Below are 114672 nucleotides of genomic sequence, written 5' to 3'. Positions count from 1 at the left end.
AATGTAAAAATATATCTCCGCCTGGGAGATCCAAGGTATTCAGAAATTGTACAAACTAATTCAAAAACTCTTAATATATTATGATTAATTTCTAGGTTTTGCATTTCGAAATACATTCAATGATTTTTGTGGAAATTGGGAATATCATCCTTCGATAAACAAGGCGACAATATGATAACAAAATCTTGCCATCATATTGCATGTTTAGGTACAAACACGGTTTTGTTAAAGCTTTCCAATTTTTTGTTAAATTTAAAAAAAATACAACCTTGAATCTATGTTAGCCAAACTAATACATTCATTTACCGATTCATTAGTCCTTGCAGTTCCATATTTGGTGTCAATCACAGATCTTAGCCCTTGCATCTTTTTTCGTCTGTCAAGGACCATATATTAACATCATATCTTTTCGATGTTAGATGTAATAGCTATATTTAGAATATGGTCGTAGCTTCTGACACAATCATGATATCTTTTTATCGAACCTATGCAATTTTTATTGTAACTGTATATGCTTCTGAAACATGCCGATTGAGGCTACCTCCATCATCTTCTTTGGTGTTGATCAATGCTGTATATGTAATATATATGTGTTTGATTGATTGGTAAATTACAACTTTCAAAAATTTAACTTTAAGTCTCTTTATTACTAATTACGCTGGTAGTATTGCGTCACGGTTGTTAAATATTAGCAGGCATTGTACACATTGTACACATAGCAGGCTAAAATCAGTTCAGACAACAGTATAATTGTCAACTACTTTATATAGTCATTTGGTCAGTAAATTTAATTTCGTTATTTACAAAGGGTTGAAGTACTGTTTATCATATTAAAGGAGACGTGTCACAAAAATATCATTTCTTATATTTATAAAAAAAACTATAGTATGTTTAGATACGAGTTTAACAAACGTTTTCTCATCAGGTTAGCGCTAAATAAAGTTAGAATGATTTATTTGTGTTATCACGACGACCTTGTTAATATGCATAATGAAAACCGGGAGTAACACCCACTTACCATATATGAAAGTGCTACGTCATTGGTTCTCAATCTCCATTTGGGTGCACTGAAAATGTATACACGTTGCACACTATTTTTAGGACTTGAACAGGAGGGTACAACTACAATAGTTACACTCTGTGTATCGTTTTTCTTTGGCGCTGGGTTATATCAATTAACAAGCCCGAAAGACTTAATTATGGCCAAGAGAAAGCGTAGGCGGCTTCTTTTATCTTTACATGGTTCTGCCCCTAGTGACACAGATGTCGACGCAGGTGTATGTCTTCGATAATTGAAATATAATTGCATTTCTTTTGTCTTACGAATTTTGAAATAAAACAATTTATATGGAGAATTTGACACAATATACAATTTATGATAGGTGACCCTAGGTGAGTTTAAGGGAGCTTTTCGTAATTTTTTTTTATTTTTAAGAATATGTTTTTATAGATCAGTTAAAATATTTAATTTTAGCAAAAAGATTTAGAACACGAGGAAGCTTCAGCACGAAACTCTTACGTGTTCTAAAATAAAATTATCAAAAACGAATAAAAATAAATATGTTCGTATTATCCTATAGCTGTACTTGCGGGGCACTGGTACACTTGTCAGGAGTAACGTTCCGTAAAAAGGGGTGAAATCAATATTTTCATTGAAGATCGAGATCAGAACAGTTTAAATCTTAGAATGTGAATTTAATTTACTTTATATAAAAAGTTCAATCGAACATAACAGAACATAATGAAATATTTCTATGTAATCTTCAGAAGTGGTGTCGTCTCTCTGTCGATTCTAGTCTTCATACATGTAATAGTTAAATAGTTCTGTAAATGCTTATCATTTTCTTCTCGAAGTGGTTTATTTTGATACAACTGTAAGTATATAATCGCTGGCAAACCAAAACTTTCGATATTTCCACTCTCAGTTGTAGGAATCATGTAAAAAATGCAGAAACCCCACGCATTTCAACCACTCGATCTATGAATTGAGAATAATGATGTTGCACGGTCACGTGACCACATGGCTGATTGAAATTCGTATGGCTTATTCATCGTCGACTTTGAATCAATTATCTTCAGTTAAACGACGTAAGTGACTACAAGGGGCGTTTTTATTATATATATATATATATATATTAGATGTAATAAATCAAATAAGCCAAAAATTGAAAAAAAAAAGAAAAAAAAAAGAAGAAAATTGTGTCATGTCCCTTTTAAGTTTAGAATATGGAAGGATGAGTGTTCTAACGCACTGGGTTCCATCTGAACAATTCTTTAAATGTGCATTCGTTTCACTACATTTATTCTCAAACTGCTTGTTCATGAAATATGTTAATTTTACAAAATAACTTTTTTCGTTGTTCATAACAAAGGGAAAATCATTATAGAATGTTGTGTCATTTTTATAGGTCAAAATCAAGATCATATTCAAAGGCCAAGCTAATGATATTGTATAGATCCCCCAAGAATCTTTTTTTCTTGGTTTTACATACTCACCTACCAACCCTCTATACAGTAGGGCATACAACCGCCATGAACAGCCGCCGCTCCACTATGCCTATATGCTGTGCAAGCCTACTGGGTGTATACTTTCATTAACCCTCAATGATGTGGTCATAACGCATACATATACCATTTTTACAGGTGTTAAGTAATGCAAAACTTGTTTGTTAGTCGATTATGAACAATCGTTGGCGTTGTTTATTTATGATTCTTCTTTATATGCAATGCCTTTCATAATGAGTTCCTTGCTATTCTGATTGTGCCAATTCTCGGATTCTTTTCAAACAGCTGGAATGGAAATTTTCTATTTTATGTTTGCTCTTCGAAATAAAACTTTCTAAAGCTCTGAACCATATAATATAACAGATTTAACTTTGTTGTCTAATCAAGCTGAACTGGGTAGACTTCGAAAAGTAGTCTTCCAAATGCTTTTCGTCCCATTGCATTTGCTCAGAATATTCTTAATTTACAAGATAAATTGTTTATACCTCTAATTGAAATGTCTTCGAAAATAAAGTTGGATATGATTTTCTTGTAGTTTTATTTCGTAAGAATGTAGGTATACAACTAATTGGTGACACGATAAGGCCTTATGATACTACTTGTTTCATTGTACATAGTTAAGTAATTTCATAGTGTCATATTTGGCAATAAAATCAAAATTACTTTCTTTACTAAGAGTTTCATTTGTATGTAATATTTCTCAAAGTGGTCAATGTACCAAAGACAGATCTCAAAACTAAGTATAATTTAGGAAAAGTGGTATGTTACATTCTAAGTACCACTTTATTATCATTTTAGGTACTCTGAGTACACAATTATCAATTTGACATTGAGTGCCATGCCAATAGGTGGCCATTATTCTTTTTGTTGCCACGAGAATTTCGTTAGAGAATAGAGAAACACTCCTTTTCAAGGAACATTATTTCGCCTTTATTTTACCTTTATACATGTAGGTTTAATATTTCATATGTAATAAATTTCAGCGGAAAATGAGCTGCCTTAAAATATTTTCTAACGATAGTGTACTTTTCCTTTTACAAAATCTATCCAAATATATCTTAATACTGAAAAAGTAGTCAAGGGAACCAAGGTTATAGCGGTAATCAAACGAATGTAATCCAGGGACAAAGACCAGACATGGAAAAGAGACATACACAACAAAGAACATAAAGTAACTAAAATCATACATACAAAGTAACAAAAGTATATGAGCAACTCGGACTCCACTAAAAACTGGAAGCATGGACCAAGTGCACCGGTAGGGTAAGCGTCCTCTGCTTTTCTGGAAACATCCGCCGTAGTTTCGGCAAGCTCTGGCATAACATATTAGTTGTGATATGAACACTCCATACGCAGGTGCTACATGGATGTTGCCACAGATGAAAGGAAAGTTGACAATCTGAATGAAAAGTCATCACGTTTGTCGTAAAGTTTGGTCAATAGTTTTCCTTTACCATCGATTTCTAAGTGTAGGTCAAGATATGAGGCTGACTTCACAGTGTCTGTAGTATCGTTTATCTCAAGTTCTTTGGGGTAGATGCGATGTATCAAATCCCCGACATTAGGATTGTTTAAAGATAATACGTCATCTATATAGCGGAAACTGAGATTAAAGGATCTAGCCGAACGATATTCTTTCTATCGGATCAGATCACCTATAAAGTCAGCCTCATAAGAGTGAAGGGATATGTCAGCAAGTAAAGGAGCCCAATTTGTTCCCATCGGGGATGCCGACCGTATATTTGGAAGATGATTTGCAATCATTTCTTACGAAGTATGAGGAATCTCTACCAAGAACTATTTATTTGTATCTAGGAGTACCATCTTTTTTTGGAAAAACAACGATGTATAATGTTTTTAAGTCTTGATTTTAACTGAGTATAGGGAATAGAATTATACAGTGTTGAAAAATTATAGGTTTTAATGCTATTATATTCAGATAATAGTCTTGAACTGATTGTCTCCAAAGGATCTTTCGAATTTTTCAGGATCCACATTGAATTAATACCACTACGGGAGTAACAAGTGTTGTGGTAGGACTGCAGACGACCCTCTTTGACAGTTGTAAGTATAGAAGTTAAAACCTTTGAAAGAGGTTTGGTGGTACATTTTGCAGATCCAGCTATGAAACGTTGTTTGTATGGATTCTTGTGGTGTTTAGGAATCCAGTACAGACGGTAAATCACAATCATCGTCCTTGGTAGAGAGACGTGTATAGTATAGTAAACAACGTTTTTGTTACATCGGGGTCTTTGAAAATTGATGTAGCCTTGGCACTCATTGACCTACCTAAATCTTTCATTCGTTTCAAAATTAAAGACCTCATGGCCTTTAACCACTCTGAACGAGAATCAATGTCTTTTTGTTCTCGTTTTATCCATTTTCTTGCATAGACGGCATCCATAAGAACTTTAAAGTTATAATTCCAATTTATGGAGCGTGGTTCACGAATCTTGGGACATTTAGAAAGGATAATACGCAGAGATTCGCAAGAATAGATTTTGCAACAACAGTCAGGGGGTTTAGCCTTGAAGTCCTCAATCTCGAGGTTCTACAATAGCCTTTTATATTTTGCAATACTGATTTTTTTTTGGATGCAATGGGTGAAGTATAGAAATATGAAATAATTGGTATGGATTTGTCTTTGAAATATGAGGGAATTTTGTTGGTAACGTTTGTGTGATGGAGGATGGATGTAAGCCAAATTAATTGCATCTATACCTTTGTTGACAAACGGCAGTGAAAGAAATGATCGTTTTTCTTCATCTTGACTTTTCACACAAACTGGTTTAAAGAGTCTGTGGAAACCAATATAAAATATGATGGCAACAAGTCTGTATAATGATGAGGGGGGGGGGGTGTCAGAAACAGGAGTGTCCAGACTTGTATTGTAAAAGGAGTGTAGTAATAATTACCTTTGACTTTGTCTATGGAAGTAAAAAAATGTTATATCATATGCCAAAAATGTTGTAGTATGGGTCAAAAACTATTTTTAATGGAGACCTTACTAACATAAGTAAATACTATTTCATGGACAGTCAATACAGTGGTATAAATCAGTTATCGGCACAAAGTCTATAATTAAGGGTAAAATGAGCGTGTAAAATAACTTCTTAGAAAATCGTTTTTCTTACCTACAAAAATTGTCATGAATTGAAGACATCGACAAATATAAGAAAAAGATGTTATTATATTAATATTTTTATTCATACTTTTCGCTTTTTTATTTGAAGGATTTCATTCAAACTTTCCACAAAATATTTATACATACAAATTGTTCAATTAGAAATGAAAAAAAAAACAAAAACAAAAACAAAACGTCGATAGTTTTTGCATTTGTTCTTAAGTTTCTAAATGTCTTTGGTCTTCCAGGAGAGGGCATATTTTGACAATGAAAAAGACAAAATATATTTGAGTACTTCAGACATCGCAAAAAATCCTTGGCACACCTATGTTAAAATTTCGTCTTTTTAAGATACACTTTTTAAAAGAAAATGACAAAAATGCAATAGTTTTGTAATTTTAATGAGCTTTTGATTTTGACCACGAATTTTTGAAAATTGATCTGCAAAAACTTCTACCAAAAACCTCAATCGAAGCGCATTTTAAATATATTCAAAATAATACCAAATTCAGCCGTGTGATAATTCGGTTCATTAATTTAAGTATCAGTCCATATAAAATCTAGACACTGCCCATATTAAAGTGATTCATGGTGAAGAAAAAACCCACCGAACAAACAATGCTTTTTCAATCTGCATATGCTATATTTTTATGTAACAGTTGTCCTTTACATGTTCAGATCTCTACTTTTAAGAAAATCATACGTTTTTCTCCCACTAAAAAATAAATTTTATCTCAAAAGCGCAACACCCAAATGAAAACTAAGACTGATTATGCGGTGGGTTTTTAATATGCATGAATCACCTTCTGTATGATTTTTAGAAAGACAGCTACTTAAATGTTCAAAGTATTCCTATTCATTCCCGTACTAAAACAGAAGATAAGAATTTCTACTTTTCTATTAAATTTGGCCTGGAAATTCGAGGTTAATATATTCAATTAATAATTAGGCTGGGAAAGATGCTACTTTCTCATTTTTTGTCAACAAGACATTAACATTGCATCATTTTATGACTGGTACCATCATTATGTGAAATTGGTTAATTAATTTGTTATAAAGGACTACTAATAAAACTGATAAAAGAGATCAAAATTTTAGTATATATATATTTTAAATCTGATAAAAAAAACAGTAACAATTAAAAGTATATGATATTAGTATATACATTTATAAAATTTGCAAATAATTCAAAATATATACAGATATATCAGCAAAAAACACGGAATACAGAGACCGATCGTGACATTTATGATGTGGTAATTTTATAATTATATCGACCAAACAGTAAGATAGAAAAATTCGTCGAATAAAAATTACATTTATGAGAAAGTCTTCTCATAGTAGGAAAAAACACCTAAAAGAAGATCACTACATCATTTAGCCAAAAACTGTAGAATTCAATATTTGGTAATCGCAGTAATATATTAAGTGTATGTGTACTTTCTCTGCAAGGCAATTTCTTTAACCAATTAAAGATTGTGTTTTTGTAAATTACAAATAGAGAACATGTTGAAGTTATTCATAATTCTTTATACTAACTAAACATCAAACATTCTCCCATTCAAGGTCAGCGAAACATAAGATGTTACCATTACATTATGTTAAAGAAACACAATTCCTCTTACAATTATCAAGTGCCATAGCAAACGACTTCTTCAAAATTCTAATTCTTGTTAACTTATACATATTTACTGAATATATCAGTGCGTTAGTTCATTGCTCGAGACTACATCTTTAAAAATTTTGTTATAATATATACAATGTATATCGTCACGTTCACATTTCGTCAGATCTATTTTTATTTGATTCAATCGAAGTCAGGTATATAAGGACTAGGTGCAACGTCCATCAGTTTCTGTAATGATCTTGTAACAGGATCTACAAAACATAAGAAGACCAAATGAAACAAGATTCTAAAACTATTCACCCATACACTAATAGGCATGTTCATGTTAATAAATAAACAGTCTTCAGTAAACGTATACAAACTATTGTATCCGACCATAATTTCTCAGAGGCTTGAAATCTACCTATCATTGTCTACAGTCTAGTTGGAGTTCAAAGAATTATGTCAATGTATATAAAGTATGCAAATCGTCACAATAGAAACTGTATACAGAGTGTATGAAACATATGTCGCTTTTGCAAGATACTTATTTAATTGGTATCCGTTGCTACACTTGATCTGATATTACTAGGTTTCAATACTAGATTGCTGGTCTATGAATGTCACATCAGTACATGTTTGAGACCCACTCAAATATATCAAATATAAGCGACATAAACTTTGCTTCACAAGTGTCACAATTCTGACATTGTTAGGTGGAAAGCTTTTAGAACCTGATAACGTTATCTTTCTTAAACTTTACAAAAAAAATGATTCGAAGGATATGAGCGGTCATGTGATATAAAGCGGGAAAAGAAAAAAGGAGAGTGGACGAGTCTGTAAACTAATTATCTTATATTCATATTCATAAGATATTGTTATGTACATCGTTTCTGCCTGATTACTTAGATAATGTATGTTTCAATACATTTAGCAAGAGCTTTATTAAGTACTTACCAAAAGGACCCGTCATTAGTTGGAAGTGAACCAATGGTATATAAAAGACAAGACCCCCGACCATGAACAGGGCTGCATAAAGAAATTCCAATCGGGGATCCTGGATAATTGGCGCAACCACCAAGTAAATTGAGCATGCAAGAAATATTACTGGTAAGAGTATGAACACCTGTAAACCATAAAACACAACAGTAGCTAAATAAAGTTGACCTATATATCAAATAAATAAAAGAGGACTTTTGCTTTTAACGTATCGACCATTGTATGTGAAGTTATGTAACTTTTTGTAACTTTTGATAATACATGCAATTGATATAAATCTATTTTTAACATTAAGTTCAATGACACAAAGTCTAGTATAATACATAATCAGGAAGTAAGACTAGAATTTACTATTGCACAATAAAATGTAAACTATTGCGATTTCCAAATTTTGCAATGTAGAAAATATGTACCTTAATCGGTCGTCTTTCTTCCTTCATCGTCCACCGTAAAATGAAGAGACAAATAATGGTTAAGGCATAAAATAACCACGCTGCAAAACTGAAGAAATCTATCAGTCCACCGATATCACTTGGTATTAACATCAATAATGAAATGATGCTCTAAAATAAACATCAAAATAGTTCATATATTTGTCAAAATACTTTTTAACTAAGATCTAATATTACAAAAACTTGATTATCTTTACTGACAATGAAAATATATCTATTTGGAACATAATTCATTAACAATTGATATTAAACAAGAGTTATAGAGAATGAGGCTCATTTCAGTCAATGGTAAATGAAGTAATTATTGATACTTCCGCCCCTGTTCCGTTCGATCTATTTAGTTAAATAGCAATCTTTCATAGTCGTCTGTTCAACCGTCCGACGCGTCTGTTTGTTTGATAACTTAAGAATCTGTACATATTTTCAAACTTACTCTCTATACTGTAATTTTTGCAGGCCAGGTTTGTTTATATCCTAATTCGCACGTACCGTTCGGGAGTTATTGCACTTGCTTATATGGTCCACATCGCCAGATAAACTCTCTCAAGTTGATTGAATTTAGCAATTACAACTCACCGTAAAAATTAGACATGGTATTGGTGTAAATCGCTTGCAGTTTACGTATGACAATATTTCTGGAAATTGTTCATCTCTGGCAGCAGCATACAATGTTCTGTAATGGAATGTAGGTATAAAAAAAACAACAAATCAATAAATAAAATAAATAACTAAAACTTTATTTAAACCGGTTGAGTCTGTTCATGCCTACGTTTCATAAACAATCTCTACAAGGGATTTTCTCCAATATTTGAGTTATTCCTGAAATAGTCAGTTTCACGCAACCTAACTGATCGAAATATGAGTTGAGGGATTTGAGGAAAATCTCAGTTTGATTTTTATATGTAACTGGGTCTGGGTCTTGTAGGGATTAACGTCGTCAACATTATAAAACATTCTAAAATTAACAGTCTCTGACTATTGTATGTCTATAACTGTTTATGCCATAACAGTATAGTACAAAAAAGGGGCATTAAAAGTAGACAGGGACATATTATACATGTACGGAGAACTTTCGAACTTGACTCATTTAAAGGTTTGGAATAGTAAAAGAGCAGTAATGTTCGATCGTTGTTAAAAATACGAATCAACTTTAATTATTGGATACTTAGATAATAAGAAATGTCCTTAAAGCATGACCACTTTACCATGACACAAGTACATATTAAATGTTTTGGATTTTAACCAGTTTATTGTTGTCAAATTGTTAAAGATAGAATTTTTAGTATAGACCTTGATTCGCTCATAGGGTCTTAACATCGAATCTAAAACACTATTTTTAAAAGCAGATTTCGATTTTACACGGGTTGTGTCCTTATTGTATGACTTGTGATGTACCGTGGTTCCGACCCCAGGAGAATTGGGATTTACATTACATACGGTGAAGGCACAACCTTTTGTAGGTTAAAACTGGTCTGGAGCTAGTAGTCAGTTCACTGTTAGTAGTACTTTGTTGGTGTATTTGTATAACATGTTATCAGTTTCTTTAGTTCTGTTTTAACAAGGACTCAGGCCTTTTTGAACTGATTTTAAGTGTGTTTAATTGTGTAATATTTTTTTTTCCACACGGGCCAGATTTTAAATAGGAGGCTCCCAGGCGCCTGAATTGCTCACCTGGTTAAATTTTGCTTTTTAAGGGCAATAAATTTAACAAGTTGTCCAACAATTTTGACCCATGAACACTTTGGTAGGACTTATCATAAGGATCATTTCAGCATTTGAAAGTTTTTTTCTTTATATCATTGACTGAAAACTGTTAAAAAACCGTCATTTTTCACCTTTCAAGGGCAAAAACTCTTACATGGAGTCGTCTGGCAACTTTGATTCCTGGAGACTTTTGTAGGCCTTATAATAAGGGTCATTTCAGCAATTAAAATAATTTTGCTAAACATAACGGTTTTGGAGATATCATATGCGGTAAACTACTGTCTGACATTTATGTTTTAATTTTAGTAACGCCATGTTTTTTGACGGATCAAAAATCTCCAAAGTTCCATGAAAGATAATCCAAGGACCATTCATACCAAGTTTAGTTCCAATTGGTCAAGCAGTTTCAGAGGAGAAGATTTTTTTTAAAAGAAATAACATTAAAAATGGCAAAAGCGTGGAAAAAACGGCAATAACTCCAACATGGCTGAAGAGATTAAAACGAAAAATTTACCACATATAGATCTCATTATGCTGAACACCAAGTTAAGTTCCAATTAGTCAAGTTGTGTCTGAGAAGAAGAGTTTTGAAAAATTGTTAACGACGACGCATGCCAAGTGATGGCAATAGCTCACATGAGCTAAAAAGAGGAGGATTGTGATCACGCCTAAGTTGTCCCAACTCAGGTGTTTCTGTTTGTTTGTTTGTTTATTAGGGTTTAACGTCCGAGCAGCAATATTTCAGCCATATTCAGACAATGAACATGAAATGGATGATAAAATGAACATGAAATGAAAAAAAAGGATGGGTCACAAGGATAATAGGGTCGACAAATTTTGATTGCCACTAGAAAAAAGGGGGATGGGTAACGTCGGGCAATTAAGCCTCCTGTGGCGGAGCGCAAAGGTTCCTACTCCTATCGAATACCACAGCAGGGTTCTTTACGAGGAACGTGGCATCTTTCCCAACACGGTGCACCACTATGGTTTGCGGTCAGGTTTTCTGTATTATAGCCTGACAACCCCAGCATGTAACACGCCAGGGGTACCCCATTCCACCGCCTGGGGCACACATCCCAGCTGCTCTGTGGGCAGAGCGCCTAGCCCCCGGCTAGGTTTCTGAGCACTATTTAGTCGCCTTATACGACAAGCTTAGCGCTGCTACAGGCCTATTCTTTTAATACCCGGACCTGCACGGGGCCAGGTGTTTCTGGCCTCTGTATGTATTATTCCGATTTAACTTTCAGTTTACTTTTTATGTTGGGTTATATAGTGGCAACTATTTCCCTGTCCCTGTGTGTAATGTTGTTTTGGGGCCAGCAGCAGCCTGCCCTGTGGCGCTGAAGTTATTTCCTTGTCATCCATTTTAGACCCATGGATGTTCTTGAGCTCACATTTTTCATCCCGGTGGGGTTGTTGTCTCTTCGACATACTCACCATATCCGTTCTCGTTTTATTACAAAAAATACGTAGAAGAGGAACAATTGTTGTAAACAGGTTTAAACTATATAGCATAATAGAATATACAGTTTACCTCACACCTGCAAACAGGGAGCCATTTGCAGCACCAAATGTTGAACAAAGAACAAACATAGGCATTATGATACCAGCAGAACCCAGAACTTTTTCACCCCATGTCTAAAAAAATAAAATAATATACTTGATGAGTACATGTTTTTGTTTTTTTTTTCTTCGGAACAAATCTGTAGAAACTGCTATGTAAGGTATTTTATATAATATGTAATATATATACTATTACTATATATAGATTATTTGTTATCAATTCATATATAATGGAGTTATCATTCTTACTGTATAGTAAATTGAATTTGTATAGGTGGTTTCTCTCATGAAAAAAATGAAATAAAGAATGACAGTATGAAATAAATAAAATCCGCTCTCATATTCCAGTGTGCATACTTAATCACTAACTGAGAATGTTCAGAGTAAACATATATAGTAAGAACTCAAATTAGAATGTTTCATAAGAACACAAAACGCATAAAAAGAGAAAATCGTTAGAGCAATAATAAACCTCACATTCGATTTCTTTGGTAGTTTGAGCAAGTAAAAACTAAAATTTGTAAACAAATTTCCTTACCACGGCTACAGCGTCTGAGTTGAGAAGTCCATCAGTTCCAAGGACAACTAAGTAGGAAATATTAGTTAGCACATACAATACTGTTACTAACAATACACCAACAATATTGGCTCTAGGCAGATTTCTAAAGGAAAAGTATTACAGAACCAATATACTAACAATATTAACTCTGTAATGAAACAACATTGCATTTGATCTGATGTTTTTTATTTTAGCGAACACAATATTATGTATATATTATGCTACTTTTGCTCATTTACTTTTGTTACTTTGTATGTGTTATTTTGAGTTACTTTATTTTCTTTGTTGTGTTTTTCTGCTTTCTATGTCTGATCGTTGTCCCTGGATTACATTCTTTTGATTTCAACTAGAATCTTGATTTCCTTGATTACACTTTGTATTACATTACTTTTGTATTACATTATGTATTAAACTTTTAAATATTTAAACTACAATTACAATCAATACTTATATGTGATAAAAAATTAAAAAGTCAGTAAAAGTAGAATTAGTACTTATTGGGTGTGTTGTTGTGACCAAGCAAAACAGTGTCTGCATAGAATCACAGTTGACGTAGCATTAAGAACCTAATCATCTTAGAATAAATTTCAAGTGGATCCCGCCCCGTGCAGGTCCGGGTGTTAAAAGAATAGGCCTGCAGCAGCGCTAAGCTTCTCGTAAAAGGCGACTAAATAGTGCTCAGAACCCTAGCCGGGGTCTAGGGTGCTTTGCCCACAGAGCAACTGGGATGTGTGCCCCAGGTGGTGGAATGGGGGTACCCCTGGCGTGTTACATGCTGGGGTTGTCAGGCTATAATACGGAAAACCTGACTGCAAACCATAGTGGTGCACCGTGTTGGGAAAGATGCCACGTTCCTCGCACGTTAAAGAACTCTACTGTGGTATTCTCCCGGAGTAGGAACCATAAGGCTCCGCCACAGGAGGCTAAATTGCCCGACCCTACCCACCTCCCCCTATTTCCAGTGGCAATCAAAATTTGTCGACCCCATTGTCCTTGTGTCCCATCCCTTTTTCATTTCATCATCATTTCATGTTCAATTTATCATCAATTGCATGTTCATCGTCTGAATATAGCTGAAATATTGCTGCTCGGACGTTAAACCCCAACAAACAAACATCAAGTGGATCCTTATCTATCTTTCAAGCAATAATAAAAAATAAATAACACATTGCTCTAAGCTATCTACTTTACTTCGTCTGAGAAAATTCTAACTAACTGCTCAATCCTAAATGTTTCAAAAGACCAGGCTCTAGAACTGTCAGGAATGTCACATATTAATAAACTTCACATTCACTTTTAGTATTTAACTATAAAAAGGATGTGCACATTTGCCAACATTTACAAACAAACAACGTAGTAAAAAAATTTTAAAAGGCACATATACATATATGCAGTCTTATTGAAGGTTATTGATGCAATATAAATAAGTCTTTGAAATATTTTGTAGGAAGATGGCATTTAAATATACATTATAAAGATATTTTGTGTATTATATGGAAGATGGGTAAAATATGATAAAGTGTTTACTTTGATATTGTCACAACAGGTCAAACTTACATAATAGTCAAATGTTTAACAAAATAGATCCAAAATATATTCCGAATGTCATTTGCCATACCTTCATTAATAACAAAAACACACAGATAGAAAATTAAAACACTTTTTTTAACTTGTTGATGATTCAAGAATCATTATCTTTTTAATGTCGTAACGGTTGTTCATGACATCCAATTAAAATGTATTTATATCAGTTGTAGATATTAACAACAATCATGATTCTAATATAGCGTAAAAACATAGAAGCAAGGTCAGTTATTTTCATGATTTTGACTTTAGATGAACCCTTTTTTCACTTGCAATATTTGGGGAGTATTTGCTAAAAAAACTTAATGTAACAATTATGCTAACAAGAAGAAAGTATGATGTGTTACGTGAGCCATTTGCATCAAAGTCAGTTATAACTTAATTTGTATCAAATCTGACCGGGGTTCATTATACTATTTCAAAGTGCTAAGCATCCTAATATCATGCGACTTACGAGACATAAACCAATTTTTAGGCATCCTAACAATTACTATGAATGTATTGTGAACCATTAAATTTAGTTGTAATAATTTGCCTTAATTCTATAAATAACTAGTCAAAATTCATCTTGTAAAACACCATAAAGATCATGGATACTTACACGTAAGGATTTTTGAGTTCTTCTGTTACATAATTCAAATTATTCCTAAAAATAGTTAAGGCATGAAACAATTCAAATCAAGATGAATACATGTATTTGGGAGCAATTCATATGACTTAAGGAACACCAGGAAAGACAAAAAAGCAGATTGTAAATATAGTCAATATTATAGGGTTATTAAATGGTTATTTTCATATTAATCCTGTATTATGTCCAAGTACAGTCGTATTGGGTTGAGATCACTTGTATTGGCCCGAGGCGAAGCCGAGGGCCAATACAAGTGGTCGAAACCCAATACGACTGTACTTGGACATAATACAGGATTAATATGAAAATAACCATTTTATGATCCCTTTATTAACTGATGACAGGAGTTATCTGTACAAACCTTTAAATACAGCTCAGTATGACATATTTCCTATGGTCTGTTTCAAACAAAATGGCGGACAAGTTTAACTTTTATACAGGGCCAGAATTAATACAGGGCAATTGCCCTGTATAAATTATGGTTGCTAAAACCTCCTGTTGTATTAAAGGGGCAATTTACATTGTATTTTAAGTCATCAGTTAATAAAAAATTGTACAAAAAACATATCATAAAAATACGTACAAATTTGTTATTATTTCATAAGTAAACGAAATCTTTAAAGTAAGTATGTCAGTATGTCAGTTTCCTAGCCAGCAAAAAATAGAAAATCATAGTTATTCTTTCTTCATTCCAAAAAATTGTCAAAATATAAAAGCATAATCGTCATTTTAACAAAAATGTATAAAAATGTGCCCATTTCTGGCTGAATGCCCGTAAGTGTTCTTTTACATTGCTTGACCTAATTTTCCTGCTGAGCTGGGTTTCTCTTAAAATGCAAGTCTATTTGACAAAGTTGTTTAGGCTTATATCTACTTATCCATAGTGTGCCTTTAAAACATACTTTCTAATTCTATTAAATCATTGTGTCGACTACAATAATTGTTTCCTAAAGAACACCAATACCCAAGCCAAGAACAGAGTTGTGATCACGCCAAAGTACTTTACCCCGTCGCATTTTTTTGCTCATGTCCGAAGTAAGGCATTTCTGCCTTTGTATGTATCGTTTCATTTTCACTTTCAGTTGACTTTATGTTTCTGAATTATATGGGGGCAACTATTTCGCTGTACCTGCGTATAATGTTGTTTTTGGACCAGCTGCAGTTTCCCATGTGGTGTGAGTGTTTCCTCGTCGTTCACTGAAGACCCATGGGTGACCTTGGCTACCATTTTTCATCCCAGTGGGATTGTTGTCTCCTTGACATACGATATTCATCATATCCACTTTAGAAATTGTATATTTAAACTAGTCTTTTTTTACAAGAATTACATGGACAGGAAGCTTTAAAGGAAATGAAAACTAATATGCTATATGTTTAACGTACAGTTACAAATATAATTTATAGGCATCATAATAATTTTATATAGGATAAGATTTGTAATAATAAACAAATTTACATACCAGCCATCATATGCCCATAAAGCATCATAAAATGCTAAAGCAATGCCAGATGGCGTACTTGTTGTTCCGTCGAAACCTTTGTCCATTGTTGATGTATTCCCTTCAAAGAAAACATTAAATTTATATGAAATTAAATTCATTTGTACTCTTGTTGATTGAAACACAGCAAATAACGGTACTGAGGACAGTAGCGGTTACAGAATGGGCAGGGTAAGACCGTGAAGTTAAATTTCGGCATAAAATTTAGTTTTTGCACAAAATGTTCTGTTTACAAATTTGAATCTCGCTCTACTCGGCATTTAGTAATGGTTATGTATATACTTAATTCTACAAAGTTGTTGAACTACCTTCATTATCAATGGGAATAGCGAATGAACTTTTATATTAAACTGTGTATGCATTGAAGCATTCAATATTTACAATTGACGGTAAAGGGGTTTGTAAGAAGACGCGGCAATAATTCGAAAATGACACGGTGATAGAGTAAAATCTATTTATCGTCATTTTCCATGGCGTTCATACACATATCATTGTTGGTTATGGAGTTAAAATGACATTGTGAGTAACTCCTAACTTTTTTTAAGTCTAAAGAAAAATTGTCCCTTACAACTTATTAAAATCAATAACGAGTCAATAGATCTTTATTTTTAAACTTTATTTTAAAAAGAGACTTTTTAAACTTAAATCATAACAATTGTTTCACTGTAACGATTATGACAATGTCGTTATAGATATTTACCCTGCCCTAGTTTGATGAGACCCCCTATGACGATAATTCCTAGAGCTATCAGTTTAGCTGCGGTGAAGATTACTTGTACACTGGCTCCAGCTTTAGTATCAAAACAGTTTATTATGGTCAACGTAACTGCAAATAGAGAAGTTAAAAACAGTAAACATATATTAGTTGTCCAACGAAAATAGCTACATTGTAAATAGCATTTACATGTGATTTGAAATTTCAGAAGAGGGCAGCGGCGATAAAACAATTCATCGTTGAATACATTATAGAATCTGATTTTACCTTTTATCTGACCCTGGGGAATGTTCTTGTTAAAATATAACATAGATACAAAGCTTTCAAAAATATTTCAGTAACTAGTTATTTTGAGGATGGATTAATTGGGTTCAGTATAAATTGAAAGCACATTTTACGAGAATGGTTTACTACAAATGATTGTTTTATTTTAATGTAGGTCCCACTTCATACGAGTGTTGTCCCAGAATTGTTGTTAAATAGAGAATAAATCATACATGTACGTAGACTTAAGGTTGATAAGTTAAAAAATAGCGTCCGTGTGGTATTTATGAAGAGAATGTGTTGAGTACATATTCATTAGGGTTATTATTTGAGGTGAAGACTATGAAATGAAATATACCAATAGCAGTGGCTGCAATGACCTTTAATGGTACTTGAGGTTCTCCACAGTAGTCAAAGAATGTGACGACATAGGAGGCAAACGTTAGTGTAATGATTGCAACACTAGATGGTGTCAGGATGATGACCTTGGTCCAGGCAAACAGGAAGGCCATAATACGACCCATTGCTTGGTACATGTAGGCATACTCTCCACCGGATTTTTTTACGATACATCCCAACTCAGCATAGGACAGTGAACCTGTTATATAGAGCACACAATCACAATGCAGTGTTGTAAACCATTGGATTACGATTATGTCAGGTCCATGCAAAATATCAACATCGACAGTCATTAATACTTAACTGCATGTTGATCTGATAAAATTTCTTTCAACAAACTTTATATTAAATAAAGGATATATTACACCTGAAAGATTTCAACATGAAACATCTTAAATTTGTTTTTTTTGAAAACGCATATTATACATGCACGCACTACTCACCAAGTAAAGACAGAATGCCTCCAGCACCCCATACTATAAGACTCAATCCAACTGATCCAGTTTCAGTCAATACTCCTTTTGGTGAGATAAATATACCAGAACCTAAGGTAGTAAATAGACAATTCTAGTTTAATAACCGGTAAGTATAATTATTCTGGTATATGGTATGCAGTGTTTGACCATGGATATAATTATTTGGTTAGAATAGTATGTTTGATACCAATATTATATAAAACAACTTGCTTATTGCTTCAGAAAAAGATAAGTTTCAGATATTTTTTGGCATGTTTTGAACCAATGTTATAGCGGTAATCAAAAGAATTTAATCCAGGGACAAAGACTAGACATGGAAAATAGACATACACAACAAAGAACAGAAAGTAATTAAAATCATACATACAAAGTAACAAAAGCAAATGAGCAACTCGGACTCCACTAAAAACTGGGAGCATGGACCAGGTGCACCGGTAGGGTAAGCGTCCTCTGCTTTTCTAGAAACACCCGCCGAGTTAAATATAAATCGTTAAAAACATGACCAGTCTAAAAACAAATTATATAAAATTATTGCAAAAATACAAGATAGAGACAACCATGCACACATTTATCTAATACCTAAAATGATATACATCCGTTTTTAAGTTAACCCTATTACATTTTAGAAAAATCAGAACAATCCAAGTAGAGTCAAATGTCTGAATTTTTTATTGAAATCTTATTCTTCAAATTTGTTGAAAATGCATTTTTGCTATGAGTTATACTTTTCAGTCAGGAGTTTCCAAAGAAGCTGTGTTTTGTCTTCTGTAGTACATATTCTAAAAGCACAAGCACAATGTCAGTTGGCCAAAGTACTTGTAAATGGTTTTACAAATTGGATATAACAGTGAGAACTTATAAACTATGTTAAGTCACTATCACAATCATGCAAGGTCATGTTTAATAGTACCATGGACAATATATCGACCATGGCCATTAGTCACGGACATTAAGATTAGCAATAACACCTGATATCGCATGCAGAAAATGATTATATCAAGGAATTAATATATATCTTACCAATGACGGTGCCAACAATCAGTGATGTCCCGCTTATAAGTCCCACTGTTTTCTTTAGATTGACTGTATTTTCTATAACAACATGACCTCCTGCTTCTTCAGCAGTGCCATTCATATGCCTGTTACGAAGCTTTTGTTCTCCTTAAAATGTAAAATAATGTTAGTTTCATGTATTTTGCACCTTTAATTAATGTATTGGCTGAAGTAAGCGTATTCATATCATACTTTTATGAAGTTTGCTGGCTCTGTAGAATGCACATAACCCACGTATGAAATGACGTCATGATTACGTCTTCAAAGTCAAGAGGAACACATTCGGTACAATGGTCACAGAATGGGTAAGGAAAAGTTATTCGCTGGCATTGTACAAATATATCAACAAACTTGTCTTAAACTAGCAATACTGAATAGAGGATTCGCTGCAGACAGTAAATGAAACTTTAATCATCTTCTTTGAAAGGTCGACGAAAGGGGAAACCCTCCTGTGCCAAGGCTTTTCTTTTATTTTACCAAAAATTTGAAGTTTCAAATTCACTGTGCTGCTTATGACGTCGATAATAACTAACGTCACAAGAAAGAGCACAACGGCGGGGTGATCGAACGCGAAAAGAAATAGACATTAAATATTAAATTCAACTCTTGAATGTTTTGACAGAGTTACGTGTCTTGGTTTTGCATTTTATTTTCTGTTAGCGTGCGGGAAAAACATTGCTTAGTATAATTCTTTCAGAAACTCGTTTTTGATCTTGAACTTTATGAATTAAGCTTATAAAGGAATCCCCCTAACACCCTAAACGTTTGTTTACCGCGCCATATTTGTAGCTCGAGAGAAAACCAGAAATACTAATAATTTCATAATAATTTAGTGTATAAAGAAGTCGAAAGGTCCGAATAAATCTAAACCAAAGCATTCTTTCGGAATGTTACATTCCTATGAGAAAACGGCATAACCGTAGATAAGTCAGAAACATAGAACGTACAGACTGTAACAGTCTTACAGCGTTGAGACGGCGTGCTACACACCTGGACGGCTATCTAAAGAAGAAGTGATAAACTGCCAATAAACTCGCTTAAATACTAAATGCCGACTGAATTGACCAATCATGGCGACGATTGTTACTCATGTTATTAACTCAATCTCGTTCTCAAGTATATTAAGCATATGTAAAATACAGAGACTCAACAGTTAAATATAAAACTCCGAGCTCAGCTCACTACTGTTAATATCCATAACAAAATCATGTGATAATCACATGATAATAGCAAAACCACGTGTACATGTAAAAAGTCACTTCCATTACACCTTGATAATTTTATAAGACCTCTACAAATCAATAAATAACATGCATGCCAATGTACTGGCGCCAGTACAAAATAAATTTTCATACTCATATTTACAGCTGACAAAATTTTCCGTGCGATAGATGCACACTATAAATAAAAATCCTTATTAAATATTTGCGATTTTTTAAAGGAATTATGTTGGCGTTGTTTTATATGTACCATGTGAAGCACCCCACACATCTTCACGGTCAGACTTGTGACGTCAATGCCATTATTGAAGAACAATCGACATGTTGAATGTGTAGACAACAGTTGTAAATGTTGACATTTCATTTACTTCTCTCTTTTTTAATCTTCAGTGCAATCTATTTAAATCATCCCGCTTTACATGCATTTCGTATAGAGGAAAATAAGAAATACTTGTAAAAAAATAAAACTCATAACAATTAAAGTAACCAATAAAAAAAATGATAAACTTTCAATTATCTAAACATACAGTTTTAACATGCATTATATACGTGTATGTATTTTGATAAAATCGCAAATATTTCAAAAGGTGTTTCACTTAAAGTTGACATCTATCGCACGGAGCATTTCGTTTGCTGAAAATATGATTATAAAAATTAATTTTGTTACACGCACATTTTGTAATAGCGCAAGGTATTTCCTGATTAGGAAAAAATAACTCGGCATACAAGTAATAATTGTTATAAATAAAATTTGGGAGGATTTCTGTTAATGTATTAAATGATAAGCTTAGTTTATGAAGTTCAAGATCAAAAACGAGATTCTGTACTTAGAAAATAGACGATTTCCTCTCTAGTCTAACAGGAAATGAAATAAATAGTCAAAACATGTAAAGTTAGATCTGATCCAGCAATTTAAAAATTTTTAACCTGATAATAGAAACAAATTCTTTCAACCTACATATCAAGGTACATAAGAAGAAATATATGTATTTCCATCAGTTAGGATACATGAAAGAGGCGTAAGAGGGAGCCAGGCCCTGTCATGGCTCAGTGATTCCATGTATACATGTTATCGGCTGAATTATGTCGGCCTTGGGGGGGGGGAGGAGTTGGCGGGTCCCTGCCCCCTTTTAGATTGATCTATGAAGATGTTATGTTAGTTGAATAAGATTTATTTAGAAAACCCCCAAATTGAAAACACTTTTCAGAAACGTTACAGTCTACTGCGCGTTTTGGTCGTATTATTCGATGGTTAAAACGCGTTTTTAAACTGTAAACACTCAGAATCATTATGAAATTTGACCTCGGTTACAATGCTACACCTACAGTCAACAAATAAAATGTAATTCTAAACGAATCTTAACTTGAACATGTCTATTGTAACTATATTTACAGTGTATTCAAGTTAAACTTCCGTTGTTTAATACCATTTTTGAACTCGTATACTATGACACAAATTCTTCTGCAGTTTATTTCTAAAGAATTTTAAAAACCACCTTCCTTTTTAAAAAAGGTTTATTTTTACCTTGAGATGTTCAGTTGAATGGAAATACCACGTGAAAGAAAAGTTGGCACCGAGACATTGATGCATGAAATCCCTTAATTCACAAATTCATAAATGAACGTTTCACCTATCATCTCTATTAAAGCCAAGACATACACGTAGTAAAGTATTTTATTTTATTATTATTATTATTATTATTATTATTTTTTTTTTTTTTTTTGGGGGGGGGGGTCGTGCATCATGACATGCGTACTGAAGTGGCCATTAAATCGAAGAACATATTAATTTCGTCGATGACTACGTAATATTATGTACTGGTTGCTTTTTTGAAACACTGGAAACAAATGAAATAAAATAGCTTGGTCATATTCGGGGAAAATAAGACTTAGATGTCCCATATCTATCGCATCGCTACTTTCGTTTAATGTTAATATATAAACATGCAATGTAAGTATTGTCAACACCAATGCGAAGTTTCCGTGATTCGGTGATATATGACGAATACTAAAAATTTGTATTCCTCTTTTCGTGACGATAACCGCTACTTCTCCAACAAAACTGTTTGGTTTTGTTCATAATAGTATGCATTAGTAGAATAGTACATGCATTTCTGTGCATTGTTACTTCTGTGGTTTATGAAATCCATATCTGCTTATTGATCTAGAACAATTCTGGGTATGGATATTCATATAGACTTTGAGCAATTTACACAAAACAATAGCTTTGTCCTCAGTGTCCACTATTTCCCTTAAAGGAATTGTAATAACCTAAAATGTTGACACACTGTTTGAATACTTATTTTCTGTGCCAGAACAATAATACTGCAAGTGGCAACGGTCTTATTTGACCAAGACTATTGACAACTGTATGACAACGTCAGACGCTGTTGGTATCACACATATTTTACTTCGCGCTTATATGTTGAAAGTATTCATGTAAACAAGTATGCTCATTCAAAAGTTAAACCAGTACAAGATCAAAGTCAAACGTCGACTTATTGGTCTAGTTCAGAATATTTTGTAGCAGGTGTATTAGAAAGTCGGCTAACATTTTATCACCATATCTCTCTGATTGCTATGACTTAATAATTATAATTTTCTTACCTGCGAAACCGGCATTTTCCATTTTAATGTAGTTAAAATTCCTTTGAACAAACTAATTAAACATTTTTGTACATATTGTCGTGTTGCAGTGTATTCTTAGTAGCTGATCGACGGATATTTGGTGACTAGTGACTGTTATACGTCAAGGTAGGTTTGGTTTTACCTGTATAAACCGCTTCAGTGTTCATCGTAAATTGGGGTTTTCTATACGCTGGGTCATTGTACCTAGGACCACCGTCGGTATTGTGTATTCCCACTCATGACTTTTAATTAAATGAGATAGTAAATGAGAATTGAATATTTTCATTTGAATTTAACGACCACCGCTGTATATTTACTGAAAGTTTATTACTTTAGTATCAATGTAATTCTTAATAGGTGTGAGTTAAACGTAATGTGTGATCTTGCATTTAACTGATATTGACCTGTTTGAGAAACCTGAAAACGTAAAAAAGAAAGGAAAAAAGGAAGAAAAAGCAAGAGAATTAAAGTATAATCCATGGAGGGGGTAGATTTGTACTCATTTTGACATGGGTACGGCATTTATATTTAAGGGAGATGATGAATTGAGCGACATTTTGCATTTTTTTAATTTGAGCGACATGATCTTTTCAGCGACAAAACACATATAAATTGAGCGACTTTTTATTTTTTAAATTCAGCGACATTTACCTGAGAAAAATACTTATTACCTCTTACGTTAGTCAGTGTCCCCTGCTCACCACGGGGAGGTGGAAGTAGGATTTTGAGCAGGATATAGTGTTTGTTTATTGTTCACTGAAACCACATAGTTTATATAAAATACTTTACAATTGTTAAAAATAATGTACTATTAAAAACTTCTATGTACACAATCGTTATAAATTGATGACCGGCTGAGACTTGTATGCCAGAAGTTTAACGAACTCAAGTCTTGAGATATCGCCTGCTCTGTACTGTTCCTGGAATTCACGCATATGCTGCACATTTGACTTTTCGTTAATAGTCAAAAGCATTGGTCGCATAGAAGCTCTTATCTTAAGACTGTTGTATGTCTGGATAAGTTTGACCTTCTCCAAAAAATCATAAATGTTCGGATGATGGCTATAAAACATTTCACTAAACTGCTTGTGAAAAGACTCGCATCCGTTTGTTGTCCGTTTAACATCAAGTCTTGGTTCTGACCAAATCATCGGAGGATAACGTGAGGTTGCCTCTGTATAGTTATGCACAATATAATCTGCAAATTTTGTAGCACGTGGGTCTTCAAGTGTATTTAATCAATTAAAAAATATGTCGCTGAATTTATATGCCGTTTTTATATTTTGTATTGATTTGATGTCGCTCAAATGATATACGCAATTACTCAAAAAGCGTCGCTCAAAAGATAGTCGCTGAAAAGACAATGTCGCTCAATTTATACGCACCCATATTTAATTATTTAACACCGAGCGATTTGAGGGGGTACAAATCTACCCCCTCCGCGATTATTTCTTTTCTAGTATGACAACTATAGTAACTTTGGGACAAAAATTCTCCTAGGCGTAGCCAAGATAACGGCTGTTCCGATTAACCTCCCCCGTGTGGAATTTGGATTAATTAATTGATTGATTGATTGATTGTTGGGGTTTAGCGCCCGAGCAGCAATATTTCAGCTATATTCAGGCGATGATCATGAAGTGGATGATAAAATGAACATAAAATGATGATGAAATGAAAAATGGGATGGGCCACAAGGACAATCCGGTCGACAAATTTTGATTGCCACTGGAAATAGGGAGAGGTGGATAGGGTCGGGCAATTTAGCCTCCTGTGGCGGAGCCCTATGGATCCTACGCCGGGAGAATACCACAGTACGGTTCTTTATAACGTGCGAGGTACGTGGCATATTTCCCAACACGTTGCACCACTATGGTTTGCGGTCAGATTTTCCGTATTGTAGTCTGACAACCCCAGCATGTAACACGCCAGGGGTACCCCATTCCAGCACCTGGGGCACACAACCCAGTTGTTTTGTGGGCAGAGCGCCCTAGCTCCCGGCTAGGGTTCTGATCACTATTTAGTCGCCTTTTACGACAGGCTTAGCGCTGCTGCAGACCTATTCTTTTGACATCCGGACGTGCACGGGACGGATTAATTAAAAAACAAACCACATATCCATGCAAGTAAACCATCTATTGAAAAAGTATCATTATCAGTCTAGTAGATAACATCTCAGCAGTTAAATCATTGCGTAAAAGTTTTTAAATGAGTGTTTTGTCTCGAAGCGACAGAAAAGAGACTGTTCGCAGGTGCTAAAGGTGGGTTTTGTTTGTTTGTTTTTTTTTAACGTCCGAGCAGCAATATTTCAGCTATGTTCAGACGATGAACATGAAATTGATGATAAAATGAACATAAAATGATGATGAAATGAAAAAGGGATGGGACACAAGGACAATGGGGTCGACAAATTTTGACTGCCACTGGAAATAGGGAGAGGTGGGTAGGGTCGGGCAATTTAGCCTCCTGTGGCGGAGCACTATGGTTCCTACGCCGGGAGAATACCACAGTAGGGTTCTTTAACGTGCGAGGAACGTGGCATTTTTTCCAACACGGCGCACCACTATGGTCTGCGATCAGGTTTTCCGTATTATAACCTGACAACCCCAGCATGTAACACGCCAGGGGTACCCCATTCCAGCACCTGGGGCACACAACCCTGTTGCTCTGTGCTCAGAACCCTAACCCCCGGCTAGGGTTCTGAGCACTATTTAGTTGCCTTTTACGACAAGCTTAGCGCTGCTGCAGGCCTATTCTTTTAACACCCGGACCTGCACGGGCTAAAGGTTGGGTTGTACCAACATATACTGTTTGACGATATGAAGACGTCATATTACAAGTTAGCGTTCAGTAGCTTTATCTCTTTGCTTCCGTGTATTTTAGCTCAGGTAAACCAATGTGGAAAAAACGTAATACCAGTTTGGTTTTGAAAAATTGAACAAAACATTATACTCCAAACAGACAGGAACTTTGCACTAAGAAGGCACAACATCAGTAGGATTGGACCAGAAGTTATAGTCTGGATGTTTATGACCACTAAGTCGTGAAATGTGTACAGATTTTTAAACATTGCTTTCCGGTTTTACTGAGTTATGGCTTCAGCTCCTACTAAAACTTAAAACGAAGGCTATGTGAGCTATTGCCATCACTTGCATCAGTCGTCGTTAACAATTTTTCAAAACTCTTCTCATCTGAAACTTCTGGATCAATTAGAACCAAACTTGGTATGAATGTTTTTTAGGGTATTCTGCATAAAACCTATATAGGGATTTTTGATCTGTGTAAAACATGACCGCCCTTACTAAAATGGCACAAAGGGGTCAGACAGGTTTTTTTGCAAAAATCTCCAAAACCGTTAGGTTTAGCCAAATTCTGACATTTTATAAAATGTTTAGCATGGTGCTATCTATCTGTGATCAAATTTTCATGTAAATCTGTTCAGCTATTGCCCTTTTTGACATCTCTATGTTATTTCTAATGTTATTATTTAAAAAAAATGTTCTCCACAGAAATTACCCCTCAGAATTTTATGAAAATTGATATGAAGGTGTGAGAGTCAAAGAAAAAAAAACAACAGTCGCTTTTATAAAAATAGAATGTTGCTTATTGAATCGGGTGAACGGTTCATGCTCTTTAGAGCCTCTAGTTCTTTCGTTTTTTTCGTGGTTGCAACTATAAATTTCATATGACATATATACCTATGAGATAGGAATATGACACGACACGGATCTTGTTAATTGTGTCTGCCCACTTTGGTGGTAAAGACATATTGTTTTGTCCTGTCCGTTCATTTATCCGTTTCTCTGTGTGTCTGTTTGTTGCATACTTGTAAGTTCAACTCCTCGGAGACTACTGCACCAAACTTCATAAAACTTTGTAGGTAGTTAGGACATAATATGAAGTGCATATAACAAGGAATTTGTTATCCATAAATTTTGTTGAAGTTATTCCCTTTAAACTTTGGAACGGGGGAGACACGTTTTTGTAGGCAAAAACAAATTTAGTAATTGTTATTGGTAGGATAAAACAAAAGGTTTGACATGGTAAATGTTTCAATAGACACCATGGTCTTATATTTGTTATGTATATGATTTAAACCTTTGGTCTTCCGTTGTTATGTCATGCTGGATAGAAAAATGGAGTTAGTTATATTTATATTATAAAGGACTATATTTAACTTTAATTATCCAAATTTCTAATTCTTTTTTTTTTTTTTTTTGGGGGGGGGGCTTTCAGTTAGTAACAACTAGAGCTTAAAATAATGTGACATTTTGACCACTATACCAGTATCCGTAACCACATTGCAATAAAAGCACTTAATAGTTTTTAAAAAATTCCATCCAGGAAATTCATCATTCAAACAAGAATGCCGTAAGAATTGGAACTAAACGCACGGTCACCATATAGTCCTATAGAATGGCGTGAGCTGTACTCCAAGAATGAATCGTAACGGAACGAATCACGTGGAATTACTACATGTATATTACCCACTATACATGTATATATAAAAGAAACCATTAAAGGCCAACGTAATGTTGTGCCTTAGTCTTCTGTATTAGCCAATCAGATTGGTGTGATGGAAGTTATTTTTAATTATTGATGTTTTCTATCTCAGTTGTGTAGCATTGATCGTACGACTACTTCTAGCAACAGCAGCAGCGGAAAGGTAAGATAGCATTATCCTGTCTTTCTATGGAAAATGATAGTTTTTTTCTCCGCGGTGTGTTGTATGTATGTCTAATTCTGCAGTAAACGACAAAGTCGTACATTGTATTTGTTAGAAGTCACGAATATTTCTTTGTTTTGACTTTCTTTGTTTCGATTGTCAATGTGATGATATATAAAGAGTCGCATATTTCAACAGACTTCCTTGTTTTTCATTTCCAGGCCACATCTGTAGAAGTACTGATATACTATATCACAAATCTACTCACCAACATTTATCTGGTTGATATTGTTAAAATCTTGATTGTATATTCTAATTTTAAGGTCCCATTTAAAATTAGACAATTTTTTTATTTAACCAACAGAACAAGTTAAATGGTTCGTGCATAGTTGTCTGAAAGTACACCTTATTATAAAAAATGTGGCAAATTAGGTTTTATACGGTGATTATGTAAGCTTTAATCATTCTATTTATAAATATACATGTATCTCAGTTAACCTTGTACACCGGAACACAGGACGAGGTTATTCATGTATGCAGAAATTTAAATATGTATAAAGTATCGTTATGTAATGGAGTATACATATATAAACATTACCTTACCGCAGTATATCACTGAGCAATATTTCTTAATCAAGGTCTGGTGCAAACCTTTAAGGGCAGAAATTTAGCCCAGAAAATAGGATATAAGCCAGAAGATACCAAAGAAAAAAAAAACGTGGTGTATTTTATTCTTATTTCTCATACTACAAAGGGGCTTTGGGGAACAATTAGAACTTGAAAAAAATGATACAGAAAAACATTGTACACAAGGCAGATCTGTGGGGTTCGTGTGACTTACAAACGACTAGAGCAACATTGCACGATTGTTCAATTTAATTCAACAAGTGAATTTTCTTTATCAGTAGCATTGTTAAGTATACATATAAACACCATTCTTTATTCGTTGTAACTACCCAGCATTCAGTAAATATCCAAATTTGAATTCGTCAAAAACGTTGTTTCAGTACAAAAATCAAAGACCAAAAGTGAATTTTTGTGTTTGATAGATAGGTAATTTTATTCTTTTCAGTTTTACTAAGAATATTTTAATAAGATTCACATACATTTGCTGAAGTGAGTAAGATCATACTGAGGCGTTGCTTTAGCACTGCTTTACAACAAGTACAAATAAGTCAAATCATCTTGGTTCCGATGGTATACTTATCTAAATAATTATTTTCCTCAATATGTATGACCTTTTTGACTAAGTATTGTCTCCGACATCCGATACAATCATTGTTCGTCTTGTTACTGCAGTAGAGTGATCGATAGTCACCAGAACGCAAGTTAACATTTTTGTATTGATTTTCCAGCATTTCTTTCGTGTATGTGATTCTATGTTTCACCTTGTCAGTTGTAATCATTGCGTTAACATTATTGTATACAGCTGTCTGCCTTGGGGATATACCACTATTGAATTCTTATGGATGTCATTTTCAGGGCGGATCTCGTAGATAAAGTCATAAACGAAACATAGCACGAATTAAGTCATTAACTAGCTTATCAATTGCATATACAATATATGTCCGAGAGAGGGATACAAATAATCCGGTTTTAATACAAAATCTTTGAAAATAGATTTCCAAGCGTGGTTGATATATAAACCTATAGTAAGTTAATGCTCGTCACGTAACATTTTTCGGGTACATTAGGTCTTACTTCTGTTGCCCTTTTATATAATCGCGTAATATTATTTTCTTTATAACGAAGTAATTTATCCTTATCTAATTATAGGTTGTGCCACAAACTGTGTTGCAATCGTTATAATTTAATCAAATAAGAACGTCAAACGCTATGCTGATATATGTATATATATATTTTTTTCAAAACGTCACGCTTCATAAACTGCGAGCAAAAGTCCATAATTTACAGGTAATATAAATGTGATGGAGGATTATCAGTTACTTCTAGACTATGTCTATCTCAATGTAATTTTATTACTGAAGTCCATAATTATAAGTTTACAAAGAAATACAATACTAAAGGGTGATAAAACTAGAGCTAAAAATTTCATAAAATGTATAAGTTTACAAGTCTTTTTTCACATTTTGTACCATGGCATGTTCATCCAAACGTATTAGAGTTAAGATTGATTGACTGATTATGGTTTAAGGTCATATTGATCCTGCTTTGTTTGAGTTTTTATTGTGCTAGCTCACAGAAGCAACAGCCCGCAGGTAGGTAACAAATTATAAACACATTGTTATGTTTCAAAGCCAACCAGTCGTTGCTTGGTTTCCTTCAATACAACGTACCTAGCGGAGAAACAGAAGCTACCAATTTCAAAGTCTTTGGTGTGAATCGGCTAGGGATCGAGCCCACAACCTCCTGAACTCGAGGCCGACACACTTCCCTGATATCACTGAGACGGTAAGAGTAAAGAACACACATAGCTGATGTCACTACTTTGCAAAAACATCTGTATGTTTCAGATTAAAATCAGCTTGTAATATGTTTCGATATTGTTTTCACTTCAAACTTAAAAATGGTCTTCACATAAGAATCGTTAAGTAGTTCAATATCGGTCAAAACTTCAAAATTGAGTGAACAAAACATCTACTTACCCAAGCAATTGCAAAAGTGCAACAGAAACCGGAAATATTTGTTTTCATCAAGTCATAAACAAGAACAGAAAAATTAATGTTTTAAAATAGAATTTAAGTACAAATTAAGACGTTTTACCATTTTTAAAAATTTTCCTTCAGCTACCCAAGACTAATTGTAACATTCTGTTAAATTAGAAAATTCAAAATGGCATAGACTATAAGTTCATAATCTATGGTCTTAGTATTGTACCAGTTTCAGACAAAATATGCATTTGACGATGTGATCCGCGGCTTTCGATTAACTGTTTAGATGCATGAATTTCTTCAAGATAAATGTACAAAACTTAACAGTCTATAAACTTTAGTTTCTGTATGATTTACAGTAGATGTAACCAGTTTAATACATACATTTACTTATAATATTATAGACAGCTTCATGTGAAGAATCTAAGTGTGAATTACTTCTGGTCTATGTATGAAACCATTGATAGAATTCGATTTGCAATTATTCAAGCTTGGAAAAAATGTTACAACAGTAACACAACCTTGGCTTAAAATGGCAAAACATAAATTTAGGAGTAATTGATTATCGATCGATAATTTCTTAATTTCTAGTATCGAATATCATCATCTCTATTATGATATTGTCTCTGAAAAAAAAAAGATATTCTGATATCATCTGTATATTTCAGATTAAATACAAAGAGTACAAAGAAAATAGACACACACGAAGAACACGAAATAACCCGAATAATACGCAAATATAAACAAAAGGAAATGATCAACCGTGGTCTACTAAAAACTGAATTGGGAGGATGGGAGAGATGTATCGGTTGGATAAGCGCGTCCTCTGCTTTTCCGCCGAGTTGCTCATAAAATGTCACTACCGAAGTAGACGAATAATGACGCGACCTTTCATTTCTTTTGGATTGGAATCAAATCTTAGCAGTGCCGTTGCACTAAAACGCTATCTTGGTCAACAAGTCTCGCTATTTTATCCTGAATCTCGTTAAATATAAATATCAATGAATTAGTCTAATTTGCAACAGCGAAAACTGGCATTACAATCGGGAACAAACGCAGTGATTGACTCCGGTAACTATTTTCCATTAGTGGTTATTGGCTGCAATAATCTGGCTTTACTGAAATCGATTTTACAAGCAAGTTTCTCTTGAAGTATTTTACAAAAAAGTGACGTTTGCAAGATTAATTCGGAAATTAAAATCGAATGTTAATCATCGTAGCGCCATGTATAAACGACTTAATGTTTGCTACATGAATTTTTTTCTACATAAAATATTGATCAATGACTGAATAGCGAAGTTTGACATACAAGATAGCGATGATAATACGTTCCATAACAGTCTAAAACCATTTTCAGTGGGATTAGTTTCGGGTTAACTAGATATTGGACCAAAATAATTACCGATCATACATTTAATAAAAAAAACAAGTGCAATTACTAAACAATGATTTAGTAATAGACCATATATTTTCTATAAACACATAATAGTACACCAGAGTTAAACAACTGTCATCTCTCAGAGGTATTAGCTAATTTTCCCATAATTGCATTTTAGTTTTGCAATAAATAAGACAATAACTCAGCTGCTTGTATAGTTAAATACTATAGTTACCATAACGTTAATGGCAAGTCTAAGGGTTGATTGGGTTACAAAATTGTATCATAAATATCATTAACGTTCTACAATATCATTCATTATATATTCAATAGAATCCTTCCAAGTATGTATTGTACGATCGGAATTAATTTTAATTTTTTTTGCCTACATTGAATAATATTTTGTTTGATTCCAGATGTCATAAAACACAAAGTATTGGTTAAGAAGTAACTTAGGAAAATAAAATGGATGAATCAAAGCCGGAAGAAGAAAAAGAGTCGGAAAATGTTTCTCATTCTGAGATGCGAGCAATTTTGTGGGGACGACAGATTTCTCGGTCCCAAAGTGAACCGCAACGTGTGTCGGAGTGTATCGAAACTCGTCCATTTGGTAATAAGATGAAACGACCAACAAGTCTAAGCGATGAATGGAAAGAATTACAAAAACTGAGACTGAACTCTACCCACGCCTCTGAAACATTATTACCCCAATCTCAAAATGTACAAAGCAGACAGTCTATTTGGAAGAATTTTCTCGCATTGTGTTCAGGGTTAATGCTAGCATTTATGTCATTCTTGCCACTGAGGAATATTCAGAGCAGTATCTATCCAGTGGACAACTTAGGAACAATTTGTCTATCTGCAATGTATGCCGCATTTATTGTCGGCTGTACCGTGTCGCCATGGTTGGTTCAAAATGCCAGGCCTAAAGGCTTGATTTTGTTAGCTGTAGCTAGTCATGTGTTCTACGTGGCAGCTAACCTGTATCCGTCGTATGGGACCTTAATACCAGCGTCGTTAGTGTTTGGGTTTTTACAGGCGCCATTATGGTCTGTACAAGAACTTTTGATAGGTAGTTATGGGTCTAGTTACTCCGCGGTCACAGGAATCAGGGTAGATAAATCTATCAGACAGTTCCAAAGTGTGTTTGTTATATTTTGCCATTGTGCTCAGATAATGGGAAACTTGATCGAGTCGTTAATACTTAATTTAGGTAAGTTGGAAAATAAAAGACAAGACAACAGAACATATGCATCATCGCCATTTAATTGTAGCAAAAATTGTTTAATAAGAAATATAAACTTTGGATTCGAAATACAGCGACCAATCGAGATTTTAGAACCAACAGACTATTTAGAAATTCTAAAGCTCATATATTTTGCTCTAACATGTTTTGCGATGATTCTGATTGGATTATGTTTGAGAAAGCCTGATATCATATTAAACAAGAGGAAAATGAGTTTGTGTGAAAAGTTAGGAGATGTTCTTTGTTTCTTCAAAACTAAGAACTGTGCTATGATTGGACTGTTGATGGTATTTACTGGCATGCAGCAGGCCGTTGTAATCAGTGATGTAACATTGGTAAGTATTATGAATAGAGCGATAAAGTCTGACAGAAAAAAGCATGGTCTACTTTGTTTTATTATCAGATATTAAATAGGGATAGACTATGATGCAGTACTGATATTTCTAAATCAAAAAGGAAAGCTTTTGATGTATATCTGATTTCATGCACGTAATTTACAAAGCTTAATTGAAAACTTCAAACTCCTCCAAATATATGTACAATACAAAACAAAACATGCTAGTTAATGATAACAAAATAAAATGCAATCTAGACACCCCACCCCCCCCAAAAAAAAAAAAAAAAAAAAAAAACAACAACAACAACAACAAAAACAAAAAACAAATAAGAAACTAATTCCAGGTGCACCGGTGAGGTTTTTTATGAGATCTTTGTGGATTCACGGTGTTCTCTATGGAGCGAATGAATAATAAAACCATGAAAGTCCTGGATTGAGGACTTTTGAGCTATGAAGGAGTACCGTAATTGCGTCTTGTTACTGTTTTCCGTTAAAAACCATTATGTTTCACTGAAAGCTTACAAAACGATAGGTTCGCAGAAAGATATTTATAATTTTTATAATTATAACTAAAGGTGTATGGAGCAGAAAAGTTAGGATTACCCACAGTAGGGTATATGATGATGTGTTATGGGACATGTCAGCTTGCTACACTGCTAGTCCTTGAGAGAATGGTCAAAAGGTTTAGACCTATTGTTTTCATTCTCAAAGGTGGGTAACTAATTACAACTGTCATCTAATGTTTGTATTTAAAATAAGGAATATAGTCAAGAAGTCTGATAAAGAAATTGTTCTATGTTTTCGACACAATTTCGACATGACATTGTTTAAAATTTTCTAACAATCACAATGTACGATAAGATTTGTGTAGGAAAAATGCAAAAAGACGATTATATATTTGATGACTATTCATTCGTTTCTAGCACCGTCATTTACATATACCGTGATCTTTCTGCACTTATTCTATGAAAGGATTTTATAGAAATAATTTGTTTGGAACAAAAATAGGCTAAGAAAAGATAATAAAGCACAAAAACAAATCGCTTTCTAGTCTGTTGTCTATACTTGAACTTGTACTTAACCACGAGTTAATCAATTCTTTTTAATCCCCAGAAAGTTTTTTTTTCACGTGAAAGACTCGTGGTTTCTGAATACTTTAGAAAAATATGATTAATGTTATATATAATTTATTGTAGGTTTCTTGATAACCCTGGGCCTACTAATTTTATTGTATGTTTGGGAACCACGTGATAATTCTGTATTGACTATCTTCGGTTTTATGGCACTGTGGGGAGCTACTGATGCAATATGGCAATCTCAAATCCAATGTAAGTTGACATAAAACGTTATCTATGTCATTAATTTTTCTACTACATCATACTTGAACTTCATGCAATGTTTTGCTCTAAAAATACAAAAATACCGATCATATAAAAACAATGCAAACCCACGAAATTGAGCTATCTCATTTAATAGAATAATATGGTATACTCCATCGGTTCATTAGATCAATTTACCACGTTCGGTTAAACATGCCGTCGTTGCTTTATGGGTGCAATATAAAACATAACTTTTGACTACAAAGTTTATGCATAGAACTACATTATTTTGTCTTATTTCTTAGACCTGGCTTGTATTTAAGGTCTGTGTGTGTAGTAAATTTTGTATTTGCCGTCTGAATACTTAACCCGATTTTAACTTGGCAGTCATGTGACTTCTGAGTCTTAAAACCATGTTATGTCGATCAAAAGGACTTCCGGTCGATAACCGCCTTATAAGTACTTTCAACGCGAAAGAGATCTTGCGGATGAATATTAAAATGTTTCAAATTGATTACATGTATATCGTATAAATACATTGCCCGTTTTTACAGTATAAGATTGAAATTATGTTTTACGTGATTGATTGTCAAAGAAAATTCAACTACATATATAGAAGTTTGAACCATATTTTAGTAATGCTTTTGTACACAGGCAAATATTTTTTCACGTGAAATTCATGTTTATCGAGCTTCACGTGAAATCCATGTGAAATTCACTAAACACGAATTTCATGTGAACATTTCATGTGAATTTCACGTGAAGGCTCCATTCACCCGAATTACACGTGAACTCTGTCACTTAGTTTATTTGCTCAATTCAGGTGAAATTCATGTGAAATTCGTGTGAAAATCATGTGAAATAATTTTGCCTGTGTGTAGATTCCACGTGATTGGCTACGTTTAAAACTAAAAATAGGTTGTCTAGATTACATTGAGAAACAAATTAAAAAACGAAATGAAACGAAATTTATTTTGTTTGTTTGTTGGGGTTTAACGTCCGAAACGAAATTTAAATTGAAATTTTGAATCATCAGTATTGTGTGGATGTGTAGTTCTAGTAGTGGTGAAAGCGCTGATCCCTTTGTAAATAATTTATCATTTATCTTTCTGGAAAATACAGATAGAACAAATTACTATCAGCGGATTATAAAGTTTTCAAAATACCAATAAATATCACATGACTTCCGATGTTTAGCGCCATCGGCGCTTTGATTGTACAATGTATTCTCTTTGATGCAGACAATACATAATACATTGTAATTCCAGATATACTAATGATGTCTACAACAAAACGAGAGTCTGCTGTTGTATGTTTCCGGATATGTCAAGGATTCGGACTTACTATTGTATTCCTGTCATCATTATGGCTATCACTGTTGTACAAAGTTTGTATGGTAGGAGCTACACTTGTATTCGGTGTTATGGGGTATATGCTCCTAGAGGTCACCAATAACCCAGTTACCCCTTTAGACCCAGAACCCTTTCCACTGTAACACATATGTATTATGTTATACTTGGAAGTTTTTTTTTTGATTGGTAGATTGAAGTTAGGAAAAGTAGTCATTAATTCTAAATAAAGTTATTGTTTAAAGAAATGATCTTCCATTATCATGTGGCACATATTATTAGAGATTAAAAAAAGACTTGTACATGAAATACCATTTTATAAGTTTTTTTCTGTATTAAAAATCCTAGAATATTCATTTGAATAATAACTATTGTTCAGTATTTAGGTACATATAATACCTACTTTAAAAACGCGAAACTGGATACCATGCATTGAGACGACCTGTGATGCTTTGTTCATTTTGTATATGTTCATGAAGAATAGGTTAACTAGTGTGATACTGCCAACGATTTTACATTTAGTTTGGTATTTGATTTTACATACATGTACGGTTTTTAATCATTTTTATGCTTTGTATGTAGATTATTTGTGATTAAAAATCATAATAAAAATATGAAGTTTAGTTTTCTTCAGCAAGTGTCTCACTGTGAAATACCTCATGATAAATCCGTAGTTCGAGTGACTAGATTAACATGACTTCTTCAAGAATTCTTTAAGTGTATGAGACAATTCACGACATTAGTGAAAGCATTCCTGGCCACGGATAAAAAAAATCATTCTGTTTAGTGCACAGATAAAAGTGATAAATTAATCATAATTTAACCAAAAATTACTTTAATTTTCATTCAAATACTTATTTTTGGAGTCAATGTACATATAATGCAATTCTTAAGCTCCGTCATTTGTCTGCAACAATATACTATGACTAACAGTATATAATATGCAAACTTAAATACAGTATCATGTATGTTTTCGTGACCGACAATAGTGCTGTTAAATCTAATAAAACTGTAAGATACTACAACCCTAAATCTCGTCACATCAAATTTTATATAAAGAAACATTAACAAAAAAATCCAAAAAGCAATATAAAACAACCTTATCTCTTCTATATATTTGAACATTATATTCTATTCAAAGTTGTTCTGTATTTACATTGAATATTAAACAAAAATCAACAACAACCATATCTTTGATCAGACATTGATAATGGAGATCAAAGAAATATTCTTCAAATACGATTTAAATACTTCGAATGTTTTATGGCTTCCACTTTTGCAAAGCAATAAATCTTATTTTTCCATAACCTAGTAAAGTGGTACTATTACAAACAAATACACTGTACGAAAACTTAAAAATCAATAATTTATTGGTCATAAATGTAAAATTAACAATGAAGCACGAAATAAAATTTAAAAAAAATACATGGCTTTAAATGAACAACCATAGGCAGTTGCAGCAGTTTGAAATATCACAGGAAGAATAAAATCTAATCAAAATACACAAATATGACTTAACAAGTAAAACAGCAGAAAAGAAAACAATACAGCTGAAAACAAAGAAACGTCAAAATATAACAACTATAAAAAGGTATTTTTACTGGAAATATAAATACCAGTCATACAATATTTCTTTAAAAAATATTTACATTTAAATACTGGTAGTGAAATATTTCTTCCAAAAAATATTAGCATATAAATAATAGTTAAATATTCCTTCTACAATAAAGTGTGAAGACAATATTTTCCTTAGACTATGTGGTTATTGCTCGTGTGAGGAATTGATCGATTCCCAATTCGTTTTCCTTTTGATCCAACCAATCCTCATATGATTCGCCATCTCTTGTCCTTCCAAGTGATCGTAGGTACATTCTGAAGGCACTAGGACCGGTCTCTAATCTACGTATTTCTTCTTGAGGTCTATGTACATCTGTTTTCTTCTTTTCAACTTCTCTCTGTGCTAACCATGTCTCGTATGATTGACTCTTTTCCAATTCTGCCCTCTTCCTGTAAAGATAACATTAAATAATGTAATTAATCATGGTCAACCTCAAATTATTAGTTTTACTGGTATTTTGTGTCGCAGGTAATTGGAATAGTACTATTACTGTTTGTAGTTTTTTATTTCCATACAATGGGCCACATCATACTTTGTGATTTTCCAAGTTTTGGTGCCTTACAAAATAAGAGCACGAGGCAAATACTCTAGAACAAAACATAATTTATTCAAAATATTTAAAATCGTTTGCGATTCTCAAAGTTATAATATATTGATTTCCAGTGTCTTGTTACAGTTATAATGATTGGTTTCATAAAGCATCTCAAATTGGAAGTTGTGTAAAACTCGACTATCTCAAACATTGGGGAATTAAATTACAGGAGGTACAAGGTTAACGACGTTTTCTTATACATCTGAGTCCGATATCTTATTTGTTAAATCAATAAAAGAAAAATCAGTAATGACATCATTAACCCTATTGTACAAAATCAAATCTAGAAGGAGCAAAAAATATCTAGCATAAGAAACTAAAATACAAGGATGGCTAAAACGTTTCCAGCGCATTCAAACATGGTTCAAGGGAGTTCAAATATCACTTGGACTTTTTTTTTCAAATCAATGTTTGAGAAAAGTATAACCTCTCCCAAAGAAGCAACATGCTTGTATGAGATCCCATTTTATAATATCTACATTATGTATACAATAATTATTGGATAGTAAAACCTGTATAACAAAGATTGTCGACACCATTGAACAACTACAACAGTAGGTAAACATGTAACGATGGTACGTCCCACCAAACTCTTACTATTTTCACAACACTGTAGTTCTGACTGACTCAAAAAAATTCTTAAAAATTATATATTTATATTATATTAGAAATAGAAGCCACTTGCATAATATGGCACCTTTATTCTTGAAGATAGACCAATATGTATGATTCGATAAAGTGTGCTTCTGGATTTTAAAAGGTAAATGTGGTTATGTTTCAGTTCACTAAGTACTAAGACCAATTAAAGACTATAACAAATTTTATCTTTAAATTGGGGGTGATGTGCATACAGCACTTCGATGACAGTGTTACAAATATTATATTTGTTACACCAAAAAACTTAGCAATTGTTCAAAATTAAACAGTGGTTTTAAATCCAGATTTACTCTGACAGAACTGAATTATTTTTTTTGCTACAATTAAAAACGAAATAAAATACTTGTAAGTATAAATAAAAAATATATAAATAAATAAACTAGTAAAATCAAAGATCTATTGTATAATTCGTCTGCTTGATCTACATCACTAGTAACATAAAAACTACAAAATATAAAATAGGTATTTCTAAGTAGCCTCGGAAAGGTAAAAAGAACTCACCTCTCTCTAAAAATAATTATGAAAAAAATAAAGTATTGAATGAAACTAAAGCTAACAACTCTACAATTGTAAGGTAAATAATGTTTTAAATAATACATTGCATACATGTTTGATCAAATAAAGGTAAAAAAATGTGTATTTTGCTCTAACACAAATCACGCAAATAAAATGTAAATATTGTAGATGATGATGATGATAATGATGATTAAAAGTTGGTAACAATAAATTAAGTCTCAAACAAAAAGTTGCCAATAAGCGAAACGTAACGATAATAAAGGTTCATATAAATAAGAATAATTGTACCTGTAATACTTTAGACTAATTAAAAGAAAAAGGAGCAAATGCATCAAAGCTTTAAAAACCAATCAGTGCAAAGGCGAGAGTTATTACTCAGAATGTTGGTCATACTTACTCCTCTAGTTTTCTGTTAAGATATGACAATAACGTGTAAATTAAACTATTAAACTGGCATATCGTATTAAAACTTACTATACACATACTTCCAATGGTGTAGCTGAAGTTAAAATAACACATACTTCCAAAGGTGTGGCTAAAATTTAAGTTACACATACTTCCAAAGGTGTAGCTAAAGCTTAAATTACACATACTTCCACTGAAATTACAGCTTGAATTACTTCTTAAGTACTGCGTTCAGTTCAGAACACGTATTTTCTATATACATTTTTCTAAAAGATGAGAGACATTTTAATAATGTAAGACTTACAAAGTACCAGTAGATCTGTAACCTTATGAGTAATGTTAGGTGTGTACTATCTTGATATCGATTCACAATAAATATGTAAGTGTATGGACCTTTCATGTGTCATGATAAGCCACATCCAAAACGGTTATTTAAGGAATAACTTGCGTTTAGTTTTGTGCAGTTCGTTCAAGACTGTGTAAGGCGAATGTCATTGGACAATGGTATTTATCCGGTTGTATGTAGACATCACAAAACTAGAATCCTAAATATTCAGATTTTTGTGGGAAATAGATGGGGTATTATACATTGTATATCTTTATGGACACCAATAAATGTGTATAAAAAAATAAGAACTCTGAATGAGTGATCACCAACCATTTAAAATCGTACCTTTCTTCCTCCTCTTGTTTTTCCTTCTCTTTCTTTGCTTTTATAATATCTAAAGCCTTCTGTTCATGGGCCTGTTTCTTTCCCAACCATTCCTCATAAGAAGAGGGTTGTTTTCTGAAAGTAATGAAATGGGAAAGTTAAACAATTTTTAACTTAATTAGGGTGTTTACAAGTTTAAAAGTAACTATTCAGTTATGCAAGGAAAATAACCTTCATTGTGACAATTGTTTAGTTTCTCATAAAGAATGGAAATTCATGAATGACTCAATGAGACTATGTAGATTCTATTCCCAAGTTAACCGTTTGTCTTATAAGCAAAAAAAATAAACATTCTAAAGCAACATGAAACATCAAAAGCATAAAAATATCCATTTAATTCATTGTGCCTTTGAACAAAAATGAAATTATTCTATAAATTGTCCATACAAAATTTACCGCTACCGAGCTATAACAATTTCCCAATCCCTTTCTCTTCTTAATATATGACATTTTAAATACGATAAATTCAATGCAAACAGTTCTTTCAATGTGATTCATGCATCAAGCGTTTCTATTGCATTAGAATTTTTACAGAAAAAAAAATCAATGCATCTAGTGTTAACAGTAATTCTGCATCAGACTAGCGTATGCTCTGTTCAATGTTACAGAAATTGTATTCAAGACTAGAATAATTAAACTGAGGTCGACAACCAGAATTTCTATTTCATTGGAATAGCTTTCTCTATAACCTGTGCATATTAAAACGGTTCGTGCGATGCAATCAATTCAAAATGACATTCTGTCAATGTAATATAACTCATGTCATGCTGAGTAAGTTGTAAATGGTGTAATCCTCAACTCATCAATGTGACTCTCGGTAGTGAGCAGATGGATGAAGGGAGTGATTAAGAGGTGGAACGAATTAACGAGGATACATGCAATCAGTGTAATCAAACCTTGTGGTTACTTACTTTCTCCTGGGTCTAGAATGTCTATGGCTGAAATAAAATCTAACTAAATATTGTTCCTATTGATATGGACAACATATTTAAAAAAAAAAAACAATTATGAATGTGAATCAGCTTTCTTCTTTTTTCTACAATGAAAAGGTTATTTTGGTTTGATCTTAATGGTGCTTTGACCCTTCCTTCAAATTTAGATTGGAAAGTTCAAATTAGCAAGGATAGTTATAATTAATAAGGAAAAAAATAACTATATATAAGTAGCGCATTATCAGTTCCCTTCCCTAGTAAGGTGCAGTCCATATAGTCTTATCTTTATTGATGACTAAGGAAACAGTAATGATATGCCAATAACCAATCGAAAACAATTACAAAAGCAATTAACACACGTAGACCTTCCCATACATTATTTAACAGAATATATTGTGGTCCATATTGCTAGGATCCTAATTTAATGACACCTACCCAGATCTGGCTTTTGCTCTTTCTTCTCTAATGACAGGTAATCTCAAAGATTCTATAAAAGAAATAACTTAGCTGCTAAGTATTTAAAGTAAGTAAACATTTTCTTGCTGTGATTCTTAAGTTAAATTCTTTCAATAAAGGAAGGGTTCACTATTATTAGAACCTGGGTAACTGACTTGATTATTATTCAATGAAAAAAGAACATCATAACCCATATTTTCTTTTAAAATCAACTTGAGGTTTTATAAAAAGATTTATTGGTTGTTTAGACATTTTTTTTCAATTTACATTGTATGTATGCAAATATAAATCTTACCATCCTCCTCATCTTCAGGTTCTATAACTTCATATTCCTCTTCTTGACCCTCCCTGCTACCATACAACCTCTCCTTGGTTTGCTGAAGTGGGTGTGTTTTCCTCCTCGGAGAATTCAGTCTTGTTCCTTCATATTCTGATGGTGGTAGAATGTTTGTAAAATACATTTGACACTTATCTCCTTTCAACCACACAGGGAACGCAGAATCGTTGAACTGGTGAGCCATACGTTTGGGCTCGGCACTTTTCTTTGTTTGTTTTGCCCTCTGTTGCCATCGGAATAAGAACAAATGACGTTCACAAGTTTTGTCTTTGTTATGTTTTGCTGCGATTGTTAAAGCATCGTTGCCATCATCGTCCCTAGCACCAATATCTGAGCCTGAAATGTGTGTTAACGTGCAAAGTTGTACCACTGAGCTCTGGTAATAACGTCATGGTGTAAAGCCACGGATAATGGGTTTAATTAAAAATACGAGACCATTGTCGTTTTTAAACCGAAATCATGGGTATCCCATATAAAACAATGCATCATAGTCCACTTCAATTACCTTTTGGTTAAAAAACACGTATCAAATTTGCTCATGTGAATAAAATAAACGAGTAACAGTAATGAGGAAATAGAAATGATTGAATAAGAGGTAAATTAAAGAATATCAATACCTTTAATAATAATTTGTACCGTTAAAGGATCCTTGAGAAATGTGCGTGCTAAATTTTGAATGGACGGTATCACAATTCATTGCGATCAGTGGTCATCCGATAAAATAGTCCCCATTTAAGTAATGCTTTTGGGTAACAACTTTAGTTTAATTCAGGAAACAAGCATCATTTTATTTTATAAATAGCAAATTAAATCACCCATGAAAGGAATAAATGGCATTTTGTTTTTGACGGTTTAAATCAGGTGATTCCTATATTTTCAAGTAGTTTTCATATCTTAGCATTCTGATAACAAATGTTTCAAAGATCAGTTTACCATTATGATACCTACCACTTTCTAACAAGACGTCGACTATTTTAGATTGTCCCTGTGCAGATGCAACGTGAAGTGCTGTCCTTCCAGCAGGTGTTGTTGCGTTTAAACTTGCCCCTTTTACAAAACAATGAAAAGAGAGTCATTCTTTGCGTGTGTAAAAGTATAAATTATCACAGTAAATCTTTAATGATCAAAAACAATTTAAGCTAATAATAGTAGCGATGGGGAAAATTCAGAAAAAAAGAACATACAGAGTATCACTGAAATGTATCATAAATTATCCTCCTTAAATTGAAAAAAGGAAACGGTGTTAGGTTAATAATGAAAAAGTTTATTTTGCCTGGTTACTGGTCAACAAACATACCAGCATCTATTAACCGTTTGACTAGTTTTTCGTGACCTCTGTGACTGGCAATAAACAAAGCAATGAATGCTCTTTCTTCAATCCATGGACGTCTCTGTTTCTTGGTCATGTAAGTACTCTGAGGTGTTTTATAAGTAGTGTTCATGGTAACTCCCAGACTGAAAACCTATATCACCAGGTAAACATTCTTATATTAAAGCCAATCATTGGATACAGAAGTGAAAGCAGCTAAGCAAAATAATCTTAAATAATGATTAGGAGACTAAAATTGTTTTCCTGTTTAATCAAGACATTCATACTGTTACCCTGCCAAGAATTACAATCATTTACTTTGCCTCAAAGTTATTTGTATATTTCAAATTCTTGAAATCAGAGATCCCTTTTACAAGACATTGCATTCTACAATGTATGAGTCAATACAGCCGTAGATTTTTTTTATAAAAGAGCAGTATCACTTCTAACATACATTTGTATTTGATTACATTTCTATTTATTCCGCATTTCATCATGAACTTTAGTTTGGATTTAAATCATGCTTTCTCTAACTGTGCCCTGTTTACAAGTTGAAGTTTTTGAAAGTTTTTTTTCTTCTTTTTTTTATAGTGTCCACTTATATGCAATTAAAAACGTATAAATTTTAATATGAGACATTTTGACATCAATTAATCATCCAATGTCAATCCGTCCTAAGATGCATCATCATACATACCCAATCAATATCGTTAGCGGTTGCAGCTTCGATCAATTCTCTCCATGTCGGCCATACTCTCAGTTGTAGGGTAGCACCAGGAACAATATCACAACTCTTTATATCAGCATTATCCAACAGTTCACCTGTGAAACAAAAAATACATTACAATCTGCATCGTAACTTTAAAAAACAAATATCAGATGGTCTAAATTTCGAAGGAAAAAAGGCACATTCCATACCGGGTATCCAGTGACGGATCCCGAAAGGGCGATGGAAATGTTTGCCCCCCCCCCCCGTCTCCTCTCAAAATAAAAATGAAAGATATATTTTTATCATGAAATCTTGATTTTTCACCAATTATCTCCCCCCCCCTCCGCAAAAAATGCCTCGCTTCACTAGGCAAAGGCAGTAGTTACAAATGAAAGTAGAGTAAGTAGAAATAAAACTGAGACAGAAATCTCAACGGAGAAGAGGCGGTGATAAGGCTCTCATTGTGTGACTAGTAAATAGAAAAAAAAGAATATGAGAAAAGTATACTATTGTTGAGATGGACACATCGTTTACAGTCGACAAACACGTGGTCTTAGATTATACTGACTAACTTAAATACTTATATTCCTACAACCTCCGATCTTCTATATTTGGATGTACTTGGATGGCACAATTCCAAGTCATGAAATAAATTGCCAATGAATCTCTAACATTGCTGAAGTAGGAAAGCTAACATTGATCGGAATGTAGAGCATTTTGTAGAAGCCCATAATAATCATGTCATAAATCTACAGTTTTCAGTAAATCCGCTTCCACATTAAATGTATAATTTGAGCGGTTAATACAAAGCGACACAGATACTGTACAATATGGGGAAAAGGATGTAGAACTTCGATTTTCTACATATGGAAAAAAGGATAATAAAAAGTTGTCTCGTCAATGAATTGTTAAAAAAAGCACCTTCATACCATTGAACTCCACAAAAAAAGAACGGATGAGGTGAAACGTAATATGTATCAGCGTATAACCTAAATACAAAATAGTAAAAGAGAACACCAAAAGTTCTTCAACACTTTAAATAAGCTCCGAAAGCCCACACAACCAAAGTATTAAAATCCACGGTAGCATAACGATGACAATTCTTCAAAATCAAACTAAAAAGTAATATAACGACACACAGACACATTAATTACCAACATCTTCTGACCAGCATGGACAGGCGCATGAAATCTGCAATGGGGTTAAACTAGTTTTATAAGGCCTTAACCATCCCTCCTTAATGCAAGGTCAAAAAATGAACTGAAACAACAAACGGGCACAGCATAAATTTCAACATACATTGTATATAGACAAAATGAAATATAGTTCAGAACATATTAAAGACTGGCAATACCATCAAAACTACCAGCATTAGAAAGAATCAGTATTTTTTTTAGCATAAAGATAGCCAATGCTACAGAGAGGTCAAATATCTAATAATTGCACTATTTTAAATTACCCCTAGCATTCATTTTATAAACAAAAAATCTTAAATTAGGTGTTTTAAATGAGACAAAATTAATTTTTATCTTTTTGTAACTTTTAAACTGTATGAATCAATTGGGAATAGGATAAGTTAAAATACTATAATGTTTTAAATATCAAATTCAAGTTCACAACTTAGCATTAGGGTGTAAAACACAAAAGTCAAATTTTAAGCTTTCAGTGGTAGTTCCAGAAATTTTGTAAAGGGGGTGGGGAGGGCCTACTGATTGGTTAAGGTGGGCCTGCTCCAGCAATTTTCACTGATTTTTAATATAAATGTTTATATCAAACAAAAATTGCTTAGCATAAAGGAGGAAGGGAAGCTACATGTTAGTTGTAAAGTTACACAAATAAGGATTTTTTATTTTTTTTTAGAAACAAAACTAATTTAAAACATTAAAATTTGTTACCACTACATTAATCAAAGTGTTACATCCAGGTTTATGAATAGCATGATCATCCTTACATGTCAGAGTTGGACCTTAGGTCTCACTAACCACTTCCAGGTTTAATAGCCAACCCCCTATGTAGTACCAAAAACACACTGAACCTAGACATATGCATTGTAAGTGCATTATTTGTGTGTATTATAATTAAAAGTAGTCAAAATGAAGCTGAGAATGTGTACTTTAAAATCATATATGTAATTAACTACAAAAGTGTATGAATATTGTTTACATGTGTGAGTAATTTGCCTCCATGCTGTCAGTTAGCAGAACAGGTAAAAATGTGGATTTTCAGTAATATTTATTCAAGTAAATTTTGTGAAGAATTTCTACTATCATTGTACCATTAGCATAATGATTTTGGAAGCCTTATTTTCCAAGCTTCGAAACGGTATGCAACTTTAAGATGTCATTTTTCCTGGGAATTCACAGTGAGACTTTGAAAATTACTTTTTTAACATGTAAAGTAATGGAAACGTTAGAAGTGGTTAGTGAGACCTTAACATTTTAGGAGCCTTGTCCTAAAATTCTACTATCATCTGATAGAAAATCCAAATGTCTTCGAATATGTAAATTGTTTATGACCGGACTTTTATGAAAATGGTAAAATCTGAGATCAAATTAAAAATTCTGCTGATGCCATACTCTGAAAGGACCTCTCCGGTCAAGATTGTGGTTTTCACCCATTATTTAGTAAAATAAACTTTTTTTGAACAGATAGAAAATAAAATTGTCTTTCAGAATATGTATATGGTTATTGACCGGGGCTTTTATAAATTTGTGAAAACTGAAATCAAAGTCAAAATTTTGCCAACACCATACTCTGATAGGGCACCCTTCTGGTCAAGATTGTGGTTTTCACTAATGATTCAGTAAAATAATCTTACAATTGTCAGACAAGAAATAATATTGTCTTTTAGAATATATAGATGGTTATTGACCAGAACTTATGCATTTTAATAAAATTAAGATCAAAGACAAAATTTTGTTCACCACCCAAGCGAATTTCAAACCGTACAGGTCAACCTTTTGATACCCTAACTGGGCTAACAGCATTTTTTTCTAATAATATTTACACGAATAGATATACATTATCAATACCTTTCAGAATCCATTTAGATTTTGATTGTTGGTATAGTACTTTTTAAGGAATGACATTTGAAAGTGTCAAAAACCCTTCCGCGTTTTAGACCCTGTCGTAGTTATGCATTAATTGTAGTTTGGATCAATCATTAATTTTTTTCATAAATGTAATTGCTATTTCAAGATTATCATGTGAGCTGCTATAAAGTAAAAAAGATATTCCATTTTATGTGAATAGTCAACAGCATCATTTTAGAAAGTTTTCTACAAGTATCATATCGTATGTCTGAATCAGTGATGTATTAACTTTTTGATAATTTTGGAACGTTAAAGGGATATAAAACTGTATTTATTGGAAGGGTTTTTATTATTACCTTCATCTAAGTAACTTATTCTTTGTAGATGAGTAGGAATTCCTGTTGCAAATTCAACAAATTTCTTCAAATCTGCAACTTTCATGTCCCCGGTTATGTTGTGAAGTGGAAAAATTTCGTCAGTGAAAAGTTTAATCCGCATATTAAACGATGGGTTTGCTTTATCTTTATCACGGAATCCAAGTTTATCACCGCCATCGCGGCGCTTACTCCTTGGTCTGTTCATCATTTAATTATCGTCTTAAAAGTGTAAACATCTTAAAATTGTACTGGCGGTCGCCATATTGTTTATTTGTGACCATGGAATTTGCAGTAACGCAGATAAATAATCATACCAAATTAGTGTTATTGTATCATAGTATTGTCATAAAACATTAAAATATCAATAAAATGACAAAAAATAAAAGTGGTATTTATTTGTGCCCGATTCAAAATTTTTCACATATGACTATTTCATTAACTCCGAGTGTGCAAAATACAGAAGAAGACTTCCGGTTTTCAGTCTGCACACCAAGGATAATTTATAAAGATGATTAGGACTTTGTGCAAGAAGATTATAACACCAAAGTCCTTTGTAAATATCCATGTCCATTATCTGTACACAATATTTCACTCCTTGCATTATGCATTCTGGATTTTCATGCCAATCTTTCTAAATTGCTCACATTCACAATCGCTTGACCTTTGCAGCGTCGATTTGCTCTGGGTCAATTGCATAACTGTCATTAACAACCAGTGTTATGGTTTATTCTATTTAAGGAAAACATCAATCATAGAGCTTAATAGAATAAAATAATAATAAGAGGCCGGTAATGCTCCCAAAGTCAAAGAAACAAATTTAATTTACCAGTCTCAGGAACACATTTAGCTTGAATGACCAAAAAAACCAGGTGTATATTTCTGAAGACTTAAATGAAATATGTATTTGGGTGGTATCATTGCTCTTTATGTTAATTAATATACTTGTTATTCCCACACTTTCTTGCTACCCAACAAAAGTCTGAAATAAATATTCTTGCTACCCAACAAAAGTCTGAAATAAATATGGTTTAGAATTGTTTTTGTCTGCAAAACATTTTATATCCAATGTTTATTATCAGAGGTAGACGTAGAATATAATAGCAGTGATAAGACCTATACTGCTATCACTCTCTCCAAAGAAGAGATTGTGGAAAACCATAAATCTGTGCTATCCTCTTTTGGTCTCTCTACCAAGGACGATGATTGTGATTTACTGTCTATGTACTGGATTCCTTAACTTCACAAGAATCCATACAAACAACATTTCATAGCTGGATCTGCAAAACGTACCATCAAACCTCTTTCAAAACTTTTAACTTCTGTACTCACAACTGTCAAAGAGGGTCTGCAGTCCTACCACAACACTTGTTACTCCCGTAGTGGTATTAATTCAATGTGGATCCTGAAAAATTTGAAAGATCTTTTGGAGACAATCAGTTCAAGACTATTATCTGAATATAATAGCATTAAAACCTATGATTTTTCAACACTGTATACTTCTATTCCCCATACTCAGTTAAAATCCCAACTTAAAAACATTATACATTGTTGTTTTTCCAAAGAAGATGGTACATCTAGATACAAATATATAGTTCTTGGTAGAGATTCCTCATACTTTGTAATCCAAATATACAGAGGAGGATGTTTACAAAATGCTGGAATTTTTAATCGACAACATATTTGTCCAGTGTGGTGGACGTGTTTTTCAACAAACGGTCGGCATTCCAATGGAACAAATTGTGCTCCTTTACTTGCTGACCTATTCCTTCACTCTTATGAGGCTGACTTTATAGCTGATCTGATCAGAAAGAAAGAATATTGTTTGGCTAGATCCTTTGATCTCAGTTTCCGCTATATAGATGATGTATTATCTTTAAACAATCCTAATTTAGGGGATTTGATACATTGCATCTACCCAAAAGAACTTGAGAAGAAGGATACTACAGACACTGTTAAGTCGGCCTCATATCTTGACCTACACTTAGAAATTGATGGTAAAGGAAAACTATTGACCAAACTTTACGACAAATGTGATGACTTTTCATTCAGAATAGTCAACTTTCCTTTCATCTGTGGCAACATCCCTTCGGCTCCTGCGTATGGAGTGTTCATATCACAACTCATACGTTATGCCAGAGCTTGCCTAAACTACGCAGACTTTTTGTATCGTGCTAGAACTCTAAAAAATAGGCTTCTGGAACAGGGTTATGTTGCTACAAGATTGAAATCATCACTACAGAAGTTTTATGGTCATCATCATGAACTTGTGGATCGTTATGGTGTGTCCATCAGCACCATGGAAACTGATTTATTCAACAAGTCATAGTTTTCCTGTCCTCGTTTGTCTACCCCGGACTTTACTTTTTATGAGCAACTCGGCAGGTGCTCTAGAAAAGCAGAGGACACTTACCCTGTCGGTGCACCTGGTCTATGCTCATTTACTTTTGTTACTTTGTATGTATGATTTTAGTTACTTTATGTTCTTAGTTGTGTATGTCTGTTTTCCATGTCTGGTCTTTGTCCCTGGAATACATTCTTTTGATTACCGCTATAACCTTGGTTCCCTTGATTACTCTTTCAGTACCTTTGAAATTAGTCAAGTGTCTTTCCGACACCATATTGATTATTACCGACTTTTGTTGGGTAGTTTGAAAGTGTTGTATTATGCATGAAAAACATTATTTGTTCATGAACAAACTTATTTCAGTGCTTTCATTAAGAGCCAGTACCCGGTACTTTTACCCAGCTACGGTAGCGTCTGGTACCGACAGAATAAAATAAAAGCAAAAAAAAAAAATCATAAGGAAAAATCTAGTAAATAGATATCTAAGATCGTTCGGTCTGTAGGCTATGGGTATATCTCCAAAATTGCAATCTTTAGTGTTTATTATTGTTTATATTTGTGTCTTCTTCAAGGTCCACTTCAGAATCTAATCAGTAAAGCGCTTCAACCTACGACGATTTAACATAATGTCCTAGAAAACATGTGGTGACATAACAATGTCAAAGCAATCACCAATTATTTTGTGCTGAATTTCAAAGCTAAATACAGGTGAAGATTCTGTGAAAACGTGTCAAAAAATGCTCCTCGTATTTGGAATTGCCCCATACCCGTCATTTTTCCCGATATTTGTTGTGATTTGTGCGGACAAGTGCAGAAATTTTTAGTGTTGACAACAAGTCAACACATGAAACAAACTTTAAATATAGAATATGATTTAAAGGACAGCCATTCCATTCAGCAGGGAGGGGGAGTTTTGGTAAAAATCTTCTGGCAACCCTTAGTTTGAAAAGAACATGTCTGGCCTTTTGTCACTAGAATATAAAAAAATATTGGATCTGAGATTCAACATGGTTGTAAGTAATAATAGAAAATAAATACATTGTAATGTTTAATTAATTATGTCTGACTAAAAGTCAACCAGACTAAAACTGCCAGCCTTGTTCTTTTTCAGAAGCAAATAATTTCTTATCAGACAATGATTTTTAGACCAACATTTCACAATATGACACATGCAATTGCTCTACATGTCACAGTAATAATTAGGCAATAAACAACAACCAAGTTTTATTACAAAAATAATAATACCCCGCACCAAGGTGTTGCCCTGGACCCACTGGGGGCCTTAAGTGGCCCCCGACCCCTTGCAGAATTTATTTGGTACCTCTTACTTTCTGTAAAGTACCTTCTGCCTGAAAAATTAATGAAACCCCTGTTATTTAATGTATATATATAAATAATATTGGAAGAATTATACCATAAAAAACATATTTTATTGAAGTTTTTGGATATATATAGACCTGGTTTTCAGAAAAAAGACAGGTTTTTTGGTTATTCAAGATACCACCAGTCTTATTACAGTCTCAAAGCTGTTCGGTTTGTATAGCCCAGCTTTTCACATTTGTTGTAACATAATGGCATCATTGGAGTTGGAGATATTAATTCATATATATGCAGGATACCCTTTTTGCAGCCATCTTGTCGATTTTGTTTTTGCCAATAACTTATATAGTAGTTTAATTATTTTCTTGTGCAATCACAAAATTATTTGGATTTTTTTGTGTAATAAAGAACATGGGCCTGCATGTGTGGATCATACTTCATCAAGATTAGGTTGAGGTGTTTACTAACATATTCAAATCAGCTGAAAATTCCATATATGGTTTATTATTCTTTTCATAAGTTCGCCATTGTGATTTCACCTTTGCACTGGGACCAGGTGAAGCAAAAACAATAATGTGGACGGTGACCCTTGTCATTCATCTATTCCTTAAGTAGGTCAGCATTTACAATTATAATAATTTTTCAACATTTAATAGAATAATATCCAGGCTACATGTATAGAAACAAATATAACGAGAATACAGTTGTAGGTATGGTGTATACATTTTGTATGTCAAAGAGACAACAACCCCACTGGGATGAAAATTTTAACCCAAGGCCACCCAGAACATGTCCATCAATTGTTGATTTGAATTTTTATTGGAGGCCTAATATTTTGACCACCAGAGTGGGGTTAAACCACTATAATACCATTTATTTACTTCTATACCAATTTACACCCTTTTAAACGATTATTAGCTAAGAAAGTATTGAATGTGGTAGAATGGCTTACCCGTGATGTAGTAGGTAGTAAATTTCAATATTTAGTTAATTTTGTTCTTGAGCAAAATTAGTTTGTCACTGGTCAATCACTGAGGAGTCTTAACTTTGATCCTCAATGGAAAAGTTAAAACTTTGTCTAAGAATCTGGCAAAATGTGTACAAGGTGAAGAAAAAAAAGGCAGCAATTCTATTGCATTATCCAAGTATTCATACCTGATAACCTCCAGCAATAACCATCAAAGTGTTGGTAAAAATTGCCTTTTTAAGATATTGGTAGGCCAAATTTAGTTGAATGGTCTATGGAAAAATAGTGTAAAAATTTTCAGGCTTTTCAGTTGTTTTCTAGATGTATTGAGTATATTTGAGACAAAAAGACCAAAGTAAGAATTATGATGTGCCAATGATTGCCTGATTCTTACAAAGAATCAGGTACTTAAATCTTATTGTACAATTTCATTACCCTTGCAAAGTTGAAGGTGATCAAATTTAAATTACATTTACATGTATACTGTACTTGATGAGAAATCCGTTGCAAAAACTGGTAACTTGATCTTTGGTTTTTAGCATTTTGAATTTATATATCTGGTTAAAAAAATGTGCATTTTATGACGCAAAAAAATTTTTAAAAGTAGCCGAAGAATTACCATTAGAATTATGTTTTGTCAAAATATGCTTTCCATGTAGTAAAATAAGTGACCTTTTTCCCATCTGTCCTGGTAATTTTGACTGTACCCATTTGAAATGCTGTCTTTGGAATTAGCATACAATTAGAATATTTATTGCTTGATTACCAGTAGGTTTAACTTGCTGAAGATACATAATCTTTTAGAACACTTGTGTAGAGTGAACAAATTTGTGACTACTTCAAAAACATCTATTGTAGAGATTAGAAATACACCTTGTCAGAAGTTAAGTCATAAGTTCTAAAGTTCTTTGACTCTTAAACTACAACCTAAGGTTCATCAGTTTGGAAACACACAAGTAAATAGAAAATACACAATGTAGTGTAAAAATCTGCATATGTTAGACATTAAAAAAAAAACACTCTGTGTGATGTGTTTGTTGTTAATGTTTTGTAACCAAATAACAAGCCCTTGTGTATATCATGGTTGTTTACCCTTGTGTTGGAAAATAGTTATGTGAGTAAAAAAGATAATTAGTTATGGAATGATAGAGAGTATTTGACTTGCCTACCTTTGGTATTCTGCTTATTATGATCTCACCCCAGTTTGATGGTACTTGGGATATTCTTCGTAACCATTGAAACTAGTTCTACCCCATGCTAAACATTTTGTTCTCTTGTTTTAGGGTCTTAAGCATAGCAATGATGTACAATACATTTATATGCTTGTTTTTGAGTTACGAGCACTTTTGGGATAAACTCTGGTGAAAATATGAATTTAAAAAAAAAAAAAGCTTTGCATTATCTTTGAGGTTAATCTATTACACACTCTAAAGATGTATGCTTTTAAATAAGATCATTTTATAACTAATTTGATTTAATTTTAGACACAAGCAAGACATTTACAGACTGGAACCAGACTTTGTGGTGGTGGTGGTCAACTTTTTGTTGTAAGTTAAACACATTGAAATATATGTATAATTTATTTTAAACTGCAGCTGGATATAACATGTCATCATATAAATTTGAAGAATATATAAAATCATCGGCCAGCCTTCAAAGGCTTATGAAACACTTTTCAGTTATCTATCGAAGTTATTCATCTTTGATGAAGCCACTTTTGCAAAGTTTACAAAATAGTCTGTCTGATGGGATGCCATGCTATCATCCCTTCTCTATCTTCAATTAAAATGTTCCAATTCTCATTCTTGCCAATGTTGTGTTGGACTTCTTAGTTTAAGAGGAGTCCCATATGAAGTGTCTTCGTGGTAGTCTATTAGAGTCCATACTAACTAATCTATGCTAGAGACTTATAATATTACAATGTCATTGGATATATGCTTGAGTCCATCCCATATCACCACAAATTGCAGGAATGGGTGCACACTTTCCTACTCCAAGATAAGTTCTTATTGCTCTTTATTGAAGTCGTTCTATAATGTCAAAACATTTGTAGTCCCTAATTCCTGACGAATTGTTCATTACTGGTAACATACTTGTAAATTATAACTTTGTGAATGTTTCGTAATGAATATCGTCTATTTGGTAATATTTTGATGTTAGTATAAAACTGAGAGCTCTACTACCAGCTGTTGTGAATTCCTTGACACTATAAGTGAAGTCAATATGTTCCAAGTTAAAACTTGTGAGCTGATATGGCACTGTAAGTCTTACATACATGCATTACTTATGACGTCTTTGTTCACTTTAAGTTACCACTTTGATGACCATCAATGCAGTGTTAATAATTATCGTTGAAGGTTTTTCTCAAAGTCTGCAATCAAAACAATATTGTCTACATATAAAAGAATGCTGACTTCAAACTTTTCACTTAGTCTTATGCCACAGTATTGTGAGGTGTCTTATAAAGATTGCAAATAATGTAGTTGTCATATTTTCTCCTTGTCGAACACCAGACTTGATAGAGAACTAGTCCATTAAATCACCATTCAGTTGCACACAACTTTGTATATTATAGTTCATGCTTTGTATAGTTCGTATCAGTTTAAGTTTATGCCATAAGCAGAGATGGTTGATAGAATCAAACACTTTGCAGAAGTTAACAAAGCACAAGTATGTTTCTAATTTCACCATGTTTTTGTCTGTCTGTTTTATTCACTATTTAAACTAATGTAAATAAATTTACTGCATCCACTTTATCTAGATGATTATTTTAACATAACCATTAATGAATATAGTAAAAATATGTTATGTTCATGTAGGCAGTTATCATCATTTCTCAAGCTATAAAATATACTGGACTTGATATGTATTATATGTAACATTGAAGTCGCCCTTATGATGTTAGATCTGTGTTTTTTCTTGCAGTCATCTAATGGACATGATTGGATGAGGTAGACTTGACATTGTGAGGATGATTTGGTGAATTGGTGATGGATAACAAAATATCCAGATATCAAAACATTGATCGATTTTCATTGTATTTCTTTTTTTAACATATTTTTTTGTTCTGAAATTGTTTGCTTTAATAATTGACATGATTTGTTACAGCACAGAGATACACCTGAAAATAATGCTGACACTCCTTTTGAATTCACAGCAGAAAATTTGAAGGTATCATCTTAAAACTTAGTATACACTTTAAATTTGTACTGTGGTTCAGAAATAAAACTGCTGAAAAATACAAATTTGTCATTTTACCAAAGGTTTAGAAGTAAAATCCTAAAACCTGTTAGTCAAACTTAAATTTTCAGAGTTCAAATTAAATAATTGTATTAAAATGTCTTGAAGTATCAAACTTTAATCAAATTTAAGTTATACTTGGTTAGAATCATACCACAAATAGCGTTTTTATTTTTTTTATTCATTATGATTGTAGCGATGTGAATTAATCATAAAGAATTATCCTGAAGGTCATCATGCAGCAGCCACTATACCACTACTTGACCTAGCTCAAAGACAACATGGTATGAATGAAAACAATATGACAATTACTTTCCTGTGTTATTGTGATGGAGGGTGGCTACTTGTTGAAGGGTATAGGAGTATGGTGATTGGTTAGGAATACATACATACATACATACATACATACATACATACATACATACATACATACATACATACATACATACATACATACATACATATATATATATATATATATATATATATATATATATTTATATATATATATATATATATATATATATATATATATATATAGAAGACTGTCATGCAAGGGAGACAACTCATGTTTACTATGAAATAGTTGACACAACTATGCAGTAATAAAATAGTTCATCACAATACTCTAAACAAGTTGGGAAAACCTATGCTTTTGTTTGAAGTTTTACAGTTTGAAGTTTTACAGACACCTTTTTTGACTTATTTTGAAATATATTAAACAGATATTGAATGTTACAGTTGCCAGTTTCCTATAGAATGTCTGAAATTGATAAATATATAATCATAATAGTGTTTTGTCTTCCTGTTGAGCTTAATTCTTCAGATAACATGTAATTAGAATAACACAGTGACATATCCTTATATAGTGTTTTATATGGAAGGTTGTTAAGATTGTGCAAAAGCGCAGCCATTTTATAATTTTGTACATGAATTTATGATGCTGAAGGTTTTGAATCATTTATGCTAAAAACACCAATGCCAATGTGATTAGAAAGACTTCTTTTACATGTCACAGTCATCAACCTATAATTTTCACAGCACATGTCAGAAGGGCTTATACATGTTTAAATTTACAAGGCCTTATGAAATTTAACAAGCCTTATATTATAACAAATATTGACATACATGTATTTTATAATGAAATAATTTGTATCAGCATATTTCCTTACTCGAATATTTCAGGCCCTCATCATCATTCTCCTCAAGTCAGGAGTTTAATGTAGTGATCAATAGCAAGTGGAATATAACAACTGAATTATTTTATATATATTCTTCCATAAACATTTGGTTTCTAAGTGACTTATAATTAGACACATTACATCAGAAATCTTTTAATAATGTTTATTTCATACAAACTTATGAAGAACATGATAAGGACTGCTGTTGACACAAATTTGCCCTGATCATCAAATCTTTGGAAAAAAATTTGACAAGCCCTACTGCCATTTCCCAACATGCATTTCACAAGCCCTTACAGCTTTTTAACAGCCGCGTGTGTCGGGCTGATGGCCTATGTTGGAGACTGCTGTTCATACTACAAACTGCATTTATATATGAGCAATATTAAGGTATTGCCTGTATATTTATGAGGGTTAGTAAATGGGAGAATTTTCAACATCCTGCATCACTTAGGCTGTATTTTTTTAAAAAAGTACTTCAACATTGTTTTATCCTATAATATATACATGATAAAAACAAAAGAATCATTTTTAAATCTTGTAGAATTTGTTGAAATATAATTTCATATTGTTACATGGAATGCATGGAGAATTGCCGACTGTGTAGTAGTCTTTAATCATTAAGGGTGCAGCCTAAAAAAAATTACAGGCAAAATGTACTTGTATGCAATGACAGCACAGCTCGATGATACAACTTGTATTTGTACAAATATTGACTATGTTACAAAGTAATTAAATGATATTCATAATTGACATTGTAATTTTGCCCCATAGTCTGTCTAATTAGCATTGTCAGTACATAAAGTTTCATGTGCTTTCTCATTATAGTAATCATGCTAGGTTGATAGGATAATTAATTGGAATAATATTATCACTAGTGCCAGGGAACACCAAATTTTTGTTCCATGCACAAGTTAAATCTTGAGGCTTTCTCGGCATCAGTAATTATATTTTGGTTATTCACATTAACCAATTGGTTATCCTATTTATTATATGGATTAAAATTTAAGATTTGTAATGGTTGGGTTGATATTCCAAATAATCAGTGATGTGAAGTGAAATTAACACCACAAGAGATCATATGTTGGAATGCTTTGGTGGTAGAAAATCAGAAGTAACAGAATATATTTCACATGTGATTTATTGAAATATATTACACAGGAAAAATTTGATAATTCACTGCTAGTTATCTATGGTTCATTTTGTTTAATAAAATATTTCAGGTTGGCTGCCAATATCTGCTATGCATAAAGTAGCAGAAATACTGAAGATGCCTAAAATGAGAGTTTACGAGGTAGCGACATTCTACACCATGTTTAATAGGTATGTTCAAGTTGTATGTACACGTATTTAGAAGGCAAAAACAAATTCATTGTATATAACTGATTAATAGTATGAGTTAGGGGACAATATTGATATATAGTGACTTATTAAGGTCTTAACTCTGTGAGACATTTAGGTTTACCGCATGCACGACACCTAAATGCACACTAAATGATCAGTAAACACACGAAAAACTAATACTCCCAGTGCGTTTAAATGCATGATAAACAGATACTCCCAGCGTGTGTTTAAACACACGATAAATGAACACTGTTGGCATTTGTTTAAACACATGATAGACAAAAGCTCATAGTGTGGGTGTAAATGCACGATATACGAATGATGAAAAATATGAATTTTAACGAATAAGGAAGAAAGAAAAAACAGAAAATAGAACTAATGAAAAGACAAAAAATAACAATAAGATCAAGGAAATAATGAACGTGCAAAACTTAAACACTTCTATCATGCGTTTAAAAGAACGCAAGACGATGTGTAAACGGATGATAATGAATGAACGCAAAAAATGGAAAACATGGACATTTCAAGCAGTGTACATGTTCTTAGAAATCTAATGACAACATGGAGAAGAGATATATTTAAATTTTCAAATACACTAGATAAAAAGAACTATAAAAATTCACATCATGAATTCATACCCAATAAATGTGTAATGGCATTTCTACACTAGAGACAGTTACTTTTTCAAATTCTAAGTCTACTTAAGGCTTTCTGGGCATTTTAAAATTGAATATTTAACTATTGAGATGTGGTTTGTTGTGTAAGATTCTGTTTATCTTTGCATGTACCTTGTCTTGACAATGTCAAAAAAGTTGTGCTCTTTGTTCAATACATTACAAAGCAAAATAACTGGTTTTATGATTATTATAGAATGCAAAACAAATTGTCTGCAGAGAAGAAAAAGTCCCTAGAGAGGAGAACACATTTTTCTCACTTAAAGGACTACCAGTAGAAAGGTCCTATTTTTAGCTCTACAAAATTTTCTTATCTTGCCCACAGGATGAGAAAGAACACATGTGCTTTCCAGTAAAACAAATTGGCACAATTAAAGAGTTAATGAACAATCAAATCTTACCAATATGTCTGAATTTCCTAAAAAAATTGACTTTTAACGTGCATGATCAGTTATTGGTTATTTCATTCATTTTTTTTTATTTACTGTTTTGACCTATATTTTACACCTGGTCCTGATGTATCATTGACCACATGTTATGATGAGGTATTATTTTACACCTGGCCCTGATGTATCATAGGCCACATGTTATGATTAGGTATTATTTTACACCTGGCCCTGATGTATCATAGGCCACATGTTATGATTAGGTATTATTTTACACCTGGCCCTGATGTATCATAGGCCACATGTTATGATTTGACCTATATTTTACACCTGGCCCTGATGTATCATAGACCACATGTTATGATTAGATATTAAATGTAGGTTATTCTAATTCAAAACATTTAATTGGAAAACAAAATCAAAGTGAGAAAAAAAATCAAGCACCAGCTTTGGAATTTTCAAATATCTTTGGGTAAGATCACTTACTCAGTGGAGTCTAGTTGGAAAACAATTAAATCTTACCCTAGGGTGTCTGATATTTCTCTATCTTCTACTTGAACGGGTGTTAGGTTCTTAATTTCTTACACTGGTCATAATGTGTGAAAATTAAGTAGAAATGATTGATAATAAGGGGTGATCGGTGTTGTATCTAGACAATATGGAATATAATGTTGTTGCCTCCTTTGATATTACTACCTAAAACTTCATTTCTATTTAGATGTCTTGATTTTTATTCAACATCATCTGTTCTGCTGTTCTCAATTTTGTCAGTTTTCTTTTTTTTAAATGAACATACTATTATTATAGGCAACCTGTAGGGAAATATTTTGTACAGATCTGCACAACAACACCATGTATATTAGGGGGAGTTGGATCTGATGTCATTCTAGAGGCTATCAAAAAAAATTTAGGTGAGTAAAGCTAAATTTTAGTATTTGAAAAGTAGATAAAAAATCTATGCAGTTTTATTTTATTGATTGCAATATGTTAACTGTGTTAGAAAGTGATATTTTTGAAAAATTGAAAAATTATGTCACATAATCCATCTTAAAGGGATGTACATGTAGCAATTTGACCATGAAAGTCAAAAGAAAAATTCTTTTAAAGATAAAAAACAAATTAGTATTGAGTGACTGAAAACAAATCACTAAAGTTAAGTATTGAGTGACTGAAAACAAATCACTAAAGTTGAGTATTGAGTGACTGAAAACCAATCACTAAGCGTTGGTTTTGAGTGACTGAAAAACAATCAGGAAAAGTTAGTATTGATTGACTGAAAACCAATCACTAAAGGTTAGTATTGAGTGACCCAAAACCAATCACTAAGCGTTGGTATTGAGTGACTGAAAACCAGTCACTAAGAGTTGGTATTATATTCTGGATCTATCAGTTTAATGCTAATGAATGTTCTAGGATTTTTCCAAATTTTAAGTTTCCAAAGGAAAACTCTAAAAGGTAGATTAACTCTACCACACTTGAAGTTTGCTTTCCAAACTTAACTAATATTTAAAAATAAATCAGCTTTCTACTTGCCAAATGGAAAGTGGGGCAGAATAATCAATTTTCCCCAACACCAAAATTTCACTTGCCACAGATGATGGGAAAGTAGAGTCCTAGAACACTGCTTATATTTTTTCACTTAGATATTCATAGGGGAACTACAGTTTTATTGGAAAATGTCACCAAGATGTTTTTTATTTATAGGTATAGAGGTAGGGGAGACAACTAAAGATAAAATGTTTACATTAATGGAAGTTGAATGTCTAGGGGCATGTGTCAATGCTCCCATGGTGCAAATAAATGATAATTATTATGTAAGTATTATAAATTTGTACCTTAGGCAGTACAAAAAAAAGTTCTAGGTTCTTAGGCCACTATTTAAAAAAAAAATGGAAATGAGGGGATCCACGGCATAAAAATCTTGCTCGAAGAAACTCATCGCAGTGTTTTAATTGATGTCTAATAACTGCATTTCTTACACAGCTTTTGAAGAATTTGAACCTTTCCATCAAACCTGAAAACAATCCCAGTGACAAATTTGTAAAATGAAACTGTTTACATGACTATCTGAATTTTTTTTTTCTGCAGAACAAATATTACCAACATGGAAGTGGTATAGGGGATGCTGCAGTGCCTGAGAACCTAGACATATTTTTTTAGCCACCTTGGCATGTATTCGGTTATGTCATAACTCTAATTATATTACTGAGTCGGTTACTCCCTTATCTTACTTATCTTAAATAAAGGTTAAAATCATATAAATTTATATGGTTACATCACACATGTCACAAAAGCTTTTTAATGGATAGTAATTTGACAATGTACAGTACAGGTAGAATCATCGAATTAATAGAATTTAATGCAAAGTAAACATCAGCAAGTTTACAAATGGTTATATTGTATACAAAGTACTATCATGATTTTTCTGAATTTTATGTACGATTTCAGGAAGATTTAACAGTTGATGATATGAATAATATACTGAATGAACTTAAAGCAGGGAAGGTGCCAAAAGCTGGTCCAAGGTTTGTATTACAATTTAAGGACTGACCAATAGGTATAAATGATGGTAAAGCCTCTACTCAGGTCCATTTTTTTTCAGTTTGGTTGAGTAAGATTGTCTTCTGTTGCAATCTTAATACATAGTTGGCCAATTTACTAATTTAAATTATTTTATTGTGAATATGTATACTCATCACTTTACAAGACAGCTTATTGTATTTATCTTTCCTTATGATATACAGTGAACAATCTTTGCTCCTTGAACAACAATGATGTCTATAATCCACCAATCTGACAACACATTAGAACTTTAAGCAGACTTTTTTATTTGTATTTATGCTGACATCTACTTGCTAGAAAAATTTGGAAGTTCTCCAACAGAATCTTTTTGACGCTGTTATCTGCCCTTGAATTATATTCAAAGAATTCAAAACTCATTCTACCAGAGAAATATGACAAATCTGAATCTGATGGTTCAAATTCTTACATAAACAAGCATTCATTTTGTTATTTTATGGTCAGTTTTCTGATTTTCTTTAGTTGATTGGTTTTAGTAATTTGTTCCCCACCAACACACAAAGGAGTGACTGTTGAGATCTACATCTGTACCTCAGTTGGTCTTATTCTTAAGAACTAATGTAGACCTAACTTACCTGGACCTGCTGATCAGATTTGGTTAAAATTTTGTAGGATTATAAATAAGAAATCAATGTATATTTGATCCTGCTGCACTGTCCTTTTGATGCTTTACATTTTACAGGAAGTATTGTTGTTTTAGTGTATTGTGATCTATAGAAATTTGTTAATGTAGCTCATTTGTTTAAAATTTGGTTCTGTGACCAAATGTAATGAATTGAAACCTACCATTTTAACCTTAGAAGTCTTTACCAAGAATTTGATTGACCCTGTTTTATATTCATTTGTGAATGTCTGCTTGGATTTGTTGTTCATTTAACTTACCCTCTTTAACCAACTTCTTAAGTTTTATGTCACAGCAGTTTATTCCATGTTTTCTAGAAGTATTGGCATTCAAACATTGCCACCATTAAATAATATGCATTTGAATATATTTGGGGTCTTTGGCTTTTCTCTGTGATGGAGGTAGATATGATATGTTGTAGCAACCTTCTTTATTTTATATTGCAGAAGTGGTCAGAACCACAGATTTGCATCAGAACCTAAAGGTGGACTAACATCATTGTCAGAACCACCAACAGGCCCAGGGTTTGGAGTGAGAAGTGACTTGTAAATAAATATGCTGACTGTTAAGATGAAAGTTGTTGAACTCATTTAAATAAAGTGATAATTTATTCTATTCAACTTACTATGATTTTAGGCTATGCCTGTGATGAACAAAGCTCATTCTTTGTTTATGGTGTGTCCCATGTTGCTAGATTGAGTGGAAATTAAAGATCAAAAAGACATTCTCCTTATTTGACTTCAGGTCTTTTCTGGTCTTTATTTCTACCCACCTCATAATACTATGGTTGATGTTTCATACGATGAGGAGAACATGTGTGACTTTCATCTAGGAAAGCTTAATACATTTCTACACAGCCAATAATTTCCTAATTATTATTAAACAAGTAAAGATAAAAATGATATCCATCGACATATTAAAAGACAAAACAGCGCCTCCACACTTGGGCAATCGTCTGCTTTCGTGTTGACAAATTTCAGCTTCATCAGAATATTTTCTAGTAAATAGTTCTGGTCTTACATACATATATATGTAGGACGTCACTGACGCTCTGTCCACATGATATTGGAAATATGCAGTCGTTGAATATTCTGCTTAGCCGAATTTCATTGCAATTATCTTGGTGGATGGATGGATGAAATGCTTTCAAATATTGTTTGTGGCTTTATATTGATATGGCAAATGTACGTTGTCAGCAGTTTTTATGGTTGTCCAACAACAATAAATAAGAGATGTGATATGGTTGCAAATAAAACAGTCATCCACCAAAAGTCAAACAACGAACAATTAAACTTCTACAACTCACCATACTGTCTTCAATGATGGGCAATACCCATACCATGAAGCAAGCTGTAAAAGGCCCCAAAATAAATGAAGTAAAACTATTAATTAAAGACAAAAATTGACCTAATCTATAGAAAAAAACAGTAAAACAATTAACAAGGGTTATAAAAAAAACATGCACAACCACTGGATAACAGGTTCCTGGCTTGGGACAGGCACATAAAGTATGTGGCGGTATTTAACGTGTTTTTGGGCACTATATCAGTATCAACTAATTCTTGTATTTTTCCATTTTCACTGCATGGAACAAGTAGGGATACACACAGGCACGACAATGCTTACTTTTGTCATGTTATAATGTCAACCGGTACAAAGGTAAATAATACACAGTTTGTCTTATTTTTCCTGCCAAAGGCCAGGTGAGCTATTGCCATCACTTGGCGTCCATCGTTGTCCATCGTCGTCGTCAACAATTATACAAAACTCTTCTCCTCTGAAACTACTTGACTAATTAGAACCAAACTTGGTATGAATGTTCCCTGGAGTATCTTGCATAGAACTGATGTGGGGATTTTTGATTTGTCAAAAACCATGGCCACCATTACTAAAAATAGAACAGGGGTCATACAGTAGTTTTTTGCATAGATCTCCTAAATCATTAGGTTTAGCTGAAGTCTGACTGGGTAAAAGTGTTCAGGTTACAGACCACCAATTCAACCAATGAGCATTTGGAACATACGCAAAAAAAGTCCTACGCAGAAATTACCCCTGTTCTTCATAGTGCTGTGAAAATAGTTCTCATCTTATGTAAAACATTTAAACAGTTTCTGAAAGGAAAAACATTTCTGTACATTTTATAGGTGCATTTTGCTTCTTGTGATGTGAAGCCTAATCTCCATAATGGTTTCTAAATATACCCCTATTTTGTGAAAACACTGGGATTTCCCATGCTATTTATAGACCCTTCACTTCCGGTGACCAGTACAGCACTGCAAGTCTGCTAACCCCACATACCATTCTGAGGATTGTGAGCTGATATATAGTCCTCTGCTGGTTAAAGTTAAGGTAAAGTCCAGAGAAGCCATTGAATATTGTGAAATTAGCATAGAAGCCTATGGGAAGTGGAATTAGTGGTTTCTAGCCTTCAGCATGATGTGATCTATCTCTGGTCAAATTTTGGTTTTAATCCGTTAAGATCTCACTAACCACTTCCGGGTCCAATGGCCACCCCCTCCATGTAGCACCAAAAACACACTGAACCTAGACATATGCATTGCAAGTGCATTATTTGTGTGTATTTTGATTAAAAGTAGTCAAAATAAAGCTGAGAATGTGTACTTTAAAATCATATATGTAATTAACTACAAAAGTGTATGAATATTGTTTACATGTGTGAGTAATTTGCCTCCATGCTGTCAGTTAGCAGAACAGGTAAAAATGTGGATTTTCAGTATTATTTATTCAAGTAAATTTTGTGATGAATTTCTACAATCATCGTACCATTAGCATAATGATTTTGGAAGCCTTATTTTCCAAGCTTTGCAACGGTATGCAACTTTAAGATGTCATTTGTTCTGGGAATTCACAATGAAACTTTGAAAATTATTTTTTAACATGTAAAGTAATGAAAACGTTATAAGTGGTTAGTGAGACCTAAGCCATGTTGGAGTTATTGCCCTTTTTCAACGATTTTTGCTATTTTTAATGTTATTTCTTTCCAAAATCTTCTACTCTGACACTACTTGACCAATTGAAACCAAACTTGGTATGAAAGTTTCTTGGGGTATACTGCATAGAACTGATTTGGGGATTTTTGAATCGTCAAAAAACGTGGCCACCATTACTAAAAATAGAACATAAGGGTCAGACAGTAGTTTTTCACATATATCTCCTAAACCGTCACATATATCTCCTAAACCGTCATCGTCTGAATATAGCTGAAATATTGCTGCTCGGATGTTAAACCCCAACAAACAAACAAACAAACCTAAACCGTCAGGTTTATCCAAATTCTTTTAATAGCTGAAATGATCCATATTATTAGGACTACAAAAGTCTTCAGACTCCTTCTAAGAGTTATTGCCCTTGAAAGTGGAAAAATGACTTTTTTTAATAGTTTTCAGTCAATATCTTGACTATGATAGATTAAAAGAAACTTTCAATTGTTGAAAAGATCTTGTGATAGTCCTACCAAAGACTTCTTTAGTAAAAATTGTTGGACAACTTCTTGTTTAATTTATTGCCTTTGAAATGCAAAATTCAAGAAGGTGAGCGATTCAGGCTCCTGGGAGCTTCTTGTTTTATTAAGGATTACAATAACGACGGTTAACTTAGAAAGAAAATCTCGAATGAATACATAAAGAATATATATATTATTTAGGTGATCTAGCCCTGAATAACCAGATATTTTAAAAGGAGAGGTAAAATGGGATCTAATGGGGAATCGAAAATGGCCAATGCTTTTGCACTAGACTAAGTAATACTATGGGATAATTTTGTCTGTCTGTGCGTGAGGAAGACAGATTTGTATACAAGTATTACAATTCCGTTAAATTTTGCATCAAAAGTTTTATAAAGGACTTGACCAGGTTTAAATGACTGTCCCTTCGGAAACTCCAGTTCTCATTTTAAAATAATTAAATTTTCTTTAATATTTATGTACATATGTTTCATGCAAAAAAATGAATTTAACCCCATATTGCTATTTGTTGAACGGGCTCTCCTTTGGACTACTACCTAGATTTTACCAGTTCGGTAATTTTGTTATTACCCTTCATTCAATCAAATACTGAATAACCATTATGAATACAAAGAAAACACTAATTCACAGCTTTAATCGAAACAATCCGTACTCCCAGAAGTTTTATTGATCTAACTTGTATGGTTTGAAATTTGATTTTTTATGAGGAGACCGGAAAAGAGTGTTAAGAAAAAAACATTTAAATAGTTCTTAAATCAAGTAAAGATAGTTGTTTTTCTTTAAAATATTTCCAGTGAATTGTTTTTAATGGCAGCTATCAACTTTTCCCAGAAAACAACATTACCTTGTTCGTCGTTTGGGTACTCAATGTACGAACGTTTCTGTATAATTTCAAGCACTGTTAGAGGCATTTCAGCTGGACGTAGCTGTTCATATAAAACCAAAAGAAGAATATTTTTGCCTTCTCTAGCATAGACGCTTTCCATTCTTGCCATGTTTAGTTCAAACATACAAAAATAAGATTCGAAAAAAGATTTCGATATGACACACACTGTAACTTGGCTGTTACGGATGCTGTCCGAAATATTCTGTGTTATCTCCATACCGGGAAGGAAATCCCGTTGATGAATGCAAAGCCGAAGATTACCCTTTTCCTCCAAGTTAGGTAAACAATGAGCTTGGACAAAGTCGTCGTCTTGGTTGGAATACGACAGAAATACATCATAGATGTAATTATGATTTTCGTTTTGGGTTTGACTTCTATATTTCCGTTTCGTCATGTAATACAAAAAGCGGAGTCGCCAACGATACCTGAAAACAAGCGCAATAAAAATGATTAAAAAAGTCAGAATTATTCCCAAACATGTACAAACTATGACAGTTAGGTATGAAGCGCACTGTTTTTGTATTAATTCTACTATTCTTGGCAGACGTAACAACTGTTTCCGGGTGCCATTTGTGTACGTACATGTATAGTTGTCGAATCCGTCAAATACGTCTGAATTATCAATCATCCATTGAAGGAATGGTAAAGTTAGACAATTACATTGTATGTTATTGTTGGAAAGATTAATCAGAAGACCGTTGGTCTGTCTAAATGTTACAATCGCGTCTCGAGTTGTATCTCTTGAAATGGCCCTGATATTATTGTTAGATACGTCTAATAGTTTTATTCTTTTTAGATCCGATAGATCGAAGGTAATATCGTCTAGATTATTATAACTCAAGTTAATTTGAATCACATGTCCATGACCTTTAAATATTTCGTATTTCAAGTATCGAATCCCATTATTTGACAAATCAACATGCTTCAAGTTAGTACAGTTTGAATCTGTGTATCTGTTGAGATGTAGATACGGGCCGATCAATGTATTGTTTCTCAAAATCAAATTTGATAGGTTCATCATTGACAAATGGAACGCGAATATTTTGTTGTCAGAAAAGTCGGCAATTTCTAATGTATACGGCAAACTATGGGTTTTTGTAAAATCTTTTCTTACGGCAGCAATTTCATTTTCCTGTAGATATAACTCTCGAATACCTGTGTGGTTTAGGAAGTAAAAGAAATATGGTGAAAATAACCAATATGCATCTATATCAATAAATGCTTTTCTCAGGATTAACACACGGACGGTATGAAAACCTGAAAAGAAAAATACATGACTAAAATCCGCACTATACATATAGTTGTAGGATGCATCTAAAGTATCCAAAGCTTTTAGTTGAATGAACGGGTCCTTTCCAACAGTTTGTATGTTACAGTGGGATATATTCAGGTGTTTCAAATACGGTACATTAGAAAACGTTTCGTTGGTTAAATGCATTATTTGACAATATCCTACATCTAATTTCGAAAGGGAATTTAACAATCGATACATCTTTCGAAATTCGTATGACACAGAATTACTTGCTACGACATCTATCGTCAAATGCTCCAATGCACGAAGGGATGTCATCGGTTCCGTTGGAAATAAATTAGGTTTATGAAAAATAGATTGGGAATGACTGATATCGAAATGTTTCAGTGAGGTCAATGATTTGAAGATACCGTCCGGAAAAGCACTACTATTATATGACAAGCGATTCCCCTTGAGTTTAAGAGTCTCTAAGTTCTTAAGACTATCAAACGTTCCTAGTGTAAAGACCGTCAAGTGATTCCATGATAAATCCATATACTCCATGTTGACCAATGAAATAAAAGCAGATTTTTGTATGTATCTTATTTGGTTATTTTGTAAAAGTACTGTCGTTGTTTCAACTGGTAAATAAGGAAGTTCTGTCAGATTCTTATGCTCACAGTAAACGGCTAATGTGCCATTTCCATGTTGACAAGTACACCTTTTATCAAAATCGCATTTGTTTGTATGACTCCTATGCGCTACAGCTATCAAAACAAGCACATGTAAATATTCCATTACACTTAGGTGTTTGTATCAAATACTGCAGCTGTTATAACAGTACATGATACATAATTAAGAACGGATGTAATGACGTATAAGTTCGAAAGTACAATACATTATCGGAAGTTTTACTCACGCGATTGCTTTGATTTTTTAACTTGTATTGTTTATTTTAAATGTTTTTCTTTTTCAAGTATCACTGATTAAAAAACACTTACATAAAGAGCTTAATTGAGCCATCATATATCACTGAATAACCTATATCATTGGACAAAATTTGCTGAAAGAGCTTGTCTTGTAATATTGACCATACCATCATTATAATAGATAATTAAACGTTTCTGTTGGGTTAAATGTTTATATTCCAAATAATCTTAATGCAGTTTATTACTTCGTGTCTCTTTTTGTGAACCATCTTGGCGGTTATAAGGTAGCGTGCCTCTGCTGCGGGAGGTTATGGGTTCGATCCCCGTCCGAGTCACACCATAGGCTTTAAAATCGGTAGTCACTGCTACTCCACTAAGCATGCGGTATTTAAGGGAATATAATAACGACGGTTAAGTAGGGTGGCATGACTATCTGCGAAGTGTGTTCTGTGAGCTAAACGGAATAAAAATCAATCCGGCTAAAAGTGTCGGAATAGTACATAGCAGGGTCTGTTCGATTGGTCAATTACGATAGTAAAAAGAAAGTATTGACTGTAAATATATAGATACTCTATTCTTCAAAAGGAAGTTTTAAGACGCACAGTCCACCTTTGACGAATTTCGATAACATAAGTATCTGAAATGTGTAAAATGCTAAAGATATTGTGTCACAAATATAAAATTTTGTTCTACAGAATATTACTAATAATGATGTTTTATACCCCGTAGGTATGACATCGAAACAAAACTTGAGAATTAGGAGAGAAAAATGGAAAAGAAAGTAAACAAATTAACAATTTGTACATATTTTCTCCCACTGTTAGCCGGTGATTAAAATGCACTTGCCTTTTTAACCACCGGGCAGTGATTCAATTTCGGCGATAGTTTTCCCGTCATTTTACGTTTTCGAGTTGTCTACAGATTTCATGGAAGAAACAGATTCTCCTCCAATACTCCCTGGGATTACAAGAAATCTCCACTATCGGTAGTTAACTTTTAGATTTAAACCACTCGCTGTAGGTAGTGTCTCCATAGGATGTACACGTGTTTCAAAGAGTACTTTGTCATCTTCAGCTTTTAATTATTGTATTATTGTTATTAATTATTTTATGATTCTAACTGTTAAAAATGACAACATTCTCTAAAAATACTAAATGAAATGTTAATTCGAATTCAACAAATGGCATTACAATACATAGAAGTATAACCGGGGCAAAATTTAAGTATCCACAATAGCACTAGAGAGTGTTAAAAGGAAAAGTGTCACTTTCGGAATGCAATTATTATTCCACATGTCAGGAGATTCATTATCAGAATGACCGAAAATATCTTAAAACAAATATCGTCAAATGCCACAAAAGAATATTTTATGTTAGCTTCGGTATTCCATTCCCGCGTATTTCGAGTCGACCATTCGGAATCATTTTTTGGACTATTATTTAAAACATTATCATCAGGATTTGTATTTGTTACTTTTACTGTTTTTTCATTCATTTCAGTCCCGACCGTTCTATTACACCTACGACATCTCCTCAACTTATAACCAATAAAAAGCACAATTTTCGTTAACAGACCCTGTGTACAGTTTTCTGTACATTTGTGATATACAGATATACTCCACACTGCACAGACCGTCATTAATACACTGCATAGCAACTGAATCAATACAAATATATTAAAATAAGAGATTTTTTCGGTTGATGGTAGCATCACTACAACCGTAGGCATAAATACGACAAATGATAGCAGTAATGTAACAGCAAGTGACGCTCTCTCACCGGATTCCACAGGGATGCAAAAAACAAGCAAATTTACGAAACTTAAAAGTATGACTGGCACAACAATGTTTATTGTAAGAAACAAACCGCTCCGTTTTAATGTGAGATAAAATGAAATTACAGATACGTGGGCAGATGTTTGATTTTGACCCCATAGGTTCTCTACAAACCATTCACTGTTAGGGATGAGATGTTCTTGGATCGAGTCGCCGACATGCAAATGAATATTAGAATCGATACCGTTTAACTTGATCACACAGTCATGAATGTCATATGGAAAGTAGCTAGCATCGGCTGAACAGGAGAATTCGTACAAACCTTTAGCTACGTATGATGCACCTCCTGTATAATTATAATATACGAACGATGAAGCCATGTCTAGGCCGTTGTCGAAGAGATAAACCGTTTTCGTTCCCACTAAATTTCTGATGTAAAGTTTCGGTAACCATGAGTTCGCTACTGGTACCTTGGATTCTGTTGTATCTCCATAATCAGATATATTCCACTGCCTGATCTGATCATTCCAAACTAACAAGAAAGTTGTTGCAACAACCAGTTTTCCAGTCACCTCATCGTAATCCTGAATAGAAGATAATATTATTGACATTTCTACGCTTACGTTGTCAAATTGATTGTGGCGGGGATGCACCGTATTTGGGATATTCTTTAGTGTATTCTGTAAATCCACTGCTGTTTGGAATGTTTCACTCCTGACAATGTTGAGCAAAGAATGTATCAGTAGTATTATAAAGCCGCTATACATGGTTACTTTAGTTAACTGTTTTACGTACACTGCTCTTGGTCAAATTGAATAAAAACATACGTGACTGTCATATCGGAATGTTAAATAAAAATATGTTTCATTTTCTCACGCAAGTATTATCCCGCTTACGTATTATCATCAACATCGTTCCATTTTGTGTAAATGTCATTCCTTTTAGTTACTGAAAAATAGAGCCTTAAATTCATTTAGTGTTTTAATGGAAAAATACAAAGCTCAAATAATTAAAAGACTACTCTCAAAGGGCATTGCTGTTTCTATACTTGATAACCACCAACAAATCAAATACAGTTAATGGACCTCTATTTTTTAAAGTGCAATTTTGCAAGTTTAAAAAGGAAACATTGACTGACATTTGGATATTTTCCAGTCATTTTCTCGATTATGCTAAGTAACAAAGAAGAAGACTGACGTACTAAAATTCTACTTGTTCACCTATTAACATACTTGTTGAAGACACACGTGATTCAACATGATGAAGTTTCATGTTTCATAAACAATGAACCAGCCTCACTCAACTTGGTATTCTTTCAATCCTTACGTTTTCTGTAGACTAATTGTCTGATTTAGAAGTTAGTGTGGTCCTTGTATACTTCGGTTTACGGTTGTAGTAAATGTCATTGTTGTATCGTTAATTGTGGGCATGTGGTAATTTACATCAATATGGAAACCATTTCATGTATACAAGTTCGTATAGAATACAAAGATACCAATCATATATATTGCTGTACATACGTTTCAAGGAGTAACAACTGAATATTGTTAGTGCATATGTTAGGATATAAATTCCACATCTAGTAAGTACCGGACAGAAAGCGATACAAAGAATGGAATCGGTTATATATGGATAGTTACGGTGTATCCACCTGCACCATGAGAACCAATTTGTTCAATGTGTCATAGTTTTGCTTTCGTCTTTCGTCTAACCCGGAATTGCCTGTTGTGAGCAACTCCGCGGGTATTTATAGAAAAGCAGAGGACACTAACCCTACCGGTTCACCTAGTTCATGCTAGGTCCGAGTTGATCATTTACTTTTGTTCCTTTGTATGTATTATTTTATTTACTTTATGTATTTTGCTGTGTGTGTCTTGTTTTCCATATCTGGTCTTTGGTCTGGATTACATTTTTTAGATTTCCGCTAGAATCTTGGTTCCCTTGATTACTCATATACATGCCAGTACTTTATTATAGACACACGAAATAAAAATGGATTTCTCCACTATGTAGATAGCAGCTTTATTAAGTTTATTTTCATTTATTCACTAAACGTATATAAGTGACGCTTTCTTTCATACATACAACAGGAAATGTAAGAAATGCATGAAATAATATATAAAATACTGAACACTTAATGTCACAATTTGGAATTATTAGATTGGCCCGTTGGAACTTTCCCTCCTGTTCCCATGTACAGCGTTGGTTTCCAGTCTGGGTTCGTTAATGCCTCTCGGTCAATATTAAACTTTGATATGTCATACCTCGTCTTACCATCAACGGCCATTTCGGTTAGTATTTTACCAAGGAGACTAGCAAATCTTAAAAATAAAACGTCCAACTTAAATCACCGATGGCACAATGTATCATTTTCCCATGTATCTAATCATTCAATCTAATCATATATACTGATATTCTACTTGAAAACTTATTGATGGATTTTCAAATATTTTTATCGTAAATCGAACACCAAAACACCTCTGATTAGTTTTAACAAGAAATTGATTTGTTTTCAAAGACACGACAAAATGACAATTTTTAGAGGTACCAAGAAAACATAAGTAACCAGGTCTATTTATTTCTTTTTAGGAGCAAGCTTTTAGGACCTATTCAGTTTAATACCTACTTGAAGGCATGCCCTGCACCACAACATACAATAACATTATCCCAGCCATACTTCGAACAATCGTCCACGACAAAGTGTCTGTCAGGTGTCATTGTGTATAGACATGTTTTGGTATACATTAATGGTCCAAGAGACTGAAAAAGAGATGGATATTATTTTACTAACTGTAGATACCTCTAAACATGTTTTAACATTCGGGGCAAATTGCATACGAACAATTTGAATCGGTATTCTCTTTTATATTTTAAACGTAAAGTGTGATGTTTTACTTTTTCTTTGAAATTTCAAATGGCTTCGAACGCAACTTGTGTTGTGTATCTTGAAGAGTTATAAAGTTTATTATACCCCTTTGATTTATGTCGGTACTCTGGCAGCTGATAAATATTCGATGTCGTTTTCACGCAACTCATCTGATATAATACCTTAATTTTCAAAATTTGTCATCCTTCTTATCTTCTCACAATATACGTTAAATTCTTGATTTTTAACGCCCTCTTGTAATCTGGTCAAATGTATGACTAATCGACTTCTTAAATCAAATTTCTATTTTAAAACACCTTTTTACTTTATATAAACTACAGGATTCCACCCAAATCTTTGTCTGATTTACTTCTTTTGTTCTGATTTCCTATGAATACTTTTTATGGATGCATCCCCCACTCCTGCTCGTGTGTATCATGTTGAGTAACTTGAGTATTACAAATAAACTTCTTCTATTAATTATTTACCCTCGGAATAGTTTTCTGTAAATGTTCAATGCAGGCTTGTTCTCTTGCTTTGTCTGGAATGTAACTCCTGGTCTCTACAGAAACAACCGGACCTCCGGCGTCAATACCTATCTTGCTACCCGAATTCCCATGACTTGGCATACCATAAAAATCATATTTTGGAGAATGGTAAATCCATATTGGGTACCTGTAAATTTAAAAGAGTTGATACATCTTATGTCTGATGTAGTACAGTTGTACTCCAACAAATTTAAAATGTAAAAACAGTTCTCATTATCAAAACATACAATACCAATTCAATCATGAACATTTCTAGTCGATGAATGTTCCTTGTAACGTTTTACAAATAAAAATAAATATGTAGTTACAATAACATTTATTTGTATTCGTGGAGGATCGGTGAAAATGGCCACTTTAATAAACCTGTAACCAAAAAATCTAATGAAGATGTAATTTTTTGAGAGAAACAACCTACCATTATCATCGTAAATATATTAAGAACTATACCAATGATTGTAATACATCGGCGGCGTAGGTTAGATAAATGTCCACGACTCACTTTTCTTTTGTGAACTCCTTAACGTTTGGTGTAGCAAAGTATGTCACTTGCTCCTGTGTGACATAGACGGGTATATGTACTCCAACTGAACCCAAAACGTGATTTATCCAAGCACCTGCAGTTATAATGAGGCGACGACACTGAAACACACCCTTATGTGTATAAACCTGTAATATAATGGGAAAGGGTTTTAGCAAAAGATATCTGTGTTTTATATATAACAATACTGAAAAGAATAACACAAGGTTAAAGTTAACTTTCTCTGTTCCTCAATTTTTAGACGATACATAAATATCCTATTGTTTTTTATTTGAAAAAAAATCTTTATTTTTACGAAGCAATATGATGTTAATTTTCAAATTTTCATTCATGATCGTGTTTCTTTTTTTGTTAACACTTGAAATAACCTTTTTTTACGTTTGATCTGCCATATTACGAGATACCTGTTCGGTAATTTTTTTATTGTATTACTTTTGATGACAATACATGGATGTGGTTTATATTGCAACTACGATATATAATGGATTTTTTATTGACTGGATTTTACATTGGTTCATGTATGTTATGTAGGCTGTTCTTCAAGAAGTACCGGCAAAAATACCGAAGAGTCAGCTAGTAGTGGGATAATTCAAATACGTCAAAACCAAAACATGGCCTGAACGTGAACGCATTAACAAAGAGGATCTACATACACTGTACAGCGAACTGAACAAAATATAGTTCACATAAGAACTGAAGATAACGTAAACAACAGTAATAATGTAGCAACAATAAAGCAGCTCAACGATACGTGCCAAACACTATTCACATGAGTGTGAAATCATTTATTTCAACTAAATATCATAATGTAAACGTAGTAAATAAAATAACCAAAATTAACAAAATTAGATTAAGGTACATCTAATAAAGAATCAGCATGAAGCATACACCAGTATCAACTATTGCTCTAAACCGCCAGAATTTAATCTTGAACTTGATATCACAAAGCAATAAATCATGCGATGAAAATTAACATAGTGCCAAAAACTTATTTGAAGATTGCGAAAGAAATTAAATGCTTATCTTCCAGCCGGCGCTAACACGATAGCACGATGTTTACAAAAAGATTCATTCATTTGTTTATGAAGTATCGATGTGATATTTTCCAGCATGAAATACATAACTGTTCTATCTCAGACCATTTCGCAAAGTTTTTTTCTAAAAGTATTTTTACGATCAAATGTAAATGAAGTAAATGAAATCGAGTCTAATTAACTGAAAAAAATGATGAATATTAAAAACCAAAAACACTTTACATGCTAGCACCAATAAAGTGATTTTTCAAATAGAATGCTTAATAATAGGTAATACCAATATTTTTCCGTCTGACATTTTCTCCACTTTAAGTACAGGACACTCTTCCAAGATGGTGGCTCCATGAGCTCTTGCGAGCTGGATATGTACAGAGTTTGCCATAGCAGCATCTACCAATCCAGCTTTTGGTTGGTAGATTGTATCAAACGAATCATCAATTTCAAACTGTGGATATCTAGCTCTCAGTTGGGAACCAGACAGACGTTCAAAACTAAATAGCAAAAGCAATTATGATTAGCCAATATACATGTACGTACGTATATCTACTCATTTCGTTCACCATAATCATGGTCGGTATTGACTTCTTTTTTAGGCTCAAACTCTATTTTGATGTCTGATTAATCTCATTTATTTTTATCGTGGTCAGATTCACTACATCTTATTTTAGTTTTCGACTTTCGCATGATTGTTACATCATGCAGTGAATGGTCGATTCAGATTATTTTTTGATCTCGTGGTTTCAATAGTTTTATCGGTGTTGCCTGTCGTTATTGTTGGTTATGATATGCCTTATCAATTTCTTCGTAAACTGGTTTCTCTGTACTCTTATCTAACAGTCAAAACACAATATAAACTCTTAAAACCACTTAGGTGCCAGTTGCATTGTTTAAAGATAATTCATTTAAAGTAACTTCAGTGACAAAACACCGTGTTACAAACGTTCCATATAGGAATCTTTAATTACGTATCTGCTTTTGCTCTAACAAAATCGCAATTAGCCATTGGTCGGACATTTGCCATTGGTCGGACATTTGTATTTTCGAATAAATCCATAATAAAAGTCATTTACTATTTTATGTTTCTCCCTTTACCTGAGCTGTGCTGCAAAATATGCATGCAATTCTTTAAATACATGTTAATTTTCATATTTAGTACATTTTGATACCTGATGCAATTGTCCTTCATGGCCTTTGCGTATGCGTCAATAACATGTGACATTTCATCCTTCTTAGCAAACTGTACCCCTCCTGTGTTGAATACAACCTGTAAACCAGCTTCCTTTTCCACCTCTTCCCATCTTAAAGTAAATGTTATAAGATAAGAATATTAATATGTAATTAGTAAATTGAAGCTTAGCAAACAAGGGCGCATTTACCACTCTAAAAAATAACATTGCTTTTTAAAACGTGATTTGTTGTAAATGATACAACATATTGTTTGCATTTGCATTCTTACGTTTATCAATAATAATCATTTGAATAAGAGATAGATCTTGTACGTCATTTAAAAAACTTAATTTCTTTTGAATTTCCAATATTAAAGTATAGCATGTTGCCATGTGATGCCTGAGTAATCTATTACCTGTTATTCCGAATATTGGAAGATTTAATGCATTTATTTTAAAATTATTATAATTATCATAATAATTTGCAGAAAGCTCTACGTCAATATAGTTTTTAAAGTGTCCACAATAAAAATTATAGATTGCGAAATCAACCAGACTCCAGTTTCATAAAAAAAATTTCAACTTGAGGTTCCACTATAAAGATAGGTCACAGCAGATAACTTTATGACAAGTTGTGGAAATAAAGCTATATTGAGACACTTAAACAAGCAAATCTAACATGTTTTTCTTGTAAAAAGTGTATATTTTTTAAAACCTTACATTATGGAGACCCATAAATAAAATATCTGTAGCCATGGTAACATAATAAAAAATATACATCAGTTTTCATAACGAATGTTGGGTGCCTTCCCAAAATTAATTGTCAATAACAGGTTTTCTAAAATATCAGGCACTTAAAAACTGCCTGTAAAAGTAAGTTGACATGGTATCATTGTAAAAAAAAACCAAATAAAAAGTGTGACTTTTTTCTGCTCATTTGTTCATGATTTTATTTCTTAAAGTTCGTGCGAAATTTTGCATTTTTGAAAAACAGCCTGTTGGTGCTTGGAAGAGAACCCAATCTTGTGAGGACCCGAATCTTTCCGGATAGCTTAAAGCATGCAATTTACACCTCTTTACCTTCATAAGTATTGCATCTATTTATGTACGATTGCTCTACTACCCAAATAGTAGTTTTCCTAATATAGCGTTTCATAAAAAAATTCTCAATTCATTTTAGGAATTTCTCAGTCGAGGAAAAATATTTGAGTAATTTTGTATATGATGCGGCATCGATCGGAATTTCTAAAACGGAGGTACAAAATGTAGTGTGTAAGTAAAGCTTGAACCAGTCTGCAGATGATTCAGCGATTCATGAGGAAGTGCTAGATAAGCATAAAAATCTTTTGTATTTCAATAAAATAAAAGTTTTAGCCCTTAATATGTGTGGACTTCAATGTGAACAATCTATATTTTGTTAAATATATTTCCCTTTATGATATTGTCTGTCTCACTTAAACAAAGATTGACCAGTATTATTAGGTTGAACTCGAAGATTATAGGCTATTGTCTTCTGTATTAAAATTGTGTAGCCAAGTCTGACTGTATTTGTGTACTTGTAAGAGAAAATTTATCTACATATGTTAATGTTGATAACCAGGTTTCTAATCAAAGTAATTGTGTTCTTTAGTTTACAGTTGATGAGAAGTTATTGTTTCTTAAAACTTTTTTTTGGGTTGTTTATATCACCTTGAGAGTAGTATATACAGTTGTAGTGGTATGTTTAATGAAATTGAAAATGTTATAAGTTACGAGTTTGTTTACTTGGTGATATCAATGTACATTGTAGTAGCATAAATGAATATGTACTATTGATAATAATATTCTAGACTATTACAATGTTCTAAATGCTGAGTAAGAGTCTGTCAATATTTTGCATATTCTGGATGAATGTGGAGTATCTATTATAAGAAAATCTCAAGATAAATTTTAAGTTGATAAGTATGGCAAAAGAGTATTAGAATTATGTTAAAGTTCAGAATTATGTAGAAGTTCGGAACTATTTATTGTAAGAGTAATCAAGGTAACCCAAGATCCTAGCAGAAATCAAACGAATGTAATCCAGGGACAAAGACCAGGGATGGACCCGGTGCACCGGTAGGGTAAGCCTTCTCTGCTTTTCTATAAATAATTAAAAATGCTGCTGTAAATGCTTATGTTTTTTAGACTTGATGTTTGCAAAGCACAAAAGAATTGTAAAATTAGATTGTTACATTGTAAAAAGTATTTCAATAGTGATTGTTATTTGAATCATAGAAGCTATCGTAGGTCTAAAAATATCATAAAGAGTACTTTCTTTTGAGAATTAAGATGATTTGGTTTGTAAAACATAGAGTATAAGAAAACATTCAATTTAACGAGTCTCAGAAAGCATTTGTTAGCAAATTGCTTGGTCTGCGTACCACTGATTCTAAGTCCTATTGGTCATTATTGAATAAAAAAGTAAAAATGTGACTCTTGATGTCTTTATAAGCATTTCAAAATATTGAATAATGTTAAAAATTATATTGATGTTGTATTGCCAGAAAATATTACTGAGTAGAATACTGTAATTAATCAGACAACTTATGAACAAGAAGTTAAAACTGCTATAAAATCTTTGAAAAAAAACAAAGCATGCAGTAATGATATGATGCTAAATGAATTTTTGAAACATTTAGCTTGTAAATTTATGTATGTCTTTTTAAAAAAAATATTTAATATTGTATTTGAAAGTGGCATTATACCAGAGTCTTGGTCAAAACGTTTTAATCGCCTTGTTTATAAAAAGAAAGATGACCCAGCTAATGTGGATAATTATAGAGTTTTTACAATACTGAATGGTAAATTATTTACATTCATTTTGAAATAATATATTGTCCAACTCTTTAGGAAGGCTAGGATTATTATGTCAAGAACTGACAGGTTTCAGGAAAGGGCATGGTACTGTTGACCATATTTTGAATTTGAAATCTAGACTTATGCAAAAGCCAAGAATAGCGAGGTTTTACGTATAACGTAAAGCTAGAAAATTTTACTTACATATAGATATATTATTTCAACTTTATGATGCTATGGTTGCTCCCATATTACATAGTGCTGAAATTTGGGGTTACGAAAATAATAATGTTGTTAATATATTATGAGAGTTGAAAAAATACACGTAATTTCATTGTATTTTGTGAACTTGGTAGAACATCTCTGTATGTTCATATTAAGGCCAGAATGGCAGGGTTTTGGAAACGCATTAATACTGGTCAAAAGGATATAATTCTCGTGCACTGTATGAAATGTTGATAATGCTTGATTCTAGTGATGTTTGTAATTCTAAAGATCGAATTGTGTTTGTCAAAAATTGTCTGACAGTATTACCGCAATTTTATTTATAAATGATTGGAAGGTTCAGATATTCAATTCATTTAAATATTTTAATTATGCAAGTCTGGGTTGGGTTTTGAAGACTACCTAACAATATTGCCTTTTGATTTAGGAATACAATTATGTTAATTTAGATGTTGTAGCCATAGATTGCCTATTGAATGCGGTAAATTTTTAAGAATAAAAAGATGAGAAAGTATCTATGATTTATGTACCTTGAACTATTTGACGAGTCTCATTATATATTTATCTGTAATTTCTTTGTTGTTGAACGTCAGAATTATTTACTTATTGACATATGTAGAGTAAAAATTTCTTGAGTTTGAAAAGTCTAATGAACAGTAAAGATAAACATGTTCTTGTAGAATTATCTAAATTCTGTAAAGTTATCACGTCAGTTTGCAATTGATATTTACCTTTCACATTATTAAGTTATTATCATGCATGTATATGTATTGTTTCTGTTAAATTTTTTATCTTTGTACCAAATGCCTCATGTGAGAAATTTAGTGTAATGAAATATTTCAGATGTTTCAAATGAAATAAAGTTTTGTCAAGTATCTTATGATTTCTTTTATATGTATGCGTTGTACTCTCTTACATTTTCATGAATAACAAGTACGTGTTCATTGTTGATTACGCAATAGTAAGGTGTTATGTGCTTACTGAAATTTGCTTTTAATCATCGCTAGAGCTCGTCCCACAGCCCTAGCTTATATGGCAAATCAGGCAAGTAAGACCGTAGACATTGATCAGGTGCACCGGTAAGATAATCTTTCCTAGAAATCCAATGCCACCAGGACCTGCATCAAGGGCGTCAAGGCTTGGTTTGAACCTATCTTATATGGGGGTGAAAACTCTCCCTTTTCTCCATTTCTTCTCATTAGATTGAGCACATCTCGGAATCGTCGTATGGCTATATTTTCCTGCGAATCGTTGAGGAGGCATCAAACGCATCCTCAATTTATATAATTGATGAAACTGATGTTTGAGGATGTCCTCAAAATGTGATGAAATTTGCTGATTTGATGAAATTCTCAAGTTGAGATTTTTTTTTATGAAACCTAAAAAAGACTTATAGCACTTATGTTGTTGTAACTTATATTGAAACATAACGTTTACTTACGCTGTATAGGTTTCAGGTGTCAATTTTGTATAGCGGTTATCATGATAGGCCAACCGACTGGAAAAGGTAGATTAAGCATTGATTTAATTTTGTTTACGATAGTAATCAAAACTGTGTATTTAAGTTCATTATACTTAACCAACTGTTGATTGCACTATATTGAGGACAAAAAAAAAAAAAAAAAAAAAAACACAAAAAAACACAAATAAAAAAAAAAACAAAAAAACACAAATAACAAACAAACATACAAAAACAAAAACAAAAGAAAACTTTAAATTATTTTTTTTCGTACATCTAAAAATTAAATATGAAGTCTCTACAACACAAATAAACAAGAATTAAAAAAGACACAACGCACAACTAGTAAAACAAGAAACAAAATTAAACATCAAGAAAACAAAACATAGCGTATCAAAATATAAAAAAAAAACAATTAGAACAAAACAATTAAAATAAAGTAATTAAGATAAAACACTTACATTATCCTTGAATGATCTTGTGAACCTCCATGATCATGACCAAGTTTGAATTGTTCAAGTCCAAGTACATCTAGGAAAAAATACCAAAACATTTATTTAAGTAATGCGTATAAAAGAAAACAATGTATTTAACAAAATTCCTAGCGTAAAAAAGAGTATTTATTAGTTTACCACGCCGAAGCTATCCATCTGTTTAGTATTTCCTGTCAATGCATGTCTAGTGTAATGTAGACTGTTAATCTTCGTGCTATTGTTCTTATTATATAATTGTAGAAAAAGATCCGATACAAGTTTTTTGCATAAATTTCAATAAAGTTGAAATTGTTTCATTGATTAGCTTTTGGTGGATCACTCTCTCATTCAGTCATGCCACGTCTCCTATTTCATATTTAAGCTAATAAAATGATTTATAATCATCAAGTATATTACTATAGGGGATCGTTATGGATAGTAAGAATATTTAGCGTACTAGAGCATTATCAAATTGAAATAGTTTAAAGAAATCACTCGGCTTCATAGGAGTAACTTCTTATTTTTAAATTTGAATATGATTTTTTTTTTAATAACATACAATTTATTTGTTCTGTGAAAAGGTTCTGGCAAAGAGTAAATCTGCTGGTTGCGTGTTATATATGTTACAGTAAATATATTAAATGAGTAAATGCACGTATTTACTACTGATTCAAGGAGATAATGTATTGGAAACTAAAAAGAGTAACCAAGAGAACCAAGATTCTAGAAGAAATCAAAAGAATGTAATCCATGGACAAATACCAGACACGGAAAATAGACATACACAATGCAACAAAGAACATAAAGTAACCAAAATGATATGAACAAAGTAAAAAAAGTAAATGAGCAACTCGAACTCCACTAAAAACTAGGAGCATGGACCAGATGCACCGGTAGGGTTAGCTTCCTCTGCTTTTTCAAGATTACTAGAAACACCAATCGAGTTGTTCATTAAACGTCTCGTCCAGGGTAAACGAAAGAAGAAAAGGCACGGAGAAAAAATCGTTTCTCATGGCGCTAATGGATTTACCATAATATTCCACGTGTACATACTTTAAATTTTCTTAGAACTCTAATTTGTCCTTTAACATGAGGCATTTTTAATTGTCATTTATTTGTCCTAGAATACATATCTTGTTACCTTTCAACTTAAATTACAACTAGCTATAAATACATAAATACAAACGAAACGTCATGTGAAAGAAACAATATACCTATGCCTGCCCTTTTGGACAGCCAATACACTGTGCCACTCCCAATACCTCCACAGCCCACTACAATATATTCATAATAACGTCTCCCTTCCATATGTACCGCACTGACAGAACAACAACAACCTTTTATCTATAACTTGCCAAGTATTTATATATTCTATATTAGTGTATTCAACTAGAGATAACGTGTTATCGCATACAGTAGGAGTAATTCAATAGGACACAACTTGATTTAATCTTGTTTGTAAATGCACAAAGAATAACAGTGAAATCACATGAACTAAGTTTAGGAGAAATATGTTTAGCAAATGATATGTGAGTTAACATAAATTGAAACCGATGTCTATAAAAGGAAAAAAACGATAGAACACAAGAAATAATTCATACTATACACACTGCTATGATAAACGTCCATGGCTTTACTATGGGAAAACTTTAGGAAATAAAAGAAACTTTTTCTTAATGTATTGAAATCAGCAACTATTCATCTGAGTGTATATCAAATAAGAACTGTTTTCGATGGTTTTGATGTTTTTTGACAGTTAATAGAGGGCCGATGTTTCTATTATTAAGCAACTTGATTTTGCATTACATATAGATATTGGGATCTTTCAGAGCTTATTTAAAAGTTTGTTTACACTTGTAGAAGACCTTACGGTAATCTCTGTAATTATTTATTATTTTGTTTTTTTAGATTCTATACTGTAGCATTTGTTACGCATCACCATGTCTACTCTTTTTTTTTCTATGTATGTAGTTTTGATTTTGTTATATTCATACGCATAGAAATCCATATAAACATAGCATATACATTCAAAGAACCAAATATCATGTGCCCTTGGGGAAAAACTTGTCCATCGTAGGGTTAAGTTGTAATGTTACCACATAATCTAAGATGTAAATATATAAGTTACAAGATACCTTTGAAGCTATTCATTAATTGATGATTTTGGGAAGTGTATAGCCTTAAATGCAGTACGTAAGTTTTTGCTAACCTGTACTAGTAACTCTTTTTTCTTCTGGTAACTTCATTTATCATTAACCAAGTTATTCACCTTTAGTTACACGTGCATATGTCTAGAGGGTGTACAATTATTCATGTTCTGTTAACACTGCTGAAGTCAGAAATGTTTAATTATACTTTGTAGGTGTCCAAATAAATTAGAGTAGTTTCTTACTTATTATCATTGAATCATTGAATCAGAAGACATCGGAAAGTAGATTTTTAACCGCAAAAAAAAAACATCATTCACACATTGCATGTACTATGAAACGTAAAATCAACAAGGGGTGTAAAATATCAGATGGCAGTATATTGAGATTTTGATTTTACTTTACACAATTTAGTTCTGGATTTAGCACAATTTTAGTCAGAAGTAGAAATCAGAGATCATTTTGGAATAAATGCTCGAAAACTGATTTATTCAACGTGTCACAGTTTTCCTTTTCTTTTTCGTCTACCCACGACATGACTTTTTATGAGCAATTCGGTGGGTGTTTCTAGAAAATCAAAGAAGGCTTACCCTACGGGTTCCCTAGTCCATGCTCCCAGTTTTCAGTGGAGTCCGAGTTACTCATTACCTTTGTCACTGTATATATTTTATGTTCTTTGTTATGTTTGTCTATTTTCCTTGTTATTTATTTTATGATCTTTTTTGTGCTTGTCTGTTTTCCATTCTTGGTTTTGTCCCTGGATTACATTCTTGTGATTTCCGCTAGAATCTTGGTTCCCCTGATTACTCTTTCGCTAAGATTGACAGTCATTAATGAATGAAAACAATGAAACCAGTATGGCCGCGCACAAAAATATGACCAATCCATTTTAACATACTTAATAATTTGTATTCTTTAGAAGGTGAAATATTACAAGTATATGAAGTGGACGGTTGCTGAAATACCCTGTTCGCTTTTAGTACAAACCATGTCCAGCCAATTTTCGCGGTTTTCTTGGAATCGTAAACCTCGAAATTTGGTTCCCAACGAAAGAGAAATTGTCCTTAAATTTATATGCTTATGTTATCAATTCCATAAATCCAAGAATATACGAACTGAAGTTTTTTTTCTTAAACCACAAAAGTAGGTACCCAAGAATAAATTATATCACAGTACTACAATCCATACAAGATCGGACGGAATCTTTAAAAAGATATCTGAGGATATAAAACATATTAATCTTTTAAAACTTATGTAATCTAATATCAATATTCTGGCCGTAGGCTGTTATAAACTATTTGTGAAATGATGCATCAAGTCCACAACAGGTTATACACTCCGAACCATCTAAATATTTACAATAACGTTTGAGTATTGTTCAATGTTATTCTCTCTGTGTGTTTTTTTTAAATCGTTCGATTGGAGTAATGTATTACCTTTTCAACGACTCCTATTACCGATAATCTATTTTACAAAATGCAAAGAAATAGCTTTACGGAAGAAGCAAACAGACGAGGAGACAAAAATTAACAAAACTATGCTCAAAGTCCAAGAGGACAATGAAATGAAAACAAGCCACAACAATACAAATTGACTACACACAGAAATGCGAACAACGAAAAAAGTAAAAATAAGGCTAAAAAGGTTTACTTATGTAAACGCGTTTTCTTCTTGCTAGACATTATCCATGCTGCTCATTGGGTTCGATGAAGGAAGAAGAGTATCTTTTGAATATGGCGAACAATATTCCATATTGTCCATTCAGACCGTTGTGACAGCCTTCATCCGTGGCCAACAAAGTAACCTTGTACCAGTAGCATTTGCAGAAGCCGCTTTGAAAATCGTTGAAATGCTAACAGTTTGTTTTTTACAAAATATTTTAGCAAAGCCTAAAAATCCAAAATGAGGGATTTAGAATTTTACTACATACGAAATTATGGTTCACGTTGAGATTGTGTTAAAGTGTTGCAACATCTATATTTTATTAAAGGTTATAAGTATGAATTATATAAAGGACCTTTGAGGCATATAAAATGGTGTTTTATTTTCAGAATGAAAACCATTCTTAAAGTGGCGGTAATACTCCTATCATGCTCTGGTAAGTGAGTCTGCACGAATGGGAACATAAAGAAATCCTATGAAATATTTTTAATACATTTTTAAGAAATTTATAATGAAACATTACGTTTACAACATTAATTCATTTTTTAATGATATATTATTGCTTTTTCATTAAGAATTATTGAAGCTTCAATAATATAGTTTACAAATGACATGACGAAAGATGCGCTTGACAACACGATACGATAGTTATACATTTCGAACCACATTGTACTATATCAAAATGCTGAATTAAAAATTGTAAAACATGCAACATTTTAATAAGCGACTCTTTCCTCACTAGTACCCTTACGAACAAAACTTTTCACACATGAAGTTATGATGACTTAAGTTGGAAATCGAGGAACAATAAATCAGGCTAGTACATGTTGGTGAAACACAAGAACGATTAAACAAACGAATGTGCGGGTATCGTTCGGGAATCGATACCATCAAATTCCCGAAATGAACATTTGAATTATTAGAATTATCCAATCCTTACTATGATAATTGTTATTCTTTGAAAATGTACCATCCAGCGAATAGTTCTGTTCTTAGTAAAAGCTATCGTAGGGGAATACTGGATACGCAGACTACGTAATGCAATACATTATGGGTGCAATGACAACATCAAAAGAAGTGGAATTTATTTGACAAAAATCCAAGAACGAATGGGAGTCACTATACAGACTTGTGACGGATTTGTGGCCATTATTTTGAATATTGGTTTCCACAGACTCTTTTTAACCAGTTTGTGTTAAAGGTCAAGATGAAGACGAACATTTCTTCCACGACCGATTGTCAATAAAGGTATAGATGCAATTAATTTGGCCAACATCCTGCATCACCAAAACGTCACGAACAAAATTCTCCCTTTATTTCAAAGACAAATCAATACCGATTATTTCATATTGCTATACTTTACCTATTGCATTGAAAATTTTCAATTATAAAAGGCTATTGCAGGACTTCAAGGCTAAACCACCTGACTGTTCTTTCAAAATCTTTCCATTCAAATAGGGTCCTTCTGGTTACGTAATTACGGGAGATTTAAACATCATCTAAAACGAAACTCTCCGTAAGGTCCTTTCTAAAGGTCCAAAGTACCGCGAACTATGCTTCATAAATTGGAATTATGATTTTGAAATTTCTATGGATGCCGTGAAGGTGTACACAAGAAAATGGATAAAACGGGAACAAGAAGACATTGATTCTCTGTCAGAGTGGGTTAAGGCTGTGAGGTCTTTAATTATGAAACGTATGAAAGTTTTGAGTAGGTCAACGAGTGTCTGTGCTACATGAGTTTTCAAAGTCCCAGATGTAGAATAATATTGTCTACTATACATGATAATATGTGGTCTTACCTTCAGTTAAGGCCCCAAAAAACAACATTGTGTCTGTCTGCAAAATGTACTAGATTCAATGTTTATTATCAGTGGTAGACGTAGAAAATAATAGCAGTAATGAGACCTATACTCCACAAGAATAATTACAAACAACACTACATAGCTGGATCTGCAAAATGTATCACCAAACCTCTTTCAAAACTTCTATACTCACAGCTGTCGCAGAGGGTCTCCAATCTGACCATGATACATGTTACTCCCATAGTGGTATTGATTCAATGTAGATCCTAAAAAGTTCGAAAGATCTTCTGGAAATCCTCACGATCATTATCAGTATACACTAGCATTATAACCTATCATTTTCAACTCTTTATACTTCTATTTCCCATACTCGATACGAAGAATGCAATTTAATATTAATGATATCATAAACTAGACCTTTATAGAAATATTGCTGAAAATAATAATTCAAGAATTAATATTCGTTAAGTGACAGTGCATCTAATTACTGCTTATTTTCTTTCTCATTATTTTTAAATAGATCTACTACATTCATACTTATAAACTCTTTTTTATCTGCTAAAACCAAATGTGTCAAGTGTACGTAATCGGTTATTTAAAATCTGCACCCCACTTTAAACAGGTTAAAGAAATAAAATATGTTATTCGATCAAGTGATATTTAGAATTCATCAAAAGGTTTTGGCCATTTGTTGAACTGTTTTCTCATTTGATTATATAGTTGTCGCCTTATTAATAGATTAAACAAAAAGTAATATTAATATACAACAACAAAGCATTAAAAACAGACAGGTGATAACTTAAGATATCACTCAAGAGTTTTTGCACTAAATCATTACAGTTACATTCTATATGTATTCTTATCAATATTGACAAGGGTATCCACAGGTTATAAAAGAGGTTTTGTATTTGGCTTTCAATGGAATCGTTACTATATTTCAGTACTGTCAAGTTTTGTATATTGTACATACATACAGTTAGTGGTGTTACCTATTGTAAAAACAATAGTAAACAAAGCATACACCTCTTAATTGAATGCAATTTAGAAATGAATCAAGTAAAATACATAAACAATTATCTCCCATTGATAGTTTGTATAATGGGTGAATACATGCCTTTATTGCAGTACGAATAGTTGTTAAACTTTGCATATGGCTAATGCAAATTTCTATTACGTTCATATGTATTCTCATTTATTAATGAATTTTTTCTTAGTTATGGTCATATTTATTCTAGTATTGCTATATTTTCCTCCCATCTTATGTGTGCATGTGTTCTTGTCAATGGTGTTACTCTGTTACATTCATATTTATTCTTGTGTCGTCAAGAATTTACTTCGTCATGTTCATGTGTATTTTAATGTTATCAAATATTGTTTACCCTGTTTTGTTCATTTATATATATTCTTATCTTGGTAATTGTCTTTTACTCTGTTACGGCATACGAATTTTCATTGTTTTAATTTCTCGTTTTTATTAGCCGTTTTGTAAATAATGTTTCCTTAATGCGTTCATATACATTCTCGTTATGTCAATGATCGTACTTTATTGCATTCAAATTTACTAGTTATTAATGGTCAACTGATCATAAAAGAAGTGTGAACATAACTTAAGAAGCAGTTTTTTTTAAATTGAAAATCCAACAGTTTCTATTGTATTTTAGTGACATTAACTGAGTTATCTCCCTTAATGTCGATTGATTGATTGATTGTTGGGGTTTAACCCCCGAGCAGAAATGTTTCAGCTATATTCAGGCGATGAACATGAAAGGGATGATAAAATGAACACGAAATGATGATGATGAAATGAAATAAAATGGATGGGACACAAGGATGATAGGGTCGACAAATTTTGATTGCCACAAAAAGGGGGATGGGTAGGGTCGGGTAATTTAGCCTTCTGCCGCGGAGCGCAAAGGTTCCTACTCCTATCGAATACCATAGCAGGGTTCTTTAACACACGAGGAACGTGGCATCTTTCCCAACACGGTGCACCACTATGGTTTGCGGTCAGGTTTTCTGTATTATAGCCTGACAACCCCAACATGTAACACACCAGGGTTACCCCATTCCACCACCTGGGGCACACATCCCAGTTGCTCTGTGGGTAGGGCGCCTAGCCCCTGGCTAGGTTTCTGAGCACTATTTAGTCGCCTTTTATGACAAGCTTAGCGCTGCTGCAGGCCTATTCTTTTGTCACCCGGACCTGCACGGGGCCCCTTAATGTTGAATTCTACAGTACATTCTATATAATATTTATCTTCTACGAACAAGGATTATATGAAAAAAAAAACCACGTGCTACTTTCAGTTTACTATGACAATATTAACCAAAATATGAAAAATAAAAATATGTAGGCTTTCAAGCCATGAATCATGCATGCTACTTAATATTTCATACAGTTAATAGCAGTTTATATTTTATATTTTAGGGACTATACTTGCCTCATTTATTGGTGCCTACAGGCACTATAAAGTTACCAATACGTTAGTTGACACAGTGGTTGGGCATCCAATGAAAGATTATTTGGGATATGGAAATTATTGTGGATTGGGTGGTAGTGGTCCAGTTGTTGATCCTATAGACAAGTATGTACAATTCATGATCATAATCACTAACAAAAATTCTGCATACTCCTTCCCTTATTCATAAATGAATTAAATTACGTAGATCAAGCTGTATTTCATTTTTGAATATATTTAAATGTTGATTTAAAATTATATTTAATATCTCAAACAGTGGATTTTTTTTATCGTTGATGATTTTGATTTCGAGTGTTCATTTAAAAAGGTCTTAAGAACTGAGCAAAGTGTATATCCTTGTGGATGATTGGAAACGTGCTACATGTAATTACCGAAATTTTGTAAGACAACTTGACACAATGTTTCCAATAACTGCTCCTTTTTCTTTGAAGCTGTTGTCGTCTTCATGACCTTTGTTACAATGAGATGTCTATTACCTACGGCTGTCCAGGAGTGACTGATATGTACAAATTAGGAATAAAAACTGACACATATGAGCTGACCTGTGGTAGGTACAAATAAATTTGTTAAGGCAACAATGACATTTTATTTATATCTTTAAGCTGACTTCGGAAATCCTGTTCATAATGGGTTATTTGCTAAATCATTTTCCCATTATTGTCAACACATGATAAAGGTATAGTTTAAAAATATAAACTAGAGATCTGCATAGCGAATACGTAAGGACTCTTCAAATTTATAAACTGTCGAACTTGTAATTTTCAGATGCCGAAGATGATGCTTGTTGGAGGGGTGTGTGCAAATGTGATTTCGAGCTATTAGCTTGTATGAGGATAAACAACATATTCTATGACAAGTCACATCTGAAAAGGGGAGGATATTTGTCAAATCTATTTAAATTTGTAAAAACTTATGTACATTTTAAATAGATACTACTGTGGATAGATAAAACCCCATGCTGTCCATGTATATTCACATGATTATAAATGGAGACTTCAAATAAATCAAGGCTGTATCTCGAAAACAGTCATAGTGAAAATACGTTGTAAAGAATAAAATAAATTCATTTGAAACTTTGAAAGCTATTTCATTTTGTTTTTTTTTATTCTTAGAGATTCAAGTTATTGCTGAAAGAAAGACAAAGAGATTTCAACAATTAATCCATTAATTCATTGTTCATGACAAAAGTCCTCTAAACAATTAATCCATTAGTTCATTGTTCATGACAAAAAGTCCTCTAAACAAGTTTCGACGTAGGGAGTTTCTTGGCGTTAATGTAATATTATAAAATAAAAACCGCTTATATTAATATCGCTTATTACAGTTGGTATGCTATACCCGTGTTTCAAGGAGTAATGTATCTCATCGGCACATTAAAACCAAAGGTAGTTATAAATTAAAAAATAAATTGTATACAAGTCGTAATTAAAAAATGAAATTGGAAGCCAAATAAAAAAAAACATAGAAGTTTACCAAATCCAATAAAGGGAAGGAGAAAGGTCTTATTGCTTTAGCGCTTTTAAAATATATTTCGGCGAAAATCTATGATATAAATCTGTCTACTGGGTTTGCTAATACCTTCCAATAGTTCTGATCCACCAACATTTTCAACGATCCAGTGGTTGCTGTTTTCTTATTCATTTGATTATAATGTTGTTTATTAGAAGTTACTCCTTAATATCATTGGTATTTTTGTATATATATATGATTGGGCATTCTATAATATATTTAGTACAGTAACTCGTGTCTTTGTATAACCTGCTAGTATTGTACATCATTGTAAACACTCATTCGGTTTTTGACAGATCAAAATTATTTATTTAAGCTGTTTCATGTGTTTTTCGACGTAAAAAAAACTAGGCATGTGATATTGCATATATACTTACGTTGTTAACGGTGTGCTTTTGTCATTGTTACATGCTATTTATTTATTTTCTTTTCAAATAACCTACCTAGCATAAGTCATTGTTGTACAAATAATGTGTTTGTTTAAGACTACCAAAAACATGATGGTTGTTTTACCACTTTTATACTTCCCATAATTTCCAAATAAGATTTAATTTTTGTTTGATTCAAACGTTATAACATTAATGCCGTTCACTGGTAGATACGAATAAGTATCTGTCCCTGTAAGAATTAGGCAGTGGGTAAAACACGGTTTGAAAAAAAAACACCGTTTTGAATTATTGATTAATTACATCATCAGAATCAGTTAAAAAATGAATACTTCAAGGTCAGATAACTCTGCCGAAAACCTCATTTCAATCTTTCTATGAAAAAGATTTCTGAAATAATCCTATGGAGTAGAGATCAAATAGAGAAAGCATCCTTGAGTGAAATTATATTGTCAAATCAGAAGTTGTTTGATATGCATGTTTCTGATTTTCCCACTTTGCCTGATTCTTACAAAAAGTTACACTTAGTAAACAGTTTCTAGGACAATACCCGACATAAAGTCTTACGAAACCACCAGGTTGTATAAAACATCATTACATGAATGTATTGACATCCAATGATGATCGATTATGCCATTGGTACCCAACAGCTATTTTGGTGTGAGAGGGAACATGGTAAAATGATTCGTAAATGCCAATGTAAATAATACTCATATCTGTGCTTATCCAAAGAAATGAGTATGTGTATCTGGAATAACTATTCAATGAAGTGGATACCATTCTTGGTGCTCTTCTCGGCAGTTTTATGTAATGGGGGTACGTACGACACGCATATATCATCTGTTTACTAACTTGTATCGTACGATAAGGGTAACAACAAAATTACCGTACAATAATCCGATTCATAACCAAGTCAAGTCCAAAATAAATCTGGCAAAAGAGATACTACACCACCGGAGACTCTGGTAAATAATTTACTGTTTTCAAATGTATCACAGTTCAAAATGATGTGGGAACTTCATTTGACAAATTCAATGAGTTTTCTTACATTACCATAAATATCAATGATGCGCCACACGTTTGTTCAGGTTGCAATTATTGAATTGTTGCATCTAAGCCATAATAAAGCTACAAATTAGATCAACTATACTGAGTTGGGTATAATATAAAATATTCTTTTTGTATTTCAATTACATGAATAAAACTGGTGAATATGTCAAAGAGACAAAAAACCCATCGGGGTAACAAGAACGTCAGCTCAAGGCTACCCATGGGTCTTCAATAAATGATCTAAGGTCTAAGAGACACAACTCTTACAAATCATTGAAACGTTTGTATTCAGCATTTTAAATTAATCTTATGTAAGCATTAAAGTAACTTTTATTCGTTTTATTATATTTCAAATGAAAGTTTGATAGGCTTTGGTGAAATTGAATATGAAACAAACATATAACTGATTTCAAGAGTTAAGTCCCTTACCCTAGGTCTACCTTCTTAAATGTCACTTTAAATTGCATGACATCTAATTTTCAGTGATTCTATTTCAATCTAAGGGGGTTTGTTTATATCAAAAGTGCATGGCAAAAAAATTGTATTTTACTTTTCGTCAGATGATTACGTTGTTACCTATCGATCAAATGATTTTTTTACATGTACTGTTTAAGAACTTTCATCTCCTATCCTTGCCACTCATGAAAAAAAATCATTAAATCGCATTCCAGTAAACACTGGTAAAAGGTGATTGTCCAATGCATCTGCACCAGTTCCAAGAATCAAGAAATTTTGACCGGTCACGAATGACTTCCAAAACATACACTTGTACTTATTTTACCCAAGGCAAACAAAGTATCCTGAAGTTATCAAAATTGTTCCAGGTAAATAGACACATGTCAATTGTTGAATAGCAAAATTTATTCGATTGAATAACTCTACTTATTCCGATCTCTACTGTAACTTATTGATAACAGCATTTAAACCATTGATTGCAAAACCTTCAAACGAATAGATAAAAACAAAATCAGGACTCATAGCAATATACATGTATCTATACTTTTCATTATTTTTATGCAATCTTTTTTTTATCATATTGTGATATGTGGTTGAAACGTCATCCCCACCCGTGTGTTAATAATTGGATATTAACATATTTCTGTCTCTTATGTTTTTCCCTATTTTTTATGAAAATAGAAAATGCTCTAGATTTTGTGGTATACATGTGACAGTGTTCTCGAGTAATGATAAGTTCAGGTCTCGTCAAAAGACCATTTTAAGATAAATTGTGATTAGTTACATCGGAACGATTGCTATTGATCCTAGAAAATGAATTATCAAAAACTTTGTTAAACAGTATGATACACAAACATATTCATCTTGATAACATGTATACATACATATATATATATATATATATAAAATGTTTACAAACGATTTTGATTGGTTCAGTATTTATAAAGACATTAAACTATGACATTTTCATAATCCATATCAACTCTGAAATGTAGCCTGAAATTATCTGAACAGTAACTCTTAGATATGTTTCTCCAACTTTCCCGTTGATTTTGTTTTAACGCTTTATTTAAGACAATCATTAGATAACTTAATTTACACGGTCCCAGGTTAGTCGGCTCGGTATTTAATTATTTGCTATTTAAGCCTCCGTTTGAACTAAATTTGTTATTTTATTTTTTTTTTTTATCTCATCCTAATCTTGTATTTTCTTTGATACTTTATTTTTATTGCTTGATAGATGTCGAAATGACTAGGATATTACATAAAAAGAAGCAAAATGTGTACTACATTTTCAATGTTTCTGTAAACACTATGAAAGAATATTGGTATTGGCTCATGCGCTCATTAAATATGTATAAATATAAGACAAACATGTTGTAACAAGCAATCTTTCATGGAGGTTTATTTAATTATTGTCACTCACCCATAAAATGACAACTAACAGTAAGCAGAATTTTACTAATTATTAAAAAACTTTAAAACGCACAAGGTTCCGAAAGAGAGATTGAGTAATTATTAACAAATCAGTTAGTCTGTTTCTAATTTCTGCGTATTTTTTAAAAGGTGTCTGGAGTAGAAAGGTAAAGAGAAGTATTTTTGATTTGGGTAAAATGATTGCCTTTACTACCGGTAGACGTGGTTTAGATTTCGACAGATACGGCCATTTCTGTGGACTAGGAGGCGCAGGAAATGTTGTCGACAGCATTGATTGGTATTTACATTCTTACACTCTATACTTTTTTCCTTATAAATCGACTTATAACTGATATCAATAAAACAACAAAGTAAGAGTGTTTAACCACTTTTAATTTAAGCTGATCTGTTTCTTTTTATATTTGAATGTAAACATTTTTCTTCCTGCATGTGTTTTTCATACAACCAAGAAAACGAAAAATTAACAAAATACAGACATAAATACGAAACAAATAACATAAACAAGAACTCAAACACTAAAAATACGAATAGGTATCATTCAACGGAATTGGAAGATAAAGACGTTGAATACTAATGAAGATAAATGAAAGTTAAATTATAGATAGATACAAATCACCCAATCATGTGTATTGCAAATTTCAATATGCTGTACACATATTTCAAGGAGCGACCTTTTATCAACAGCATTAGAATCAAATATATTGGAAAATCTACATCCAAAAAATAAATTGTAAACAAGAAGTACTCAATACTAAAATTATCGAAATCGGAAGCCAAACCCATCACAGAGAGGTTCTACCATGTGAAATAAAGGGATAACAATTTTGGACGGTAACGGAGTATATTTACCTATGTACCAACTAACACAAATAGTCATCATTACAAATGTTAGCCAAGGCAAAGAAGGGTAGCACAAATAGTCAGCATTACAAATGTTAGCCAAGGCAAAGAAGGGTAGCACAAATAGTCAGCATTACAAATGTTAGCCAAGGCAAAGAAGGGTAGCACAAATAGTCAGCATTACAAATGTTAGCCAAGGCCAAGAAGGGTAGCACAAATTTGATTTGAATACACAAAACAAGTTCAGACAAAAAACATGTCAACAAAATATTTTTTTCTGGAAACAAACAAAAATTAGGTGAAATGAAATATGCTCAGACTTACCTTTATTGCTGGTGTCATCTCGGCCATCTGTAACAGGAAATTTATGACATACATGTAAATTCAATTATTCCCTATTGCATATGCGGACGTTAAGAATTTGTTTTACATTTTTTCTTTCATATGTGCTGCCAACAACATGACCGTTGTTTCGGCCAAGCCCAGAATCGTCGGTGCCATACGTATTTCAGTCACTATAAGTGGAAAGTAATCAACAATAATATAGTTTGTGGTAAGTCAGTGATAATTTTTGTATGTTTTTCATTTTCATTCAAATTGATACACAATATATTCACAAGAACAACTTTGAAACTTTCTTAAAGCGGAAAAGAAAAATGTACAACGCAACCAAATTACTACATGTGGGAATTCAATTCTCTTTTTTCAAGCTGTGAAGCCCATTGTATTATAAATATTACAGGGATACTTCTAAACGACTAAAATGATATTTAGATCGTTGTAAATGTAACTGTTACCCTTAAGTACATATCATAAAAAATGTTAATAAAAAAATAATAAAACAAAAAAAAAAAATAATACTTTGAGCACCATAGTAATTTCATTATTTTAGTTTTTAAAAGAAAACAAAATACAAAATTGAATGCTTTACTACAAGTATCTAGGCTAACAAACAAATTGTCTCCAAATCTATCGTTCAAGTAGAATTTTGCACATATTGTTTCATAATCGAATCAGTTATATTATAAATTCCGATTTCTAACTATGGTTTTCTAATGTTTTATGAAGATGAATTACTTGCAGGTCTAATAGATTTTGTAAATCAGATTATTTTGGACGTAGGATTGTTTATGATATAATATCATTGTTCACACAGACCAGACATGGAAAAAAAGACATCCACTATAAAGAACATAAAATAACAAATATAATACGTATAAAGCAATAAAAGTAAATGAGCAACTCGGACTACACTAAAAACTTGGGGCACGGACCAGGTACAGCGATAGGGTAAGCGTCCTCTAATATTCAATTAAAACCCTCAGAGTTACTAATGAAAAGTCAAGTCGGGTAGACAAAAGAGGACATGAAAAATTTGACACGCTGAACAAATTGGTTCACGTACAGCAGATAGATACACCATAACGATCCACGAGTTCATGATGGCGACCACAGAACCTCTGTAATGATGACTTCAATCATGTAGCAGCATAACCCTGTTCCAGAAACCTATTGTTAGAAGTCTTGAAAGCAGTAAAAGGGAAGTTAGATGTCAGTTTCAGAACACGTACATGTACAACAACAAACAAAACGAAACAAACAAACAAACAAAAACAAAACAAAAACAAAACTATGAAACTCGATACAAAAAATAGGAGCAAAACTAAGAAAACTATATTGAAACCTACATTTTATGGTTACCAATATCATTGTAACTATTTGGTTTCAGGTGATGATCCATGGCAAAGCAATGGGAAAAAGCAGAAAAGCAATAATGCTCAACAGGAAGACAATCCTACAAAATGGAAACAAAATGAACGAGTTGTAGGTATGTTTCGTTGTTGATTGATTGTGTGTGCTGCCATCGTGTTCCTGTTCCGGTATTTATAATACATGATTAATTGATTGATTGATTGGTGTGTAACGCCCAAGCAGCAATATTTCAGCTATATCCGGCCTATGAAAATGAAATGGATGATAAGATTAACATGAAATAATGAAATGAAAAAAAAAGGGGGATGGAACACAAGGATAATAGGGTCGAGGAATTTTTGTTGCCACTTGAAATAGGAAGAGGTGGGTAGGGTCGGGCACTTTAGCATACTGCGGCGGAGCACCGAGGTTCCTACTCCTATCAAATACCAAAGCAGGGTTCTTTAACGTGCGAGGAACGTGACATTTTTCTCAACACATTGCACCACTATGGTTTACGGTCAGGTTTTCCGTATTATGGCCTGACGACCCCAGCATGTAGAATGCTAAGGTTACCCCGTTCAACTACCTGGGGCACACAACCCAGTTGCGCTGTGGGCAGAGTGTCATAGTCCATGGTCTAGGTTGTGAGCGCTATTTAATCGCCTTCTGCGACAAGCTAAACCCTCCTGCGGGTCTATTCTTTTGACCCCCAGACCTGCACGGGGCATTAATAATAGTAAATCACAAGTCTAACAATAAGAACAGAAAAATAGATTTTGGCTACATAAAAAAAGCAAATTAACAAATTAAGATAAAAAAATCACTTGCTTTCCGATTTTTTGATAAGAGAGCAGTATCTCTTAATGAATTGTATTTTAAGAGAGTAACGTCTTTTTTCAGATTTTAAAGTGTACTGCAAACAGAAATTATGTGAGTGTGACAGATGGTTAGCCTACTGTTTAGGGAGATACCATGTATACTACAATCCTCAACATGCACCCAGAGGTTTTTCACAATTCCTACACGGAATTGCTCATGTTGTCACACTAAACAGATTCTGATGTTGTACAATGATGTACGAAATGATAATGGAAATGAAAACATCAAATTGAGAGAAATAAACTGCATGTATTTCAAAAACTGATTATTTTAATTATTTTTTTGTGTTTTATGTCTTCTTAAGAATTGCGCTATATCAGTATAGGACAACGGACTAATATTAGTGTTTGACTAATTTGAAATACACAGCAATTAGCAAAACATAATTCCAAAAATGAATTTTAGTCAACCAAAACATTGGTCATTTTTTCATTGTTATTGTTTCTGGAGAAATGTAATAAATTCTTAATGGATTATGCAAACTGGAAAACAAATTCTAAAAACTCATATCTAAAACAAAGAACGATTTTTTTATCATACTTTTTTCAGTCCTATAAAATTACTTTTACATTTAACCATGTTACTTTTGTCTTGTTATACGTCTTGGTTTAAATGAAGAAAAAACTACAATGTGTTCTCAAGTACATCTCATATCTAAAAAAACTTCTTTAGAAATCGACATAAAAGCACATTTCATGTCAAACGGGTATACACCTGACATTCTTATCTTCAATTGTCTTATCAGCTTCGGTGTTATTCTATCGTTTCCTGCACACGAAGTATTCATACCTCAAAACTTTTACTTACTTCTGATACTCGTTACGCCACAAGGACATTTCATACAATGCAAAATGTTCTTCATAGGATATCATTAGCAATTACGAGGGTGCTTTAGAAAAAGAAGGAACTTATCATAGTTTGCATTTGATTTACGTTTTAACTTTTTTTTTTTGGTTTGGTGTTTTTGTTTTAGGGTTTTTATGTGATTTCTGTAATAGTATATACTTTTCTTGGAAAAATTGAAGTTACCCCGCTTTGATTGTTGTTAGTGTTACTGATAATTCAGTCCAAATGTTATTGATGTCCTGTCTACATATGTAACATTTAAATAACAACAAGAATAAGACAAACAAGAACAAATCCAACAAAACAAAGCAGAATACAGCCCCAAACTATTAAAATGAGTGATATAAAGAAGTGGTTACACCTGAGTGCGAACGGCGGAGAGGAAAGCCTTTGACCAGGACCACAGATAATAGACATTATGAATCCAACAGAAAACCGGAAAAGAACTCAGATTCTCCTGGTAGCTTAGCTGTTCTAATCGTTGAAAGTTAGTTGCTGTGAAGAAGCAAACTCTTTATGACACATGGATGTCGTTTGTCATATTTGCAGCGAACAGTTAGGTCATAGTGTGATAACCGTACTAAAACTTTCGAAAACGACTTTGATCTGTCGGCAACATTTCCTTTTAGGTTTGCGTAAACCGCGCAGAGTCCGTATCATAATTGCAATTTCTAGAAAAGCATAGGAGTTTAGAGACGGAAACGCCAGACGCTACAGCAGCTGTAATGTTACTACGCAGAAAAAAGGATTGTTGACATGGGAAAAACTCTTAAAATGTGGTGAATATTTATTTTTGCATTTAGTAATCGAAATTCAGTTTTGGTACGTTTTTGAATGGAACTTCAACGGATGAATTTGAGTGGTTGTGCAATTAATGGTTTAAAGATTGTTTTAATAAATTGAACTATATTATCATTATTATTACATGTATTATTATTATTATTATTATTATTATTATTATTATATCCCGCAAACAAATTTTTGGGTATATATGAATCACCCTGTCCGTCTGTCTGTCCGTCCGTCCATCCGCTAAGCCGCCTAATTAATTTTGATGCAATTTAGCAGAAATAATTAGCATTATATGTCGATGTGCGTGAAAGAGTAATCAAATAAACCAAGATTCTAGTGGAAATCAAAAGAATGTAATCAAGGGACGGAGACCAGACATGGAAAACAGTCATACAAAACAAAGAACATAAAATAACCAAAATAATACATACAATGTAACAAAAAGGAAATGACCAACTCGGACTCCACTCAAAAAATGGAGCGTTGACAAGTTGCACCAATAGGGTAAGCGTCCTCTGCTTTTCTAGAAATACCCGCCGAGTTGCTAATAAAACGTTAAGTCCAGGGTAGACAAAAGAGGAAAGAACAACTATGATTACGATCCACGAGTTCATAATGACGACAATAAATCTTCTGTAGTGATGACTTCAATCTTGTAGCAACATAATCCTGTTCCAGAAGCCTTATTGTAAGGAGTCTAGTGCGATACAGAAAGTCTGCAAAGCTACGGCAAGCTCTGGCATAACGTATGAATTGTGATATGAAAGCTACCTAAGCAGGTGCTGAAGAGATGTTGCCACAGATGAAAGGAAAGTTGACAATACGGAAGGAAAAGTCATCGATCGCGTTTGTCATGTAGCTTGGTCAACAGTTTTCTTTTACCATCGATCTGTAAGTGTATGTCAAGATATGGGGCTGACTTCATAGTGTCTGTCGTCTGTAGTATCCTTTGTCTTAACTATTTTGGAGCAGATGCAATATATCAAATCCTCGAAACTAGAATATAACAACAATAGGGGACGTCACTGGGAGATAATCCAACTTAAATGTTGCACATATTATATTGTTGAACGCACAATTCCTCTCAAACTGCTGTAGTAATTTAAATAAATTTAAAAAAGACTTATTGTATCATATATGTTAAATACCACAATGATAATTATACGGAAACTCTGTTTAAAGTAAGTGTAGTAATGACTAAAATACATATACAAAGATGTTGATATCCAATCAAGATAACCCATTGAAGCCACATGTCTTATTTCCAATGGGGTCCCAGTATGTCATACATCTTACTCAACAAGATAAACAGTAAAACAATATCTCATGACTTAGGCAGGTTTATATAAAATATATCAATACACAATACAATAAACTTGATCTAGTTTTTTCTGCTAAATATTCCTTAACATTGTTTTTGAAATCATATTTTTCATATATTTTCAAATTTGGTAATGAATTCCATCAGTAATACCATTATAAAAGAAAATAATTTTTGTTGACCTTTGACCGGTGGTACCAAATAATTGAACTCGTTGGACCGTGTAAAATACAGACGACAATTTCTGACTTTAGTAAAGTTATCCATCATATAAAGTGGACTTTTATTACAAAATATTTTATAATATCATTATCATTATTGTTGTTGTTGTTTTTATTATTGATTTTGTAGTTGTTTGTTGTTGTACCAGTTGTAGTATTTCACGTATGTTGAATATGATCAACGGGGTGTACTTTTTAGGTGTTTCTAGAAAAGCAGAGGACGCTTTACCTACCGGTGCACCTGGTCCATGCTCCCAGTTTTTAGTAGAGTCTGAGTTGCTCATTTGCTTTTGTTACTTAGTATGTATGATTTTAGCTACTCTATGTTCTTTGTTGTGTATGTCTGTTTTCCATGTCTGGTCTTTGTCCCGGGATTACATTCTTTTGATTACCGATATAACCTTGGTTCCCTTGATTACTATTTAAAAGTAATAATAATATTTCAAATCCGTTATCCCATATATTTCATTTATATTGTTGATATACCTTCACTCTATTTTGAAAATTAAGGGCGTGCATTCAAATTCTAAATTGCCTTGTGTATTCACGGAAGCGTATCCCATTATACTGTCCTTACAAAATACTTAATATCTGCATACTAACATTCAATATGCTTATCATTTAAATTTATTCAATAAATAAATGAGAAAAGATAGTTTGGTAATCAAATTTATTGGATTATCTAGAAGTAAATACAAACAGGTAATGGTTGTGTCGTAAAAAGTCCTATTTATTTTATGGGGAGTATACTACAATGTTACATACAATAGATCTATCTATTTATGTTAATTTTCTCTGTTGGAATCATCTCATCTTTAATTTCAGTAGCAAAAAAAACTTAACAATTTCCTTAAATTGTAAACAAGCGTCACGCTGACATAATCTTATTCTTTTGAATGTTTATTAGTTACCTTCTTATTCAGACTTGCGCTTATTTCAACTGTACAGCGGGATATGTCGTCTAACAAATCCTATAGTCTGCGATCAACGGTATTAGAATCATTCATCATGTTTTCTTGCAAAAAGAACACTGGGGAAGAACACTTTGATATATATGATATCTTTTACATTATACATATTAAAGAAGAAATCATTTTCTTCACACTTACTTCTTATGGGTTAAAATATCTGTAAACACCGTTTATTACCAGCTGTGAAAGTGAATTAGTGTATTATGAAAGCAAATAGTCGTTCAATCTTGGTTAACAACGTTTCATGTTCTCCACTCAATACACAAAATCATGCATGAACTTACTTTTATTGGCATATATTTTCTTTTTTAAAGTGTCTTTCAAATATTTGTTCTTGACATGATACAAACGAATTACTAGTCAGCAAAATTCAAAATCACCTTTTTCACAATTAAAATAAACGTTTTAAAGAATTTTAAAATATTTGCCTAACAATACTAATAAAAAGAAGTTATTTGTAAATATTCCGGACAACATATGAGATTATTTGGTATCAAAGAAAGAATGGAATATTTATCTAACAAGTCTTAAATGTCTATCCAAACTCTGCAATCTCCTTTATGTATTTCACCAGTGGCTGTATACCGTTGCAGATCCGCTAAACGTTTGTTCTCTGGTCAGGATTTACTTAAGGTAGTACACCTGGGGTAAGGGAGGTAATCCAAATTGAAAGGATTTTAGTTACTATAGCGTTTGAATGACCCCTAATATGCAAATATAATATTCAGAATGATATTGATGTTAAAGGGAAATAATCTAAGAAAGGGTTCAATTTCTAGAACAAAGATGTTAGCCCCCAGTAACTCTATTCTTTTTTAAGTATTGATTAAGTGTTTCGTTGAGGAATACACTCTTAAATGGTTAGTAAATGTTTGAAATGATGCCTTCTATTGCAAACCAAGATTCCTTTAGATAAAAATATTCAAATTGATATATATGAAAATAAAATCTGTCATGAGACATTACGGCTAACCAATAACCTTGCCATTTTTATAACTCCTTAACCTTTTAGGGTAAAAAAATATATACATTTTTATAATTACTTAAAAGATTTCAAGCTTTCTGTTTTCATTTTATTGCTTTGTCAAGCATACGACTATATTCATCACTGGACTATGCTTAGCATATATTTGTCACTTAGTGTAGAAGTATGAATATCTGTGTGATATTAATTTGCAACAGTAGTTCACTCAAGCTGTGTCCGGCAATAAGTTCTTTCATCAATATAAATCATCATAATTTGATATTTGGTAACCTTATTGAATATGAACATTATTTTAACCCATAATTATTAATTATTAATCGGTGAACTTTTCTGAAAATTTGTTTATTGGTTCGCATATGAATAATCCATATAATATCAGTTTTGTACGGAAATTGAATTATGGACGTTTTGCAAAATAAAGGTTTTTATAAAGGCAAATAGCTGAATATTATCCCCCTTTTTTGTTATTATGGTAAATAAAAAGCCTAGTATCTCTTCTACAAAATAGATGGAATAAAAATTTTAAAATCTTATATATCAATCCTTTTAAAGTGAATTTGACTTCATATTCAGTTTTTATTTAAATAAATTGTCAAATGACCCAAAAATGCCTTGTATGGTTCAGTTTGGCTAATGATTCAGATTTCTAAAAATAGCAATATTTTAGTCTTCATTGTTCAAAATCTGCACGGTGAATTTTCTTTGAAAATTGACAGATGATACACCACAGTTAGTGTAATATCATGTACAAATTAAAAGAAAATTGAATTATGGAAAAATTTTGAAAGTACCCCAGGTCTACTGCCTCAAGAAAGTAAAGAAGGGTAAAGAACACTAAACCCGACAATCTAAGCTATGTGGTCGCGATCGTCTTCTAGAACGTTGGTTTATTAATAGTATAAGCGGAGTTGCAATAGATGTCAGAACAAAGAAGGACTTCAAGTCTCGATAAGAAACGACTGCATCACAAATTCGCAGTCTCGCATCGATTCTCGAATTTGAAGGGCATTTAGACTTGATTTAATATAAATGTATGTATACAGGGGCGGATACAGGATTTGAGTTTAAAGGGGCGTAAATTGAATTAAATGCCGTGTTTGTTTGTTTGTTTGTTGGGGTTTAACGTCCGAGCAGCAATATTTCAGCTATATTCAGACGATGAACATGAAATCGATGGTAACATGAACATGAAATGATGATGAAATGAAAAAGGGATGGGACAAAAGGACAATGGGGTCGACAAATTTTGATTGCCACTGGAAATAGGGAGAGGTGGGTAGGGTCGGGCAATTTAGCCTCCTGTGGCGGAGCCCTATGGTTCCTACTCCGTGAGAATACCACAGTAGGGTTCTTTAACGTGCGAGGAACGTGGCATCTTTCCCAACACGGTGCACCACTATGGTTTGCGGTCAGGTTTTCCGTATTATAGCCTGACAACCCCAGCATGCAACACGCCAGGGGTACCCCATTCCACCACCTGGGGCACACATCCCAGTTGCTCTGTGGGCAAAGCGCCCTAGCCCCCGGCTAAGGTCCTGAGCACTATTTAGTCGCCTTTTACGACAAGCTTAGCGCTGCTGCAGGCCTATTCTTTTAAAACCTGGACCTGCACGGGGCAATTAAATGCCGTGCAAAGCAAGGCAAAAAATATTATCGGGTGAAACTTGTGGTGATTTTTTTTTTCTTACCGATTTGGGGAGGGGGCGTACGCCCGGTACGCCAGTCCGTGGATCCGCGCCTGGTATACACTTCTTACATCAACAATTAATGTTAATTCTATATACACGTACTACAAGTTATATGTTATACTGGCAGTAGAATGGTCTTATATTAAATCTGAAAGAGAGTGGTGAATTCCGCAAAAGTTCTAAGTATTTTATTCCATTCAATCATGGGCCCACAAGTGCAATAACAAAATAACATTTATGATTGAATGCACAGATACATGTATAGTGCAGCAGAAGACTAAAGATTTTTAGAACTTTAATAGGCGTAGAGGGTATACGGTTATATTATATCATAATTGAAAGATAAATCAATGTACTTTTAAATATCTTCAGAGTTTTCTGTTATTTTGCATTAATTAGAGGAAGAGTCAAAGACCCAATCTGTCTCACAGACAGCCTCTTAAATATCATACACGTGTGTTCTATGCGTGTTTCTTGTTTGTATGAGAACGGGAAGTTTACATGAAATGATCGGTTAGCATTGAGCATTACCCAGTTTCCGGTTCAGGCACAGGGGCTCGTTACAAAACTGTATAGGTCATGTACATTAGCACGGCCCCGATATCTATATTCACTGCCACTTGTTTAATCTAGTTACATAATCTGGTTTCCTGGTCAATATCATAAGCGACCCAAAGATCGCTACAACGTACCTCTTTAAAAAAATATATACACATGTCTATGTATGTTTTGCTTGTATGAGAACGGGAAGTTTACATTAAGAGATGAAATGATCAGTTAGCATTGAATTTATGTAATATTACCCAGTTTTCGATTCAAACACAGGGACCCGTTACGACTGACTATATATGGGTCATATATATTATCAGGACCCCGATATCTATATGTATACTAGCCAATGCCAGTTTGTTTAATCTGGTTCCGAGTAATTTAAAATATTCAGTTCATCATTGTTACGAAAGAGTACGCAATCATATCAATGGAACCAAGATTTTAGCGGAAGTCATCCGATTTTAGAGCATATCGCTTTCGTGCCATTTCGGTTGTTGAAAGTAAGCCCAAATCAGTGAAAGAGAATATTTGACGATTAGCGGCATTGGAGACTTCAGTCTTTGATTTTTTATACCAAACCCATTTCCATTTAAAACGAATTGTTTAGGATGTCTTGTCCACTCAACGATTTAATACATTTCGATAACGTTTTTTATAAACACATTAAATTGTACTTAATGAATTTCAACAGAAACGTTTCCGAAACGCATCTGCTTACAGACAATTGAACGCTTTATATATACAGTTTCACAACATATTAAACACGGGTGTGAATACAGCATTGAATGTGGTAGAACTAGCTAAAGGGGATTGCATGTCTATAAGAAGCATATCAATTTTAGGGCGGCAAGTTTTACCTAACTCCATTTTTCTCCTTAAAACTAATTCATACAGGATCTGATTAAATTGAGATTTTTTTGTGCTTTCCTTTAGAATGATAAATTATTTTATAACTTGATATGCATGTTCGCAGTTCAGGCCGTTGTCCTTTCCATATTTTTTTTATAGGACACCTATCTCATTTATCAATTTTCGTGTTCACTGGATTACTTTTTTACGGTATTCCTGAATCACTAGCTTTCTGTTTCTTTTCTGAAATCGCCTCGTACAGGTCCGGGTGTCAAAAGAATGAGCCTGCAGCAGCGCTAAGCTTGTCGTAAAAGGCGACTAAATAGTGCTCAGAAACCTAGCCGGGGGCTAGGCGCTCTGCCCGCAGAGCAACTGGGATGTGTGCCCCGGGTGGTGGAATGGGGTACCCCTGGCATGTTACATGCTGGGGTTGTCAGGCTATAATACGGAAAACCTGACCGCATACCATAGTGGTGCACCGTGTTGGGAAAGATGTCATGTCCCTCGCACGTTAAAGAACTCTGCTGTGGTATTCGATAGGAGTATGAGCCTTTGCGCTCCGCCACAGGAGGCTAAATTGCCCGACCCTACCCACCTCTCCCTATTTCCAGTGGCAATCAAAATTTGTCGACCCTATTATCCTGTCCCATCCTTTTTTCATTTCATCATCATTTCATGTTCATATTGTCATCCTTTTCTGAATATAGCTGAAATATTGCTGCTTGGACGTTAAACCCCAACAAACAAACAAACTTTTCTGAAATCAGAATATGCTTTATTACTAACTGTCTTAAAAATCATGGACAGTTTTCCTATTTAATACTTTCCATACATTGCTAACCCATATAATTCAGTTCTTCTCCGTTTTCAACTCTTTTGTATTCTCGGACAGTAAAGGTATATCGACTAGATTATTTGCGTTATGACATTGCAAGATCCTAGTATTTTAGAGGGTTATCTAGAGTAATTGAAATGCTTTTTTTTCAATCTTGTTCTGTATTGTATCTTATAAACTTTAAATATCAAACTATGTTTAGGTTTCAAAGTTTCAAAGTTGTTTTCTCTTGTTGTATTCATGTATTCATGCAATCAAAGAGTATACTAGAAAGTTAATTTTGACAGGAGATCAAAACACTATGCAAGCTTTCAAAACATCGAATAGACCTTTCTTGTAATTCAAAATTCTAGTAATTTCGAGTTCATATAATTACACTACGTAAGATTTTATTTCCATGAGAATAAGTTAATTTCACATGATTTTTTCTCTACTAACTTTACTTAAATTACGGTAGCAATAAGCTTGTGTCTAAAGATCGTATTTCGCGTAACATGAAATGATGCGAAATTAATTTAAATGCATTTTGATTATTTCCTTCTAATACATTAATAAAGCAAATCTGTGAGCCAGTGTCATTTAATCTAAACACGACAGTCTCAATTTATGTTCATTTTTATAATTAATGATTCGTAAAGTAATAAATATGTTAATTTACAAGAGGTGCTGATCAGTCTTTACGCGGAGGGTGGTGCTAAAGTTTCGCATTCTATATCAAAAGGCATTAACTTAATCTTTTTAATCGATTGTTTAGATATAGTCGTTTGTATTTGGAACATTTTAAAGAGGACAAACGCGTGTTTTGTTAAGCTAAACATGCAGACGACGGTTAGCGGCGCCAATCTTACTTCTGCTCCCGGTGTGTTCCGAACGAGTCACAGCAGACGGTAATGAAACATTACCGCATGGTTACCAGTATACAGAGATCATTTTAAAGTTTCAATTTGATGTGACAAGTGAATTTCAACTAAGACATTGAGGATCAACAAGAGTTAAGGTGATCTATCACCGGGGCAGCTGCCTTGGCTGTCATTAAAAAAAAACCTTATAAAATGGAAAAAAAGTGTTTTGCAAGTATGGATTCAATACAGAAATGTAGTTAAATTGTCTTTTATGATCTTTAAAGCAATATGTATTTCACATTAATGTTTCTGTTTACTTGTTTTATGCATTTGGTTTGTAAGTTTCAAATTAATTAAATTCTTCCTTAACCTGTAGTAATAGCGCCAGTGTACTGCTATGTAGCGATGCTTGAGTAGCTGTTTTAATGACAACATTGTATCAAATTAGCAAATTTATAATAAATGAAAAACGATAAAAAACAAACCAAATATAAATGTGTGAATATAATCAAGCTAGGAATAAAGACATTAAAACAACACGAAAAAATAACCACAACAACAAAACCAAATCGATTACAAATACAACTACTAGTATACAACCAAGATACCCTGGTGAAGCAATGAAAAATAATGTAAATACATGTACTTGACATCTCTACAATAATACATGTACTTAACATCTCTACAAGAAAAAAAAAGAGTTTAGAGTGAGTTAACCACTAAACCCATGTAGTTTGTTTAGCACAAGGCTGAGACGGTTATTTTATCTCAAATTATGTCGTTCTAGTTACTTTCATGCTTTTCCTAAATACCTTACATTTTCCTTGTAGCTCGTGGGACATCTACTTTAAGCAAAGTGTTTTCTGTAAGTTATTTGAAAATGTGGAACCAAAAAATAAAGGAAAATTGGAAAACCTCACAAAACTTGCATCGGCTTTTTGTAAATAAGTTTTAAAACAGAGTTATACATTAACAATTGGTTTTCCGTTCTGAAGTTCGCTGACCATGCTTAGTCGCAGCTTCACTTGACATTATTGAGTAGTTGAGACTATTAGATTGTATAACATATAAAAATTGTGTCTTTAATGAAACATATTCAGGTATCAGCTACACATGTACAATATATAGCTTTAAAATGATGTGATTTATGTTTTGTTATGAATGAGAGAAATGGTATTTAAGTAGAAAGCAATGAAAAGTTTTATAAAGTGTTTAATACATATAAGTTTTAAGATGATTGGAACCAGTTCGGTACTTTAAACATGTTAATTACATATCAAACATAAATGTTTCTGTGAACAAAATTCAACAATATCATGATAAGTGCAGTTGTATTAAAACTTCACACACAGTGGCAATAAAGGATATTTTGCAGGAATCAGCAGTAGAACTATTTTTATCTTATTTAAAAAGATCCATTTGGTGCCAGTCAATTTCTTCTTTTGAAAGGATTTGCGATAAAGAACAAGTGCGAAATAAAGTTCCCATCTCCATCCTAAAACAAAGGACTTTGCACTTTCATAGACTCCGTCATCTTTTGTCAGTGGATGGACAGTTGTTTAAAAATATCATCTACGCATACGTTTTATTCCGTGCTCTGAATTTTTGGTAGAGTGGAAGTTGTCAATTTTTCCAATGATCTTAGTGTTCTTTCGATATGTGATATTCTTGAATAAATGATACTCAAAAGTTCACTAAGTACCAAATGTATATTTTAGACTAACAGATCCGAAACTAAACACCAACAATAACCCATGAGGGTAGGCTTCATTTGTCTGGGGGTTCAAGATTCCTGTGTCTGGGGGTCAAACTTTCTGTGTCGGGGGGGGATTCAAGCTTTCTGTGTCTGGGGTTCAAGCTTCCTGTGTCTGGGGTTCTAGCTTCCTGTGCCCGAGGGAGGTGGTACAAGTTTCCTGTGTCTGTTGGGTTCAAGCTTCCTGTGTCTGGGGTTCAAGCTTCTGGTGTATGACAGTGAAACTGGCGAATGTTCCACAGGATCTACATGTCAATCGTTTATATCGTGGATTACATAAATGTAAAAGGTTGCATCAGAAGTAATTTGCATCATATTACAAAATAGATTTTATAGTATGATACGTTTAAGGTTAATTTAATACATCAGATTAATTATATAAATTGAATTAATACACCATAAGTGAGTTCTATAGACGTATCAGAAACCCAGTCCGGTCATATAGGCACCAATGTTTTGTTCCTCAAGGCATGCCTGTGGCTCAGATACCCGTTCTTCTTAATTGAATATGATAGTTCCTATTTACTCCTAAGATATCGTTGATTTTTTTTGTATATAATGTCTCTCGTATTACCAGCGCTGTTCATTTATGATCTTTCATTCATGGCAAATATCAATTTATTTTCTAAATAGTTTTAAAGGTTTCGACAACCACTTCATTTATTCATTAAATAGAAGAATCTTAAGTCTATAAGTGGATTACTGATAGTTATTCATTAGCACATAGTTCAGGCACACAGATTTGTTTTCAATTTACAAAATAATCTAATTGAAGCTTTCTACCCGTATGGTTCTTTACTAAAAAAAATTACATGTCTTTTTTACTTTGATGGACTCAACAAACAGGTCGGCGACGAATGATGGAGTCGCTACACAGGGCACGTTAGGCCCTCCTACCGTTTAACACAAAGTAACGAAATAACCTTTCCCCTTTTGAATAGAAATTTGTTCTAAATAACATCTTCACATGACTGCACGGCTATATGCATATCATCGGATTCTATTCTATGTAGTGTTATGTGGGAGTCAAAAAGGCAAACGTTATCATCATCATCTATTGTCAACGACAAATATAAAGTCTGTTTAGATGCACACATATAAAGATATTTACTTCTATTTCAACAATTCTGTGTTTGATGTAATTAGATGTATTGTAGAAAAATAAATGAACTGTAGTGAATTAGTTTCTTTGTTTAACCATAAAGTAGTTACAATGTGTGTCACGGGTAGTTCATGTCAAACACGTCCTTTTGGCGTGTTATTATATTAATCTTGTTACCTCCAACAGTTTTTTCCCTGAAACAAAATAAATCTTTCCAAGTTTCACATTTTTGTTCATAAAGTTTGGAACTGTTACATTTAATGTATAAAATCTGTGTAGATAGCAATTTTACTTGGTTTTAGGGTACCAAAGTCGAGTCAAGGAACGTAGTGTGCGGTAGATTGTTTTGACGATTTATTAAATTTTGAAATGTTGTGCATTTTTTATGCATTTAGGCACTAATTAGCAACCATTTGATTTAATATTTATGTAATTCATTAATTTTATTTATTTATTTTATTTATTTATTTATTTATTGGGGGAGGGGCTCAGTTGAAAGTTTTTATACTGCCTTTTTTGGAGGTCCTGCCTTTTTTCTTCGTCGGTTCAAAACGATGAACCTCCTCTTTTAAAAATGTTTGGAATGTTGTCATAGCAGATCCTTCTTTTTGTTTTTTTCCTTATGACTTATCCTGTATTCCCCAGAAAACTTAATTTGCATTTTAGGCGCATTTGATCATACTATCGAAAAAAAACTGTAAAGAAATTAAAAACAAACCATGCAATAAGAACAGAGAATTTGTAAAATAGGGAATAACTATCAAAACAGCAAATCGATAAATTGTTATTTTAAAAAGAATAAGAATAAAACCAGATTTTTTTCTAGACATTTAAAATAAATGTGATATAGAATTGTAAAAAAAAACCTTTTAACTACAATGTAGAAGTTATAAGATACTACAAACAATCCTACTTTTGTAAAAGAACCGCTCAAAATTGAAACTGACAGTACAATTCTATGCTCTGTTTTCAGAGACAATTTGACACCATGATCAATGATTTGAATTAGGTCCTGACGTCTAATTACGTGTAACTAAATAATAAAAACGTGTTATTGTAACAGATTTAAAGAAAAATTATAAATTGATTTATGTAACAAGAACACAATACTGATATCTCGAGCCGTTTGATGAACGACGTTATTGGTACGAAGTCGAGACACGCGAGCCTCGTCTCCGTGACACTAGATTGATCCTTATGTCATTCTTATTGCTACCTTTCATCATTTATGGCTATCCTAAACTAAATCTGATCTGTTAGAGGCGATGTTATATCAAGGCTTCCTCAGAAATATATCAATTTATTGCAGTTAAATTTAGTTAGTCTTCTGTAGGAACTCTTCTTCCGTAAATTGATGTATAATTAGCGACATTTTGTGGTCAAGTATTTCACCTAAATTTTCGTCAGCTACAAAGGAAGCTTAGTGCGTTATATTTTAATCTGATTAATTTTTCTACATTTCGTAGTTATGTAAAGATTACAAAAATTATAAAACTAACTCAGTCGATAATCCTTAATACACCACAACAGGGGCAACATACCATACATTTTCGTATTGTAAAAGATCAATATTAAAAACACATATAATAACTATTGCATAGACTTATTTACTGGTAATCGATAAAAACGGGTTTGACTTAGAAATAAATACATCCTCGTCATGTGCTGTGACATATTCTAGTACCATCTATAACAAAAAAAAATTGGAACATTTACATTTTTTGTGAAAGCCAAGTCATGTATTCGAACGACCATAATGTATGTAAAGGAATGTTCTGGGATGATTTAAGGCCTACGGAATGACATCAACTGTGGACTTAACATGCTTGTGAATTAAATCACTCGTTTAAACATTTAGCCATATTGCTCAAAACAGCACGTTTAAATAAATTAACAGGTTGTTTATGTCAAAGGGTTTGAATTAAAGAAATAATTTTAAATATATTACTTGGATTCTGTGTGGGATTTATACCTTTCAGAATGATTGCTGACACCTGGTTCAACAGGCTAAATGTGTGTCCAAATGTCCAGTCTGGTCATTCAACACGTGTTATCTCATTGTCCAACTCAAATACTGGACATTGACTTGCATAATGCAAATAGCCTATTCCCAATACCTCCCTGAAGGAAAATTTATCAAGTGCTCCATTGCAATTAGAATGTGAAACAGTCCTCTAGTGTTCGTTTGATGTAAGTGGGAGAAATTGTCAGGTAAATTTGTCAATTTTTAGAGGTATATGATCAGTAGATAATTAGACGAAAAAGTAGTTACGACAGAATTAATTGTTTCTTAAGTACCCATCTATAAATATATTTCGTACGACGTTTCAGTGATGATAAGTGATAAAAGGAAGCGATTCAATAGCAACGTGTCAGTTCATTTTTCATAAGAAACATTAGTTGATGGCATACATGCAAGAAGCATTTAATTTGACTTGGTAATTGAACTCAACAATTACTAGGAAATGACAGTCATCAAGACCAATTGAGTAGAAACAGAATACAAACATGTCTTCTTCGCAAGAACCACCAGTTGATTTGTTCTTGGCATCATCAATCAATCATTTGTTTCAATACATCATATCTTGGACAATCGATAATTGAATAAATCGATCAACCATTCAGAAAAAAAAATATTGTGGTACCATCTAAAACAGAAGTTGAAGGTCAAACTTATTATTTCATCAATATCCAGGCATGCGAGTAAGCATATACCAACAAACATGTTTGCCTACAGCATCGATAGGTCTCCATATAATATTTAAAGGCAAGGTCCTACAAAAGCTGTCATGTTAGAGGACACGAAATAGTGATATTGTTAATCTGAATTATACCATTTTTACATTTAACAGATTAAGTGTTCTTTTTGTAAAGCAAGACTTTTTTCGAATTGTGATTATTTTTTTTATATTCTGCTAAGTCACATCTTTATCGAAAGACATATTGTTAAGCGAAGGCAGGAATAGATGTTTTATTTTGCCAATGCAGAGATAGATCTTTTGCTTTTCGAAGGCACGCGTAGATCTTTTGTTTTGCCAAGGCAGGAATAGATCTTTTGTTTTGCCAAGGCAGAAATAGATCTTTTGTTTTATCAAAGCGGGAACAGATCTTTAATTTTGCCAAGGCAGGAATAGGTCTTTTGTTTTGCCATGATATAAATAGATTTTTTGCATAGGCAGGAATGGATCTTTTTCCCTAATGTCAAAAAGTGTAAAAATTAATGGTCAGCCACTGGTCTCAAGAATGGCATTTTTTTTTCTAATAAAAATTGTAGTTACCAATTTCCCATTATAAAAACTGGATCTCAACATGACAATGTCCTCCTCTCTTCAGCAGTTAAGCGATATCCCGAGATAAAATAGCATTTTTATCAAAATAATAAATTTAAGCAATGTACATTGTCTGCCAATAAAGTAACTAGAAGCCCTAGAGAAAAAAAATCCGACGGTCAGTTTGTGCAGGATGTACCTAAGGAACAACAATATCACCTTTTATTGAATTCTGTCCAGTACTTTCTGATATTTTTAAATTAATAACATAAAATAATTCAAAAATGGCAATAAAACTCTTATATGGGTTAACAGATTTTCATGAAGATTTGATCACATGTAGAACCCATTATGTTGAACACTTCAAACAAGCCAAATTTGACTTAACCAAATAGTTTAGAAGATATTTGCGAAAAGTTGTGTCTGACCTACAAGTTTTATTTATAGTCACGGCAGTCAAGTTGTTTTCACAGATATAAAATCCAAGTAGTCAGTTTGTACATGATACCCTAAGGAAGAATCACACAAAGTTTCATTGAAAACTGTGCATTAGTTCGAGAGAAGATTAATAAAACAAAATGACGACGACGACGGACGCCAAGTGATGATAATAGCTCACATGGCCGGCCTACTATTTTTTTTTAAAAAGATACGTTTGGTGTATGATACCAAAAAAAA

The 114672-nt window shown here is 32.9% G+C and overlaps 8 protein-coding genes across 16 annotated transcripts; 4 read left to right on the top strand and 4 right to left on the bottom strand.

Moving 5' to 3' along the window:
- Positions 1–5690: 5690 nt before the first annotated feature.
- On the bottom strand, positions 5691–23115 carry LOC148616125 (b(0,+)-type amino acid transporter 1-like). Of its 2 annotated transcripts, XM_088582834.1 has the most exons (13): positions 22958–23115; positions 19098–19238; positions 18045–18146; positions 17561–17800; positions 16924–17049; positions 16185–16284; positions 14698–14742; positions 12492–12615; positions 11925–12028; positions 9263–9359; positions 8648–8797; positions 8193–8361; positions 5691–7507 (listed from the first exon to the last, which is right to left on the bottom strand). In XM_088582834.1, exons 1-13 carry the CDS (start codon positions 22977–22979, stop codon positions 7437–7439), a joined length of 1491 nt encoding a protein of 496 aa, XP_088438960.1. In that variant the 5' UTR covers positions 22980–23115; the 3' UTR covers positions 5691–7436. The 2 variants fall into 2 exon arrangements, with proteins under 2 accessions (XP_088438960.1, XP_088438961.1); XM_088582835.1 differs by lacking the exons at positions 11925–12028; positions 12492–12615.
- Positions 23116–27320: 4205 nt separating this feature from the next.
- On the top strand, positions 27321–36505 carry LOC148616124 (N-acetylglucosamine transporter UNC93A-like). 2 transcript variants are annotated; one of them, XM_088582833.1, is made up of 6 exons: positions 27321–27641; positions 29900–30053; positions 32048–33212; positions 33790–33925; positions 34411–34542; positions 35802–36505. In XM_088582833.1, the coding sequence occupies exons 3-6, from the start codon at positions 32097–32099 to the stop codon at positions 36026–36028; spliced, it is 1611 nt and encodes a 536-aa protein (XP_088438959.1). In that variant the 5' UTR covers positions 27321–27641; positions 29900–30053; positions 32048–32096; the 3' UTR covers positions 36029–36505. The 2 variants fall into 2 exon arrangements, with proteins under 2 accessions (XP_088438959.1, XP_088438957.1); XM_088582831.1 differs by lacking the exon at positions 29900–30053 and having other exon boundaries at positions 27323–27641.
- A 729-nt stretch (positions 36506–37234) lies between these two features.
- On the bottom strand, positions 37235–47808 carry LOC148616123 (uncharacterized). 6 transcript variants are annotated; one of them, XM_088582826.1, is made up of 10 exons: positions 47514–47808; positions 44114–44238; positions 43405–43570; positions 43056–43154; positions 42066–42443; positions 41750–41801; positions 41294–41320; positions 40344–40457; positions 39663–39674; positions 37235–37889 (listed from the first exon to the last, which is right to left on the bottom strand). In XM_088582826.1, the coding sequence occupies exons 1-10, from the start codon at positions 47740–47742 to the stop codon at positions 37637–37639; spliced, it is 1455 nt and encodes a 484-aa protein (XP_088438952.1). In that variant the 5' UTR covers positions 47743–47808; the 3' UTR covers positions 37235–37636. The 6 variants fall into 6 exon arrangements, with proteins under 6 accessions (XP_088438952.1, XP_088438951.1, XP_088438953.1 ...); XM_088582825.1 differs by lacking the exon at positions 39663–39674 and adding an exon at positions 39554–39568; XM_088582827.1 differs by lacking the exon at positions 39663–39674.
- Positions 47809–47962: 154 nt separating this feature from the next.
- LOC148616122 (NADH dehydrogenase [ubiquinone] flavoprotein 2, mitochondrial-like) lies at positions 47963–62807 on the top strand. Its single transcript, XM_088582824.1, has 9 exons — positions 47963–48087; positions 53650–53712; positions 55274–55336; positions 55602–55689; positions 57810–57909; positions 59798–59901; positions 60695–60804; positions 61439–61515; positions 62639–62807. Exons 1-9 carry the CDS (start codon positions 48043–48045, stop codon positions 62739–62741), a joined length of 753 nt encoding a protein of 250 aa, XP_088438950.1. The 5' UTR covers positions 47963–48042; the 3' UTR covers positions 62742–62807.
- Positions 62808–66293: 3486 nt separating this feature from the next.
- On the bottom strand, positions 66294–68636 carry LOC148616121 (toll-like receptor 4). Its single transcript, XM_088582823.1, has one exon. The coding sequence runs from the start codon at positions 68589–68591 to the stop codon at positions 66456–66458; it is 2136 nt and encodes a 711-aa protein (XP_088438949.1). The 5' UTR covers positions 68592–68636; the 3' UTR covers positions 66294–66455.
- A 3853-nt stretch (positions 68637–72489) lies between these two features.
- On the bottom strand, positions 72490–82995 carry LOC148616120 (uncharacterized). 2 transcript variants are annotated; one of them, XM_088582820.1, is made up of 9 exons: positions 82837–82994; positions 81611–81680; positions 81132–81188; positions 76649–76780; positions 75760–75973; positions 74410–74576; positions 73851–74037; positions 73123–73256; positions 72490–72817 (listed from the first exon to the last, which is right to left on the bottom strand). In XM_088582820.1, exons 1-9 carry the CDS (start codon positions 82928–82930, stop codon positions 72637–72639), a joined length of 1236 nt encoding a protein of 411 aa, XP_088438946.1. In that variant the 5' UTR covers positions 82931–82994; the 3' UTR covers positions 72490–72636. The 2 variants fall into 2 exon arrangements, with proteins under 2 accessions (XP_088438946.1, XP_088438947.1); XM_088582821.1 differs by lacking the exon at positions 81132–81188 and having other exon boundaries at positions 82837–82995.
- A 37-nt stretch (positions 82996–83032) lies between these two features.
- Positions 83033–90748, top strand: LOC148616119 (acidic phospholipase A2 E-like). Its single transcript, XM_088582819.1, has 5 exons — positions 83033–83151; positions 85821–85867; positions 89665–89821; positions 90148–90263; positions 90482–90748. Exons 2-5 carry the CDS (start codon positions 85822–85824, stop codon positions 90643–90645), a joined length of 483 nt encoding a protein of 160 aa, XP_088438945.1. The 5' UTR covers positions 83033–83151; position 85821; the 3' UTR covers positions 90646–90748.
- A 1483-nt stretch (positions 90749–92231) lies between these two features.
- LOC148616118 (basic phospholipase A2 caudoxin-like) lies at positions 92232–98175 on the top strand. Its single transcript, XM_088581718.1, has 5 exons — positions 92232–92286; positions 94684–94831; positions 95841–95947; positions 97124–97222; positions 97990–98175. The coding sequence occupies exons 1-5, from the start codon at positions 92232–92234 to the stop codon at positions 98148–98150; spliced, it is 570 nt and encodes a 189-aa protein (XP_088437844.1). The 3' UTR covers positions 98151–98175.
- Positions 98176–114672: the final 16497 nt, after the last annotated feature.

The sequence above is a fragment of the Perna viridis genome, chromosome 5 (assembly GCF_037379345.1).
Source record: "Perna viridis isolate PV_CMFRI_1.1 ecotype Kerala chromosome 5, ASM3737934v1, whole genome shotgun sequence".
NCBI classification, from domain to species: Eukaryota; Metazoa; Mollusca; class Bivalvia; order Mytilida; family Mytilidae; genus Perna; species Perna viridis.
Note: the sequence above shows the minus strand (reverse complement) of the source record. Positions and strands in the feature narration are given on the sequence as shown.

Coding starts and splice junctions, on each gene's coding strand:
- LOC148616125 (XM_088582834.1), bottom strand. CDS start 22,979: ATGGAAAATGCCGGTTTCGCAG. Junction 19,239..22,957: donor GGAAAATGCCGGTTTCGCAG/GTAAGAAAATTA, acceptor TTACATTTTAAG/GAGAACAAAAGCTTCGTAAC. Junction 8,362..8,647: donor AAGAAAGACGACCGATTAAG/GTACATATTTTC, acceptor TATGGTTTACAG/GTGTTCATACTCTTACCAGT.
- LOC148616124 (XM_088582833.1), top strand. CDS start 32,097: ATGGATGAATCAAAGCCGGAAGAAGAAAAAGAGTCGGAAAATGTTTCT. Junction 33,926..34,410: donor TATTGTTTTCATTCTCAAAG/GTGGGTAACTAA, acceptor AATTTATTGTAG/GTTTCTTGATAACCCTGGGC. Junction 34,543..35,801: donor ATGGCAATCTCAAATCCAAT/GTAAGTTGACAT, acceptor TTGTAATTCCAG/ATATACTAATGATGTCTACA.
- LOC148616123 (XM_088582825.1), bottom strand. CDS start 47,742: ATGATGAACAGACCAAGGAGTAAGCGCCGCGATGGCGGTGATAAACTT. Junction 43,155..43,404: donor CAAACGGTTAATAGATGCTG/GTATGTTTGTTG, acceptor GTTTTGTAAAAG/GGGCAAGTTTAAACGCAACA. Junction 41,321..41,749: donor AGAGCAAAAGCCAGATCTGG/GTAGGTGTCATT, acceptor ATTTTATTTCAG/CCATAGACATTCTAGACCCA.
- LOC148616122 (XM_088582824.1), top strand. CDS start 48,043: ATGATTAGGACTTTGTGCAAGAAGATTATAACACCAAAGTCCTTT. Junction 48,088..53,649: donor TTATAACACCAAAGTCCTTT/GTAAATATCCAT, acceptor ATTTAATTTTAG/ACACAAGCAAGACATTTACA. Junction 61,516..62,638: donor GTGCCAAAAGCTGGTCCAAG/GTTTGTATTACA, acceptor TTTATATTGCAG/AAGTGGTCAGAACCACAGAT.
- LOC148616121 (XM_088582823.1), bottom strand. CDS start 68,591: ATGGAATATTTACATGTGCTTGTTTTGATAGCTGTAGCGCATAGGAGT.
- LOC148616120 (XM_088582820.1), bottom strand. CDS start 82,930: ATGGAAGGGAGACGTTATTATGAATATATTGTAGTGGGCTGTGGAGGT. Junction 76,781..81,131: donor ACACCTGAAACCTATACAGC/GTAAGTAAACGT, acceptor ATTTACTTTAAG/ATGGGAAGAGGTGGAAAAGG. Junction 74,577..75,759: donor TGTCAGACGGAAAAATATTG/GTATTACCTATT, acceptor ATTATATTACAG/GTTTATACACATAAGGGTGT.
- LOC148616119 (XM_088582819.1), top strand. CDS start 85,822: ATGAAAACCATTCTTAAAGTGGCGGTAATACTCCTATCATGCTCTG. Junction 89,822..90,147: donor GTTGTTGATCCTATAGACAA/GTATGTACAATT, acceptor TTTTCTTTGAAG/CTGTTGTCGTCTTCATGACC. Junction 90,264..90,481: donor CACATATGAGCTGACCTGTG/GTAGGTACAAAT, acceptor TGTAATTTTCAG/ATGCCGAAGATGATGCTTGT.
- LOC148616118 (XM_088581718.1), top strand. CDS start 92,232: ATGATCGATTATGCCATTGGTACCCAACAGCTATTTTGGTGTGAGAGG. Junction 94,832..95,840: donor GTTGTCGACAGCATTGATTG/GTATTTACATTC, acceptor TTTCTTTCATAT/GTGCTGCCAACAACATGACC. Junction 95,948..97,123: donor CAACAATAATATAGTTTGTG/GTAAGTCAGTGA, acceptor ATTTGGTTTCAG/GTGATGATCCATGGCAAAGC.